Consider the following 120,978-nt stretch of genomic DNA (forward strand, 5'->3'; position numbering starts at 1 on the left):
TAACACCTGATAGCAATAGTTCAAGTATTGACTGCTTTTCTAGACTTCTGACCACTAAAATCACTTTACACTACATTTCACATTCAACCATTCACACATACTCTGATGGCAGAGGCTGCTATGGAAGGCTCATCATCATCTGGTCATTTACACACACTCTCACACACACACCAAAGACTATGCCTTCAGGAGCAATTTGTCTTTCCCAAGGACACCTCGACAGGCAGACTGGAGAAACGCTCCTGATCAGTGCACAATCCGCCCCGTGTCTGACCCACAGACACCCCTTTAAGGCCATAAGAGCAGTATAGTGCCTTATCTTACAGCAGGCTACAGCTGGGCAGGGGGCAACTGATGTCATGTTGGCCATACAATGAGGTGTGGTCAGGCTCATTGTTGGGGCGTTCCTGGTCTGAGGTCTATAGATCAGTATTTTCTTGCTACGGGCAAATTATTCAGACAACTATATTCTTGTCATAGGCGGGTTCACAACACAATCAACTCAGCTTGTTAGTAACACAAGGACTCCTACTTCTCAGTGAAATATCAGTGCTTTTAAACAGTCAGATGGAGTCATTACTGGGGCAGAGGACGGGAAGACGGTGAACTTTTATTTCCTTGTCTCCTGACGTCATTATGCTGCCTTTAGCTTTGTGCGGCTATTCTGGGGAGAGCAGAAGACCTCCTCCCTCTCCTGCTTCCCCTCAGGGAGATTACTGCTCCAGCCCTGCACGGGCCAAGAGTCCAGCCTGAGACTGACCCTAAGCTGTCGCTGCTGCACCCTCTACACACACAGGGGGCGGGCGATCCGACAGGCAGAGCGACAAGCGGTCGCGATCCCGTGATATTGTCGCAGTCGTACTCGTCACGCACGCGCCCGCCCGCTGCCAGAGTTGAAAGTTCTTGAACGTATGTGTCGTAGTTTTAACTTAAGCCAGGCTATATGATACTTTAGCTGTAAAGAAAATACAGTTGTACAAGCAGGGATACAGTAGTGCGCAGAAGCCGTTTCCATAGTTACCACACGTGCCTGTCTATTCACGAGGAGTGTAGTGAGAACCTGCGATCCGTGCGGGTAGGCAGGTGAAGTGTCACCCCTGTTTTTAAAGACCTTTACACACATTCAATTATGAGATACAGTACATGTATTAAAGGCCTAAAACAACAACAACCATACTCACAAATATTAATACTGACTCTCGAGTGCACGCGGCTTTAAAAGGGAAAGGAAGCTGACACTCTGATTGGTTACACCAAATTTTAATCTTAATACACCAAAATCAAACCTATTAAAACCCAGAGACTTAATACAACAGTTTTGCACCTTGCACTTTACTGGATCAAATGCTGTTTAACTAGCTAAAAGGAGGTTGGACATGGCCGAATCTCTGAAGTGTTTCCAGCCAAGACTTGTTTTCCGTGTGTTGTTTGTTGTTTGTCCGACCAACAACTTGAGAAGCAAGAATGAAATGTGAGTTGAGATATGATAATATCTAATAATAAGGACTTTCAGCTGCACTTGTATGCAGATGTCTTCTTATGGAGATTCATAAAAGCTAGATCATCCACTAGTCCAAACTGATTTCAATGTGTGAAGCACAGCAGGAATCTGTCATGATTCGCTCGTTCCTCACCGCTATAAGTTGGGACTTGAGACTTGAAGGTTAAGACTTGACACTTGCTTTTGATGTGCACATCTGTGAGTTAATTCCACCACTGCTGGGTGTGCTGTGTTTTATTTCAACAATGACCAGAAAAAAGAATATATTGTTTATGATGTTATCATCAGAAAACTAGCTAGATGCTAGTCAGTTAGGCACACTTCATTTACACAGCAGAGAAGTTTGTTATATAAATTGTTGATAACATGTGTAGTGATACTAATTTCATGTAGCTATTGACTGTAATGTGATACTAAGTTGAACTATTTGTGGATTTGTGCACTATTTGACAGATAAGTTTAATTATCTTGATCTTACTGAAATGATTGCATGGAAATATAAAGTAAATTCTTTGTTGGCTGCCGAGCAAAATCGCATCAAAAACTCCACAAACCTTTTGACCTCAGGCTGAGAAAGTGCTCTGATAACTCTCAGAAGAAATCCAAAATAAGGTTTGATCATTACCTAACGTGAGTCACGAATGCCTGGGAAAAGTGGGCCAAACAGACAGAAAGTAAACAGTCAGATAGCTTTTCCAGCTGCCTCTTAACGGTGCCACCTGAGTGCGGTTTGGAAGATGACTTTTCAAGGGGCTCCTCTGCTGGGAAACAGCTCGGAGCCAGTCCCACATGCTGCTGCTGATGGGTTTGTCACACAGGCCGCATTAACCCATGCCGGATCACTAAATGGGCTCCATCTGACATTAATTATGGCGAGCATCGCAAAACCACAGGATGCAAGGAAGATCAAACGCGCTGAATTGGCTTATGGGTCGGCTGACACGCTTTAAAATGTGTAGATACATGTAGTCACGTAACGGTAAGAGAGGAAGAGGAATTGAACTCGTGAGGGAGTGATTGTAAGGGGATGTATTTTACATCCATAAATCATTAGCACATTACTTCTCTGACATTAGAGTAAAGCTGGACAGTTCTGTAGTATTTCTCACATTATTACGGTTTCAGTTGTTTAGATATCAAAGTAGACGCCGTTCCGGATGATTCTCCTCCTCCAGTCACAATAAAAATGTACAGATAGAGAGTGATGCGTAATGGATATGTAACCTTCAGCTCTAAAAATGACGGCTGCATTCACCAAAGCATTAGACTTAGACTTAGACTCAACTTTATTGATCCCTTTGGGATGACTCCCTCTGGGAAATTCAGTCTCCAGCAGCTTATACAGTACAATACAATAGGAAAGAATCAGCACACAGAGGGTAAAAAATAAAGATCAAAATATATATATCTATCTATAGATATATATATAAAAAGTACAAAATTAGATAACAAAATATATAAAATATACACTCTTAGAAAATATACAAGTAAACAGTGGGTAATTGACCTGGTATTTAGTTCGATTAAACTAAATTAGGTTATTGCACTGTGGTTGAGAGATTATTGCACATTGACAGATTTTTATTGCACATATAATAAATATTACTATTGAATAAAAGAAGATAACTACTATTAACTTTGTGAGGTGAATTAGTCGCTACCGCTTGGGAGAGAGTCTGTCCCTGTTACCTCCTCCCCCTAAGTGAGGAGTTGTACAGCCTGATGGCATGAGGGACAAAGGAGTTCTTCAGTCGGTTAGTCCTGCGCTTTGGAAGGAGCAGTCTCTCACTGAACAGGCTCCTCTGGTTGCTGATGACGGTGTGCAGAGGGTGGCTGGCATTGTCCATAATGTCCAACAGTTTGTTCAGTGTCCTTGTCTCTGCCACCATCCCCAGAGGGTCCAGCTTCATGCCGATCACAGGGCCGGCTCGCCTGATCAGTTTATCCAGTCTGGATGTGTCCTTCTTGGATGTGCTGCCTCCCCAGCACACTACAGTGTAAAAGAGGACACTGGCAACCACAGACTGGTAAAACATCCGCAGCAGTTTGCTGCAGATGTTAAAAGACCGCAGTCTCCTTAGGAAGTACATCCTGCCTTGTGTCTTCCCGTACAGGTGGCTGGTGTGTGTTGACCAGTCCAGTTTGTTGTCCAGACACAGCCCAAGGTATTTGTAGGAGTCCACACTCTCCACCTCAGCTCCCTCTAGTAGGACTGGTCTCGGCTTCGGTCTGGACCTCCCAAAGTCTATGACCAGCTCCTTTGTCTTAGAGGTGTTGAGCTCTAGGTGGTTTGTGCGGCACCAAGCAGCAAAGTCCCCCACCAGACTCCGATACTCCTCCTCTCTGTCGTCCCTGATGCATCCAACGATGGCTGTGTCATCGGCGTACTTCTGTATGTGACACAGCTCTGAGTTGTGACAGAAGTCCGAGGTGTACAGGGTGAAGAGAAGAGGGGCCAGCACTGTGCCCTGGGGGGCTCCAGTGCTGCTGACCACAGTGTCAGACGTGGTGTCCTTCAGCCTGACGTACTGTGGCCTGTCGGTGAGGTAGTTGGATATCCAGGCCACCAGGTGGGGGTCCACTCCCATCCGGTTCAATTTATCTCGAAGCATAGGGGGGTGAATGGTATTAAAGGCGCTGGAGAAGTCCAAGAAGAGAATCCTCGCTGTGCCTCTCCCCTTATCCAGATGGGAGTGGACTCGGTGTAGTAGGTAGAGGATGGCATCCTCCACACCAACACCTGGCTGGTAGGCGAACTGCAGGCGGTCCTGGGCGTGCTGCACCTGGGGTCTGAGGAGGCTGAGGAAGAGCCGCTCCAACGTCTTCATCAGGTGTGAAGTGAGTGCCACCGGCCGGAAATCATTAGGTGCAAGGTGTGTAGTGTTGAGGATAGTATGGTTGAATGTGCATTGTACCATTATCAGGTTTTGTATTATCACCATAGACTGTAGAAAAAGATGGACGACATGACAGCTCCCTAAAAGTGAAGCCAAAACAGTTGGAGCGCCCCCTGCTGACTGACTGCAGTATAGGTCATAAAGCCCGCCTCCTCCATGTTATCAGATGGGACATGAGTCAAACTATAAAATCAAAATACACAACAAACATGGTTTCTGTCATTATAGTTAGTTCTTATCATGCTGATTTACGTCCAAGTTTTCATTTTTCTGACAAGTTTACTTTTAATTAGTTATTTGATGCTGTAAAATGATGATTGACAGCTCTGTTGACAAATCCGGCTCCTGCAGCCGATCTGTTCTGGATTAGCAGAGTAGAGGACGTAACTAAAACAATCACTACAGTCATTGCAGTTTCCATATCTGTGAACGTTAACCTCAGACCAACACAAGAAGCTGTTTTGCTGTTAAATATGCCGGCGTGCGGGATCTTTGCTGTGTTTTTTCGGTAGGTTAAGTGTGTGTTTGGGTTAGCAGAAGTGGCTACGGCGGCTGCACACGCCGATCTCTACTGCGTAACTCTGGCATCAATTTCGTACAATGAGAGCCGAGAGAGACGCGTTGTCCATCTACATATACAGTAATTGATTATCACAAAGGGAGAGGACCCAAAAGAAGGCTGAGATTTACTCAACACAAACACAAAGGCAGAGCAAAAAAGCTTAGTGATTCCATGCGTAGCTGGTAAGAATCACATTTCTAAAAAAAAAGGTGAGAAGGTTAAGAAAACAAGATGAAAACATCTTTACAAGAAGCCACGGTTAAAGATGTACTGGCAAAGTTAGGTTAGGACGATCCGACTAGAGGAAGAGAGACAGATGACGCAGAGTTTGATCTACAAGCAGTTTAGCAGAATTTATAACATGACCTGGCAGTGAGCAGTTTATAATCATGCAGCGCAGCGAGGACACCGATCTGTGTGTTGTGTGATCTGTGTGAGTGTTTCTCATGCTCTGCCCCTGAGTCAATAGGGTCACGATCGCTCCTGTATTCCTGTGAACAACCTTTATAAAGAATAAAATGTCTCCACAAGCTGTGAATGGTATGAGCAGGAGGTGATCCACGCGTAGTTATCAGAGTTGTCATGAGCGCGGTGAGGAGACGCACCTCAGGAGAGGAGCAGATATGACACAGATAGCTAAAGTGTGTGTTTTGATGCTCTGTACCTGAATCAATAAAGTCGCGATCTTTCTATATTTCCACGCACACATCGTCTTCACAGGCTGTCATATGTCCATATGCTGTGTAGTTCATATATTTCACTGATAAACACAGAGCTGTAGAGGGGCATCAGGCTCATGTGATGCGAACCCAGGGTAGCCAGGTCTGCGGTTTTCCAGCAGAGTTGGCCTACTTTTGATGAGACCGGAGAGAAAGACCGTTCCCGTTCTGCCGTTCCAATTAGCGCTCCGGTGCGATTGTATCCCTTTCAGAAACTCTGTAATCCAGCCTGAACTGTGGTGTCTTTTTGGAGTAGTGGGCGGCGGCCGGCAAGTGGATTTTTTTCTCCCACAAACCCCCCCAATATCTCTGGAGGCCTGGCTGCCGGTCCGAGCCTGTAAAGACTAATGATTGGCTATGTGATGCTTTTATCAGTGGGTTTTTGGTTGTTCTGATGGTACTGTGTTGTGCAAGAAGCATTACTGTTAAAGTTTTTTTTTTTTTTTTTTTTTACAGTTGTGTTTGTATAAATATATATATATATATACTGTATGTGGGTTTCACAGGGGACACAGCAGTCTTCTGGGTGAGAAGAAAAGTTACAGTTTATATTGAGGAAGTAGTTTTGATCCACACCTCACTCTCTGTCCCCATGTTTCCTGTCTATATCAACTGTTAAATGTTGAAAAAATGTCTAAAAAACTAACTAAATAACTTCTATCATAAGTCTATCAGCTTTTAATACAAAAAAACCCGATATTAACCTCGATATGAACTCACCTGGTCTGAGTGCGCCCTGGTTTTAATCAGCTCTTATCTTTCTGCTTCCTCTTCCACACAAACAGCAACGCCGAGGAGGAAGAGGGACGAAAGTGGAAATATCCTCTCTGGGACATAATTTAATAAGCTTTGTGAAGTAATGTCTTTATTCTGAGGAGCAGAGCGGTGTGTGTTGTGCATCTCTGTGTATCAACACAACTGGTAAGAATTTGGGGATCACGTATCCAACGAGTTAAATATAGGAAATGAGGACATGATACAATAAGTGAACCCAGGACCTGAATGTTAGCAACAAATTAGCTTCATCCAGCAGGAAATAACAAGCTACAGGCTGCAATATGTCACCACTCCCCACCTTTTTCCAGGCTAAGTGGTCTTTGTTGTACAAAGTGTCTCAGTCCTTCAATTATGAAACCTCACCAATAGGACCTGGAGCTCTGTCACACTCACCGTGACCCTGCAGCTTACAGGTCAAGTACAAAAGCACTGAAATAAACAGAGTCATACCTAAAGCTGTCATGAAACTTGTTCATAAACAGCCAGGAGAGGAAAGGCAGGGTTTCCCTCTCATGTCACATGTGTGTAGGTGACGACCCAGGCTGGGGAAAAGGATGCTAGGAAGTCCCACCCGGCTGGCCAGCAGGGTCACTTTCCCAGGGTGAAACAAACAGGGATGTACAATGAAACGTATCGCACATTAAAGTACCTCTTTGTATTTAATAAGTAAGTTTGCTCTGGCCCTAAAGGAATGGCAGATAATGGAAACTAGGTAGCATGTGCTAAAGTATCATGACAATACATCCAATAAATTATCATTTAACTTAAAAAAGAAAAGCACTGTTTCTGTTTCTCTCCTACTTCTTGGCAGGTAGCTGCGCACCGGCAGAAGGCAAACACAGCTGTGTCAGTGTGCATGGGTAGCTAGCTACTTCCATTAGCAAGGTAGCAGAGAGGACAGCATTTACTTTGTGGAAATATTCCCATTATTTTTACATCGTCACAACATGACAGTGAAATATAAGTTGTGCCTGGAGGATGAGAGCTTGTCAGTGAAGAAGCATCTGCATCTAAACATAGCTTCGCTACACCGGTGGGATTAAGAGCCTGTGTTGTCATTGAAATAGACGTGCCCAATACTGTATGACTCTGCCCAGTTCACTGTCAGATTGTGAGCATAATAAAGAGCTGTAAAGGTTATATTGTGTCTGTCATTCCTGTTAATAGGCTACAGAGTTACAGATTATGGGCCATAAACGAGGCTATGCAATGACAGTAGAGTCACTACAGTCAAAGGTAGACGAAACAGTACGATACATGCTGTCTGGACAATATAAACGACATGCGTAAAGAGTCCCAAAGCTGTTGTAATCTTCGGTAATGCAAAAGTACAAGTTACTCTTCTTAGTAGGTAATGCAGTAACATAATGTGTTAATTTTTAATGGCAGTAATCTCGTATGGTAATGAGTTACTTTGAAAAGTAACATTACCCATCACTGATGTCACTTGTGCAAACTACCTGGGGAGCAGCACTTACAGCCTGGGAAGTTACAGAATAGCAACGACACATACACTGTGTTTTTCTGAGCATGAAAGAGAATTTAACATTATATTACATCTAAAGCTTATTTCTTACTGTAATACACATAATCCCAACAGGGATAAAAACAGTAATATTATACACATACCCAGAAAAGTGTCCTCAGTAGAGTGTAGGGGCCTTTCCCAAACCGGACCCTCCCCACTCACACTCCGTCGCAGAGTGAACTCCGTTTGAGGTCACACTCACAGCTGAACGGAGCACCCTTCGTTTAGGTGAAGGGATTAAATGCAGCGCCGAGATTTGAGATGAACTCTCCTCACTCTGGCGGAGGACGGAAAAGTGTGTAACCATGGTTTCATGTCATACAAATAACAAAGGCAATGCAAATACCAGGGAGGCAGAGTCATTGAAATTACTCCACATCATGAGGAAAATAAGTTTCTTCCCGAGCTTCCTCGGTGGCTTTTCTTATTTGTTCCTTAAATATATTTTTCAAACTCATGTTAATGACCTGCTGAGTTTTTAAAGCTATTAATATAAAACACTTTAAACTTTTCACTTGTATCATTTCTAGGCAAGACAACGGTTTATTAGATCCTGGATAGAACGTTAACTTTAAGACCCTGGCATTAGTTTAATATTTCATGTTTATCTTAATTAAGGCAATTCTCGTTTGTACGGGTGATAATACGGAACTTTAATTTACGTCTCTCATCTCATGACAATCTTAACACAGTGTTGCACCTGGTCAGCAAGTCAGCAAGTCAGCAGTGGTGCAGACTCGCTGGTGAATGGTTTAACAACCCATTCCACACTCACAGGTTTTGGACGGCACTCAATGTGGCGGACAGTCCATGCGAGCGCGCAAACCAAGTGGAAGTGCGTATGGAGAGGTTGTAGATAGTAGTTTGGGTAAGGCCCTAGAAAAAAGGGGAAAGCACCCTTCATTTCAGCCTGCAGTTAGCTTCGTGTTTTGCCGAAAAATACAGTTTTTGATGTGATTTTGTGCAAAATGTACAATGACATTCAGAACATGAGTGCGATGAGTTTACTGATAAATAATAAGGGCATTGAATGTTTTAAATGAAGACTGCTGTAATGCTTGATTAAATGAATAGAAGATGTCTTACTTTGGTGTGCCAATTCAATTGAAAATCCCCACAATAGGATCACTAACACTTACTGGACTGGTACGTGCCTTGTCTGCAGCTGAGACAAGATTGTCTGTAGTGGAAACAATATTCCAAACTGAAGCTGCTGATGATCGCTTGCAATCCCAAACCAGCCAGTAGAAGAAGTGAGGAGTCAGCACGACTTACGACTGTATAAAACAGAGCAGTCAATTTCACAGTCATAAAAGTACAGAACAAATATTTACTGATGGCTCCAGTAGTATGGGAAATCATCTGCAGACAGACAGATACAAACATTTAATCATGCACACACTCACAACCTAACACAAGACTCTTTGAGGTTTACGCTTGGCAGAGAAAGTGAGGGTATGATATAAATGTACACAGCCTGTCACGGCTCCACTGTTTGAGTCTGTTTGTGCGAGCAGGGCGTCATTATGCATTGAATAAATTGCTTGTCAGTTCGTCTAAACAGTGTCTGAAACGTCTTCAGTTGGCAGAGTTGAGTTGATTTAAATAATCACAGCTACTTTGTGCACTATTTGGCCAAAGCGTTTGGAAGAGGTATCAAGAATTGCCTTTAGAAATGGTTGTGCGACACGCTGTACAACCGCCACACATGGAAGGTAATACTGTCTTCTTGTTCTTTATGATAGCATAATGCTAAATGGTAGATGTTTTCTGGGTCTGTAGCAGTCATTCAACATTATCATGATCACCATCTTTAAAGCTCCTGTGAGGAGTTTTTATCTGGTGATGAAACAGACTGAAATTAATTCTGATGACTCAGTGTGACCTACAAAAGCAAACCAGACCATCAGCAAAAAGATGGATTATTTCTACATAGATATTTTTCATGCCTGAAGCTGCTGGCGGGGGGGAAGGTGTCAGATGAAGTGATTAACTGCACGCTGCCTTTATTTACATTTGCCAGGACAAAAATTTAAAGTGAGTGATGCATTAGACTGTTAAAGCGGTCCAGCTTTGTGCACAGGGGGCGCCAAAATCAACACAAACTGAAATTCCTCACAGGAGCTTTAAGTAAGTTATCTAAAATATTAAAATGGCTAGCATATTAATATGTATTTACTTACCTCCTGTAAAGAGAGAAGGCTGGGACTGAAGTGCCTGACCTTCCCCAACCTGCCATCCCTCTTCAAATTTGGAACAACAACACGGCAATGTTTCATAAAGCCAAGCAACACACCAGGCTAATGTTACTGCTAGCTTGATAAATCACAGAGAGATGTGCCACCTAACAAAGGATTCTGCTCCTCCAATCTCATGTTATCATCTCTGACTGTCTGCCTGCCTGGTTGTATAGGCTATGTTACAAAAAATGCATAAATATGTGATTAAAAAAAAAAAATTTTTTTTTTTTTGATTAAAGGAGAATTTTGGGTCAATAGCAAATACTCCGCCACGCTCCACATAACATGAAATATTTCTTGTCCCCAGAAGAACACAACCTGAATGATGTTTCTGTTGCTTGGATACAAGCTCAAACTAAAATAAAGGAAGAGTTCATCTTCATGCTAAATGATTACCCAGATACATCAGCAAGCAATAGAATAACATTGAGACAACCTCTGAGCCTTAAAATAAACCTGAAGAGACGTTCTGTAGCTTTCTTGTTTAGTTTTGTCCTCAGTGGATGCTCATTTGTCACGGTGCTTTCATGATCAACATTTAAAAAGCTCTAGGGGCTGCTTCATCGCGATGAGGGAAAGCATTTTGGCAGAATTATAAATTGATATCATCAGGGGAGATGGGATCATTATTTGTGAAGTACTGGACTTAAAGGTTACATAAGTTTCATGAAGAAAAGTACACATTTCTTTAGTCTAGCCTGCTCAGGTTGTGATTTCCCTTTATAGAGACACTACTGTGATTTATTTTACAATTGGTCATAAATTTAAGAAACATGCGCAAGTAGGCCAGCAGTGTTTGGACACCCAAGTAAAGAAAGCTCACACCTAAATATTACTGGCAAATGTGATGCTTATTCAGTGCAACAGCACTACCTTTGGTGTGATATTAGGTCAAAGACCGTCTACTGTAGTGTAAATTATTATGAACACCTGGCTGAGGCGGAGTGATACACATAGTTAAAAGTCACGTAACTTTTCCTATATTTTAAAGATAATTTGTTTCATTTGCTAGCTATTCGACTGAGTTGAAACCAAAAATGTTTACATTTAAAAGTTTATTCCTCGGGCTTGAGAGTCAGCTGTCTCTTTTGAATTGGTGCGCAACGAATCTCGGTACACGTTGGGCCACGAAGGATGCACCCGATGAATACTTTGTGGCCTGGGAAAAGGAAGACGCATTTGTCAGCCAAATCTGAAGGAGCCTTCGAAATGGGACAGCCTTTGACACGCTGCTGTGAAGCAATCGGCCTTCAAATACGTCCTTCGAAGGATGCAGCCCCTGAATTGGGACACAGCTTATATCAGCACTCAAGGAATGACTCTTCAATCAGATTTCTTGGTTGGAGCTAAAACAGACCTTACTTCTCTGGTATCAGGATTTCCAGCAGATGTTGAACCTGTCTGCAGGAATTTGCTCCAATTCAACCCGAAGGTTATTAGTGATGTCCAACACTGATGTCGGGTGATTAGATCTGTCTTCCAGTTCCAGTTCATCTCAAATGTGTTGGATGGGGCTCAGAAACGGGTTCTGGGAAGGCAATACAAGTTCTTCCACAGCAAACTGCAAAACCATTTCTTTATGGAAGAGGCTCATGAAGCATGGCCAGTTCTGCAGATTTCTTCAGCTGTTAGAAAAGATGTTTGGGTTATGTCTACAAGCACAGCCTAACTCTCTCCCATAGATTATGTCTATATAACTAAATTGTTATCCAATCAGAATAAGAATCTGGCTTTATTGCCAAGTAGGTTTACACATACAAGGAATTTGTTTTGGTGATTTTGGTGCAGAACAATTAACACAGAACTACAATAAGAATAAGTAAAAGTGCAAATATTACAGTATAATTATGTTATTATGTTGTGATGGCAAACCTAATCACTGCCTGAATTATGTAGGCAATGTTATTTAGAAATTAATAAAGAGCTACATTTATGTCCTGATTGAGAGATGTAAATTGGTGATTAGGAGGGTGGAGTTTGCATTCAAAGTCCTGTCTCTGAAAACAGGAGGTTTAGGGACCATAATACTTTGGCAAAGGCTGGGGGAGCCATTTTATTTGCTTAAATATTCATAAAGATGTTATTTCCCAAGTCCCTGCAGTCCTTTTCTGCATTAAAAAAAGATGTGATCTTTCCCTTAATTTAAAAAAAAGGCATAATGGAAAAATAGTTTTGCAAGATCAGATATCTTGCTGGGAAAAGAAAACAGATTAAGTTGTTAGTGAACATTTTTGTAATAGGTATAAACCTTAATACAACTTCCTGGATACGTAAAGAATTTTCTCATCATCTTTTTAGTTTCTGTGTTTGGGTTGGATGGGCACAGAAATAGGACAGTGGGAGAGTCGACTTTGTTGTTATATTTCAAAATAAAAGTCGCAAGTCACAAACAATATTGACTTGAAGTAGTTATTTGAGCCCAAATCAAACAGCCCCCGGACCAAAGTACACAAAAGTAGGATGTCAGGGGTCTTCAAATACTTTTCTCAGTACACTATGGTGTACATTTTCCACTATACATTATGCTGTTCTGTGTAAGTGTGGTCTCTCAGGCCCTGACTGTTGTTTTTATGAGAATAGATGTGTTGTCTTTGGCTCTACCGATGCTCAGACTGAGTCAAGAAGATCACACATCATATCCAGTAAGCTATGACTTGTATGGCCAGATTCTGTCAATCCTGACTCACTGTTTAATATTTATTGGAGTACATACACACACAACACACATACACACAACTTCTCTGTCCTACAGCAGAGCCAAGAGAACCTGGATCGGCCTTTTCAGCACTATAACACAGGCTTTGTTTAGACTTTGTACCCAGGTGTTTTCTCCATCCACAGTGGATGCTGACTCAGAGTGTCCATGCCCCCTTTTTTAATCCGAGGGGCTCCGGGGCCTCCTCCCCTCCGAAGCAGCGGCGAGGCTGTGGAAGCCATCCACACAGCCCGTCTGATGGAGGAGGCTGAAGCAGGCAGCATCTGCTACACGAGGAAGTCCAGCCGTCTTACTGACCGCACTGATCACATCCCTCAGGTGAAGGTCATTAAAGCGGATCCAGCATCCCGCAAACCCCCCCCTCGGTGGGTGAACCTGCATACACACAGCGACTGCTCATTGTGACACAGCAGACATCTGGAGAGAGGGATGCTCAGATCAGGCACTGTTTTCTGATCACTGTCATCACAGGAAGATACAATTCTTACAAGTTATTGGAGTCAGCAGCATATTCATTAGTGTGGAGTCTTTGGTGAGCTATTCGAGGACAATCTGGATGATGTTCTGAATCTCAGCTGATCTGTTGCCAAAAGTCAGAAATAAAGAGGAACTGTGGCTAATTTAAGGATGCACATCTGTTACTATTGTTGCCTTTGGTGGACCAATCATTCGCTTACTTTTCATTATAATTCATTTATTTCTGCAATTACACATGACTGTAGTTTTACTCGGTGTGTAGCTCATCAAGCATTTTTTTTTGTTTGAAATGACAACATAGATGAAATATCAATTGGGTGCAGAGGGGTAGATTAAACCTTTTCATAAACCGATCAAATGAAAATTGTAGCATGTAAAAGATTTGATCCGATCACGTCCTGACTGTGTTCTTCTGCGCATGCCCTCCGTCTTGACTTAAATGTATGGTGATATATGTGTCACAGTACGGCAGCATCCACGTTACACTGGACAACCTCAGAGAGCATATTTTATTATTATTATTTTTTGGCTTTTGCCTTTATTTATAGGACAGCTGAAGATAGACAGGAAATGTTGGGAATAGAGAGTGGGGGATGACATGCACCAAATGATCGGCAGACTGGGAGTCGAACCTGCGATCAGTGCGACGAGGACTACAGCCTCTGTACATGGGGCGCCTGCTCTACCAACTGAGCTAAACAGTGCCCCGAGAGAGCATATTTTAATCCAAACATTAAGAGACCTCAGTATTATTGGATGGCTAGATACGGCCGATACGTTAGCGGCTACGTTGATGGCTGACGGCTGATACGATGGTGTCACGCTGTTGCTTGCTAAACAGCAATTCAACAACGGCAACTACTTCGCTGAACAGACGAAAGAACTCCATCTTACGCTGATATAAAAAATGCTGAACCGCATGCATATTGTGTGCATGTCACACAGTTGTTACGATTAAATGCGTGCGCGCATGTAAACACCAGATCATAATGGATCACAACCCATGTGAACAGTTGACCCGAAATCTTTAATTGGAATGATTTCAATTAGAATGAGAAAAAACTGTGCATGTAAAGTGAGCTACTGTTTGACATTTTGTCTTGCTTTGTCTTCAGCTTCATCACAGCTCTGCAGCGTTATCATACTTCTCTTGTGATTTGATATTTGTACATCTCATTATCTCATTATCTGTTTCGCTTACTCATTAACATCAGATAAATTCTCTTCTCTTCTTAGTCTGTTAAAATCATTGTATAATACAGTGATTCATAAATACAGTTGTGTTCATTATACTTCTGTGAAGCTTTCTTTTTTAAATACCCTGTAAGTGTTAAAAAGGGTTTTGGCTAAAACGACATCTCAACAGCATCACCCATCCATCCACCTTGACCTCCTCCCTGTGTGACCTTCTGGCCTCTATAATGACCCACCTGACCTCTTCCTTTACTCCTGACAGACTAGAGTCACCCAGATATTTTATATTCAGTGAGAGAAGAAACACAGGGGATATCTTGAACTTTAAGTGGGTGTATTTGTATTTATTGGCTGTGTTAGCATTAGCATCTCCTAGTGCTATATTATCTCCTCTTGTGTATTTCACACAGTAGCCTGTTCATTTTAGTCCCTGATCAGGAACACTGATGTACTCCCTCTGCTTAAAAATCAACAATTTCTGGAAAATGTGTCTGAACTAAATAGTAAAGAACAGTGGAGCAAAAAAATGATTGTAGGGGAGAACTTAATTTAGCAATGTCTTTTCAATGTTCTTACATCGCATGATTAACTCCAGGCAGTCCTGTACTGACCTCTGCTGGTGAAAGTGAAACTCAACAAGAGTATCTACACTAAGTTTTCACAATCATAGTTTCTCATACTGTTTTTTTGTGGCCCGCCTGTTAAGATAAAACAGCTTACAGGAATCTGATCATTGGGTTCTACCCTTCTATACTTCTAAATCTTACTAGTTTCCTCAGTTATTCTTATGCTGGGGATACTTCTGTTTTTACAATGCCAGGTATAAGACTGTGTCATTAGTTGTATTTGTGAATTTAACCGGAAAAGTCAAGTTAAAGGCAAATTGAAACCATGTGGAGGGTTATCACCGTGTGACTTTAAGCCAGCATGTTGCCCGCTGAAATATCTCTTGCCTTGTTTCCTTGCTTGACTTTAATTCAGTTTCATCAACCTGATGAAAATAACATGCTGTAACTTGTATTTGCTGATGTGTGCCACCTGTTTCAAGTGTTGTAGAAAATGCATTTACCTCTGGCTGAGTGGAGCGTCCTCCCCTTCTGCTGCATCGCCAGAAAGAACACAACCAAAGACAAAATAAGATCTATTTTTAAAGACTTAGAGACCATCTTAGAAGCTATTATTATCTCATACTTGATTGTTGCAACAACCTTTTTACTCTATAGACTGGTTACACACTGTACTGAACTCCAATCAGAACTAAGAGGCATGACAATGACCCTGGTTTCACCCTTCTCAAACTGGCTCATAAAAAGTTCCAAAATTTATCTTGAGATCATTTGGATACCTTTAAGGCTCAGTGTCAGTGTTTGAGATACGGGGGTATTCCGTAGTTTCATTACCACCCGACTCAAGATCACACTTTTGGATGGTGTCCAAATCATTTATTCCTCTGTTTAAATGTTGAAGGGTCATCAGGACAGAACATGTGATGCCAGCATTAAGGTTAAGTCTAGTCGAGAGATAATTTTCCTCAAATTTGTAACACTCATTTCCTCAAATTTGGAATGCTCATCCTAAACAAAATGTTACTGTATTTCTTCTCAAAATATGGAGAGGAATGTAATCAATGTCATCTGGAGAAGACACATTAGTATTCTTTTAGTTTCTTTTTTAAGTTGTTTAGGTTTGAGTTTATCATTAATTTGTATAAGTAGTGAGAAAAACTTGAGAGAGTGCCTTGACTCCTATCCCAAATCAGCTGGTGGATTGGAGCCAAGGAATTTAACATTTGCACTGTCAGTCACAATTGCACTCCTATATTGATAGATGATAAATGGTACTAATGCATCCATCCATCCATTATCAATACCGCTTATCCTGTTCAGGGTCGCGGGGAGCTGGAGCCTATCCAAGCTGTCACTGGGCGAGAGGCGGGGTACACCCTGGACTGGTCGCCACTCAATCACAGGGCTGACACATAGAGACAGACGACCTTTCACACTCACACCTACACAATTTAACGTCACCAATGAACCTAACGAGCATGTCTTCATCTGATGCGTTGACCTCAGTACTCTGACTGGAGCATGATGGTGCAACAAGTAGGGTGGTGCCAGCCCATTTAATCTTTTAAAAACAAGTAATACATACAAGTTTTTTTTTTAAATGGACCCCAAGGGAAGCATTTATCGGGAAACGAGAGCCGGGCCTAGAATGGAGCCTTGAGGGACTCCACAACCAAGTGGGAGGAAGCTGGAGTACCTGGAGTGAACCCACTAATGCACAAGGAGAACATGAAAACTCCACACAGAAACAGCCCCTATGTCCGAACTGGGATTCAAACCAGGAACCTTCTAGCGGTGTGAGGTGACAGCGCTAACCACTGCACCACCATGCACCTGTACTAATGCAATTACTGCTAATAACATTACATGTCTTTTCTATATTTCTATATAATTGTATGAAAGGATGTCAAATAGAGTCATATCAGGCCGTCTGATCTTACCCTAAAAAAGCACAAATAAGCATGGGAGGATGTAAACGTAATGCTGATAACAATTACAACATGGTAGCACTACTGCATAGTTCAAACTGGAACACCATCAAATCGAGGAAAAACCTCAACAACTTGAAAAAAGATAAACCAACCGGCTATGTTCTTCGTTCTTATATAACTTTAACTTGAGACTGATTAAAAATGTATGTAAAGTTGATGAGAATCTTTAAAAAAGGAGCCAAACCCAGAGCCCGTCCCTACACAGTTGATTATTCTGACTAAACGCTGCTGTTTTGCACTCATGTAAGACTTTAATAACAAAATACATGTAAACATGTATAAAAAGTAAAGCTAGTCCCAGATGCTCTCCAAACTGGCAGAAAAGAGGCAGAGCATATGATGCAGCTTTATGTCGATACATAAGAATTATTACAAAGGCTGCAGCACAGCAATAACATATGGTGGGCTTTAAAATACATGAGCACATCCCAGGGAAAACGCAGTAGTTGTTAATCCTTTTTTCAGCAGAGTGAGCCTTACATTACAATGCAAACCAGATTTTTTAAGGAAAAACAGATCTCTAAATATCCATGTTTTCAGGGCAAAAGCGGGAAATTCAATGCCTGGCTGGATCCCAGTAGTTCCAGTTGAAGAATCACTCTGCTGTCCTCAAATATTTCACCATATTCACACAGCAGCCATTTTCCTCTGATGTAACACTCAGGGTGGGAAACTGAAATGCTGTTAGTTATTGCTGTGTTCCAGAAGCCTGGTTAATTGTTGGCTTTTCACTACTTCTTGTTTGATAAGCAACTGAAAAGACAATAGATAGTCAAACTCTGGAGGGACATCAGGCCATTTTTCAAGTTAAAACATGTAGCCTGATAAGGCATTATACAACAGTTAGTGCTAAGCAATCTGATTGGCATTCTATGAGTGCTGATAATTACGACATCACAGGGACTGTTAACTTTGTGTATCACTCCGCCTCAGGTGTTCCAAATACAGTTAATTAAGTTTTAGCAGATTGTTTGTTTTGATTGATCAAGCTGCTAACTCTAAATGACACAGGCCACCAAACTGGTCTGCTGAAGTATGAACACATACGGAACTACTTATGTTGGTGGAGACAACTGACTGGTGAGTAAACAAAGACTATTAATATGTTTTTCCTTAGGTTTTATTTTTTATTCATCTTAATTATCTGCTGTTAGTCAAAAAGCTAACATTAGCATTTAAACATTTTCTAGCTAACATTCCTGTTTGATAAAAACGGTGGGAAAAGCACAACTACCTAGCTAATGGTAATGTTAGCTTATTAACAGTAATGATAGCTAGGAATTTGTTGAATGCTAACGTTAGCTTTTGTTACTTTGCTGTTGTCAGCTAATGAGGTATAAAAACATTTGCGAACCCTTTAGGCAGCTAAGTCACAACAGCTAATATTAGCACTCAACCAATTCCTAGCTAACATTACTGTTAGCTTTTATTACCATTAGCTAGGGAGTTGTGCTTTTCCTACTGTGCGAAATAACACTATCAAAAGGTCACGTTGGCCAATCAATGCCAGCTATCATTACAGCGATAGGCTATGTAATTTACATAATTAGTGGTTGTGGTTGATTACTAGCTGTAAAACGACATTAAATATGTTTTCTCTTGAAATATGGGCCAATGTCCTTTTGGATTATAGTAAGATTACTTACGCTTAAACGATTTACAAACCTGGAGCACAGCAGTACAACATTATAACATTTGAGCTTCCCACCTTTAACATGATGTCAGTGTCATCAGTGTGGATTTAGCAAGTGTCCCATAATGACCTAGAAAAGACCAGTTCATCCCAAAATGAAGGATGTGGTTGAGGTCAGGCCTCTGTGCATTTAAGTCAAGTTCTCCCACACCAAACTGAGAAGCCATTTCTTTATAGGGCAGGCTGCGTTCACAAGGGTCCCTCTATGTTGAAACAGGAAATGTCCAAACACATACTTGGAAACACACTGTTGTCTAAAATATCTGAATCAACATTGTTTGCCAAGTATGTTGACACATATAAGCAATACTCTGGTTCTCAGTAGCTCTCAGTCTACCCACACAGAGAGGCTTTTAGATTCAGAGAAGGATATGAAAACAGACAAAGACAACACTTTGAACAAATACAAGCAAACTTAGACAAAAGCTGCACAAATTCCACATGAATACAACTATAATGGAAATGTTCTAGGCTACACAGATGGCTTTATTTGCTAACATTAAGACAGTACATGTAGTTTTCTTAGGCTAACCTATGGCAAGATATAATGTGCACAGTGTGTGTGACACTATAATACATTTGGTGCTGTAGGGATGATTAGGTTTTATGATATTTCATTCTCCTGATAGATTTAGCTGTTCATAAGAAAAATGACATATGGAAGAAAATAGTTCTGTGCGTGGCTAACAATAGTTGTTGTTAGATGATAATAGATGTTTTTTTCACGCGGGGCCTATTTTCTTTTACATATTTTATGGTTCTTAATGATCAATAGGTACATAAAGTTTTGCAATTGCTTCATTCGATCGCCTCAATTGATCTGGCTTGAAAGGCTCGACCAGCCCTATCCTTGGGAGCAAATAAGATGTAAGAAAGTCGATCACAAAAAAAAGAGCTTGTTATTCCACTGACATGCTCAGGTTGTTATTCCAAGTGTCTGACAACATTATGGAAAGTATTAAACATACCATATGCTCAATAAGTGGATGTGGCTGGCATCCCCTCTAACTGATCTATCTGCTTTGACATATCAAAGATGGAGTCAAGTGATCTGATTGGCTGCTGAGACTCTCTCAGTCCCTGGTGATTTCTCTTCTGATGCATTAAACAGGCTGCCAGGATTATCCGTCTGATTCACTTCCACCAGTCTCTGCAGATTCATTTACTGTTTCTCTGGGCTACCTGTTAGACTTGGAAGCATGCAGAAACTGCCTGAGAGACTGGAAAATATGTAGTAAAAAATACACAATATTAGGCCCAAAGAGAGGTTAGTTTAGGTTATTATTGGGACTACAGCTGTAGTATATTTTTATGTATATTATATGTGCTTTACCTCAAACACAATGCTACCATTATATCTAAGCATATCGCGTCCCTTTCAGCCAACATTTTCCCTCTTGAAGCCATGTTAGGGGGGCGTTTCATTGAATTTTCCCTCTACTGAATTTTTCCCCTTTGCAGCATCAGTAGCACAGAGCCAGCCTCCGACCACACTACGCTGTTCCTGCTTGCTCTGTGTTTTTTTTTTTCTAAGGTTGGGAAGCAAGATTACGCACAAGGACAGCAAATAAACAGAACCAAAACAAAGCCGTGGGGGATTCCGTGTTCCGTGCAGAAGCATCTCTGGCACGCGCCGATTCGCGTGAAAGGAGCACAAAACAGGTAGAAACTTGGAGGGGTTTTCGTTTTTTATGCCTCGGCGCATATCCGGATTGACGGGGGCTACTTTCCATGTCTGTTGTGATTACACACATGCAGAGGATTGGAGGAGGGGGCGGGCGGGGGCTTGTTTAAAGAAATGGGTCGCTGTGGTTAATGTCTCTATTGTGCGGTAACACGCGAAAGTGGCTCGCGGAATGTGGACTGAATAATTTCGTTAGCTAAACCATGTCGACCTGCTTAACCTAGCTAACATTAACCCGAAGCTTCATGTCTTTCCCTGCTAAATTAGAGATTATGTGTAAATACAGTTCTCCGGGTAAGCTAGTGTTACCGCGACAGTGGTTTCGTCAATATAAATAACCGAAAAGTCAAGTTTAACGTCTGCGTAGCGACGTCGAAGATGTGTATTTGACTGTATCGGTTGGCTCGGTACAGTAACGTGAGGCTTCATGGCCCCGCTCACATTCCCGTCTTTTTCCAGTCGGCTCATGCGCCGAACACCTCACTCACATACACCATATCCCTCCACCACTAGTGAGCTCCTGCGTTAATTAGTGCATACATCCAGGTTATATGTGAGTTTGAGCGGCGCTGCTGGAACTTGTTTACATGGAAACCTCTGGGAAGATGAGGGGGGTAACCTTTTCTCCGTAACATCCTCGGTCAACATATGGTTAGAAGGAAAAGGGGGAAAAAAACGAGCGGCCTTTATGGCACCCAAGGTACAAGCAGTGGACGTGACGTATGTGTTTCTCGTAGACAAAAAAACCCCTTGCCTGTTCTGCTATTACACAGACATGTTAACATTAATCCACTTTCTCATGCAGAGTTTGTGTAGACTGTCAAGCTCCCCTGGCGGATACTTGACCAACTTAAATATGTATATAATCATAGGTTACACTGAATAATTTAAATATTATTTCTATAGGATTCAAGGTGGTAAATAAACAATGAAAACCCACAGACCATCTTATCATCCTCAGCTGTCAGTTTGCGTCAACCCCCATAAATCCCTTTTGCCATATCTATTTAAGCTTGAATGCAGTTTGATTATTATCCAGTTATTTATGGATTACCAAAGCAAAAGCACTTTCTTTGAAACCTCACACTTACTGTTCCACTGGTGTATATAACTGGTTTCTTTTGTGTACTAAGATGTCTCTTTCATAAAAGGGTAACTTGTCCTTAATTATTAAAATGTGGCTTAAGAATGTGGGAAATTAACTGTGCTCACTGTGTTTTTGATTTTTTGTCCTGGTTTGAAATTACAATTTTTAGTGGAACTAATTTTGATCAAAAAAATAATCCCTGTGAAAACTCTGTGGTTGTGTTGTGTATCAGAGAGCGGGATGTCAGCCAGAGGAGGAAAGAAGAAGGCCACCAAGCTATCCCGTTCAGCCAGGGCGGGTGTCATCTTCCCTGTGGGGAGGATGATGAGATACCTGCGCACCGGCACGCACAAATACCGCATCGGTATGGGGGCACCTGTCTACATGGCAGCCGTCATCGAGTACCTGGCAGGTAGGGTGGCATGACATGGTTCAAGCTCCGTACATACCAGTTTCAGTGTTTATAACAGCATATTTGTGTATTTAACAAGTTGTGCAAAAGAAAAGAAGAAGAAAATAAAATAGTTTAACTTATATTGCATGTAATTTAATACTTGAATTACTATGACTATGATGAATATGTTCTGATAAATTATACAATTATGTTATTTGTTTCAATAATTTTTTAGATAAATATAAAACGAATAAAAACGCAACAACAACATAGAAAATTACTTTGACTAAAATGTGCGTAAATTCCTGGACTGATTAGACCCTCAATAAAGCATTGTAATTATAAATTCTGAAAACTGTGTTCATTGTGGAACAAATAATTTTGGAATTAGGAATAAGTTCCCTGGGCCATAAAGCCTGTCGTACAAAAAGCATTGCAAAAGAGTGAAAAAAAGACTTAAATACGTGTTTATTTGCTGTGTCTAAGTCCACATCACTGCTTCAACACAGTTTCTCACAGGAGATGCAGATTTCAATGCCTTCACTGTCGTGTTCTTTCCACCTGATGGGCCGAGAGGCACACAGTGGAAAGTAAATAACACCAGAACACACACTGCATGTTTGATGGGTTTCCAAACTATATTTTCTCTCCTCTCAGCTGAGATCTTGGAGTTAGCAGGAAACGCTGCGCGGGACAACAAGAAGGGCAGAATAACACCCAGGCACATCAAGCTGGCTGTGGCCAATGACGAGGAGCTCAACCAGGTAAGAGATACAAAACACAGCTGAACTTACTCTAATGCGTTCATATTGTTTGGAAATCTGTGTCTGTTGTGTGCAGTGGGTTAACCACTAAAAACAGCTGTCTGTTTGTGAGCTGCAACAACTACAGTGAGCTCAAGTAGTTGAGGGCTTCTGCAGAGTTGGTAATAATTCTCTGCAGGTATATCAATATGAGCTACAACTTTGACAGTACACACTGTCATTTGACCCGTTGTTGATATAAACATATTGATCAAGTTTTGGTCTCTAAATAAAGAGGTCAACATTTAAAGACATCTGCCATCTGGGGCAGCCAGTGGATCAGGTTGCGTAGTGCACCTTTAACCTCCTCTGCTCTGTCAGAAGCACCAGTGGCTCCATCACTACAACCACACGTACGGCTGAGCTGTGGTCAGGCTCAGTAGGGATTTTACAGAGATATCAGATATGTCTGGATACTGTCTGACCATATGGGTAAAATGCTTAATATATAAACAACTTTGTAATGATCGCAGAAGTGTAGCTAAGTAGTTATAATTATGTAATGATTGTTCTATCATTTACAAGGTACGCTGCTGTCATGATAATGTGACTCAGGTCTTTCCCCTGTGTGCGGGGCATATGCGTGGTTGATTGTGAAGGTTTCAGCTCACAGCAGATGGTGTGTGTAGCAGCTAATATTTCAGAAGGCGTTAAGTATCACAACACTGAACAACCACATTCATCTCACATCTGTTTGCACAGAATAAGTCGGAGGATGACCTTCTTTTGGAGACATTGTGTTTGTTTTGAATATTGTCAAGGAAGTTTAACTCTCTGTTTCTGAAATGTTTCCTCCATCAGCTTCTGCGGGGGGTAACCATATCAAATGGGGGGGTCTTGCCTCGGATCCACCCAGAGCTGCTCTCCAAGAAAAGGGGGAGCCGGGTGAAAGTGGACAGCCAGGCATCCGTCCCAGAGAAGGAGGAACGCTCAAAGAGCAAGAAGCCCGTCAAAACCGTAAAAAAGGTCAAAGGCAAAAGAGGCCGCAAGCCAAAGGTCAGTGACACCAACAGAAAGGAAAGAACACAAACGTAGATAGAGGGGGAAACCATTAATAACACTCCCATATGATGCAAAGGAAATTCTTCTGAGATTGTTGTACACTGACCGAAACTTTCTTAACATTAGAGCCAATATTGCCTAAAATGCGGTATCTGGTATCTGCAAGTACGTCAGTCAGTTCTGATACCATAATGTATTTGACCCCCACCCAAAAAAATTCAACAGGTTTCAGGTAAAGCATCATTTGAGGACGAGGTTCTCAGTCATCCAGGTCATGGTAATTCTAAGCTTAATCCAAAAGGCAGCTGGACTTGGTTGAAGTTCTTGAAGACGTTTCACCTCTCAGCCCAAAGGCTTCCTCACTTCTAAACTGACTGGTGGACGGAGCTGGAAATATAAGCCTCACCTCTCATCCGTGTCTTATTTATAAGCTTCTGTAGGTCATTAGTAAGTACTAATGACCTACAGAGGCTTATATTTCTAGCTCCGTCCACCAGTCAGTTCAGAACTGAAGAAGCCTTTCTGATGAGCGGTGAAAAGTCTTCAAGAACTTCCACCAAGTCCTGCTGCCTTTTGGATTAAGCTTAGAATCATCATGTGAGGGTAACAAACAAACGAGTGTAATATTCGTCAACATACTTACATTATAGCAATTAGTTTAATAATGTGTATTTTTTTAGTCCCGCTGGCATCATGGACTGGTAATGGACTGTTTCTAGTCTCCCAACCACTCAAAGCTGCTTTTACACTACCTGTCACATTCACGCTCTCACACTCACATTCACACATTGGCAAAGTGGCAATCTCCAATCAGCTCTATGCCCAATCATACCCGATGGCTGTGCCACTGGGAGCAATTTGGGGTTGAGTGTCTTCCCCAAAGACACTTGGACATGTGACTGTAGCAGTCAGGTTTTCAGAGGTATCAGGTTTTGCCGACACTCAAGTCTCTATATTAGAATTTTTATTGGAAAGGAAAAAAACTAAACAAATCTCCAACTGATGACAAACGTTTTGAGACGTATACAGATTTAGAGGGAAAATCTACTTATTACAGATGTATCGGCCAATGAAGAGAACTTTTGAGCCAGAATGAACTTGCACTCGTTTTGTCTGTTCAGCTGTGATGCCCTACTATATGTATAGTAAACATGGCCTGTTCCACCAGACAGACTTTGTAATGAATCCATTTCTAAATCACTCCAAGTATTGTTTCCTGCAACATAAGATGTTTAAGAAATGTGACATACCAAACTACTCGATGCTTGTGTGTTAAATCAAGAAATGTGATTAGAATAAAAAAACTAATAAAGCAGGAAAAATTCAGACTCAGGAAGTAATGACATTTCTGATCAAAGACAAGCTGTCAAAGCACTGGATGCCCTCTTCATCCTTGACACTTTACACTTTGCACTCATAAAAGTACTGAGGTTTGACGCCCAGATGCTAACTCTCACATGATTTAAGTTTGGTGTAATTGTACCATTTTTTTCTCCGTCCGGCAAAGAGCACAGACAGCGAGGCTGTACCAAACTCCACAGTGGAAGACGGTCCTGGAGAAGGATTCACCATTCTGTCAGCAAAGAGCCTGTTCCTCGGACAAAAGGTAACACGCTGTTATTAGACCCAGGGTAGGCCAGTGCTGGTGTGTGGAATAAGGCTGCAGATAGTTGAGATAAATTGGTACTAAAGGATCTTTTTATTAAGGACTTCAGAGTAACAGCCAGTGTAAACATTTAATCATTAAAACCATTTAGACTGAAGCAGAAAGTGCAGCAGCTGTTTCCTCACACTGTGTTGATGGCTTTGTGGTTCCGCAGCTTTCACTAACGGAGAGCGAAATCAGCAAAATTGGAACAATCAAGGTGGAGGGGATAATTAACCCCACTAATGCAGAGATGGACCTCAAAGACGGAGTGGGTGAGGAGGAGTATTTAACTTCTTATCACAGACTTCACTCTATACGTCGAGTGTTGTGCTCACCTGCTGCTCTGCTGTTTTCAGGCAACGCCCTGGAGAAAGCCGGAGGCAGAGAGTTCCAGGATGGAGTCAAGGAGCTACGGAAAGCACAAGGGCCTTTGGAGGTGGCATCAGGTATAACGTGAATCTCCATACGTCGATAAGCTGTCAGCCGGGCTGGGTTATGATGTTTGAGGTCTTTCTTCAGCCTTGAGTAACAGATGCGTTTCACATAGATGAAGAGCAGCAGACAGAACCGCCGCTGGGCCTCGTCTCCCCAGAGGCGGCGAAAAGCTAAGATGATCATAAAGAGCTTTTAGGCGGTTATGAGACAGATTGAATTTAATACTGATACTTACAAAAACAACCATCAGGACCATCAGCGAGAACATTGACTTCTTCTACTGTATAAGGTCATATTTAATGTCTGTTCCCGCTGCCACCGGGTCGGTGTCAGATGCGGTGATTCACAGCACGCTGCTCAAACAGCCTTTGTTTACATTTTACAGCAAAGGTTCACAGTGATTGATACGTGCAACACTTAAAAGACAGCAGGAAGATTTGTTTTCATTACAGAGCAGAACTTACGCATGTACAGGACACCATCAGTTAAGAGTGAAGAGGTAACGCTTTGAAGAACTTTTGTATCGATCTTGGCGACACTCTGATCAGAGAAGCTTTAATGAAATGACTGTCTGAAGCATAAACGTGTTCTCCAACTTGGCTAGCATCGTAACTACAGACACCTAATGAGGGTAAATAAATGTGTGTGTCCCTGTCAGGATGCGAAGGATGCAACTTGTGTATCACCAAGTTCAGGTCACTTTGGGTCTCGAGGTTTTTGTTTTTTTGGGGGGATGAATTATGAGTGTCATACTCATAAAATTGAGTCAAGCCCAAGGACCTGTTTCGAGAACTTCACATTACATCACTGTTTGACATCACCGGCTAGCACAGCATGAAACACCAGGTCGTTTGTCTGTGAACACTCTCTCCCTGTGTTGTAGTACTCAGGGACACCTCTCACCCCGGCCACTGTTTACCCTCCTCCTCTCAGGGAGGTGCTAATCTCTGTTCCAGGACCAACAGGATCAGGAACAACTTCTTCCCTCAGCTGTCACCTTGCTGATCTCTGCACAACTCTGTGATAGCCCTCTCCATCCCCAAAAGCCCCCTACCTCTCTTACACCCTCCTCCAGTAACTGGACCTCCTTTTTTTGCACTTCTAGTTGCTAAACTGCATTTGGTTTTCTCACTCATGTAATCAGTGCAACGAAAATGAAGCTAAATCTAATTGAATACAAGTGAGTAACATGAATGAATTAAATTGTGGCTTGTATGGACCCCCATCTCTTTAGACCCCAGGTTTGTGTTTAAGGCTGAAGTCTCAGACTTTGCGTCTATGTGTTTGCACCCCGCAGTGGCAGTGAGCCAGGCCACCGGCATGGCGGCCCGCTTCATCATCCACTGTAACGTCCCTCAGTGGGGCTCGGAGAAGTGCGAGGACCAGCTGGAGAAGACGGTGAAGAACTGCCTTTCTGCAGCAGAAGAGAAGAAGCTCAAGTCTGTGGCTTTCCCTTCACTTCCTGCCGGACGGTGAGCTCCACTCTCAATCAGTAATCTCACTTTAAAGGGTTTCTGTGTCAATCAGGAAAAACACTAACTACAGCATGTGAACAAAGAGGAATAGATGAGTCTCCAAACGTCGATGAAAGTGCCGGAGACCACTGGAACAAGTGGGCATCATTAAAGAGTTACAATGCAAAATACATTTATAATCTATTAGAAATGCAGCCTTTGAAAGAAGTGAAACTCCTCTTTGTATCATTAAGCTTTGCTGCTGTTTCAGGCCCCGATCAGACGTTTGCAGGTTGTAAAACGCAAGGCGCACCGCACTGCCTTTTCTGTTGAAGCCTACGGTTAAAAAAAGAGCAGCTTGCTGTGCCTTTTTTTTTTTACTGTTGTTAAGGCAACAACCGAATCATTAGCTGTCATGAACATAACCGTTATTTTGTAAACTGACAGAAGGCCCGCCTCTACATTCATCCGATTGGACAATGAGAAAACACGGCAATGACGTCGGGCGCTTTTCTGCTTTGAGTTGAAGTTTTTTCAACACGAGGTGCTCAGCAACGCAAAAAGCGCCACTCTCATTGAAAACCAAAACGCGCTCTGTCTGATCGGGCCCTTAAGCAGTAACACACTCCCTTTATGGACCAGATATCAAACATGGGACCAGTATCTCTTTCCACAGTGGTCCTTTGAATGCTCGAACCACATTCATTTAATTTGTAAACATTCACTTTGTCTATGTGTCTAGATAAAAAAGCCATCCCAAGATGGTTGAAGGCACCAATTTTCCATATTCAGTGTTGTAAAAAAGCTGTTGTCCAACAGTAACACCAACCAGTCAAAGCAGCCACTTCCATGTTCTGTGAGGTAAAATGATGTTTTTGTCAATGGAGTCTGGTGGCTTTAAAGAGAGGCAGGTGCAGGCTCTTACCTTAACAAAATAGTCATTCTGCGTAGGACTCCTCTTTATAATGTTGTCAGACACTTTGAATAACACTCTCAGCCTGTCACTGGCAGAAAAACAAGCACTCTTAGTTGACATACTGAAAGTGTTGTTGACGCATCAGACGTTTCAGCCACTTCAGCCTGTCGCAGCTTCTGCAGAAGAGATCTACTGGAGCGTTTCCAGGACCCCAATTTATTGAAAAAGTAGGGCCCAGGTGTTTTTAATGGCTGCTGGGTTTCAGGCAGTGTTCAGACCGGTTTAAGCTCTGCATGCAAGTTCACGTTTCTTGAAGACATCCGGTATTTCCTGTTTGCCTCATAATAATCACGAACAAAGATAAAATAATACCAATGTAATCACCCTTCAAAATCACATCCTGCATCAACCCATGGGTTTGTTACCACAACTGGACTTGTTGGATATGTCGTGTCCCCAGCACCGCCCCGCACACTGTTCCAATGCGAGGCCGCCTGCTCACCACAGACTCCTCTAACCAGCTGAATCTCTCCCACAGGAACGGCTTCCCAAAGCAAACAGCCGCCCAGCTCATCCTCAAGGCCATCTCCAACCATTTTGTGTCGTCCACCAGCTCCTCCCTGAAGAACATTTACTTTGTGTTGTTTGACAGCGAGAGCATCGGGATTTACCTTCAGGAAATGGCCAAGCTGGACACCAAGTGAGGCTTCCTGCTGTAGGGGTTTGTTTTTCTAACTGTTGTTTGTCCCGGCTGTAGGTAGGTGATATGACAGTAGGGGTTTCATGTGAATCTGTTTTGGTTTAAAAGGAAAAAAACAATATTTGTGAGTGGAGTGCTGTTCACATTTCTGTTCCATTGTCCCTTAAAAATATCAAATTCTTTTTAGATTAGATAATTTAAATCTGTACGGTTTGCTTTTATGGTTCCTTGTTTCATTGATGTTTTTACATTCCATGTACAAATATAACAGTTTTTTTCCTGGCCTCTGTAGTTTCTGATACAGTTAGTTTACTAAAAACTGTGGTTCTCATTCTGCTTTGAAATAAAAACTCGGATGTTTTACACCAGAGATCTGCTCCGACTTTCTACACTCTTCTTTTCCTTTGCTCTCATGTTGAGAATTCGAGTCAATTATTACACTAAAAACGACAGAGATAATTGATCAGAGAACGAGCATTTGATCATCTAACATAAAATGCTGATTGATGACTGTGTGTATGTTGTATATTACAGGCAATTCAACCCTTTGCTTACAGCAGTTAACTTATTAAATATCTTAGCAGCCTGTCAGAATAAGTTTTCAACACAAAATCTGCTGGCAGGGGGGTAGGTGACAGACGAAGTGATTAACTGCACGCTGCCTTTGTTTACGTTTTCCAGAACAACAATTTAAAGTGAGTGATACATGTGACTGTTAAAGAAAGCAGGATGAGATCTCTTGTACAGGACAAAATAATAAGAGATAAGAGGTACGGCTTTGTGCACAGGGGCGCCAGAATCTACACAAACCAAAAGTTCCTCACAGCAGCTTTAAATAATCTCCAACTGCAAATATAAAGCTGATTTCACGGCTGCAGCCTGACAGCTAAACTGTTGACCATCAAAGGATATAAATTTGTTCATCTGACCAACTAACAAAACAGCCCCAACATGCATATATTATCTGATCCCAGACAGACCCATAATAAATATTTTACTATCTTAACATCTTTTTACTTTCACTCCTCTTTCTATGTATTGATTAAAGCTTCATTAGACCTCCGCACCGCAGCAGCATCCATCCATCTGTCCCGTTCTTGTGATCGCTTTCTGTCAGAAACTGAGGAAGGGAAAACTTTGGTACAAACGTCCACTTGAAGATTGAAGGACGAACTGATCAGCATTTGGGGGCAAAGGTCAGGGTCCCTTTGACCTCAGGTCTGTCCCATCCTCATGAATGCAACACATGGAGGGAATATTTTACATCTGGCTTTTTTTTTTTTTTTTTCATCCGCCCAAAAAAAATATTTCCTCTGCAAATTGGTGAGTGGACAATCTTCCCATCACGCGACACCTCACATCGCTGTTTGTTCAGCTGTTACGAGAAGGACCTACTCCTCTGTAGAGAAACACACAGAGACAAATGATAAAGGATTATTGCGCCACATCCTCTGTTAGATCCTACATTACGATTGTTTAGTAATTTCAAATAAACAAACGTATCCTCCACCGAACTGCAGTTACACTGTCATTCTTTGGGAAACACATGGGTGGATGTAAGCTGCAGTTTGACTTGTGGGCGGAGGCATTCAACCACGAGGCAGTAATTGTAGTTTCACATAAACAGACACAGATAATCCAATAAAGTCATTCATGAAATCTGACAAGTTGGTTTAAAGAGGAGACTTTTTGTTTGAATGTTTGCTGTCATTAGGAGGATTCCCAGTGGGAAGATAGGAGCCTTTTACAACAGCCCTCTCACTAAAAACACCAGAATGAGCCCTTTCTTTACAGTATATTTATTACATAGTAAAAAGTACTTTACCTTGCATTTATATATACACATTATATTCATGTAATTTCCTGTTCAAGCAAGAATCAGCTCCTGATATATATGTAAGAGTCCCGTACAACAATAAACACACAGCTCACAGACTGTCTCATGTTGGAGGCTGTATAAGGCTGTAGTGTTACCTGACTGACACACACACACAGTATCTACAGCATGTCGAGCAAACTGCAGTGGGAACGTCCGTCTCTTCCTTCTGAACTCAATAAATAACATTAAACATCACTGAGAGGATCCCAGGGCCACTCTGAATGGATGGTGTACACCACGCTCCAGGTCACATATTTGGCATTAAAACGGTTAATTAGTCGTCATGAGTTTGTCAGGTTCCATGTCATTGTACACAAGGCACAATCAGCATGCAAGAATATCAGCAGGTTTCTATGGAAGCAAACTGAAAACCTTATCGTGATATTCATTCACAGCTGAGTATTTACTGTGGAGATGTAAATACAACTAGATTTAAAGCACTAAAATGTTTTACTCTGGAAACCATCTGAACTTCAGTGCTCTAGATTCACCTCTGATGACTGACTTATTCAAAGTTGTGCCATATCAATAACTTTATTTTAGGTTCTATGTTTTGTATTCACATGCGAGTCAAATTCCAAAATTGAGATGGAGCTAATTAAAGCTAAATTTTGGGTGCTTTAATCCACAAAAGGCATCATGGTTTATTTGTAAATCAGATTGGCCGATCACATTTTGGCCGATGTGAATCAGCATTTTCACTCTCCGCTGACTGACTGTTCTCCTGCGTGCAGCAAACGTATTTGGTCAATATATAGACTGTATAAAAAGATGGACGACGTGACAGCTCCCTAAAAGTGAAGCCAAAACATCTCTATCGCCCCCTGCTGACTGGCTGCAGTATACGTCATAAAGCCCGCCTCCTCCATGTTAGCAGATGGGACATGAGTCAAACAATAAAATCAAAATACAAGCCTAATAAATGTTTCTGAAACATGGTTTCTGTCATTATAGTTAGTTCTTATCATGCTGATTTACGTCAAGTGTTCATTTTTCTGACGAGTTTATCTTTAATTAGTTATTAGATGCTGTAAAAAGATTAGCAGAGTAGAGGAGGAACGGCGAGAGGAGACGTAACTAAAACAATCACTACAGTCATTGAAGTTTCCGTACCTGTGAACGTTAACCTCAGACCAACACAAAGAAGCTGTTCTGCTGTTAAACGATCCTTGTTTTTTTGTTAAGTGTGTGTTGTTGTTAGTTGAAGTGGCTACGGCGGCTCCACTAACCGTTCTCTACTGCGCAGACTCTTGCTCCAAATGACGTCACCGCTGCAAGATGGCAGCGCCTGTCCTGGTGGCTATTCTGGCATCACTTTTGTACAATGAGAGCAGACGGAGACGCGTCCATCTATATATACAGTCGTTGGGTCAATATGACTCAGACTACAAACTGAAACCAGGAAACTTCTGATACCAACATCTTCTGCCTTGCATCGATCGATTCACCTGCTCCAGTCTGCACAGAAATGGTAAAATAGACGAACAAGGACAACGTTTCTGTTTGAACTCCCTGCACTTGTTCTGATGCACTTACTGCACATTAGGTCAACTCTTTATTTGTTTATTTATTGGTTTTTATGAATAAAGTTATTGAATTAAAAACAAGGTTTTGAAATTACACCATTTGAAAGAAAATGCTGAAATCTTCATGCTACATAAATACAGAATGATGGTTTTCAAAGTAAAACAACTTAATGTTATAAATTCATCGATAGCTCCATTGAATTATTACTGTCAACAATAAGGTGTGAACGTATTCTAACTGTTTCTTCCATAGATTCCTTCTGATATGATTAGTAGCTCTGTTTACATAGAGAGCTCCTCAGGCTCTGGGGATTAATCATGAGTGGACTGCTGTACGCACTGAGCTGCACAAACATAAAATGACACCAAATATTTGTTATCATAAAGAATAAAAGTCACTATTTGGATCTCTAACTCTCTGTACAGTGGGCCAAGCTCACGGCACACTCGACTATCTACATGTAGGAATGTTTTAGATGTGACGTCTCCGGTTCACATGCTCACAATCCCCTTTTCACGTCTACCGGGGAAAGAATTCATAAGGTGCCCGAAATCAATGTTTTGTCGTTGGGGACAAACCGCCTCTGCGTCTCTGTCTCGAGCCGTCACAGGAGAACAGAAAAGAATTATAAACAGACATTGATTTCACAGGTCTGTTTAGATGTCTGGAACTATTTAATCACTAACATGCAGTACCTAATATCCAATAACTTACATGTGTGGATCTTTGCTGTCCCTGCCTTAAATCTCTAGATTAATATAAACATCGGTGCGAGCGAAGCCATGAGGTCAGCCTGGTCTTATCAAGTTACTATCACAAGGGAGGTGCAGGGGGGGTTGGGGGGGGAGTTTCCTTCAGGTGTTTCTCCTTCGACTGTAATCTTCAGAATGAGAAGATATGGGAGTGACTGCTGAATCCAGAACAAAGCCTTCTCTTTTATACCACATTTTATTCATGTCCACCATCAGGTTAATGAGACTCAACTTTAACCTGATGTTGAACATAAGGGGAAAAAAATCCAGCCTCATATGAAAACTGTTGAACATATTTAAACCTTTAGTTTGAGCTTTTAGGACATAAAAGCTTTGCTTACTGAATTACTGATCTGAATTTGTATTGTATTGTATTGGTCTAAAATATATGTAATGTTCTGATCAGCAGGTAAAATGTTCACAATGTACAACATAATCTCTCGCGGCTACCAAAACACCTAAGTTCTTCCCATAGACTTACAGCCCTGGCTGCAATTTATAATATTTATATATTAATAGTGATTTCTGTCGTGCATTGATGTCACAGGAAACACAAAAGCGTGCACCAGCAGTAGCTGTCTCAGTAACAGTGTTTGGTGGGATTTTTCCTTTTAAATGTGGTAAAATTAAGGCGTCACATCACATTTGTCCTCTTCTACATATTACATCATTTTCACAAGCAGCTCTGTGGTTGAAGTTGACTCTGTTGGCTTCAGTTGTTCAGGGGGCGGTGGTCTGGAAAGATGACAGAGAGGTGGCGGTGGTGGTTGGGTGTCGTTTTCTCACTTGACCTCGTCAGACGGGCTCGTAGGTCTGGGACCGGGCAGCAGCGGTACGGGGGACGTGGCCTCGATGAGGGCGGGGTTCAGGATGATTGGCAGGGACATGGGCGGGACTCCAACTTGCAGCGGAGAGGCGAGGGGCTGCAGGATGAGAGGGGACTGGCTCAGAGGTGAGGAGGACTGGGCGGGGGATGTTGTTAACGGCACCGGCATGGGCGACATCGAGGGAGGGACCGGAGACGATCGGTCAGATCCTAGAAAACACACAGGTAGAAATCGTTATGTACTGTATGTGCACACAGCTGATCACTGAGTGCTAACATGTGACTGTGCTGCATCAGCGTGTTACCGTTGGCACTGGTTGGTTGGGGCTCCTGCGGTGAAGCTGGCCTGCTGGGGGTCTTTGTCTCTGCAGGGGTTACTGGGACTGGGACTGGAGAAGGTGGGTGGGCAGGTGGTGGGGACACCTGAGGGGATGGAGGCCGGCCTGCAGGGGATGTTGGCGGCACGGACTCTGCTGGAGGTACTGGATCTAAAAAGGAGAAGGAAGAGTAAGCATCTTCAGGGCAAGCAATGGCGCCAAAGCTGATAAAGTCTATATACCTGTACCCCTGCACGTCTGCTACGTACCTGGTATGACTGTCTGCTTGAAGAGCTCCTCCCTCAGGTGAGGCAGGAAGCAGACGATCCGTTCCCAGGTTATTTCCCACAGGTCTGAGTATCCCGTCCTGGAGTCGGCGCTGTGGAAGATCCCTGCGGTGTCCATCACCAGCAGCATGTTCTTCAGAGACTCGGGGATCGCCTCCAACTACACAAACAAACAAAGCAAATCAGGAGGGCAGAGGGTCAATCAGGCACATAGTCTCCTTCCTGCTCCAAGTCTTTATCAGCTAATTGGAATCTCATTAAAACACTGTGTGTTAGTGTTAACACTATCCTCACCAGTAAGTCACTGGATCCTGCGTGCATGTACTTGTCCATGAAATCCAGAATGGTGAGCCAGAGGGCAGCGAAGGTGGGCAGAGACAGCAGAGGAGAGAGGTGCTGGAGGAAAACCTGCACAAAAAGAAAACCATCACACATCAGTCACAGCTGCTGCCAGGAGAATGAGCTCTGTTAACCTGGGTCTCTTTCAATTCAGAAGATCTCTAAATGAAGTGCACCAGGGGGTTCCTGTTAACTTTTCTTTGCTGGCAGCAGGACTAGTGTTAGCCTTACAATAATGTTGGCATGATGGCTCGATAAAGCACAACAGAACACAAACGTAGTCAATTATTAGCCATTATTGTGTTTGTCAATTAATTTTGACTCTATTAATGGAAATGGTCGTCCCCTTGGTGAAGTTAATGTACTGTGAATGTGTAGCACATAAGTGATGTAGCACAAAGCTGATGGTGTTATACTGTTTCTTTGTGGTTCATAGGCCATAAAAACACAAATAAAATAGTTACTTCTGTTAGAGTATACTTTCTCAATGATTAGACAGAGAAATGCAGTCTTTGTTGCCACTCTGACTGGATTTAAACTCCTTTAATAGCCAATTCTTCCTGTCCTCTGTATGGACCGTTAACTCATGTTACATGTCACACAATATAAAGTTAAAACCAATGATCTGATTTTCAACCTCAGTCCTATCGTGCTATCATGGGGAGCTAATGCCATCATGGGAGAAAAAAAAAATGCAGTTTGGCTCTGTGCCTTTGGCTCTGTGTCTCCGATGGGCCCTGGAAAACCTCCGCCAGACGACGTAAACACGTCATCTGGCAGAGGCCAGGGAGCTTACTAAACTACACTTCCTCAATCTCGCCCACCTCTGTTGTCATGTCTCGTTCAAAATCGTCAGGTTTCAAACATAGACTGCAGACCCGAAGTTTTTTTTCGACGATCCACCGGTATATTCCCGTCGGATTTTGGATTCTGCACCGCTCTGAGCCATTGCCTGCAGCGAAATGGTAGTATTTCACTCCAGCGTCTCTCGCTGGTCCGTTCCTTTCAGAGGGAGGGGCGCAATGCATGCTGGGTGTTGTAGGAATGTAGAATGGGCGACACCACGAGCTGTTTGTACAACTTTCTCCACAGCTATGGTGCCAGTTTCAAATATTATTGCTTCTATCAGTTACAGAGAACACCAGCTTTGACTGACAGTGGCTTTTTTCCAAGGGCAAATTTCTCCTTTAACTTAAAAGCTATGATCAAAACTGTTATACTACTGCACATGTTCATATATTTCCAAAGGGCTGCTTTCTAGTTCATTGATTTTTAGTACTTTAAACAGTATCACCAGTATCAGTTGTTTAGGTACGTCTGGCCACTTTTACTCCATTTTGAAGCAATAAATAGAGAAATTGTTCTGGTGTCTAACTATATGATTTGTCAGAAGACATCAGAAACAGTTTATGGCTAACATTAGCTTAAAAAACAATCTCTTCCTGGTCCAATCTTCTTCTTTTAAATGAACTGAGAAAATGTACCCTAAAGAAGCAACACAGAAAAATTCCTAATACAGAGCTACAAGTTGTTGTTGTTGCAACAAGCCAAAGTAAAAACTGTTATGTGTCTACGGTTAAATAGCTAAATTATCAATCTGTAACTGTAGCGTGTGTTGCTCTGAACCTTTGACAAGAGCGTGCAGGCTCTCATTCTGGTCTCCTCCATGCCGCCCACATCTGCTGGGCTGATGTTGTCGAGCAGCTTCGTCAACAGGGGGAAGAGCACCTGCAAACACACATATAAACACACACACACACACACACACACACACACACACACACACACACACACACACACACACAGTTAATAAAGAAGCTCTTTAAATCAGTGAAAAAGAATATTAATGAACACCAGAGATCTGAAAGTACACATGAGAAGTGAGTGGGAAAAGGATAGCAGGAGATTAAACAATGGTTGAGTATATCCAACGCCATCAGCATATTTTATCAATCCTACATCTTTCTTACCTTATTGAAGCAAGATTCCCACTCTGTTGCATCAAGAGTCTGCAGATCGTGGACCAGCAGCGCCCTCTGGAGGTAGGTGAGGGCCTGCATGCGAACCTGTCGTCTGGCGTCACAGCACAGCCAAGCAATGCCTAGAGTGGGTAACAATATGGAGACATGAGCAGTAGTGGAGCTTTAAGTGGACTCAAATCCTATTTATAATAAAATAAACTCCAAACATAAACCGTTTGCAATAGCTGTTGTGTTTGACTACATTAGATTGCCTGTCTACCTTGCAGCAGCGGGCACCAGCAGCTGGTCCACAGAGTCTGGGAGTCGGCCTCGATCTTCCTGCCTGCTGCCTCTAGATGGCGCTGCTCCTCTGCCCAGGAGCTGTAGATGCTGGCAGCCCGGGTGTGCAGCGTGTGCATCAGGTCCAACAGCTGCAGGACACACATACACACACAAACTAAAGTGTTAACAATGACGGGATGGATCGGGTTTAAGAGGAAAAACTAGTACTGTAACTGATGATCTGTCGACAACAGAGCTATGATTTTATACTTCTTCTTCTTTTGATATGAAAAAAGTTGCCTGAGAGACATTTTAAGTAAACTCATAAAGCGTGTAACGACGTGACAATTCTGTCTAATATTATGCCTTCTTTTAAAATGTTGCTCGTGTCCTAAAAACACTTTTAATCCATGTTTCTTAACGAAAAGCTTCCACAAGATAAATGATACATTTTAAAGATAATAAGAAGTTTAAGTTTCACCAGAGGAAGACATACAGATTATTTAAAGCTCTTAGTGAACATATAGACTCTCCCTCAACCAGACGGTACACAGTGCAGTGAGAAAGAGTAAAGCTTTGTCTGTGTGATTGTGTAGAGAGGGGAAACAAAAGACTCGCAGCACTGTCGTGATTCTGTACCCCAATAACATGAATTAAAGAATTATACCAGTGTAAAATCACTTATTGCTGATGCCTCCCAATAAATGACGATGCTTGCATGTCAGCGTCCTACACTGACTCCTACTAAAAGTAATAGTTTAACGTTTTGGGAAATCACTTATTTGCTTCATTTCAGAGACGGAGGTGAGCGGATTGAAACCACTCTAATGTCTGTGCTTTAGGTACAGAGCAAGAGCTGAGACCATAGACTGTATGCTGCAGTAATGTCACCAAGTAGTTTTTGGACTTCTGTTTTAACACCTTTGTTTGTCATTTGGCCATAGACATCTTGGTAATGTTTTTGGAAAAAAAGCTGGAGATGAGCAAGAGGTAAGCTAACGCTAAGTCATCAGCTAACGCTAGCGCCAACATGGTAACCAAATATATCCGTCATTCACAGCAACTGTTATATTAATTGGGATTCCACTTTGATAACCAAGAACAGGCCGAAGTATAACCTGTACTTATTAATAACATTGGCAGTAGTGTCTTTTAGGTACAACAAAGCACTGAACAAGGCGTTTTTAAGGTTTGCAATGATCATCATGCTGTATCTAAAAAGACTTTAAACTCAGGATTAACACTATAATCTCATCAACAACTCAAGTGAGAAGTAGGGTCATTTTTTCTCACTAGAATCGGTCTTCTTTTGCAACCAGTTAAGTTGCCTCCTGCTAGTCATAAGAAGGAATGCAGGATTTAGGAGCTTGCACTTTGACTTCACTTTCACACCTTGCAGCTACACCTACTTCATATAAACAGTGTGTTGGCAGGACATGGTTGGCCTAGTGTGGCGTACGGAGATGTCATGGAAAATGCTGCCTGTGACAATAACGATCAACTGATGGGACGATGTGTTTTTGAGAACTGTTGGAAATTCTGGATAATAGCAACAGCAACAGGATGAAATACACTGGTATTATTCTTTGTCTTACATTCCCACCCGAGCTAACGCCACACAGCACGACTATCAGGAGGGGTGTAATGTTTGATTAACTATAGTCTTCATTCTAAACTGTGCTCCACATGATAGCTGTGTGTAAAGCTTTCATCATATAAAGTTACACCCGTCCTAAATGTCTCTTCGGTAGCCACCGCCAAAAACATCTTGATGCCACAATCACATCAATCTAAAGCACTCTTTAAGCCTTTAAATGAGTAATTTTAGTGCTACATGCACTAAATCCACCCCCTATATTAACTAAGAAACATTTACTGATGAAACAAGATGCTTTTGGGACGGCTCGGCTCAAATCAACAGAAGGAAGAAGGGTAAAGAGTGCCGTTGTACTTACATCCTGACTAACCTGTAATGACACCGTGTGGTAGCTGGCAGGGACGCCCTCGTCCTCCTCGTCGTCGCTGTGGGAGCGCGATGGACGCTGGCTGGATGCCCGACTGCCACCTCGCCTCGTGCCACCTCCGCCCTCCTTCTCCCTGCCCCCAGCCTTCCTCCTCATCCGGGACTTGGAGGAGTCGTACTTGTGGCTCTTTTTCTTGTCGTGGTTGCGGTAACCTGAGGAAGCAAAGTATATGAAATTAAACCCCCAAAAAACTATTTTATTTCCGACTGCTCAAGATCAGGAAGAGTTTGAGAATCCACATTTCCTATCTCCCTTAAAGTACACGACAGTGTCCATTCTGATGTCTACTTGTGTTTAACCTTTTCCTATTCTTCCAAAGACATTTAACCAAGTTGAGGTCTGTCGATTAAGGAGAGAAAGTATTGATGGCACTGTGTCTTTTGTTGGACTTGCTGGAACCTCAACTCTTTCCCACACAGCTTTAAACCCTGATATATCTGTCCCCAGCAGAGCCTGGTACATCTCCTTGGTCAGTGGGATGTTTTTTTACCACCTCAAAAGTAGGTGAACCCTCCTACTCCCCAGCACCATGTGAGTATGCAGGTTTAAGAGTATGTTTTGTACTTCAGCAATCTCCACACATATTTGATCACACAACATTTCAACTTTGATTGTTTTGTTTGTTTAGCCCCGAACCAAGTACAAGATGTGCTAAAATGTTGTTGAAGAAGTGGTGTGAAAACCAGCACAAATCGTTCTTGTCAGGTCCAAAAATAAACAACAAAATGCTGCGAAATATGAGCACTGTAGTTCATAGTATGCCGTAACGCTGTGTAAAAACTAGGGACCGATTATCGGCGCCGATATTCAGCATTTTGACGCATATCGGCATCAGCCTTTTTTTTTTTTTTTTTTTAATCCGACGGCCGTTAAGAGATCAATTTAAAACTGGGTTAATTTGGCTCTGATGCAGCCGCGCCTCTCTGTCTGCAGTCACTACTCTGTCTCCAGCATTGTCCCACCCACAGCACTGATTGGTTACACGCAGAGCACAGGTAACAGCCTATCAGCAGTGAAAGCTGTGCATGCAGAGTGCTCACACACACGGCGGAGAGGAGAAAAAGTTCATTTCTTTGCAAATTTTATTTAACTTTGTTTTATTTACTTTATAAAACTTCAGGAAGTGATTTATTTATCTAAATTTTCAGTTAACTTTATAAGAGATGCTGCTGACCCTGGGAACTCCCTGCGCTTTTTGTTTGTTTGTTTAATAAACATATGCTTAAAGGCATTTAAACAAAGTTAAGTGTTGGAGTTTTGGCGCCAATATTTTAACTTTTACTGCAAATGAATATCGGCTCCAAATATTGGTTATCGGCCTCCTTGACTACTGATAATCGGTATCGGTATCGGCCCTGAAAAAAACATATCGGTCTATCTCTAGTAAAAACACACACTGGGACAGCAATATTACGCAGCTGTGTGGTTCTGTGTAAAAGTATGACGCCGATGCTTTGTTACAGCGCTGTGGTGGAATCTCTGTGTATAAAGGGCTTATGAAGATGGGCCCCATGTGTTCTGTTCATTGTGTTACCTTTAATCTAGCACAAGTTTACTCTTGAGTCAAAACGTAGTAAAGAGTTGATGTTGAAATCCCTATAATTATAAATAATCTATAACACATCATGGGAGGCAACGATAAACGATGCTGTTGTTGGTAGTTGGGAGGACTTACTGGTGTAAATGGATGTGATTGGAGGAAAGTAAAGAACAGCATGTGTTTGTCATCCCAAAACTATTAATAGAATCCTGAGATGTGCACTTCTAAGGTCCAGACTGGTCTGTGCTTGGCTGCAGACATGCTGAGAAACTTCCAAATGTTCTTTCGTCATGCAGCACAAAACTGTTTGACTTCCTCTGGATGAAATATAATACAAGTTCAGAGCTAAAGGCTATTGCTTCGTAGCCTAAGCCAATTTATAAATCCCAAATCACTGACCCGCCAACAGTCCTGCTGTGCCATCTTCTGAAGCCTAACAGCATTTATTTGAAAAAACATGTTAAGTATAAATCAGACTAAAGAAGACTCAGGAGTGTATAATTGCAAACATCAAACAACATATATTCACTATGGCCCATAATTACTAGCATGCAGCCGTTGCTATGCCCCTGGGCTGCGTGCTAGGTGCCATTATCATGCAAAAAGCATTTTATTTATCTTGACACCAACTTAAAAAGAAGATTTGAAGTCAGACCACAAAGGCCCAACCCTGTAATAAAAGGTTTTGCATTTTCTATCAGTATCTCATACAGATTAGCGCCATCCTCACACGCCGCTTTGATCGACCCATCACTTTTGTCCACCTGTGTAAAGCTCTGTTGACAGAATGTATCCAACGGCCTGAAGCAGTAAGAGAAAATGAATAGGCCGTCATCTTTGCCAAAGCACACGCGTACCACTGCCGTTTTCAACCTTAATCCCTGTCTTACTGTAGATCGCAAACGCCACAAAGGGAGATGAATGGAAGAGGGGAGAGAGGAGGTTAGAGGGGCAGATGAGGAGGAGGATAAAGGGAGGAAGAGGGGGGAAGAATGTAGGGCAGGACACAGAGGTGAAAACATGAAGGAGGACACAAACAAAGCAGACTGAGGACAGGAAAATCATTGTTAAATTAATCAGATACCAAATCCTTGTGGTTTGAATCAAACGTTTCTTCACACTGCTACTACAACACTTCATTCATAGAGCAGAGTCCTTCTCAAGTACATATCTCATCAAACACCAGAATCCCCCAAATAAGTGGAACGATCTGAACAGGACCTTTGTAATAAAAACCACTTGGGAGAAATTATAACCAGTAACTTAATGTTTAACTTATTCATACTTCATCTTAGTCCCTTAGGTAGCTAGTAAATGTCATCTTTTTAACAGCTCCTATGAAATAGGATTATCGGCGCCGATATTCGGCATTTTGACGCATATCGGCATCGGCCTTTTTTTTTTTTTAATCTGACGGCCGATAAGAGTTCATTTCTTTGCAAATTTTATTTAACTTTGTTTTATTTACTTTATAAAACTTCAGGAAGTTATTTATTTATTTATCTAAATTTTCAGTTAACTTTATAAGAGATGCTGCTGACACTGGGAACTCCCTGCGCTTTTTGTTTGTTTGTTTAATAAACATATGCTTAAAGGCATTTAAACAAAGTTAAGTGTTGGAGTTTGTATTATTCAAAATTTTGACGCCAATATTTTAACTTTTACTGCAAATGAATATCGGCTCCAAATATCGGTCATCGGCCTCCTCGACTACTAATAATCCGTATCGGCCCTGAAATCGGTCTATCTCTACTATGAAATCAAAAATGTATTCAATGTCTCACCTCCATTCAGGCTGGCCTCCACAAACACTCGTATGGCTCTCACACACAGCTCAAAGTTGTCAGGGGTCACGTGAGCGGCATCGCGCACGATGAATGAGAGCGTTTCCACACACTTGATGAGAGACTTGGTGTCGTGCTGGCCCAGGTCCTGACCCAGCGTCAGACTGTACTGGTTGACCAGCGGGTGGTTCAGCTGAGCTTTAGAGCCCAGGGTTGGTATCTTACTGGTCTCCAGGTCGTCTTTGCCAACCTGAATAAAATAAATTCACAAGATAACAAAAACACGTCAGTGTAATCTTTTATATTATGCTCTTATAATCGAATCCATCAATTGATCTTTGTGTGTGCCCTGACCACAAGCCATCCACTGCTGGCGACATCCACATCTGTTGTGGAGCGAGGGATCCTGGCCTTGCTGTGCTCAGTGTAGACCTCAGAGTCAGAGGTGTAGCCTCGGTCTAAACTCACTTCACTGGGATGATGAGACTGCAGCTCGCTATCTGACTGAGCTCCTGGAGACACAAAGCAGACGTTAATATCTCAGTTTAACTTAGATCAAAAGGACCATTGCTTTGACACCATGTATACTGGTGGTTCGGTGGTTTTACAATCCACAGCAGTTGTTGCCATAAAGTCGAGATTCTGAGAGAAATATTGAACCTGTGTCGTTGTCAGCGGTGTTGGAGGCGAGTTGAAAAGAGGCGTGGGGTTTCACTCCGGCTCCGATGCACTCCAGCAGGGAGAAGAGCGTGTACCAGTCGTCCGTACAGTGGATGTTGGCTGCATTAGTCTTCAGCAGCTCGTGAAGGCCATAGGCCACCTCCCTGCTGACCCGGGACAGGACGTGAGATTTCATCATCAGCAGGTGACGCAGAGAGAGGAGAACCTGCGGGTGCACAGAGAGAAAGAAGAACATCAATATGTTGATCCTTTTGTAACTATAGTGGATCTTTTATTTACTGTATTTAGTTCTAACTCCACTTGGTGTGCCGTAAAATCTGGAATATTAGTCGCACACTATTTAATTTATTTTCATTTGAAACAGACACAAATTTCCATCTGTTTTCGCACATATCCGGTTTGTAATCCTGCTAGCTCCCGGCGAGGTAGTTGAGCAACGGTTATGTTGATTGTTGTGAGGATGTCAGCTGCACTGGCGATCATGACAGCGCCTGTCCGTGATGACGCTTTAGCTAGATTATAGCACATCGTCTGGGTAAAATACCGTTACACAATAAAGTACCTCTCTCTGCATTTTATACTGGTATATTGGTTGCACTGGTTTACCTCTGTAGTGAACAAGCTCATTTAAATAGCAGCTGGGCAGAAGACAAACTATTACTCGGCTCTCTTGTACAGAGGCCGGGAGTTTCAATGATCATTCCAGGAAACTATTCCATTGGCAGTTACAATACTCACTCCAAACACTGGCTTTTATTCCTCATAGGAACTACAAACTTGGAGAAAAATGTACTATGTTCTACCACTGTAACAATTTCAAAATATAACAGTAGTAGTAAATCACACCATAATGTACACGCACGTCTGGTGTGTGTTTTTGTCAAAGCATTGTTTAACTGGTGGTATTGTAATGGGTTGTTACATGCACGCCTAGTAGCCTATAGCTGAATTGATGTAGATGAAGAAAATCTTCATTTCAGTTCAAGTTAAATGTACTTTTGTCAAACGGATACCCGCTGACACACAACAACAAAAGAATCAATTTCCAGGTGTTTCCATGAATGGAAAACTACTCTCTAAATGTCCAGGTTTTCCAGGATGCGGGGCAACCCTGTCCAATAAAGCCTTCTATTGGCCGAGCGAGCGGTTTGTCTTCTGACATCACTTCTGGTCGATTTCAGTATCAGGGTTCCAAATAAAATGTTATTGTCTGTTACGTAGCTGCCTCTGCAATCAGTGTGTGAATGTGACATGTAGTGTAAAAGCAGCTTTGAGTGGTCGCAAAGACTAGAAAAGCGCTATACAAGTACAGTCCATTTACCATGTGGACACGGGGCCTTAGACAAAACTCTCCTTAAACTCTACTTAAAATCATCATCACCATGTGAAGGGCTGTGGACCAACAGAAATTGGCAATGAATGTTTGGGTTTAAGCTGACCTTTCAATACAACATATCGGACAGTCTGCCGACTTGAAATGGTCATCTGAACCTGCTGCAGCATTGTGTCCACTAATGTCTGTGTATGTGTGTTTTTATGTGTTTAATGTACCTGAGAGCTGATGTCTTCTCGTCTCAGCAGACGGATTGCGAGACGAAGGAGTCCCACCACCGCCCTCTCCACCAGGAAGCAGCTCTCGTTGGCGTGAACGCAGAGGTGGCAGAGGCGGTCACGTACTGTCTGCCACACACAGGACACACGGTCTCTGCACACACAAACAGAGGGGGAGATGTTCGTTGTAGTAAAAATGACAACACAAATGGCTGCTGGGAAGGCGTCTTTGACCTATTCTCCTAATTACCGGTTCTCCAGAACGATACGCAGCAACATCTCCAAGCAGAAGGCAGCGTCCTCCTCATCATACGTCTCTTCATCTGGAGTGACTGATATCAGAGCCTGAGGAGGAGAGGAGGTTTTATACTTTGTTTTGTGTATTTATGACTGAATGATGACCTGTGACATTTATATATTTAACATTATCTCAACTAGCCTAGAAACATTGTAAGAAAATACTTCTACACAGGCAGGGAAAATCAATAAACAACAAGATAGTTGAGCTTTGTGTACACAGATGATAAGAAATGTTGTTGAGAAGTAACAAGAACCTTCATGAGCTCCTGCAGAGACTCCAGCTGCAGGAATTTACTCTCTGTGATCAGCTTTTCTGGGTCACATTGCTAAAAAGAGAGAGACAGAAATAGAATCGTTGACACATTTTATAAATGAAAACGTCTGAATGGCTTTTTAAAAAAAACAATGGAAATGAGTCTAGTAGTTTTAGTAGTACTTTAAAGAGCTTAAAGCTACAGTAGGCAACATTACTTCATAAGAATTTGGTAAAAATTACACATTTTGATCATTGCATTTCCCTAACAATATTAAATTGAAATGATGTAGATGTCTGATCTGTGACTGTGAGCGCCCGCCCCTTGTCCGGTCTGAATCACACAACCAATCAGGTTTAGCTTTCCACGTAACTAGCCAATCACAGCGACTCTGTACAAACTAGCATCATCCGGCTTCAACATGACACAGAGGTTGTCTCAGTCAGGAGCTATGGCAACTTGCAGTAAATTTCCTGTACCTCCTTTGCAGACAATGGCTTATACTGCTAAAGGAGCAAGAAGAAGGAATACCTTGGAGGAGAAATAAAGCTACAAAGACAGCCCAAAATACTAAGAGGGAACAGATGAGTGGGAGTGTGAGGGGCTGAAGTGCAAGTGCCCTGTTCCTTCTTGACAGCTAACGGTAGCTCTTAGAGTAACAGCTAACGGTAGCCCCAAGTTCCAGCACCTAGAGGTAAAAAGGTACTCCATACCAACAATCATAATTATAATGATAACTTTAGTAGTATTTGAACATTTTGCTAGCAATAAAGGAGCACAACGGCTGTGCGGTACACACCAGTAGCAAAATGTGTGTGCATGTTTGGTGTAGTGGAATTCTGTGTATTTACACTATCTTTAGATGAGCGTATTTTGCTTTAAACATATATATGTACAGAGTAATAAATACTGACTGAGAGATAATTAGGAAAGAAAATGATGTGTTTGTGTTTGGTAAGGCAGACAGGAACTTGGATGTTGGACTACAAACTGATTTCAAAGATTTTTAAGGTGCAAGTACCCTTTAAAAACAGATTAAAGTTGTATTATCCATCATAAATCAGAACTTCACCTTTATGCAGAGGATGGCAGCCTGCTTGGCCTCCTGGTTTTCAGTAGAAGGTCCTCTGAGTCCCGACTGCTCGGCTCCACTCAACGTCAACCAGTTCACAAAACTCAGCACCGCCGACTCACCGCTGCAACGGAGGAGGTTAATTTAAGTTTACTTTGGGCCCTCTTTTCAGGAATGATGAATAAAACACATCTCATTATTACAGAAAGCTGGTCCCTTATTCTAGGATCAAAGACGACTACAGCAGGTGAGTTTGGTGCGTACCGATTTGAAGGCGTTTCCTCTCTTTGAAGTGAAATTTTCCCATTTGGCTCCACAAAATCTTCCACCTGAGGCAACAAGCACAGAGTCTGAGCACTGAACAGCAGGTGGCAGCAGATCATGTGGAATACAACAGACCACACACTGTATCTGCAGACTTCATCACAAGGCGGACATTAATCAATCACGAACACAATGGAAAAGAGTGTTCAGAGTGCAGTAAATGAGTCCTGACCTCGACCATGGCTTTGGGCAGCAGCTCGGCTCTGAACAGCTGCAACATGGAGTCCATAATGTTCTTCCAGCCCTCCCTCAGGATGTTGCCGTGCCGATGGGCAAGGTCAAACACAGTCTTGGCGGCTGTCTGTGCCTTATTGTTGCTGCCAAACACTGTAGGAAGGTTTTCTATGGACTGCATAGAGAGGGGAAACACCAACAATCAGCCATTGGACATTGGGCACAGTAACTGTACACATACGTCTCTAATGATGTGATTCTTGCTATCACAAAGCATAGAATTAGCTTTACATACTCTACATTACTCTAAACCCGTAGTTTGTGCATTGTTGTTGTTGTTTTGTTGTTAATATGTATAGTTGTGTGTTTATGTATTTTTTTGTGGTTGTTGCTGTGTTGAATATTTCTACAGTATATTGTTTTTCATTCACCTTAAAATAGGGGTTTAGGGGAGGAGGAAGAATGGTAATGTAATTGCTGTTTTATGTAATATATCATGAAGTGTCTCTGCTTTTTAACCACATTTGGTAGATGTAGCACTCATACATTCTATAATAAACCAAATCAAATCAAAGATTTAAAAGAAAAAAAGTTAATTTGTCTCTTTTTGTAGTTCAGGATACTTTTAGTAAATTTTAGTAAAATGTTGATGATGTGAAGTTTTCAACAGGACGTGGGCAGCTCACTCACCTCACTGCTGAGAGTGGTGAACTTGCAGAGGGAGATGATCAAATTGTCGAAAACATCACTGAAGCCATAGTGAGCTGCTATCATTGCACATTTCCTGCAAACACAGAAACAAATATGAATGTTTACATCTCAAGACGTCACAAAACACTAAAAAACACTAAAGGTTTGGTTTACTGTTGAATCAGTCATCAATCATTCAATGTCAGTCAGACTCCCCCAACCTGAATTTCAGAAGCTCTGTTCTCTGACCAATTAGCGTGTGCGAGTTTTAAACTATCAAAGTACTTTGCATCTTTAGAAACCTGCACTTGCAAAACAGCTATTGTTGATATAAGCTATGCATGTTAGCATGTATCAACTGAAATAATTTCTGTAGAAATATGACGTTGATTTCAGTTGAGCTAAAGCATTTTTTAGTTTTTTTCATTTAAAAAAAAAGCGAGACCAACGACAACCTGGAGAATATTGTTTCATCAGGTTCAGGAAATGCTACAAACAGCTCCAGTGGGAGGAAAGTGTTCCAATCAATAAAGGAAGGCCTAATGTCTAGGACAAGATATGAAGTGCGTTTGTTTGGCTCTATTTTTAGATTCAAACCACCACTTTAGTTGTTAGTCATCGACATTGCTTACCTAAAGCCAGTGATGGCCTTCTGGATGATGTTGTCGTCCAGACTCTTGTCAAACACGAAGGACAGGGCAGCGATGGTGGGACCCCAGGTCATGGTGAACAGGTCATGGTCGTAGCTGCCAGGTGGCAGGTGGAGGAACACCCCCTCAGATGTGGCACCGCGGTGTAGTAACACACTCCAAACGTAGTTCTCCTTCACTAACCCCGTCTGCTCGTCTGGCATCACAATCTCCTCACCCCTACAGAGGGAGAACAGAACAGCTGTAACAGCAGCTCAACCACGTCAGCTGATACATTAAAGCAACGGAAAAAGCCAGAAGTTAACTTTTGTCAAATCAGCAGGAATCCTTTCGTAAGAGTTTTGAGTTTTGGTACAAATAAAAATGACTTTTCTGATGACTCATGTTGAAGAGGCTTTTCTTTCCCCTCGATTTTTTTAAATCAACTAAGGAGCAAAAGTTTTAAATGTCAAAATACAGACAGACTCAAAAGAACTTAGATCAGTGAAATAGTTGGTACTCTGCTAAAGTTTGAATCTGATCAAAGACTATGAATCTATGCAGACATTTTATTAGAGCCTGACCAACATACATGTTGGCCCATATTATCGGGCCGGTTTGCACAAATATGAAAACTTGTTTTCCAGAATATATAATGGGGACAAAATGGTTGTAGTGATTTAGAGATGTGTCATTACATAGTTTGTCCAGCAGAGTGTGCTCAGACTGCATAGTGTACAATACTCTCAGCACTGTCTGCTGCACGTGTAGAGAGGCATCGCTGCTGAGATGGCAGTGAGCCGCAGTGGAATTGGTTGACAATATATAATTTTGTTGAATATTCTTAAATAAAATCATTTGATCGCTATTATAGTACTGTGATTTTTGTGAGGCACTTTGTGACCTCGCTGTGTGAAAGGTGCTATAACAAAGAACCTTACATACCTTTAACTTACAGTACACATAGAAAAGGTCTATTTCATTTAATCAAAAAAAAAATCACTACATCGATGTCAGTATCTTTTAAAGATTAATTTTTCTCTCTAAATTACAATTGATCCTGAAATCCTACACCGGTCAGGCTTTACATCTGATAGTAGAGTTGAAACAATAAAGATTAATGGAGTTGATAATCAATTCATCATTTAAGTCCTTAATTTAGCTAAAGTTCCCATCATTCTCCGGTTACAGCTGCTCCAAGATATTGGAGATTTTGGCCTCTTGGTTGGACAAAACAAACTGATGTAATAGGTGAGAAATTATTATATGTTCTTTTCTGTTATTTGATAGACTAAACCAGTAATGTTTTACCACCTATCAAATAAATAATAGACAGGGCAGTCGAGTATTCTTTTAGGATTCCAAATGTAATATTTCTCAGTTTAATCAAAGCTGCTGGCTGATGAAAGTGAGATGAGTGCTGCAGTGGGACGGCAGCTTACTTGATAGCAACGTAGATATCCTCCAACATGTCCTGATCAAAGTCTTTGTTTCCATTTACTCCCTTCAGATTTTTCTTGAATTGCTGTTAAAAGAAAAAAACATTTAGTTGTAAAATATTCACTTTTTTGTTCCCGTGTAGAAACTTTTTTCAACACCATCAACATACCAGTCAATAACTTGGCCGACACACCCAAGCCTTTGGTATTCAGTGCTTCGTTAACCGAGCATCCGACCAACAATTAAAAGGGTATTATGCAGAAACACACTTGTTATGTGTCACTTAATATGCTTTAGTTGCAGCGTTAGGAAAATAGGGATTAGAGCCTTGAGCCTCCTGTAAATAAACATAACCGTCCTGCGATGACTGACAGCCTCTAGGCTCGGCTTTATTCATCGGCTAGAGAGGGTTTGTCCAACTAGCAGTTAGGAAGAGGGGAAACAGGAGCTTCTCTGCAGGGACACACAGAAAAATAAACACCGGCAGAGAGGGCCAGAGAAAGCAGAGGATCAGGCCTCTGTTTGTCATGCTCATATCAGGGACACGCACCGTCTCACCCCTGCACATACAGTATATATAGCATATCGCTCAGTATCAGGGAGCAGCTCACGGAGCAGCAGCTGGTAACTAGAGCCAACACAACAGCTTCCAGATCAACAGCTTGCTCTGATTTATGGACGTAACACCGCTGACCTCACCTGCACCTCACTGAAAACACACCTCGTTGTCAGATCCTTGAGAATAGGATCTCATTTACACTCAGCGATGCTGGGCATACTTTTCTCATTTCAAAAATAACCCCCCTGCCAACACATGCTGTGGTGAATACTACACATTGCAAGCTGCTAAGTAACTGAAGTGCTAGGCGCCACTTTTATTGGGCCTCTCCACACTATTGTGTGGAAGCCTCTGCCTGTTGTCTGAGCCCGGAGGTCAATGACCTTTCTTCACCAAACCACAGCTGACCTTTTAAGAATGTATAGGGATATTTTAAACAGCATAAAACAGCAGCTGTATGATGAGGTATGCTCGATCCGTTCGACGATTTATGTATTCATAAAAGACAGTGAGACAGAAAGAAAGGGAAAGCAAGAGCTTGCTATTGTTTGTCAGTAAGAGCGGCCCACCCACAAGCTGCCCAAGAGGCTCTGTTTAGTCTTCATCAGCTGTCAATCAAAGGCAGAAAAAACAGAGACAAAGACGGCAGACACACATACACACACACCACCTCCTCCCCCGCCTCCTCGCCATCTGTTTAGGATGAGTTCACCTCTCAGACGGACCACCACTGGCTACAGCTGTTGGCTTTGGGCTTTCTGAGCCGCCAAGCTGCACCAGTGCGAATGCTAGCACTCACAGAGGAATGTCACTCAATCAGACACAAATAGTGTCCCAGAGAGAGAAAGAAATACATATATACAAACACTTCAATCTTTTCTTTGATATTCAGAACAAAATCTGTGAACTTACATTTGCTAATTTCAAATCACAAGCATTTGATTGTTTATTCAGGAGCAGCAGCAGACAGGAAAAAACAAACAGTCCGACTGAACCGAGCTGCACTCCATCTGAGTGACAGTTTACTATTCTTTTTATTTTTATTTTTTTTGGCTTTTTATGCCTTTATTTTAGAGTGGATAGCGGCAGAAATTGGGGAAGAGAGAATGGCGATGACGGCAGAGGGCCGAGGGCAGGAGTTGAACCCTGGGCCACGGCATCGGTGACTATAGCGTCTGTATACGCCGATTTAACTACTACAGATCATGATTAAGATGACAATGACGAAGATGACTCTCACAACATTAGGTGATCATGTATGTATTATGGTTACAGATCTTTTTACCAACAATAACATTGGACTTTTATTCACGATCTATGATCTGTGGGCCTCACTGACAAAAGCTCATACAGCTTGGTATAGAGCACAAAAAAGGCACAACGTGCAGAATATTTTCATTGATTAAAAATACTTCTGTTACTTACCACAAACTATGTTTAAAAGGGACAACTTATTAAAACCATTTGAACAAAATAACATCTATTGTCTTCCTGATCAAAACTGGGTGGTGTGATTTTATAAGTTCACATCGTGAGAATTAACAACTGTGGTGATTCATGTGGGAGTTGTCATGGAAGCCAAGAAGGACAGTGAGGTTCTGTGTGAGTCCTGAGTTCTGTGTGTGATTGTTTGTTTCTGTGTTCTGTAGCTTTTAGAGCAACACATTTCATGGAGAAGACGATCACTTTTGACGAGTGGGTTTAATACAGGACATTCACACAGGAGTAAACATGTTGGCGGTAACCCTTGTGACACTGGCCTTTCACTCTGACCAAATACCAATCATCTCTTTGCCTTTATTCTGTTTTCTGCAGGTAAAAAGGCACCTGTAATGTTAAAAACAGGAGGAGCACTCACCTCTATGGTCATGGGTATGTTCTGCTTGCGTACGTTGTGGTTATGCTGGTCAGTGTTCAGCATTATGACAGCGTAGGCCAAGGCAAAGCCGGCATCGTTGGTCATGAAAGGAGAGCCGTTCACTTTCTGTAAACACAAACACAGTACAAACAACACAACACACATTAAACAGTGAATAATAAGAAGTATAAAGCCCCTTGTTTCTAACCGACCACCAAACCAGAGCACTGTTGATTACATAAGAAAAGCTACTGTAGTCTGAATCTGATCTGACCTTGCACATACTGCTGATATTCCAGTGGCTCCCATAGAGTGGAAAACTCATTTACAGTGTGACTGACTAAAATTACTCATCCACTCTTTGAGGTCTCTATTTGTGTGTATGTGAGCAGTCTAAGAAAAGACATTACTAGGAATAGTTTCCACATGGCTCCTCCTGCTATTTTAAGAAGTCAAATGCTCTCCCATGTCGAGTTCGTCCTTTGTCCATCGTCGTGTATATATGTGTGTGTGTGTGTCTGCCTTAACACTGATGTCATCCTACTACAATAATCCTGAGGTTTAATCATGTGACAGATTTGTTTTGCTGGATGGAGATGATGGTATGATTAATACTGCAGGTGGGAGCAGGTCAATCACTCGTTGGCAGATGTGGAACAAAGAGGTCATAGTTTTTGTAAACCACAAGTAGCCAGTTCTAGCTATGAAGGTCAGTGAGGCCTAGAGACACTTCCGTTAAAAGCCCACAAGTCACATTTAAGCCCAGTACTAAACTTTGTGTTTGGAGTCCTTCAAATGCGATAATAGAATTAGGAACAGTGAAAGAATTAGGCTACTTTAATGCTGGTCCCCTACCAATGCCAAACAAGTAAGACACGGATTGGTCAATACATTTGGGCAACACAATTCTGGAAGCAAATATCTGATTGTATTGAGCATTCATTGATTTCAAGTTTGCAAAAGTTTATTCTTATCTTTTTATCATCTTAGACCATGTTAGCTTGAGTCATACCAGGGAAGGAAAATAAATCTAAATAAAAATAAACATCTTTAGGAACCTTCAGATATTGATTATGGTTGTTACTGTGGCTGCTCACTGGTTTGATGCAAAGTTCATCTGTTGCCATTAACAAGCAATTCACTGCTCAAATTGTCTACCAGGAGCTGAGTGCACCAGCTGGGCGTAAACAAAAATAGGTCTTTTCTCTCACGCCTGACTTTACTACAACCAGTCTTACAATGCGCATCCACGTGAACACTTGAAAAGTGGTGACTGTTGCCAAGCAACACACAACTACACTGTCTAACTTCTCCCATTATTGTCGACAGAAAATACGATAACAAAACAAAAGTTAAGAAACATTTTTTTTTCAGATAATTATTATTATTATTGTTGATAATAAGGAAACGTATACAGTTGTATGCAGAACAAAGAAAAGCTATCGACAAGGAAATTGATCACCGCTGCGATCAATAATGATAAGCATGCCTTTGTCAGATGTACATTTATCATGCCCCCCACAGTATTTTGAAAGGCCCTGTTAGCATCAAATCTGAGCTCAATCAGCACCTGCTGCAGGGGTCAACGCCACATGCTGCAGCTGAGGAGAGAGCTCTTTAATTTAATCAAACAGGACCTGTCTGTCAAAACGGGACATTTCGACCAGCTTACTTTCCAGTGGGTAGAGAGTAGATTTCCAGTGGGTTGGTCGATAAAGGATGACACACTATCTCGTTTTAATGCCCTTTCATTAATCCTCCTGTAAAAAAAGACGCACTGCCACTGTGTTTTTCTTTTAGGTTTTGTGACTGTTCCTTTAACGTTTGTTTACCTTGGATTTAAGTCTGACTTTCCAAACGTGCTGCTCCATCCTATAAAAATAAATATAAAAGACACACCCTGGTGCAACACAAACTCGGTTTAAGTCTAACTGGTGCACAGGGCGTAATTTAAAGTCTGTCGTAACTTTCAGCTCTAGGCTAGACGTAAAGTTTTACCAGGCGTGCGCCCAGTTGGTGCACTCGGCTCCAGGTGGTGTGTTTTGTTAGGTACTGTATATCACCTATTATGTTCTGATCATGCTGCTGTCAATATTCTTCCACTTTGGCTCTTGTGCAAGTATGAAAACTTTTATATCAAAGGTTTAGCGTGTCTCGCTTAATCTGAATGCCTAAATGCTGCTGATACAGGATAATAAATATTGTATTTTTCAGAGATTGGGGGATTGTGTCTTACATGCCAGTTATCAGTAAAGGTTTCCAGAAGCCTCTGGATGACAGGAGCCTCTCCAGGAAGTCTAAAGGCCTCCAGGTAGAGTCGCAGGGCCTCATCAATACGTAGCCCCACGAAGGTGAATGTGCTGAAAAAAAGATTAACATTATTCAATCTCATTTTTTAAAAGCCTTTAGGACCAGATCATAACATATCATTTCAACGGGTCAACAATCCGGCGTGGATTTCACCGTACTTCACAAAGCTGTCCAGGAGTTCCATGTTCTTGCGATCGCTGATGTACTCTCCAATCATCTTCTTGTCCAGTCGGGGGTTTTCTCTGAGCCACTGGGCCACCTGGTTGTTGTCGAGGGGGTCACTGAGGAGGCCTTTCTCCTGGAGGAACTGGATACCCTTCTTTGGCTTCTGGTTAAACTGCTCTGTGCCTGTGATCAGGAGCTGGACATGTGACAAAAAATGAGTTTGTAAAGTGTGGTTTTTAGATTTCCAGAATTGGAAGTGGATGTGTAATGTTTCTAAAAAATCTAGATCAGCGCTCACCTTTTTCTTTGTTCTAATATCCAGCAGCTCCTGGGAATCAGGCGACCATGTCGAGAAACGGTTGGGCTTTTTCGGGGCTCTTTTCTCAACTGCATGAAAACATGAAAAATTACATTTCAACTAACATCTTCCATCATAATGCTTAGGAAGACCTTAAAGTGAAAGTTAATGTCCCACCAGTGTCATTGTCTCCTTGATCCTGTCTACCCAGTCTCATCTTCTCTGCCATCAAATGTCCACTGGTTGGTGGACAGGCTGGTGCGCACTTAGCTTGTGGAAGACCATTAGTGCTGCCAAGCCTATTAAGATCTGAAGACAAGGAGATAAAATAAGTTAAAGAAAACGAAGCCATTGATTCCTGATCTTCCTTGTTTTGTTAGTCAACACCTTTAATGTGGAGCTGTATATTCAAGTAAACAATAGAGTTCCTAAAGTCAAAGTCAGATGTGTGCAGCGGTACGTGTACCAGTTGAAGTGTCCGCTCCAGTTTTGGTTGAACTCTCTCCCTCTGCCAGCATTGTTTCCGACTGGTCCTGTTGAGCTGTGTTGTTGACGACCTTGGCCTGGCAGTGGGCTTCGGTGCTGTCAATGACGGTGAGCAGAGCCTCCAGTGAAAGGAGGTGTGTGGTGTAGAGCTGCCCTGACACTGGAAAAGCATTCTGTCGAGAGAGAGAGGGGAAAGATTTTCAACAAAATATTCAATTTGGTATAATATAAAACAATCTTTAGAGGCTTATCTCAGATTATTAATCCAGACCGATATCTTAAGGTTTGGTTATTGTAAAAGGGTTTTTACTGGGTTCAGTGCTACACAGAATACAATTCAGTATCTGTATCACAATCATATGAACGGTCAAAGAACATCAAAATAAATTCATAAAATTAATTAATAAATTAATCTAATTTACTCTAAGTTTTCATGAAACTTGGAACTCGCCCATCATGAGCCAATTATCTTCCTGGCTACTGGATTTTAGATGAATCAAATCAGTGAAAAAGAACACAAAGACAACAGATGTGCACGGCCAAAATATTCAGCCAAAGACATTTTTGCATAATTTCTTATGCTTCAAAATTGTAGAGGGAAAAATAAGTTATTCGAATGTTTTTTAAAGATAATGAAAAAAATACAGAAAAAAAATTGAAACAAAAAATTTCAGTTGAAGCCGAACCTACCCGACAAGCACTTGTTTTGCAAAATAAAAAAATCATGCTATTTTTAATAAAATAATCTGAAATTCTTCATCAATATGCTTCGAGTGATCCTTGAAGGAGACGTTACCTTGGACAGCAGCTTGGTGAGGTCCTCAAACATATTGGAGCAGTAGAAGTCACAGTCATAGTTGATGTAGAGCTCAGTGACGAAGCTGGGGATCCTCCACAGCTGAACCAGAGCCTCCAGAGCCATCTCCTTCATCTCATAGGGCATCTTAATGTTCTCTGACGTGATGATGTCCATCAGTCTCTTTAGGTACATCTGCCAATTAGCATACAGGGAGATGATCGTTAGTACTCATCGTACTCAGACACTGTTTTACCATATTGTTGGATTGCATGTGTGTCACTTAGGACAACAGTCAACTGAGTACTATCTATGTTAAAGAAGAAAAAAAACAAACTAGTAACATAGTTACCTCAAGCTGAAACTTTAGATGTGCTCTCATGCTTTCAAAAAGCAAGAAGCACACTCGTATAGAGGCGGCATATAAGTTCATACGGTCCACATTCAGCAACTGTAACACACACAAAATCATCAGAGAAGTAATTATCAATAGTTTATACCAACGCAAAATTCTTTACACTATGCTATATCAGATACAGTACATCCAGCTTTTACATATTTCTTGCCAAACCAACTAATGAAGTGGCAGAGATCGTCAAATAAGATTGTTCGTCTTGTTGTACCAAATATTTTAGCTTTAAAGTTAGCAACATACAATGCATACCACCATACAGCACGGTTAAAATAGTATCGCATCACTTCAAAAAGTTTAACAAAAATGTGTAAAACAGGACTTTGCACAAGTGATGAATTTTAACTAGAACAGATTTCCCCAGAGCAGATCCCATGTGTGTTGGCTTGGAGTCAAATAATGAAAATGATGATCCCTGGTGTTGCAAGTGTCTTACTTAAAAATGCTAATAGTTTTGTAATGAGCAAAGAAATATGCTACCAGTATGAATTCAACAACAAACACACACACAACAAATTCTACTTCACCTGGAAGAGATGTCTGCTGAGCTCATCCTTCACCAGTCCCAGTAAAGACTGGTAATTAGCAATGTGTCCTGATTCAAGGGCTACGGTCAGCAGCTGCAGGCCCATGTGCATCATGGCGTCAGTGTTGTGGCGGTCGTGTGGGCTGGTCAGTGAGATCAGGAAGCGAAAAAGCTCCCTCAGACATGGCAGGCCGTAAGGGATGAGCGAAGCTCCTACAGGGAAGACAAAAGGTGAAGAAACAACTTAATTAATTTGTAGATAAGATTTTTTTATTGGACAACTAAAGAGGATGTGTGAAGAAAACACAATGTGAACTCTCAACTCAACTCAGCTGATCCTTACCATCTCTTTGTGTGGACTGTGTGAAACGGACTCCTCGGGGGTTGACGTAGTCCATGTCATGGACAGACGTGCTGTCTGACTGCTCTGTAATGGAGTCTTTGTCCTCCAGAACCTCAGGGATAGACTCCACTGAGGCAGACTGAGCTGGTCCTAACTGCCTGCCTTCAGACTAGACACAAATAGAAACACAACACAAATCAGAGTCATCGGGAAAGTTGCAGTCACTTCAAAGATATAGGATCTCTCTCGAGTTGCTTGAGTTGCACAACAATGTAAACAATGTCACAAAATGAACATGGACATAGCAACAGCTCAATAAAGTTAATGAGAAATAATACGCTTGTGGAGCAAGAACTGATGATATTCTATAAAGCTGAACATACCTGTGCATCCGAGCCAGGCTCAGCCCCTGGGAGTGTGGTAGCAGTGCTAGGGGTCGTCGCAGATAAGCTGCAGTTTTCTAAGTCAGAGAGGTCTTCCCTGGAGGTGGCTTTGGAACAGGTGTCCAGGCCGCTGTCTGTGGTTGTAGGACTGGAAATTGACGAACCAGCACTGTCTGAAGCTGGGAGGCTGGAGGTGGACAAGCCTGGCTCGATGAACGGGACGCCACCTAACGGGAACAAAGATGGTGTAACATGATCTTAAATAGCATCAATATGTAAGATTAACCATGGATTTATTTTAATTTGTTAGCCCATAAAAACATCAGTATTAGACACGTCTTCATGTTAAACAGGAAGCTTTTTACTTTTTAGCTTTAAGAAGTCCTCAAAGCTGAGGAGGGGTCATTGAGAGCTGTGAGAGTATTATTACTAAAGTTTGTGTCTCTACCTGAAATGTTGTTGTTACTGAGGGTGCTGGACTGCGTTGGGTCCAGCTGACCGGAAGAACTTCGGACCATGTGGCGAGGTGGCCTTGGCGAGCGTTTCTGCTTCTTCCATTTGGACGACTCACTCATCCCACCAGCGCGCATCTTCAGCTAGAGGAAACAGAGCAGATAGCTGAGCAACGCCTTTCCAAACGCCCTGTACTGCTGGACCACCACTACCCATTATTGATAAAGTGCATGATCAGATAGGATGCTCGAGTTCTCGAATAATCTTTCCTATTTTTACTTTTACTATTTTTTTTAACTTTCCTTTAAAATAAGAAACGTAGCTATTAGCATGGCTAGTGCCAGACCTAGAGGCTGCCATCAAATGTAATGCGATGCAGTAATAAAAGTTGTTCGTGTCTCCAAAGGGGGCTGTGTAAAGTCTGCTAGATGTCCTCAAGTGATGTCACTTGAGTCAGCATTATTGGAGGCTGAAGACTACATATTCAAGAGGTTTGTTGGGTGCAGAGTCAGAGCTTATCAGATCCCTTTAGCTTCTTGTTTTTGCTTGAGGCTAGCAGGCTAAGGCTAAATTAGCGACTACAGGCAAAAGAGAAATTTCTTGGGGCAGCTAGAAATTACACTCTTAATAATTACACTTAAGCAGCAACATTATGGTGAATTAAGTTATCTAGGTAATTTAGGCAATTGTCATCTTGTCTCTATGACAAATCCGTTTTAATAAAAGGTAGCTGATAAATCCCTTGGTTGCCAGAGTAACCATAGTTCTCTGAAAAATAAGTGATGTGTCTCACTATGGCAGAATAAGGCACAATAGAGAACATCCTCTTTGATCACAGCTTAAATTGAACGCAGCTTCAGGGGATTAACCAGCAGAGAACTGCATAGGACATAGCACTGAAAAAACAACAGCACAGTATGAACATGCACACAAACACTGTAAAAACATACACAGCCACCTATTCTGCTCGGTGTGGAGAGCTGTTATTTTAAAGCATCTGTAAGGCCATGTCTCTCAGTGCTTGTTTGTGTTTACGCTTTCAGACTCTTTTCTCAATCTGTTCTGTGACCTTAACTGACGCTTCTGTAAAAAACATTGAGGCATGCTCGAGGCTGCAGCGGCTCACGAAGCATATGGATGCATGATTAACAGCAGCGGAGGCATGTGCACGAAGCTTTAAACCCAAAGGACGGTTCAGTTAAAAAAGAATGTCAACAATAAAACAAATGTGATGTGAGCATTCACGAGCACAGACATGTTAAAGTGAACTGTGTTTAACATGATAAAGACTCTCCGGGATCATCTACCAGTCGCTTCGTTCTTCAATAACTGATGATTACTCCTCAACACAACACATTTCAAGTTTCTCCATCTAGCCAACTTCACAGACTACAGAAGTGGGGGGTTAGTGAGGTCTTAATAAAGGATAGAGGGACAAGGGTTACAGAGAGAGGGTCTCCAGCCTAAATACTAAAAGTCATCTTCCTTACCTGCACTCGTTTGTTTTTCCACAAGATATTGTAAGCCTCAGAAGAGAAGGGGAGCGGGCAGGTGCCCGTGATTAGTGATGGGTAACATGTCAGCAGTGGGACCAACACAAAACACACTTGAGCACAAATATTAATGCACGATGGAAGGGGGGAGATGGCATCCAAACAGGGGACTGGGGACAGCCACTATAGGCTCTATAGGCTCTAACCAGCAGAGAATGAGCAGCCAGCTAATGAGCAGGCAGTGTGAGTGAACAGGCAGACGGAGCATGCAAACAACAACAACTGCTGGAAAAAAACTGCTTCCAGCTCAATATTCTGTTTTTTTTAAAGGGTGAGATTCATGCTTCAGAACCAGTTTCAACCAGAGTGTTTACAAAACAAAGGCTTAAGATGAGGACTGGTATGTATGGCAACTTTACATTAACTTTCCTCCACTTAAGAAAAAAAAGACCCAACCATCACTTCACACAAAAAGTCAAAGTGATGTGTCCAGCATTGCCTTGTGTAAAAGCTGAGCACAAACATTTACAGAATCAGTTCTGTTCTTCAGATTCAGACAGAAATGTTGTCACTGTAGACTAGGGCTGGGCGATATAATTATACATATCATCAAAACCATATGAAAACGTGTAGTATGTGTTTTTGTAGATCATCTGTATCGTGATGTCGCAAAACCAGCGGCCAAACTGCTTTACGGCAAGTTTTACATCATGTTAACCACGCTTTATGTTCTAAGCATTGCAGGGCTTTCCATAAGCGCCGGCTGTCTCGGCCAAACAGCCGACTAGTCACTTAATTACAGGCTGCTACTTTATTTCTAATAAAGGAGTTTTCACTAACAAGTTGCGTCTTGCTTTTCCTGTTCATTTTACTCGCCTCTGCCTCCACTGCCCCCGGACCCCCCTAGCTGGCTAGTTGTTCCCACTGGCTGACTACTCCATATGTTGGTAGAAAGCCCTGCATGACTCAATAAAATAAGAAAATACTCTTTGTCAAGTATTTAATTTAATTCACACAGCAATATCCGAAAACATGTGGTTATTTCATATGGTGGTTGAATTACCAGAAAAAAAGCTATATCGTGATATATATTGTAATTGAGATATAAAAAATCTTACATCGTGATAATAGGATTTTGGCCATATCGCCCAGCCCTACTTTGCACTTATAAGGGCACAAGATAAAGTTGCATTGTCTGAGCAATGTGGCTCAATTGCATTCAGAAAGTCAGGATTTTGGCTGTTCAATAGAAAGATTTGACGAGAACAAATGCCTCATGTATAAAGGCCTTCAGCAGTCTACCGGTAAAACACTCATTTATCTATTTTCCATAAGCAGACAACCTCTGTGCTACATCACCATTGTTTTACCTGTATCTTGTGAGCTACAGTGTAAGGTAAGTGGCAGCTTGTCTCGAACCCCTAAAGCCCCGCCAAAAAGCATCAACACAGTAATTTTACACACGAAACTACTTCATTTTCTGATTTTCTTTACCAGCTTATATTGGGTGAAAATGTCTTTTGAGAGAGGATGTGAGCTCTGTCAGCTTGTGATGTTCACACTGTGAATTTCCCAGAGATACTTTAGAGAAGTTAAGTTGTGATTCCTCTGTGGGTTCAACATGCCTATGCTGAGGAAGGTGCTCCAAAATTGCGGGGAATGAGTAGCCTTTAAAAATGAATGTAAGTGGCAGCGTTTCATGCTTACAATATCCTGACAGCCGATGCTCAAACTACAGGTACCTCTTATGAGTGTTTGCATTAGTGAGAGAAACTTAAATTGTTGTTGGTAAGAAAACATTTTATCTCTGAAGGAATTCATCAAGAGATGATTTTTACTTGCTTAATAAGCCATGAGGGACAGAAATAAAAACCCTGACAACCACCAAAGTTCAATAGCAACCCAATGCACCCTCATGCACTCCCACCAAGAAGCCATGTTAAACCTGCCTATGTCAGTGCACTACGCTAGAATGCAAATCACACGGGCCAGTTAAGTACCCTCTCTAGGCCACTCTGAGTTGTGTTTCTATGCTGCTCTGCACATATAAGATCCTGAGTGTCCAGGATACAGGATGAGGTCTGTGGGAAGCAAAACAGGCAGACACAGAAAGATGGACAACTCAAACTGAAAGTAAAAGTTCAAACAAGGAAAAACTGAACTGAGAGGGAACAAATGGGGAACAGGTGACAGATGCAAGATAACCATGTATAGGGGGGTTAAATCCAGACTTTGAGCCTTAATTACATTGTTTACTAAAACAAGGTCATTTTGCTAAATGCTGTAAATTAAATAGAGTACTACTGATGATAATATGCAGGCTGTGAAATGTGGCTGATGATGGATTTTCTGATATGTTCACATTTCTTAGTCTTTCAAGTGATGCTGTCTGATGTCATTAACTGTATCTCACAGCCATAAAGAGCTTCAGGTTCAGACAGAAACTTAAGAACAGCACAATGACGATGAGAAAAACCAAGACGGTAAAAATGGAGACAGGCGAGCAGAACAGATTCACATTCAGCAGGTCATTTCTGTTACCTTCTTCATGTTGGCACCCACATAACTTTTGGCCTCCTCTTTGAACTGTGGTAGTCTGGAAGACAAAAAAACACCCATACATTTGAATTAAGTCTGGAAAAAACAAACACATTCTGTGATAAATTGTAACCCTTGGCTTGCTGTCTATTATCCAGATATTATCCTCATTGGTACAGGAAAATACAAATTTGTAACTAAAAAGATTACATTATTTTGTAGATGACATCAGCAGCCTCTGTTTTTTCTTCTTCAATGTGTTTTTTCTTCTTCTTCTTCTTATCTTTATTCGCTGGTTCAGATTTAGATTTTAAAAGAACCAAACATGCTCCAAACATTAAACTTTTAATGAATTATCTTCCATGTTAGAGGGGAAATATAGATTTGTGTGCAGTGCAAACTTCTGTTCAAACAAGATAGAGACAAGCCGTGGTTCAGATCCCGGATCGCTCCTAATGCATTATGGGTCAACATGGTCGCAGTCTTGGTTGACTAACTGTTGCGTTACATGACTCAGCAGTACACTACAGTTTCGACATACGACTACGCTAGCCAAATAATGCCACAGGCGATCAGAGGATTGGTATGGTTGCTATCTTTCCTCTTTTTATGTTTTATTAGGCATAATTAGATCTTGCTTTGAAGAGGACGTCCAACAATGTTTCACACTGACATAGTCAGAGTCTAGAAATCATGAGGATTACAACTCCCTGTGATAACCTGTTTTATCAAATGATCCTGAAATCTGGATATTTATCAAGTCTCAAATAATCTTGAAAGTCATCACGGTTCTCTCTTCTTCTCTCATTATGTTTGTTTTATATATGTGGCTATATTATGTTCATTATGTGCAATGATACTTTTCTGGCCACATTTATATTTGTATTCATCCTGATATTTATGGAATGCATAATCATGTGCTTATGTATTAGTAACGTGCAGTATCAGGAGCAATATAATATTTTCCTAATTATTGTGTAGAATTACATTCTATCTTTAAAGTCATACTCTTGTGCAATGGAAGCTCTAACTACATAATAACTGACAATTTAACTGCCACCATTACTGCCTGCCTACTTCTGTAAATAACTACTGTAATATTGTTTTTCTCTCTTTTGCATTAACCCATACATTTCATATTTTCATTTATATTTGAGTAGTTTTTTGCATTTCTCTAATCTGTACTGTATTTTAGGAGCTATCTGGCACTATAATTTCCTTCGGGATTCATAAAGTTCTATCTTATCTTATCTCACTGGCTTGGAGACTAAAAATCTAGACAACAAAAGTCTGTGACTAAAAGGGGCTGGTGTGTGAGATATTAATATTTACAAGGCAGTGAGAGTCTAAATAAAATGGGCTATTTTATGTAGGGATAGACCAATTATCGGCCGGGCCGATTATCAGCGCATCAGCCTTTTTTTTTTTTTTTTTAATCTGACGGCCGATAAGAGTTCATTTCTTTGCTAATTTTATTTAACTTTGTTTTATTTACTTTATAAAACTTCAGGAAGTTACTTATTTAAATTTTCAGTTAACTTTATAAGAGATGCTGCTGACCCTTACTGCAAATGAATATCGGCTCCAAATATCGGTTATCGGCCTCCTTGACTACTAATAATCAGTATCGGAATCGGCCCTGAAAAAAACATATCGGTCTATCTCTAATTTTATGATGATGTTGGATCCAGTGTTTTTAGAGCTTTACCCATAGGGACACACAGGGACAAAAAGTTAGTGGGACTGTAACTACAATTCCCTTTAGAATATTGCTGAGTACAAGGTGCAGTAAAAAGGCCTTGTTTTGTCTGACCAACAGTCCAACACCCAAGGAGATTTAATTAAATGTCAAAAAAGCCTAGGAAAATCTGAGATGCTGGAACTAATGCATTCTTACTATTTTTGCTTTAAAAAGTTCTCATATCTTTTACACATAATCATATTTGTTGCATTAGATCGACTGTTTGATTAATTTGTAGATCATTTCAGTTCCAAATGTCACTATATCTTCACCTCTACATAAAACTTTGATAACCTGATAAAAGGGTGGTTACACATGAAACGTATGTTTTGACCCAAACAGATAAATTAAGACAAAACAGAATGTAGAACGTGTCCTTAAGAGCTGCTTAGGAGGCAATATCACGGTGGGAATCTCAACATTTTAAACCTGAGCCAATAAACTTTTCCAGCATTTGATGAGCAGTGTTGGCTGCTGTTCTGCATCACACAAAGAGTATGTGAGCGTGTGTGTTTGTGTGTGTGTGCCACTAGGTTTCTGTGGACTCTAAAGCTTTGCTGGAAAATGAGATGTCACCAGCAGTCACGCACACATACACACAGACAAACAAAAAGAGGAGCCTGCAGCCCCCCTCCTGACATTAAGTCAGCGTTAATAGAGTGTTGTCTTGCGAGCCCGATTATTGGATGATCTGTGGGTCCAACAGATTAACATGCCTAATACTTTCAGCAGGCAATCTAAGACTCCTTCTGAGGAGCTGAAGAGAGCTGCTGCTCATTATTCTCTGGTGGATGGAGGAGGAGGGGGGGGGGGCAGCCCGAGCCCTCTCACATCTCTATTATCCAGGGGCTGTGGACGAGTGGGGGGTTGAACATAAGCAAAATGAGATGTGGGGCGTGCGTGGAAGAGCGTGAGCAGTATCAGAAGGATGTAGTAAAAAGCCAACACTACATTTTTATCTCATGTTCCTGTGCAGGAATGCGTCTGTTTACGACCGTGGCTGCCGTGCTCTCCTTGTTAAAGGATATGATAACAAGGTGCCACATCAGAGTCCTGCCAGTACATTAAAACAGGCCAAGAATGATCGGAGGGAGCGTCGGTGAATGGCGACAAGCTTGGCAAAAACCAACACTGGACTCTGCTGGGGGGACAATAACCAATCGCTTTGTGACAAATCCTGCATCAAATAGTCTCAGTGGAAAGACACACACCTTCAGAGAGGAGGGGGAAAACTGCACAACTGTATCTGAGCTCTGTTTGCTCTCCAGGTGTGCTCCCTCACATGCAGATGAGCAGAGAGCTTTTTTTTTGTGGCTGATTTTCCTGATTGCTTCTGTCTGGAAACGCTGGTGATGCTAATTCTGTATGTGTGTGATCGTGTGTGTGTGTGTGTAGGTATGCTTCTTAGTATTTATGGGGCTGCAGAGACCAGCTTCATCTATATGCAGATCACGCGGTGTGAAGCTCAATTGGCTCATCCGCTTGTCTGTGACCGAATGTGACTGGCACTCTGATGCATCTGGACAGGTTGGTTCGTGTGTGTATGCGTGTGTGTGTGTGTGCAGAAAGGGGCTCTTATGCTAAATGCCAAAGGAGAAATCATGTTATGGCATTAGTGAATCAGTGGCCGATTGACCCTGTGCACAGTACCAAATGAAATTCATGAGCTTTGAGGGGAATAATGAGGCCTGAGAGACGATATATGCAGATAACCGCAAATCTCTAATCCAGAGGTGATGGAGGAGTGCAGCTGCAGTCCGGCCTGCTCTTCCTCTGAGGTGAGACAACTCGAGATTTAGGGATTGAAACCACTCTTCACTTCCCTTCACTTGAAAGCTGCATCCATGCTTCTATTCTACTCCTACAAAAATTGTTTGGATTAAATAGTTTATCTTAAGAAACTGTCACTAAACATGCGTTATAATCTTTGTAAGAATAAACTGTTCTTACTCCAGCCTCTGTTGTTGTTGTGTAAGCACTTGTACATTTAGAATGTGATGATTTAGGTATTTGTCTCACCCCTCCTTCACTGAAATTTAATTTTTTTTCAACTCTTGGCGACCAGAGAAAAAACACCAAAGGTGCAACACTCTTATTTTTTGTAAAAGACACTTGTCATGCTGCTGCTGTTCGTAGTTTAGCACAATCATGGCTCTCTCACTTTGTGAAGAACAAAACATAAGACTGGGATAAGGACAACAGAACGGTAGACACAGGGCCTTAAGGTGTATCAGAACACAAATGTCTTAAAACTGCTCACATCGGCATTAATTTACCTGGAGAACAGTAGCTGCACCATGTCGACCAGTGTATGTTCAGCTGATTTCCTGAGGAGCTCTGCAAGCACAGAAGAGAAACAGACATCAGAACCAAACAGAACCAAATGGAGAAGCAAGAGTTCAGAGTTAGAGGCTGCATGATGAATAAACAACTTGTGAAGTGAGGGCCTAACCAGGCAAAGCTCCAGTTGACTACAGTGCACAATGCCTAATGTGAGAATAAGTTTACATGTAATCAAAACTGATTAAACAGATTCATTCAGATGTTTGATAAATGTACATTCCTTTCTTATTGTCAGTACAAGGCCAATCTCAGCCAAACAAAACAGGTCCTAACAAATGTTTTGTGTCCTCTGAAAACAAAGCAATACTTGTGACCCTTCATGACAGATGTGTGGTTGAATCATTTTCCTACACATGAAGGGGTAAAAAGATTTAGTATTTTACGATAAAGACAGTGAGTTGATTTGACTGTGACTATGATTCTTCCTTTAAATTAGTACAGTGTCAGGGTGCTGGTTTGGCTCAGTTGGTAGAGCGGGCGCCCCATTTACAGAGGCTACAGTCCTCATCGCACTGATCGCAGGTTCTAATCCCGGTCTGCTGATCATTTGGTGCACGTCATCCCCCACTCTCTCCTCCCAACATTTCCTGTCTATCTTCAGCTGTCCAATCAATTAAAGGCAGAAAGCCCAAAGAATAATCTTTAAAAAAAAAAATAGTACAGTGTCAGAAATAGTGTTTGATAAGTGATTGATATGACTCACCACTGAGGCGCATCTCAAAGCAGATCCTGAAGCACGACTGCATGATCTCACAAACAGACTCGTTGGTCAGATGGGCTCCAACGGGCGTCAGCAGCAGAGTCCTCAGGACCTGAACACAGCACGATATGTATGTAAATGCACATCACTCAAGTTCATCTGACATGTAAGGGAGCAGAAGAAACTGAAAAGGGTCATAGAACTGAATTATCACATGAAATCATACTATGACCACTACTTGCTACAAGTACAGCTGAGAAAAGTACCGCAGAAATTAGTGATAAACACTGGACACAAAAAAGGAGCCTGATGTGTAGTTCACTTTCCATGAAAATGGAATATAAACATGAAAAACTTGAGCTTGAATTTACATTTCTTTCTCATAATCTCAAGAAAACTTAATTTAGAAGCTTCACAAAGGCTTCTATGTTTTTACAAAGCTGCTGGATAAACTCTGACAGGAAGTAAGATAACATGAACCTAACTTCAGGACGGTGCAAGAACCCGTTGATTAGTCTACAACATTGTGTACCTGTAGAATTTTCATTAGGACGACTTCATCACTGGCCGGGTCTGTTCCCACAAATCGAGCGTGTGTGACTGCGTCTGCCATGTTCTCGATGGCCTCTGCTGCCGCTTCATGGTCAGCATCTGCAGACAGACAAACGTACAATGTTCTCAAAATGCTCATTCAAGTCGAAAACAACTTTTATTAGCTTGAAAATTAGACTTTTAAAAAGGTACGAATATTGTAGGGACGCAATTGTATTGAAAGTTTAAACTAATTATGAAAATAGCCGAGACCAATCCCGCTCTTTATGACTCTGCAGACGAGTCAGTGTAGGTTAGTGTGATATACATTCAGTGGCCACTTTTACACATCTACAATCTGAAGCAATCATCTCTGCCATAAATATACCTATATAAAGCTTGCAATGTTCAGTATTTAGTGACTCTGTCAGAGAGCATTACATTTGACATGTTCATAGCTGAGGTCATACATTTATTGTGGTGGTGTTGAAGTGGACTCTATTACATTACATACTGCTTCAAATGTTACATCCATGAGGGAAGCACAATATTAGAAACACTTATAACACAGGACATATAATGCAACTTAATATCTGAAGGTTTTGGACCTTTTCAGTGCATCACCTGGGAAATAGAAGAGTTATTGTTTGCAATCTGCTGTCAGCAGGCTTGTGAGTAACTGAATACAAGTAACGGCATTACATAATTAGGTTACCAAAAGGCAACTGTATCCCGTTACAGTTAAAGAAAATACTACTTTAATAAAAATGGGGACTAGTAGCAGGATTACAATTTTAAAATACATTTTAAAATGAAGACAATATAATACCAAAGATGCTCTTTAACATCTGGTGTCTCATTGCTAAAAGGATCGTCTGACCTGCTCTGATAATACCATGCTCCTTACGACACACAAGTCTCACAACACCACTCCTCAAAGTTGCCATCAACGGTCTATGGTTGCCATGGCCTGTGGTGAAAAAAGGCTTTCACTGGGTGGACATTTTGCCATCATTTAGTATTCAAAGGAGAAAATGGGAGCAACATCGCAGTACAGTGCAAGTTCTGCCCCCTCATCATCATTCAATGTCCGAGGACTCGACATCTAATTTCAAGAAACATTTACAGGCAGGACCAACCGCTAACGTTAGCTGCTCAGAATTCCAGTTAAAAATGTTAGCTAACCCGTCGTCGTCTACTACTACTGAAACATAGTTTGTGACTCTGGTGATGGCCGCGGCCGTGATGGTGTGGGTAAAAACACAAGTCCCAGACTGGAATAAGTTTATGGTAGTTTAGTGTGAGCATACTTAACAAAGTACATTTAAATGTGCATAATTACAACTATTAAATTAAATGGGCATTCGCACATTAGAAAAGTATTGAGATTTATTGTCTTTTGTGTTTATTTTCAGATTCAGTTTTAAAGTAATCCAAAGTTTCTGATTACATGTTTTAACAGGTAGTTTGTGACTGTATTGGAATACATTGTTAAAGTAACCCTCCCAGCCCTGGCTGTCATATATCCTACTCAGCTTACAACCCACAGCGGAAAACATAATTAGCTGTTACTGCCGCATCCTGTCTTTCCATTACACCTGTCTACTTACACTTAATTGGAAGAACTACAGTGCAGCCATTAAAGCCCATTTTTGGTGCTGACTGACTTTTATTACTCATTCGTCATTTAGACCCTGACATATGTAAATATAAGGCACAGGTTGAGAAATATGGGAATTCCCTTTTTACTTCAATCTCTACATTGAAATGTGTACCTTGGACATTTAAAAACAACGTGTGTCTAATATAATCTGAAAGCATCACCATTCAACTGGTAACGTTAAGGTAGGCTGAGTGAGACATTAAAGATTAGGGTATATGATTGTTAGTTAAAACAGCGTACAAGAACGCAGCTTCAACAGCTCCGCACATTAACAAACTAAACAAATCCAGTACGGTCTCTCCACATTGTCCTTCAGACCCGGGGATTTAATGACCAGATGTGGCCTTTTGTTGGAGGCGGGCTGGGACAAATTGGCTGTCAGAGCAACAGGAGCCAGTGTTTTTGAAACCCGAGCGGTTGGCCAGCTATCTGCCCGGAGCCAGCCTGTTTTCCTTTCCCATCGCCCTCAGGAGCAGCAATTCATTAACTAATAAGCACAGGGGGGAAGAGAGGGGAGCGGAGGGACCGAGGGAGACGGAGAAAGGGAGGTGCAGATAAGGATTTGTGAAGAGATGGGCAGCTCAGGGTTTTAAGTGACACTCGATCTTTCCCTGTGATCATGTGATTACTAGTGGACATTAAATAAATGTTATATGATGGTTATTGTTACGAAACTACCGCTTAGCAAATGTTTAGCGCATTCAAGTCATTAGAGGCTCTTGTGAGAACCTGGAGTGCAGACACCGGTTTATTGGAGATCTGGTTTGTGTGTCGTTAAGGCCGTTTCGACAGAGCAAGGCTGAATTCCCTCCAGAGGGCGAAGGCAGCAACAAGCATGGAAGTTGTGCTGAAAACATCCAACATCCAGACGCAGAAACTGGAGCCACAGGGGGATCCAGCAGAATGTCAGAAGTGATATAAAACACTAATCCTTCTCTTGGCACACAGTCTATACAAGCGGTGTCCAGAGGAGGGGTTGGGGGGGGGCATTGTTAAAATATCACTGAGGAAAAGAGAGGCTCAATATGTGTGTGCGCCTGAGGGTATGTGGGCAAAGTCAATAGGGGGTTGAACCAGCTGCCACATAAAGCAGTTAAAGTGATATCAAACTCTGGTCACAAAAATCAAAGACGAGCCGTGAGAGCGCGCGAGCAGAGAGGGCAGAGTGGCTGCTTTTTAAGAGAGCAGCACACAAAACACTCTCGAGCTGCTCGCCGCATAAGGGCCAATGCATCTTTAGAAACCAAACAAAGGGAGCGCTGCTTTTTCCATGGTCAGAGAAGAAAATGAGTTTGTTCACCTGTTCATCTTCTGAATAGCACAAGATCACCTTTCAGCCAGGCTGCTCTGCCCCGTGCTTTAGCTACACAGTGGCAGTACACACGAGTTAATGCAGAGAATATATAAAGTGTTTTGTTTGTTTTTTATGGTGGGCATTGGTGGTAATGCATTTCCTTCTCCAATAATGCAACAAATAGGCGCATGGATGTGTTGGGTTCCATAAAATAAATCCTCGTATACAAACAGAACTTGATTTTGATCTAAGAATTACACAAACATCAGAGCGAAGAACACAGAATGAATTTCAGCCTCACATTATTTTAAAGTTTGTTGGCTTTGAACAGGCAATAAGTCTTGAAGGTGGACGTGTTTCTGAATCACGTTGGTGAAGTTTGTTTCGTTTTAAAAATCGTACACATATTTTAATTTTATTATTTTTCGGAGCCTCTCCTTCATCCTGAAACGAACAAGCCGTTTTGCCATTCAAAGGCCCATCCAGTCGAGGCAGATGGCTGTTCAACAGGCTGTTTCTGCCTGTTAAAAGGAAGTTTTCTTGCCACTGTGCCAAATGTTGCTAAGTGCTACTCGTGGTGATTCATGTTGGGTCTCTCTCTAAATAACATAAAAAATAAGAGTACGGTCTAGACCTGCTCTTTTTGTAAAGTGTCTTGAGATAACTTTGCCTATGATTTGGTGCTATACAAATAAAATTTGATTGAATTTGACCCTAGCCACGATTGGTTGACAGTATTTGGAGTGACCAGGTAGCCGCTCCCCCACGTGTGCGATCCCACGTGGGGGAGCGGCTACCTGGTCACTCCAAAGTAAAAAAACATGGCTGCTCTAGGATCAGTTATTCGGCCTTATATGTACGAACCAGAATCGGCAGGAGGTATCCTAATGGTAAGTTGAAATCTTGACGACTTGACTACAAGCTAGTGCAAGAAGGCAGCCTGAGGTGAATGACGATTGCTCGATTTCAGTGAAAGCAGGGTTCTACGTAGAAACCTGCAGCTGTTCTGATCGGCCCATTTCAGATGCGACCTTTTAAAAAAAGTTATTCTGGAAAAAACTTTTGCACTTTTTTTACTTTGAACAATAAACACCCAAAAATGTGACACCCATGCAAAAGATATGAGCCCTTTAAAAAGAAATGTCCTGGAGAGAAAAACTAAATACTGCAATGTGTACACCCAAAATATTTTTTTACTATAATTTTTGAGGAATTTCCCTTTTTTTTTCTTTTTCTATATATTACCTTTGATTTTTCTTCATATTTTCATCCTTATCTTTTTGCTGTATATCATATATATTTCTTTGTCGTTTCATTCTTTTACGCATTATACATGGTCCTGTGCATCTTTACACAGGAGAAATTGTTGTTTTAATTTTATAACGCGACATAAAATGAAAGAACCCGCAGCTGTCATACACAGTCTGCTAAAGGCTTCTCACCACAAGGCTTCAGCATTGTAGAGCATGGAGTCCTGCCTTTGTCTGAGAAGTCTGAATGTTGCTGCTCATGACGCATACCTCTTTCTTTTCTTGTAACATCACTGTCATTGCATTTAAGAATAACAATTTATAGAACTCCTAAATCATAGGCAGACTACAGCTGTACACTAAGCTCATCTACTCTGGCAGTGGCTGCAGGTTAAGCCTCAACTGAGCCCCACTCTGAGCCCTCTGTGGGCTAGCGACCACGCGGCTGCTAGCAGCACAGTGAGGGGCTTTGCTGACTCCGCTGGGCAGGAGAAACCGAGGGGAAGACGGAGGAGGAACGGGGGAGGAGAAATGAGCACTGGGGGAAAAAGAGGAGAGAGCAGGGATCTGGATGTCTGTCAGCAGCAGGGCTTAGTTTACTGCTCCCTTCATGCCAGTAGACCTCAGGCCACAGATTGAGAGGAATTATCTCTCACTAAATGAAATGGCTGAGTGAAATGAGTGGGTGTGAGGGAGAGATGATTTCCTTTCCTTTTCTCTCAGGCCCTGGTCAAGTGAAATAATACTAAATAAGAGGATGATGCAGGGGGCATGTTGGCAGGAGGAGGGTGAAAATGTGACACTGAAGAGGAGGATGATTTTCAACCCAGCCAGGATTAATAGAAGCTGAAGTGGCCGCCGAAGCTGGCTCTCTCACTGCAAACTTAGAGAGGGATGATAGTGTAACGTGCGCCAACCCAAACTGATCCTAAACGTCAACACGCCACATCCTTTGTTGAAAGCTTACAACATAAAATGGGAACACTAATCGCTCAGCGAGCATCACAATGCAGTGGCAACATCATGTCCACTTACAGAAGGACTTCAAACACCCATCTGTCTCACTGCAGGTTCATAAAACTAACAGGTTTAAAATGAGGAAGTGAATCACATGAAAACATAAATCACTGCTTCAGAAAATCTGAATCCTGATAAGACGGTGTGAGAAAGTGTTCATCATCAGCAGTCAGATTTTGTGTTCCTTCACAGCCAGCAGATGGCACTACTTGACAAGAGCAACGCTGCTGTACTTTCTGTTGATTCAGTCGATTACATCCTGACTTTAGCCAACATTAAAACTTATTTGACATACAAATTCAGTACAGATTTAAGAGATCCCCTTGCTTTTATTCTTTCTAAATGAATAAAAAATGTAAGTTAATATCTAAATGTTATTGAATAAGTTGCATGATTTGCTGTAGTGCAATAATGACAACTCATGCATGTTAAAATAACAAATCTCTGTGCATGGATATGGCACGGATGATGCCTCTGCTAATAGGCACTTGTCCACATATACTGTACATACTAAATAAATATAGTTAGTTAACAGTAATATATGCTCCTTGTTTGCTGAATCTCTTGATGTCTTCAAACATCTGTTTAGACAGGCATTAGGCTAATCAACCTACATATTGTTAATGTACCGTGTATTTTATTATATGCTGTATCTGGTGTAGATGTTTAAACTTTGTACGCTTTTATTTGTGTGGCTTATAAGGCCATCGTATCTGTCATGTTTTATATCTCTGTATGTGATGTCAATGTAAAGCACGTTGTGACCTATGACTGTGAAAGCGCTATATAAATAAACTTTACTTACTTGTTCAGTTTTTTTTCTTCAATTTAGCTTAATTTCCTTCACATTGTACATGCCTTTGCTGCTCTAACATTTTAGTTTTACATTAGCATTCAGTTTTTAATAACCAATAAACAAAATGTATCCGTCCATCCATCTACCACACCTTCCCTGCCTATCAAAATCAAACTTTCAGTTAGGTCAGATAAAAATACATCAAACAAGACGTATTTATTGAAACACAAAACAAATCTTTTCTGTTTGAAAACCTGCAAGAACAAAATGTTAAAACCCTGATGTTCTTTGGAAACCAGAAACAGAAACCAAAAACAGGTATTGAAATTATAAAAAGGGAACTCTAAAAGAAGAATCACTTTTTAAAAACTCATTAGAAAGCTATAATTTATAGTTATACAGCTGACTTGACGACTTGTGAGATTATTGCTCGAGTGCAACACCCATTAAAAATCTACGATTATACAGAGTCAGTGTACACCTTCATGAAAAGAATATTTAATGTCTCTGGCAGACACAATCTCAGAGTTTCAAGTTTCAATATGCTTTGAACTTGCATTTAAAATTGTGTGCTCATAGTGCAACCCCCACCACCAGAAACAGACATGGATGCATGCTTAAGTAAAACAAGAGGAGAAGGAGAGTGTGATAACAGGCACTGTTTGAGGAACAAAGAACAAACTGAGATTCAGGAGGGTTAATAAAGTTGTCCAACTACTGTCAGACGTCCTCATCTTTACGGAAAGTGGAGGGTGAAAGCCGTTTACTTGAGAGCGACTGAGCTGCATCACCTCGACTCTGCTCTCCTTAGAACACCTCTGATGAGATGCTGCTGGTGGGGAGACGGCGTCGTGGTGGGGGTGGTGGGATTAAGGGAGCTGGTGTCGGGTCTAGAGTGACAGACAGAGGCTCTGGGACTCAGGGGGCGATTTAGGGAGGTTATCTTTGAACAGATATAGTGTGTGTGTGCGTGTGTGTGAGCTTTGGAAGACAGGACTTTTTATAATATACTCTGAGAAACTCCAGTATAAGTCTGGAAGCATTGACCACAGCTGGACCCCAGTTAGAATCCGGATTTCAGAGAGCGTTTTACTCATCCATGCATGACACATTGTTTGAAAGAACATAGTAGAGAAATTAAAAGTTAATAAGGACACAATAATGCAAGGTACATGCTCAGGCTGTTAGTGTGCAGTGTGAAACAGTGTTCCTGTGGCTGAGGCTTTAGTTTAGCGATGACTACTGCAGCTGTTTAGACAGCAATGTAACATTGACTCAACCGCTGCTATTTAGACCAACATCTGGTAACTTAACAAAACAACTGGCAGACACTGGGTCATATTTCCATGATGAGGCTGATGAGGACAGGCAGTCCTGACCGTACGCCAACACAAGTCAGCTCCTGCGTCGATGATGAGAAAGTCTCATTCCTGCCATTCCTGGACTGACACGACCATCAGCGACAGCAACGGCTAAAACGCTGGATCCCAATGGAAAAGATCATGACCAGGCTTTCTGAACTGATTTCAACCTGATGGTCTTTTATGACGGACATATTAGAAAATACTTGACCAGGGATTCCAGGGGCACACTGCTATTTAACACCAAATGGACATATATGATGGGATATGAATGCTCGTAGTCTAAACAGCTGACGAAATAAACATTTTTGTTATCTAGATCTGCCTGCACTGGGTTCTGATTTTAATACACAAAAAGGCAGGGGAGGCAATGCAGGACACACCTAAGGGACCCACTATGATTCAGTAGAGTATGAAGCTCAAAACGTCTGTAGGCTACAATTCAGAAGCCTTTGGCACTAGGCTAAAGCTATTGGTAAGGCTTGTTAGCACTAGCACACTAGCACTAGTCACTGTATGGGCTCCACATATGTCTTCTCTTTTCAGAGGAGAGGTTTGTATTGTAGACAAGCAGCTTAATAGCAGGAAGACTCAGAGTTAGGTGATCTGGGGTGACCTGGGAATTTTTGCAAAGAATATGGCGCAATAGAATGTATATTATACCTGACTGACCGAGTTTCGCATACATTACAACTAAAAACTAGATATTTCAAGAGTCTTATTTGGTGTGGTGGTGCAATGTAGTAAAATCATATAGAGTGGTTATGCCTATATAACCCCAAAACTAAGGTGGTGATAACAGAGTATCCACACAGCCAAGCTCCCAATGGTTCTGCAGGTCTATCTCGGTCTCATGGTCCCCTAACACATTCTCTATCAGAATTATACTGCAGGTTGTAAATAGTTTGCAATACTTTTTTAATAATCTGTGTTACCAAGATTGGACACCACAGATTATTTACATGTAAAGTTAAAAAAAAAAAGTTCATTTTTATGTATGCACGTTATCAAAACTAGTACTAAAGTAGTAAATTAGATTTTAATTTCATGTAATCCACATATTAGAATGTCATGGGTTCCATTTCCTTTTCAAAACATTAATTGCCTTTTGCTAAACATTCAGGGTAAAATGTCATCTTAATTTAAAAATATATATATATATGGTTTTAGGTCACGATTTCTCACCTATAAGGCCATAAGAAAGGAACTTGTTGACAGACGTAAGGGCGAGGCCTGTGATTGGTCCAGTGGTGTCCTCAGAGCGGACCACTTCAAGGAAGGGCCTCAGAAAAATGTTGGGCTCAACATCTGACAGTTCTGAAGAGAGAAAAAGACAAATACAACAATCAGTCACGTGAACACACCATGTCAGATCAATATATGATCATTAGCTAACTCATCAGACCCATCAGATTTCATGTGTACGTATATCTACCAACAGGTTAGTATCTCTAAAAAAAATACATCGGGCTCAACATCTTTTTTACTGTACAGGATGAAAGTTTGACACATTAAAGAATATACTTTTAGAGACACTTTTGACATGATGATAAATACAATTTACAATAGAAAACTAAGAAAAAGATTATTCTTCAACAGCTGATGCCAACCCTAAACGTCCAGGTGCTGTTCCAGACCAGAAGTATTAAAACCTTGTGGATGCGTTGCTACCTTTATGAAAAATACAGCTTTGGATCCGAGCCTTTCTCCACAGTGTTTAGTTTGGCGCGCTTTGTATATTTTGATTTGCACAGTAGCTGTTAGAAAAACAATTTAATATCGTTTCAATATCTATGTTATTTAGCAGCATATAACAAACATCATTTCCCATAAGCTCTTAACCACAACATAAACCATTGCCACAAAGGGTTTATGAGCCAGCAGAGGAGTTACATCTAGCTGAGACCTGTCTGTAAGAGGAGTGAACACAGTAGGCGTTTTTAGACGTTTGACGATACAGCTTGATTAGAAGAAACAAAGTTACAGTACTGTACGTCCTCAAGACTTTAATCCCTCCATATAAAAGCTCTAATGTGACCAAGATAGCAACAAAACTACTCTCTTATTTTAAAGACTGAACTCTTAAACTTGGCACTTGTAGTTTGAAACAACTCTCCTGCTCCCCTGTGTGTCCTGTATCTTTAAATCTCATGGCAAAGCCACACCATGTGGGGATCCTCTGTGAAGGCTTTGGCCTTAGACACTGCTGCACACAAACAAAGCAGAACAGAGTGGTCAACAGTGCTGTGTGGAGTTTAATGTACTTTCTTCCTGCTCCGTGTATGACGGTCTGTGTAAACAGCACTGTTGCCCTGAGGGGGCTGGATCAATGAGGAGTTAACGTCACAGGAGGCAGAGCGAGAGAGGGGAATGGAAACACTGAGGGATGGATGAGAACGCGGGAGGAGGGAGAAGACGGCTTACAGAGGCTGATATTGCATTAAAAAGGAAAAGTTTTATGTTCTGGGGAAAATGCATACTCAGTTTGTTAACTCGAGGTTGTTACGAAGAAGCATTTTTAATATAGAGATAAGTAGATGAGCATATAAAAGGCTGACAGGGGGACTGCTAACCTGGCTCTGTCTACAGTTGAAAAATACACCTAACAATAAATACTTACACCCTGCTTGTTGTATTTTAATCACCTATATGTACAGAAATGTAATAAACAACAACTACGGGAAAGGTGTGAGGAAAGTTATGTTTTAGCTATCAAACAAACAAGACTTGTCATTTCAGCTGCCAAAAAAAGAGCTGAAACCAGCTGAAAATCAGTCTCTTGTTTTTGCCTATATCTGTCTCAATTTTAAGGTCTATTGTTTTTTAAAAAATGCTACAAATATCAAGTAGCTAAATTGCCATAGCCCTCATTGTAAACTACCCAGCCGCTGACATCAGCTAGATTTCTTTATAAAGTCATCTGATCCAGGCAGAGCAGCCAATGAAATTTCAAGTGGTGCTTACGGAGGTTGAAAGGGCTGCTGGGTGCTTTTTGCTGCATCCCCTTCGGCAGGCTGTCGGTAAAGCTGGCCAATCAAAAGAAAGACGGGTATATAAAGAAACAGGAGCTAAAACGGCTGGTTTCAGACACAGTCTGAACCGGAGAGCTGCATAGAATTACAGAATACATTTGTTTTGTTTGTTTCTGTAAATCAGGCTAACATACTGTTTAGGCACCCAATAATAATAATGTCATTTTTATATTAAAAAAACCAAAATAAATATGTTTTAAATTTTGAAAAAGAATAATTCTGTTTTAAAATTAAATCGTCAAACAATAAGAGACATGAGACAACAGCAAACTATCATAAAAGGCACATAAAGCTATATTATAAAGGAGCCAAACCAACTGACTCCTACAGTTTATTAAACCCAGCTGAGTGCGAGATGCAGAAGATCCTCCTCTGTAATGGGTTCACAGAGAAAGGAGCTTCGCTGGGCATTCCACTCTAACCACCTTTGGCCAATCCACCCCGACTTCAATAGTCTCTCTTTCTCTGGAGAATTCAGAGAGAGCGGGGGTCAAGAGGGGGGAAGCAAAAATACAAAACAGGTAAAACAACAACGGAGAAAATTAGTAGAGTCACGCACGCCGTTGTGAAATGTTGTGCCAGAGGAGTGCTTGCCACAGCAATACCGTGAGGATTATGGCTTTCTTAAGAGCAGCTCCACTCCAGACGAGAAAAAACAACTTGGACATCAAAAGCGCCGAGGAGAGCGTCCAACCAATTTCCCAAGTGCACATGTTACCGCCGTGCATTAGCGTGTGATATCCAATACCCCTGCGGCTTGTTTAGAAATCAAATATGAAATAATTTGGAAATTTACACAGTCCCTTTATCGGCCGCCAGGTCACTTTTAGGCCGCTCTTTCAAAAGCAAATCTCTTTGCTTGCTTTTTTATTGAATATTTTTTCATCTGGTGTGTTATTTGAGTTATTGTTAAATCTGAAAGCTCGGAGCAGTTTTGGTTTAAAGGGTGAGGGGTGACTCCGAGAGTAAATTTAGCAACGACTGCTGAGAAAAACACATACAACAAACAGATGGCTTAAACAAAATAAGAATAAAAGTCAGCTTTAACTACAGAGTCAGATCTCTCTGCTGCTTCCATCTGTCCATCAGCTGCAAGAAAAGTTTTTAAAGAGGGTTTTTGTGTCCCATTACTTTACAGTGTGGTGAGGGTGGAAGGAGGGAGCTCAAATGAATCTGTCAATAGACCCTGATGAAGACTTCATCAGACGCGATCACCCTGTAAGTGCTATGGCTGCGTTCCCAAAGACCACAGATTGGAAAACTCAATTGTGTTGTATTGATCCGGCTGGCCATCGGTGAACACAGGGCTGACTGGAGCGGTCTGTCGGTGGCCACCACCAATCTTCTTATATAAAGTCTAAATACAGGCTCTGTACTTCAACTCAATCTCCGGGGCTTGTGGAGTGGAGTGAAATAAATAACGACGGCTGCAGCCGTGGTGAGGCAATCATTCTATAACCAGGTTAACCTCTGGCTGACATTGACCAAAATAAAATAAAAAAACGCAGGATTAAAGCGGCTCAACCAGGCGTGCATGTTGCCATCTAAGGGCTGGGTTTGCTGGGTACAAGTCCTGATTTAAGAGCGCGTACAAGTCCGACTCGAGTTCAGCTTAATTGGTAAAAAAAAGAGGTTTGTGAAATGAGCCCATTACGATTCACCATGAGCCTAATCCTATCTTTCTTTACCATGCTGGAGCTCCGTCTTTCTGCTTGGAGCTGTACTGAGAGTATCCAGCCATGTGTGGATTACCTCTCCAAATGACCCCAGCAAAGAGAGAGGGGAGGCAGGGGTGAACCTTTGCCCCCCAGGAGAGCACCCCGGGATGAGGCCGGCTCACCGCAAAACAGAAGCCATCTTTAACACATGCACATCTATTGGCAGTGGAGCAGAAAAGGCTTAGAACGCAGGGAGCAACAGCATGAGATATATCTGAGCTGCAAACGCACCTTATTGTCAGGAAAACAGGAGAAAACATCGAGAAATGAAACACAAACAACATCTACAGCCAACCGGACCATCTCGATTGAAAACAAACAAATATTTCAATTTGGAGTCTCCAAAGATCTTTACAAGGCTTTCTAAGCAGAGCCCAGAGTTACACAAACAGACCTGCATTTCAGGAATCTCAGTGTAAAAGAGGAGAGACCCAGAAGCAAAATATCAAGCGCTTTCAAGTGTTGATACATGAAAACAGAAGGATTTACATTCTTTTGGCGCTGGCATCGTAACTGAATGAGCTCCTTCTCTATACAAGCAAATTAGACAACAGTGGAGATCATCCAAATGGTACAAAATGTTGCAAAGGTAGTAGGCAATATGTAAGATCTTTAACATTTTGTAAGCACCACTAAACACAGTGCTATTTTTTTTAGAGATAAAATGTGCACCTTCGTTAGTGACAGGTTGCAGCATAGCTTATATTAATGATGCTATTGGATGAGACCTTGTAAAGTACAGGATGTTGTAGTATCACAATAACACAACTCTGCAAAGAAATGGCTAAAATGTCTTCACAGGGTGAAAAGGCTGCAACCTGTGATTTAGGTTGTCGTCGCCTGTTGTGCACTCACAACAATTGATGCACAGTAGCTTCTTTATGTTATCTCCTGATGCCCTTCCAAGGGGACTCCACTATTTGTGCTGTTAAAGCACAGCAGGCTAACCACAAGCTAATGTGATGTGATTTTTTGCATGAATTCAAAGTTATACCTCTATTAAATACAGCTGTGTTTCGAGAAGTGTGACAAAAGTAGTGCCTGAGCTTTTGTATAAGCAATCTTGAATGTAAAATAAACTGATCACAATAGTAGCATGTGTGGACTGTAAGGACTTTACAGATGGCATTTTAAAAGTAGTATACGTTGTGAAAAGTTAGAGTACAGGACACCTTTTTTTAATCGTGTGTCGACCTGTTTGTAATTATTCCTGACTTATAATCCAGCTGCTGTCTCAATTAATAACGCTCATAATAAAGTTAGTTTTTTTCTTTATGGTCCAATAAGTGCTGCATGACCTACTGATTTCCCCACACGGGTCAATGAAGCTCTGACAAGCTGAGTTACCGAGTTACCTGATTTCACACCTTCTTAACTCTGAAGCTAATTGGCAACTTGTACTAGAACATTAATTTGCTTTTAAAGCGGAACAACTGTAGATCCATTATTCTGTACAGTTCTGACAGAAAACATGAAATCAATGCATCTCAGTGCAGCAGCAGAAATCTTCAGAGATAAGACCTTGTAACAAGCTGTCACAATTCTCAGACATCACTGCAGCGTGCACCTGTGTGTACAAGCACGTACACACGAATCTTACTGACACGCAGTTCACCAGCTTTCTGTGAAAATGGACACAAACCGAATGACACCGTCTATAAGGTGCAACAGAGGCAGGGAGAGGGGGAGCACATGAGGGAGGGGGTTGTATCCCCCTTTGACCGACGCAGTGGCCCAAAACCAAACACTGATGGTTATTGATCTGGACCTCTTCAGCTGCTAAAATTAAGAGTCAGGGTCCTTGGTTGCGATGCCGAGGCTCCTCGCGCTGAGGAGAGAGGCGACGCTCTAACAAGAACAGCAAGGCTAAATGAAATCCAGCGAGAATTCTGCTGTTCATCTGCCGAACAAAGTCCTGCACGACAGTATTCTTATACATCTTTCGGGAGAAGTTTGATGAATGTCAGCCCTCCTTAAACCTCCGCCCCCCCAACCCTTGTTTCATTCATTCTTCTCTCCTGCCCTCGGTCCCTGTGTTCTCCTGAATGAAATTGACACTTGTGGAAGGGGGCAATTAGGATGGAACAGTGCTATGGAGCTCCATATGGTCATTTCATTGAGCCACAGTGGTATTTTATAGATGCCTGGAACAATGCCTCTGCGGAACCTAAACAGGCAATTTGAAAGCCCCGGAGAAATTAAAACTTTTCTAAAATGCTTGAGAGGATGGCTGTAATGGCTGCTGCAGGAGAGCCTTTCCTAAAGGGCTACACGGAATATAGTTTGCATTTGTATTTACACGAACGCTCTTACCGGATTGTTCAAGAAGCAGAGAACCAACAGACTTACAAGTATGTATAAGCTCCTGCAGCATAATCCATCACCGAGTCAATCAAAACATGTTACACAATGTACTTCTATAGAAAAGAAACGGGGAAAAGTTTGTCTCCCAAGTTAGAGTAAGTGACAGACGGACAAGCTAGTAATCCTTATTTAAATAATTACTGCCTACAATTATGTTTCTTATCAAACTAATGATTTAACTGTAAAAGCCATTCGATGATCTTGAAGTTTTTTGTTCGCATCAATATAATAAATATATAAGTGTGTATACTCAGTGCTGTTTTATTTTTCAATAAATCAAATGTAATTTAAAAATGTTCCTGCCTGACCTCGAGAAGCTTAATAATGCTTTAATTTCATTTTGGTTAAATTATTCAGTTTAAGCCAAGAAACTGCCTCACAGCTGCTGCTCACACAAACTGCAGCTGCTCTGCTTATTACAAATACTGACGACGGTCCTGTCAGCCGTGTCTTAGCCTCTCTTCACTGGTTACAGCAGCTTTAGAATGCATTTTAAGATCACATTCGTCACCTTTAAAGCACCTCATGATTAAGCACCCAGCGATACTGATGCAGCGCTGCTCCTCCTGCGAGCCACAGCGCGGCCTCAGATCCTCAGGCAGGGCTCTGCCGGCTGTTTGGAAGTATCGGCCGTAAACTACAGGTGGGTGATATGACCTCAGATTTATCATGGTGTTATTTAGGGGGCGAGTTTTGACTTTATTTTACCTCTCTTTTTCTTCAATTGATATCCTATTCAAAGATGAGACAAAGTAAAATGTCATTCAACTGTTTTTAAAAAGGTCTTCAAAAACAACCTCAAAAACAGACTAACTTAATTTGATTATTCGCTGCAGAGTCAAATGTTGAAATGTAAAATGCATAGTGATCAGGCAATGCATTATAAAAATGAACGCAGGAATAGTTCTACTGCCTCGTCCTTTTCTTTGGATCTCTAAAAAAAACAACCGTGATTTGACCAACAGGCTGTATTTAGTTCAAAGAAGAGTCCTCTCAGCAGAACTGTGTTTCACCACAAAAACACCAAAGCCTGTAAAAATAAAGAAGGTGCGTTCAAACAGCATGACTTCATTACCGAACCTTGCCTGTGCCGGAGCCTGCCAGCCACTGCACGGCTTTGCACCTGTTATCCTGTACATAAAATGTATTTTCTATGCTGCATAGTTTGCACAGAGGCCGCATTATTCCAGCGGGGAGCTGGCCCGGCCCCAACGTCCACTTAATGTGTTTCACAGCCTGCTGTCCCCTCTGTGATGGATGGACATACTTTACGCTCAGTGCACTTATAAATAACGGATGTTTTATCATGCTGAATTTACCCACAAACAACATTTCTCTTTGTATTTTATGTTGGAGGGGAAATATTTTGCAACACTGTGAGCTCAAAGAAGTTATTCATCAGGGCATCATTGGGGTAAAATCAATTACTTCCATTAAATATATTTTTTTCTTCATTGGAGCTGACAAACCATAAACTGTTTTCACATTTTTTCATATAAGCTGACTCGCCATAAACGCAGCCATCTAATCCAAATCGTTCCATTTCATTTTTCAGCACGTGTTTGCTTGTAGTGTCACAGCGAGGTGCCCTTCAGATGAGGCAGGCTCGTATTATCACCTCTATTTCCAGAAAAACAAACAGTGCAGAGCAAGACGCACAATTTCCATCCCATCCTTTAACCACGTCCCCTTGCCAATGTCAGTGTGTGTGTCTTGGTGAAGATGTTGGGCGGGGAAAAGAAGAAGGGGGATGAAGAAAGGATCAGGAGAGAGGGAGGTAGGGAGGGGGCATACAGTTGGGGTAATGAGGTTTGGAGGGCTCGAGGTTGGGTACAGCGAAGGGTTAAGCTGCAGATGGCATCCATTCGGCTGGATAAACCAGCACACATGCTCAGGCTCGGACTGGATTTTACACCCCTCTTATGAGTACCGCCATCCCCAAGTGTAGGGAATGAATGAAGGATGGAGGGCCAGAGAAGTGTGACGAGGTAGTGGAGCAACTACACATTAGAACAAACTAGAGAACGCAGTGACAGCAATTTACACAAATGGAGAGAATGTGGTCGTTTTGGCTGATACGACCAGAAGTTGTATAAGAGATCAGAAGAATTAAACTTGACAAATCAACCCGAACCTCAAACAAAACACTCAGACCCAGAAAGTTCAGCAGTGCACCACTTGGTGTCAATCAGACACAGATATATAATAATTAATGTATACCATACTCAAAGACGGTGCTTATTCAGTCCAACAAGAATTGCTCTCCTGACACGTACGCCAAAAAGTTTCTACCTTCAAGGTTTACTTCAAAGGTATGCGCACCAATATTGGCAGTAGAGTTTCTCCAGTGCTGCAATAGAGTGAGTGACGATAACATACCCATGCTATCTGCTTTAGCATGGCAGTCAGCCTCACTGGGTTAGTCAAGCTTAATAGGCAGCGACTGTCAAACTGTGTGCCGTTACTAGCTGCAGGTACGTATGCGAACATACTTAGCCTTGGAAAATACAGGATCAATGGTGCTTAAGCAAAACTATTTTCAGTTAAATCGGGCCCCAAAAATATTTATCAAATATTTTTCTAAAATGTGGATGTTTTTTTCTGAAGAAAAAAAAAAAAGAAAAAACATTTTTTTCTAACATTATGAACCCTTTTCAAGGCACCTAAGCCAATGAACAGAGAAAAGGTGGCCATTTATATTGATGGCTGCCCATGTGTTTTTAATATCTGCCCTGGTCAAAAGGATTTATCAACAGGTCAAAGCCTTGTGATGCAGCATACATGACATTTGTGTTATTTATTTTTCCTTGACAGTAAAAATTGAGCTACAGTTAAATGTTTACAGTTCTCAAAATAAATGTAACCAAAACGTATCATACGTTACCGTTAGACTCTTGATGTGTCAGCTAATCGCACCAAGAGATTGAAGTACAGAAGAGCCATTACACTATCTGTACACCAAGTTGATTTATTAATAGTAAAGTGTCTCGCCCAGTGTGTATCTTTGCCACAGGGTGAAAACACTATTAACCCTACTATATGTTTATGTTAGAAAAACATTGTTGGACAATATTGGATTTTAACTTTCAAAAACTGATTTTAGTATCTGATTTAAAATCCATGATGGTTCAGGCTACACCTTCGTGTGTGGCAGAAGATTACAATACTATTGCTTTGTCCGTCTGTAAAAGAGGGAGAAAATAGTAAGTGAGTGGCATTTAGGAAAATCAGAATTTGGAAAGACAGAAGGTGATGAGAGAAAACAGGAAAGAATATGTTAGATCTGGGGAGAGAAAAAAAAGACGAAGACAAAGCTGCCAACAAAGAGACAAAGCTGTGGTGTGTGTGTGTGTGTGTGTGTGTGTGTGTGTGTGTGTGCGTGTGTGTGCGCATGGAGGAGTGGGGAGTTATCGTCCTTATTTGTTTCACCTGCTGCACTCCTTCAGCTCCCCACTAATGGCTTTCCCATGGGGTACGAGAGATTCCAGAAACCACGCACTGTACAGGCCGCCTCTGCTGTGTTCACATGAGACACATTACACCGCTGCCACAGAGGCTCGCACTGCAACTGCACCCCGTCGGAAATTACACACAGCCGCTGTGAACAAATTGATGTAGTGTTTGAAAAGGTGCTGTTGAATGGATACGGACTTTTAACAGACATCCTCCACTATCCAAAGCTTTACATTTACAGGGTTTTTAGACTCAAGTCAAAGAGCTGCTTTTACATCTTTATTAAAGTCTGCCTGACGACATATATGCAGATTTCTGTGCATTCTATCCGATTAGGGTTGGACTAATTGATGATTTTAATTCCTCATACTGGTGATTTTCTTGTTTTCTTACCTAAAAATCACTACCTATCAAACATTTAATTTTCATACGAGATTTAAACAAACACACTGCTAACTTTATTTGGTATTCTTAAATGTTTAGATCCAGGGTCATGAGTTTCAGAGGTGTATTGTTGATATCTTATTCATCTATTAAATGATTAGACAAATGATTAGAAAAAGGGCTCTAGATATGTTGTTAAAATGAAATGCAATGAATTTTAAACACATCTATAACAGGCTAATAAGCGAGGTGCTTGTCGAAAATGCATAGGAATTTTGACTACATGTAGGAAAGCAGGATCTAGTGGAGAGCCCAGTCATCCCGTTTTATCCCTGTCTCAGTGTACCAAACCCCTCATTTGAATGTAGCCATTCAGCGCACATCTCATCAGTATTAATAGGCTGATACCACTGTATTTAGACGTGATGCTCGCTTTATACCCACCCAGCATTGACAGCAAATCCTCTGTGTGTGTTTAATAAATCGCAGCAGTTAGGTGGGATGGCTTAGTCTCAAGTCACCTAATGACTATATTATGAGCCACAGCATTAAGAGGGATTAATACTAATCTTGGCTGTTTCAGTTTACCCAGGGCTGAAGGGGTGGGTGGTTTGGGAGGACAACAGAGCAGTGTGTGTTCCTCTGGCCAGCAGCTAGTCAGAGAGTTCCCAAACACAGCAAAAGTACATTACTGAGTTGGTTTAGCATGCCGATCACTGCCAACGCCTGGCTGCTGATCCATCTCCAGGGCTACATGCTGTTTAGCCATTTCAGAGCTTGCACGTTAATAAAAAGGTTCCCCTACACATCGCACCTCACCCTGCGCTCTCTGCAGCTGGGATAAACACCCAAACAAACACAATCTTAAACTGCATACAGAGCTGAATGCCTCGAGGTCCAGCTGGTGACCCGTCCTGAGCCACAACAAGTGCTCGGTCCTCTGGCTGAAGTATGGCTGAACCTACTGACAGAACTTTACGAGAAGAATCAAAGCTGAATTGATGACAAAAAAAACTTTGTATATTTCTATGTTACATGCAGATCACACAGCAGAAATAGCGACAACAGCCAGTCTGCTTGCAAGTGAAATGTATGCCTGAGTACACGCCCACTCCCAACTGCAAAGCGCTGTCTGTGCTACCAGCGGTGAAAGTGCACGTGAGTGGATCAGAGGGGAAGATAAGCAACGATGAATTTGAACTCATGTTATCGAAAGAGTTGTTGACAAAAAAAACAGAACTTAATTTAAATGTGTGTTCAGGTCAGCATGCCTAGTACAGAGAAGGTATGGAGAGGTGTTTTTGTTCCAATGTTAAGCTCGCAGCAAAGGTAGAAACAGAGCTAATCGATGTCTGTAAGTGGACGAGCCAGCAGGTCCAAAGTGGTCGTCCATTCATTCATTCAATCCCGCTTTTCGGCCCCAACAAGAGGCTGGTTCTGCTCGAGGTTTCTGCCTGTTAAAAGGAAGTTTTTCTTGCCACTGTTGCCAAATGTTGCCAACTACTGCTTATGGTGGATTCATAGGTCTCTCTATAAATAATATTTTTTAAAAAGAGTACCGTCTAGAGCTATATAAATAAAATGTCATTGATCGATTGATTGCACAATGTGTCATTAGCCACATCTCAAGAGGTCTTTGAGACTGTCAGCCAGGGCTGGTGTTCGATGCCCTGGTGATGCATCGACACTGGCATGCTGCTCCTCCATCTGCAGGGGTGACAGGGTCGCTTTCTCTCCAACTCTCATTAGTAATAAGTCAAATATTATCCAATCATTAATACTCCAAAGTCAAATGGTGCTGATGAGGGGGAGGTCTCTGTAAAGTTTTTTGCCCCGGACCCCACACAAGTCCACTAATTAATCTGTAGTAAAGTGATGGCTAGCTGTGGCTTCATCTAACTGGTCATATTGTGTGAATGCATTGTCCATGACTTCATGTGTTTATCGCTTATTTCATAGTGTAATAAAAATACACTTTAAAATGAAAACCTGGTACAGAAGGTCCTGATTCAGAACTATTTAGCTGATGAGCTCAAATTATTATGATATTGACTACTTTCACAACTTTGATGCAGCCCCAAAAACCCACCCACTTTCATCATGAAAAATGTTCCAGTTGTTCGACACGATATGACCAGCACTTCATCGAAGAGACAGCACAATTTATCGTTCATAAATGACATGTGATTTAACGTTTCTTTCATTTCACAACACCTCTTTTCTCAACAGGCACACATGCACAAGTCTAACTGTCATGTAAGCTCTCCATATGCAACAGGTTGCCCTCTCCATGGCGACACATGGTGACATTCAAACAACAGAGGCATACAGGGGACATTTCTAACCGCTGATGCCACACAGGCTCCGTGGTGGGGAAACATTAAAGCCTATCGGGTTTATCCCCCCTGGGGCACTGAATTGCCCCTCACAGAGTGGTTGGAGATGTCCCGAGCTGGCTTAGCAGACCAAGGCGACAACTGTCATAAATTACTCCCCTGTGGGCCTGCATGACTGCCATACTTTAGGGAAACTCAGGGGCAACAGGGCGGAATATAAGAGAGCACCGCCCCAACTGTCAAACTGTTGCAATAACTTTTTGTTTGGTATTTTTAGTAGGAGGGTGGCTTCATTTTCCCAAGAACAAATCAATAAGATTCATAATGACTGATACATCAATTTAAATCAAGCTTTCTAACAGGGCGGCCCTCTGCTTCCATAATATCCAAGTTTCCTTGTTTTTCTTAGCGTGTCAACTGAAGGAGGGGGCTGAGTGGCTGAAGAGGAGAGAAAAACGAGCCACTTCAATGCTGTTCTCATGGCAGCTTACTTCCACTGATGTATAAAGTGCACTTCCCCAGGGCTTGCTGTTTGTCATAAAACATCTCTCAGCACATAATTTAACCAAACTTGAGAGGCTAAAAAGGGGAAAAAATGGAAAACAAACAATTTACTGAAGGGGTGTTGGAGTGTAATAGTGAGGCTGGTTGCCAGGAGTGTAGTAATTCTAAACCACGCTGCAGTGAGTGCCTCCTCAAAAGATACTGTGCGGTAATGTCAGACAGCTGAGCAAATGGGATGAGATCCAGGGAGTGCATTATCTTTATGAATTCTTGACTAAATTTTGTACTGAAAGTGATGGGGGGCCTAGGTGTTTGTAAACACACTGTCTTGGAGTCTCACAAATTAATGTTTTACAGCTCAAATGTACACCGTGTGGCAGCAGCCTTTAAGGTGCCTGTGTTCGTCTCATTTAACCTCTGCAACATGACAAGAGGGGAAAAAGCAATGAAGCGTCATTGCTGGTGTCGGGCACGCGGCACCCTTTCAAAATATCTACAACATCTGGAAATGCAAAATCATAGCTATTAAATAAAAAAACTTTAAAGTGAAAAGATAGCTAAAATAATCAATGTAAAAACGTAGTAAAGGGTTTCCAGTTACTTTGGCCTGCGCTAGAGGCTTTACAAGGATTAGCTCCAAACCACCAAATGGTGGGCCTCACACTCTTCAATGTCCTACACTACAAAAAAGTGAAAAGGTTCCAGTGTCAACATAATAAATGTCTGAACTATACACTAAATACCGGCACTATCTTGCAAAACATGACTGACAGATGTGCACAGCTCAAATATTGTCTTTCTGTTTGTTTGCAGTTAGCTCTTTCAAACATGTAGACAAATTCTTTCCCATAAAGTCGGTTTCTGCAGTGCAATGTGTCTCCCTCACATCGAGCTGGTTCTGCACACGCAAGGCTGCGCCTATCCAATCCGACTGGCATCACGGCCATGGAATGCTGAAGTCCACATTTTTCCCATTCAGCAAGGAAAAACGGCCTTTCAAAGCCAATCAGCTAGAAATGTTGCTTTGTTTTTATTTTCGACTGAACTTCCTGGAACCTATTATGGAGCTGTCAGGGATGTATATTTAGCTATGGCAACACAGGGCCTCCTCGCCCCCTTGCGCCACTGGTCATGTCACCTCTGATAAACAGAAAAACAATTGGTTATCCCTTTTGTCACCTTTAAAGAAAATGGCATGGGTAGTGTGTCTGTGGGTGCAAGTGACAAATGCCGTCTGTCTAACCCTAACCCTAAAAACAACCTCTATGTAAACAAAGGCAGAGAGGTGGAGGATAAAAGTGAACCAAATTATATTTTCACCTTTAATTAATCCTCTGAATCGTTCAGGAAGGACCCACAAGAGACAACATTTTCACTTCTACTGTGACAAAAAATTAGATTCACAACAATGTGTCCTACAATGGTAACATAAACCCTTTTCAGGTACAGCTGGATGTAACATGTATTAAGCAGCGGGGAACAGTCCCAACACTTTGTAGAAAGTTGAACATTAAAAGGATTTTTAAGGATTACCAAATCCGGATTACCAGCGCTCTAAATGGGACTTCATAATACCTACTTTGTCCACAGGGGGCGCCAAAATCCACACAAAACAAAAGAGTTGCTTTCATTTGAATAGATTATATTTGATATTAACAGCTTTCTTGGGACTGGTAAAGTATTTTAGGTGGAAGAAAATCCTTTATTTTTTCCGCAACTCTAAATCTACCTAATCGATTCGTACCTGTAATCAATCAATTCAAGGGCAAAATATATATTTTTTTAAATCGTCTAAAGTATAAACATCATTGTAAAAATGTTGTTTTGTTTGACCCATTAAAAAGTTTAATTACATTAAGTTTCTGTAATCGAACCTGAATCAGATACAATGTGGACATATTGTTACTCAATATGGAAAGATCTAGCAGCTAATCACACAGCAGGATTAAAATCAGCAGTCGGTCAATCAGCAGTTTTTAACTTGAACGACCGACATAAAAACATTTCCAGCCGACTACTTTGTCATTTTGCAAGATTTTACATCCTGGTCGTTTTTTTAACCAAAAACTATCCAACTGTCTTTTAACTTGGAAAGTGTTTTAGTTATCGGACATCTGGAGTTAAAGAGAAGCACAAGCTGAGTTTATGTTAATGGCAGCTCAACTTGAAGACCCTGAAGCCACGTTTAAAAAACAGTTTTTGTTTGTAGCGGCTTCATTCAATGTTTTAAGTAGTTTAATTACAGAGTTTGTTGGTTTTAGAGAGAAAGAAACCTCTGCATATAATCCACTCCTAAACCTAATGACAATTTAACAATGAAGGAATAACTTTCGGAGATAACTTTAATTCATGTAAATGTATTGTGTATTGTGGTATTGGTGGTATTGTGGTACAGGATTGTGATAAATACCAATAATGACGAATGTAGAAAAGCTAACATTTGCCATATTCCTCAACCAGACTGTGAAGCTGCAATACTCTACGTACAGAAAAATGTACTGTAAGATGGGCGACAGCTAAGGTCCAAATATGGGTTAAGACTTGAAACGTCCCTGTAAGAAAAGAGACTTGTGTACCACATTTTGTCAGAGCACACAGAGTGCAAAGCCCAGACCAATACATCTGTGGTGTGTTGAGTTAAGTGGAATCTGTGCTGTGAGCTCCGGATTAGTTCGACCTACACTTGACTTCAACAGTAACACTCATGCTCACTAGTTCACAAGTTCGTTTCTCCCTTGACCTCTGTGTCTGACCCCCCTACCGCCCCACAACACCAACCCCACCTCAAGTCTCCTCTGTCATACAACCACCACAGAAGACACCCGCGACCGCACACCACAAGCCTTTCAAGTCATAAATTTAGTCACATTTCACCACTCACACCCCCCTCAGCTCCTGCCAGTTTAGCAGGGATTTTTACAGTTTAAAACCAACATAGACATATCTGCATTGCCAGGATGGCTGCTGGCTGCCCTGTGCATACAGGCGCTGGTCAGACTGGGAGGAGGCAGAGCAAAAACACGTGTTTCTTCACACGTATGCTTGCTGCATCGCTCCTGTTTCTCTTTGAAACATTATGATCTCATTTTTATTTTCAAGTACACGTCTTTCCTTCTGTTTTAAAATGCTGTTGTGTTTTCAGTTTCTGTTTTGTAGTGTAAATTTTCTTTACAGATTGCAAACTTATTCTACTAAAATATTCTGACTTGTTTTGTAGGGAGTATTTTGTTTTAAAATGCAACAATGAATACGTACAATGTGATGACACTTCCTCATAAGTCATAGATGGTGTTGTGAGATTTTGCATCCAAAAGTGGGAGTAAAGTATTTTGCACAATTTGCTGCAATCATAAAACAGTGTAAGCTAAGGATTAGAGATAAGAGAGGTCAAATGTTGCTGTCAGCAGTTTTCTCTGAACCTAAACCTATTGTTGTCAAAGATAAACACCATGTAAGGAGTTCCTCCCTCTGATCAAAGCCTCCTACTGGTGCTCAACATCAGTAGTGTCAGTCTGAGCAATGATTACAGATGGGATGGTCTTGACGTTAATTTAAACTGAAAACACACTGTGTCTAAATAACATCTTGTGGAATGCAGGCATTAAGTCCCTGCACATGGTAAGAACAATCTGGATGCGTTGATAATCTTCTCTAGTATTTATACATATATACATTTCAACTACAAATCCTCCTTGTTTAAGCCACATCTCTGAGCAGTCTGACGCTGTGAAAAAACACAAACGGCCAGACAGCAGGGAGTGAACGTGGTTGTACATATCGGCAGGTCTATTTTGCTTTCAGAGCAATCAACACCTCCTTGTTGTCCCAGGTTGTTAGCATGTCTCGTCGTCAGCTGCACTGGTCCACACCGGCCTGCTCGGCTCCCTCCCCTGTCAGCAGGCGGCTTTTGTTAAAATTTGTTATCAGCGGCGCTGATCCCACTCTATTTAAGAAGGGGTGCGTCAACAGGTTTGAAGCACTCCTGCTGCATGTGTCACCTCTTTTTGATTCAATATTTGTGCTACGAAATGTGGCCAGTTGTTTAATCCCCCCCGCCCCCTTTGTACATGCCCACCAGCACGCCTGTTCTCCTCCTCCCACCATCACTTGACAAGAAACTTTTGACCCATGTCACCTTTACAGCACACACTCCTTTCAAACCCCCAGCTGCAGCCCAGAAATAGGACGGCTTTTTTTAATTCTGAGTGTCCACTCAGAGGCGAGTGCCTTGTGCCAGGGTCCTGTTCCAAGCAGAGGGGGATGACAACCGTATAGATGTTGTGCAGAGTTCGTAGAGTGATTTCACTGAAGTGAAATCGAGGATCAGTCTTTCTATATTCAGGGGACAAGCCTGCAGACTCTCACTCGTCATTTCATCTGATATATTTTGATGAGAAGTATTCGACAAACTTTTTCCATAATGGAAACTACATCAAAAGTTACTCTGACCATGAAAACTACAATTTCATTTCACAACAGTTGTCTGTGAAGTACCGCATTGTATGCTCCGGTAAGGTAAAACAATATACTTCTACACATATCTGTGTAGGACATAAGGATATAGGATAAGGATCTATCCTTTCTTCAGAGCCTTATGGACTCAGTAGGTTTTAAACCTCACCAACAATTTTACAAACCTCAACAATAAATACAATCAAAACCATTGATGTCAGCCAGCTGCTGTGAGATAGGCAACAAAGTAATCATAAGGGAACCTTGTCTAATCAAAGTGCCGTAAAAATTTGGTGTATAAGATGCACTTTTAATAAAAAATGTTTTCATCTAAAAAGTGTGCTGCGTCCTATATACCGGTGTGACCAATATACCAGTATAAAATGCAGAGAGGGGTATGTTTCCGTGTCCAAGCAGCTCAAACATCTCTGATTTACAATACACCTCAGTGCTGTTTTAAGGGAGGAAAACTAACTTGAGTGTTGCTAAAGCTTCGTCACAGACGCGCACCGTCACCATCACCATTGAAGCCGCCACCCTAACAACAATCAACGTTACCGTAGGCTGCCAGCTACCGCTAGCTACAGCACCGGGAGCAAGCAGGATTGCAAAATCAACATGGTGAAAACACATGGTAGGCTGTAATAAAATAAATTGAAATAGTGGTGAAATAACTTGTATACACGTTTTTACTATTAAATAGCGATAGAAAACCTTTTCTCACTGCAATACCCGCAAAAACAGACTGCGTCTTATATTCCGCTGCGACTTATGTTCCAGATTTTACGGTACGGCTGACAACTTCAAGGAAAGGATCGCTACAGCGACCTTTTTGTCAAGGTACGTTTTTTAAGTTATAGCACTCTCTTGTTTCTCTGTTTGACAGGGTTAGCTCAGACCAGACAAACACAAGAACACAAACAAAGTAACTGCTTGAGGCAGTCGCAGACCAGAACCTCTTGTGTTCTACAAGGTAAAATTACTGTTTGCTGTCGATGGTGTCTGCTGGGTGTTGGGTGGTTGGGTGTTGCAGCCATTATATCCTCTTTTTCAGCAACTGGTCAAAGCGATCCACCAAAGCAATTCCACAACTTGTTTTCAATGTATTAGTCATTTAGACCCCAAATATGTCAAAAAGAAAAAAGAATAACAAAGCACAGGTTGAAAAAGACTGCAATTCCACTTTACCAATGTGCCTCTCTTACTTTAATTGTGTTATTAAAGAGAATAATGTGTAAATACTTTGTACTGTCCCTCGTGGATTTATATTTCACTGTTTATTTGTATTTACTTTCTACTCTTAACACATAAAAATAAAAAAGAACAGGCTTATGGAGCCTTTGACATCAAAAGTGATGTTGATTTGCTCTCTCAGTTATGGGCTGAAAAGTGTTTATCAGGGCCATGCTGTGTTTTCTCACACCATAAACAAACCTGCTACAGTTGCCTATAATGAAAACTGAATTGAACAGTGTAAACAATATAAAGAGAAGACAGAAAAATGGAAAGTCAATCTGCTAAGATAAATTATTCAACTTAATATTCTATGTGAGGGAGGTCCTGCTTGATACAAAAAAGCACTTGTTTGTGCTGAGAAACTAACAAGAAAACAGATTCCATGTCCAGCACAAGTGAGCATGTATGTATCTGTGAGAATCCCAGCTTGAGACCAATGTGCGATTCAATGCTTAGCTAATTGGATATGTGTATTACAATGTCCGTGGTCACAGCACCCTTATGGGGCATGAAATAACAAGCAGCTGTGTGTGTTAAGAGACTTCACGTGTGTGTGTGTGTGTGTGTGTGTGTGTGTGTGTGTGCTCAGTTTGTCTGCCTGTGTGTGTGTGGGAGGGATGGTTGCTGAGAGGTTTATTAACCCAGTCCATCAAGGCAGTGTGGGATTCACACTGAGACACCAAAGGCTTAAGGATGTGAGCGCCACACAAGCAAGACAGCAAGACAGCGCCTCACCAAAATACTAATATAGGCCCTTATTTTCTACCACAACAACCCCCAACCCCCCCCCCTCCACCCGCCTCCACCCGCCTCCACAGCCAACACCTCTATACCAGCGCTGCTTCCACAGCGATGGACTGTGTGCTTTGATTTGACCAGCTTTGCTGTCCTTCTGAGGAGATTATCCACAACAGCCTCAATTCTTTACCACTGACTTTCCGTTGTGATTCACCCGGCAAGATTGTATGTTCATGATAATAAACAGGACAGTGTGAAGCCCACTTTACCGGACTTCACCCTATATAACTATCAATATGGAGTTATAGGCCTCTGTCAAAGGTGCAGAGGATTTGAAGAGCCTATTTTAGTCTGTGTTCTCACAAACACATTTTACAACCGCCAGCATGGCAACATAGCAGACGTCAAAGAGGTGGCGACGCCATTAACTAGCCATGACTTATGCATGCTCCACATAATACAAGTCCCTGACAAGTCAAACTACAGTCTGTGACATTAGCATACTTAGCCTTATTTATGTTGGGTTGTTTTCCATGAATAAGCTGTGAGCCGGCATCTCTGCACTGTGTCACTGGGTGTCAGGACAAAGCAGTTCAAGACTGATGATAAAAAGCTAAACATATACATGGAAGACAAAAGTACCAGTGGTCCAGGACACATTTTTTGGAAAACACATTAGTATTTTTGTTGATGAGCATGCATGACCTACAAAAAAATCTGCTTCAAGTAGAAGCAAATAATAAAAGCCACTCTAGTTTTTAGGAACATTAGATGTAAAGCACAATGACCCTCACGTCAGACTCTAGCAGCTCAAACAAGCTTTAGTTTGTGTCATAACACTGATATTTCTGTGAAAACAAAGCTCAATTTGACCTGTGTTGAAGGAAATGTTCACAACATTTCCAACTGTTTCTCATAAAGAATGTATACAAAGTAATAATTTAGTAGCTTGGAGCTCCAACAACTCCCAGAACATTATACAATAGTTTGACAATGGCACTGGTCTTTCAATGAAAGTGTCACTTGGGGAAAAAAGTTATGACGCAGCCGGACAAATCAATCACTGGTTAATTGTAATTTTGTTAAAGCTCTTAAAAAGTATCCTGCATTTGTCAGACGCTCACATGTTAAGTGACAAATACAACAAGAGTAGATACAAGTGGAGGGTCAAATGTCAGATAATCACCATGTACACTTAACCGTACCATACACTGGAAGACTTCACCCACATTTCGGTTGAGATTATACTGATTCCTGCTCCTGGTGGCAGTTTACATAAAGTCAATTAAACAAAGGAGCAAACACAGCTGACATATAATGTAGAAGTTATTGTTTTCAGATGACACAAATGCAAAAAAATCTACAGTACACAAAGCATGGTTTTGGGTGCAACAGATGTTAGCAGGTGCAAAATCAGTTTGCAGATCCAGATGACGAGCTGTTGACGATAACGCACCAAAAATACACAAAGTCATACAGCACAGGTCATATCAACAACGACGCGCACTAACTCTGCATGGGGGCTAAACTTGGAGACATACTTATTTACACATTGAAAACCAACACTTGACACCTTCCGAAATCGTCAATACCAGCTTGTGTAGTCGAGCATAAAAAATGCTGTTCAGCCAATCAACATGTCAGCACGTGCGGACCGAGAGTCTTTTTTTAGAGCAGACCTCCGGTGGAGAGTCAGCGCTACATTCAGAGGTGTTGAAACATCCCAAACCCACCTTAATACCCTCGGTTTTATTGATGCTCCGGCTCAGTGTGGAGTAATTAAAGCAGCACTGAACTCAAAGCCCATTAGCTCGGGGGTAAACCAAAACAAGGTGGGTGTGGGTTGGAGTATCTGTCTTGTACTGAAGCCCAATTACCACCTCATAAGATTCTGTTTAACAGAACATTTAAACACAATCCAGGTTGCAGAGAGGAAAACACTAAATCCTCACCATCCAGTCCAGCTGACAGCACGGAGAGGGTCCAGACCTTCACTGATCCAGTCTAGACTCTGAGGGCCAGACCTGGAAAACAAAGCGGTCAGCCCTGTGTAGGCCGCTCTGCTGGACAGATCGGTCTGACCTACATTATTTTTAACTACAGTTTTTATTTTCTTTCTTAATTTTGGTTATAAAGTTTTTTTGTTTTCTTTACTTTATTTTTTTTTATTTCATTTACTTTTATTTGTATTTTATGTTTATTTTATTTTATTTTATTTTCATTATATGTGTATTTTTAAATGTTTTTTATTTTGATTATTTTTATTGGATTTCTTTTTTATAATTAGTAATTTCATTTCGTAATACGCAAGTAATTTTATAATACTAATGTCACAGTGGACATCTTAAGAAATCGCATCATTGACAAATACAAGTCCAAGGGGCAACAAACACGAGTGCTCCTTAACGTCCCGAAAAACTGTCAATGCAAATGTGTACATGACTAATAGGGTAATTCAAAGGTGAAGCAGGAAGTGCATCTGTAAACTGTGACGGATGTTATTTCAGGTAATAATTCAATTTTATGGTAATAATTTAATAAATAATATTATTGTTGTCTCTTCCAAACAAGTTTGACCAACAATGTTTTCTGGCTATATTCTCTATTAAAGGGATAGTTCGGGTTTTTTGAAGTGGGGTTGTATGTGGTACTTCTCAATAGTAAGTGTACTACGTACAGTAGATAACAGCACGGCCCCTGTTAAGAGAAGCTGGCTCGAGTTCCTACATGGAAGCACAGGGGCTGTGCTGTGTTATCTACTGTACATGGTATTTACTATTACTATTGAAACATACCTCATACAACCCTCCTTCAAAAAATCTGAACTATCCCTTTAATCTATATCATTGCCAGTTAATAATTCAGACTGATAGAAGCCAGTCTGTCAATGTCTCAGGTAACAGTGACGAGTTTCATCAGTGACTTAGTTTAAAATATGATCAGGAACACAGGTGATTGTTGTGCAAATAAGTGGAAATGTACTTTTAACAAGTTCCTAATTGTGTGGACACGCTTCTATGCGAGCTGGAGGCTTCAGTGTGAATGCAGAGCACATTTCTTGTATCCTGCCGGCCCTCTACCTCTTCCTCCTGTACTTTGGGGCTCATGGGGGCTAGTTTATTTTGCCCCAATCTTGCCCACTGTTCCTGTCAGCACTTCCAGATCCTCCACGGCACCCTCAACTCCGTTCATGCCTGAGCCCGACCCCCCCTTCCCACCCAACAGACACCCCGGCCAGCATGATTAATAGCCCTCTGCTGGGACTCTCCATCCACTCAGCACATTGTTGAGAAGCTCTGAAACAGGACAACAGTTGCATCCCCTCTTCACACTGGGCCTAAGCCCTGCCTGTCAGTCCCCGGTTAGGGCACTGTTAACTGGCCAGATTTACAGCTACTAACTAGCACTAGGTGGCAGCCTGTCTGGGGAGAGGGAGCCCACCGATTAATCATCGCTCTTTTGATGGGGACTTTTACAACCTGTCGGCTAAAGGCTTGTCAATGTATAACACCTGTATAATCCGTGGTGCCGCCTCCCATAAAGCCTGAATCACAATGCGACACAGATGCAGCTTGTATTTATATTCTCTATGGTACCATGGTGTTTAGTTTGGTTCATTTAACAGTAATGGAGACCTGAGGATGTCAAAGTAACTAAAAATACAGGTTTTCGTCTTTTATAAAAAAGGACGTTAAAGTGTTTTATTTTCATCTAATGGAGTGACATGAAACTAGTGCACTGTGACACCTCAAAATATGTGTCCCCATCTCTTCTTCTTCTTCTTGTGGACTGTTATCAACACTATTACCTGTGTGATCACACCATCTCAGCTCGGTACAGGGACTAGAATCACCTACAACCTTGACACAAGTCCTTACACCACTAAAATCAGTAATGTTAGGGAACAACATGTGTACAAATATAGCTTCCATACACTTAATATTTGAAGCCATTAGTCTCCTCTGGTTGCAGCCCCTTTTTATGTTCCTATGCATGCACAAATGCACAAAGGTATTTATTTATCAGCCAGTCAGTAAATCTTACACAATGCACTGTAAGCAAAAACTCACGTTATTGTCTTTTGACCATATCATAAAAATAAGACTGACAGCAGCAATGGGAATCTAACCTGTGATCTCACGCTTAAAGCTACGGGACACCGGGGGCCACGTGGCAGACATGTAAAGAATTGCCATGAGGCAGATTCTCTGTGCTCAGAATGCCTTCATGAGTAAACATATTTGCATAAGTGGCTGAGCGACATGAATTATGGTCCCTCTTCCTCGGGCATTTGCCAGCTGCCTTCTGCCGATTCAATTGGGAGTGATATATGTGAGAAGATCAGGTGGCGGGGAAGAGGAAGGGAGGGAGGGGGGGGGAGAGGGGTGGAATAGGGTTAAAAGGCCGGCAACCAGTTCCCAAGTGTTTGGGCTGTGACCCCCGGGAGGCCCCACAGTGCCAGCCTGACCACAGCTGGGGACCAAGACGACACACACTCTGGGCTTGACCTTGAAATGAGACTGAGAGGGACGGCATGTGTGTGCATTCTCTCCTGATGACTGACATGATGTTAGAATGTGATGAATTAGTGAGGTTGTCAGTAACGCATTGGATTAGGCTGTGTGAAAACAAGAGGGAAAAGATCTGAGCATATGTTTCATTATACTGAAGTCATTTCCTTTTATTGCGGCAGATCAAATAAATAAGTGTGCATACAATGTTACATGTTTGGGCACCAAGCTAAATGATTAAAAATATATCACTTTTGCCATTACTCTGCTATTCCATATCAAATGAGCTCTGCTTTGTGCTCTGCTTTGGGGAAAGCAGGATAATTATTGTAAAGGTCAGCTGGAGAGTAATCAAATCATCCTCCACAATGTTCATTCTGCAAATCCACTGCCATGCCCCCTGATATCTACCTCTGGTGCTGTGCTGGTGATTCGAGTCAATTAGAGGTGTGCTTGTGAATTTCGTTAGTGTTTGAAAGAAGAGGAGAAAGCTGTCAGTCAAAAGGCCACTCTGGCTTTGTATCTGGGGGGCTGCAAGGGGCTCTAAACCTGTATTTGTATGAATAAAAATGAAGGGATTTAGGAGCAGACTGTTTCTTCTGCAGACTTGTCAAAAATCTGACCTTCGCTGCAGCCGAGGGGGTTGACGGGAGAGGAAGGGTGGATAGAAAAGAATTGAAGATTTGAGGCTCAGTGACTTTTGCATAAAAAGGTGCAACTGGAAAAAAAAATAGGTGAAGAAGAGGAGAGGAAATAAAATGGATATCAGAATAAAAGGCTGCTCTCCAGGCTCTTGTACTCTCTGAGGTATAGTAGGAATAAAATAAATCCACAGAATTATTCAACAAGAGATTGAGACAGATTTGTCCGTGTGATGGCGATCCCATATAGAAGAGACCTCCTGTCAATGTCAGGGAAGAGACAAAGACTCAATCTGAGGCTCAAAACAACGCTTCAGATGTTAGAACACCAAATACAAAAAGACCTTCAGTGTATCTGTATATTCTGTGGTTGATATTGGGAGTTCATGCGTATAAACAGCCAATTTGTCACCATCAGTTGGTTGTTGTTAATTCCAGTGTAGAGCCTGGATCAGACATAACACAGCCCACATGGCTATTAATGTCATTGCAACAACCACTGCTCTGTTTAGCCAACTGTTCACCAACTAGCACTACCACTGATGAAGTCATATCATACCACAGGGCATGTTAACAAAGGCTCAATATTGATCATCTTAGTAACATGTTATTTTTAGGGATGCACCGATTGAGAAAATCAGGGCATCAGATGTTTTTTTTAATAACTGTAATTTTTGTAAGTCATAATGCCCTCATCTGGATAAGGGGCCAAAATTAACTTTCATAATAAAAAATAAATTTGTTCAAACATTTATTCAAAAAATGAATAAAATAAAGAGCTAGTAAAAATAAGCTCCTTCAGCCTGTTTTAGAATCACCTGGTCATAGCACAAACATTTTGAGTGCTTCCGTAGCCTAACAAAAATCTTTCTGAAATCATAAATACTTCTTCTTATCTTATAGCAGTTACATAATAAAAACATCAGCTACTGCCATCGGCGCATGCCACCTTATTTGCCGATGGGCCGATGTCTGTCAACACAGCAACGATCGTCCGATTCTGATGTTGACATCCCTGGTTACTTTGAACAACATATAACGACTGCATATGGATTTAAATGAAAAGGTATCAATGAACAATCAAAAGATTTAATCTCATGGAGTTGGAGTTTAACATCTATGACTGGAAGCAATCGGCTTTTATTGGACGAGTTCCGATAACAACCCAGAGTTGCATTTCAGCCAATGTGATCTACGCTCACCAAACGGACTGCCTTCCTGCAGATGACCAAAGCACATTTAAACATATTAAGTCAATATTACTGGGACTACACCCAAACTAAAAATAGAAACCAGCAAACTTCAAATACCAAAATGTTGTCCCTCGCCAAAAGATTCTGCATTCATGTGAAGTTGAGTTTTTACAGACACTAATAGGTCAGTAATGTGCCATCATTAAATCAAAGGACCTGCATACTCCTAAGCTCAAAGAACATACCAATCCAAACGTCCCTTCTGACACATCTTACTGCTCATTAATCCATCAATGATCCATCTGAGATATGCAAAACCATAATTGGAAGCCTCTCTTTCCTGTTTCTTTAAAACAAAACACCACTGTGTTCTAGTAGTTTAACCTTTGTAGGACAGGAAACACCACACTTCTTTTGCAATCCAGCACACATTCAGAGACAGATGCTGGCCACAAAGCTGTGGAAAGCCCTCAATTATATGGGTCTAATGAGGTTAGGGATGGAGCATTATATATCAGGCTCAATCCAAACCATCCCACTTAAATCAGAGGAAAGGCTCCTGCTTCCTGTGACAGATTTGCCTGGCTGACTGAGCAAGGTGGAGCTGCGGCATCACAACATATGGTCCAGCGTTGGCCCAGCCACTCCAACTGTGCTCTCATTGTTCAGGACACGAGAGAAGACCACATTTTCCACGAGTTGAAGACATTTTTTTTTCTTCCTGCTTTCAGAGAAAAGAGACAACACTTCCTTTCCCAGAGCAATCTTTCTCTCTGCTTGACAAGACTCCCTGCTATATTTACCCAACTAAAATTGCAGATGATATACTTCCAGCTGCATTACTCTCCGGCTCTTTGGCACATGGTCCTGTCAATCATTAGCAGAACAGAACCGCCGGAGCCGTGTTACCCTCAGCAAGGCAGAGAGAGCAACTGAGAAAGCTGGAAAGAAAGAAAATGAGGGAAAAGACCCAGAGAGGGGCTGTGAAACCTAATTCATATCTCCTCTGCTGGTTGGCTTTTGTTGTTAGAGAGAGCGGAGATACACACCAGAGTCAATGGAATTACTGGGCTTTCATTAAGCAGACAGCTGGGCCGCCGCAAAGCCTCAAAGCAGCAGCGAACCAGCCCACCCGCAAGACTTCCTACCAAAATATTGCTGCGTTTCTGTATGAGACACACAGCTAGAGATCTATTAGGTTGTTCTGCTGCTTCAAAAACAAAACAGATTGATCAGTCTGTCAAGCACAGAATTCAGCTCTACTATTTGATCTCCATTTTGTCTCTCATCAGGGCGTGGATGTAACGTTTGAGAGACTGGGTGCACAGGGGATTTGGGCTTAAGGATGCAACAAGCTTCTCAAACAACCCTGACATGGATTTATTACTTCATGCAAATGTCCTCAAACATATTTCAATTGTTCTTATTCCATTCTGGTCAAAGACTGTGAACTGGTTTAAGTGAGGGTAACAGAGGATCACAGGCTTTGGCTGATATGAGAGCTGAAGGGAAAGGGTTATAGGGAAAGGAAAGAGGGGGGTTAACCAGTGTGGTGGATTCCTCCACAGCCAGCAGCGCCTGTCCATCTCGCAGTGGCAGAGGCATTCCCTGGAGGAAGGCAGCAGCAGTGGGGGCTCAGACTGTGGAGCTCCATGTGTTGCATCTTTCCCATTGCTGATGACTTCTACGACTGGAGCTGTAGGGCTGTGGGAGCTGCCAGGACTCTCATTGCAAAGGCATGACAACATGCAGGATTGTCCTCAGAGCCAGCTTGGGCTTCTCTCAGGAGAGGGAGGGGGGCTGACAGGAACCACTGCATTTACACACAGTTAGACTCCGACTCACAAATGATCAATCACCACACTTAGTGGCCGTTTGATTATGCTTAACCTTTGGCCCTTAGTTGAGGAGGCCCTGATTTAGAGCTAAATTTGCAAAGTGAAGCAAAAATTACAGAGTAATATATGCTTAAAAATGGAAGCAATTTTTAAGTTTCACAAATGAAGTCTTGTCTAAACCTTGCAAACCTATCTCTAACTGAAACAGAGAGGATGATTGAACACGAGGGCAGAGGAGCACTATGGATCCGTTTTATCTCCCTTGTGTCTGTTCCCCCACTCATGCTCTTAGTCCTGAACCAGATCAGACCCTGGTACAACCTACTTGATTGCCATTCAGCGTGATTGACACATCAGCTAACAGCTCGACAGAGATTAGGACAAGAACTACAACAAGCCATTACGTCCATTATAATCTCTATTTGCAGATTTGACATAGAAATGGCATAGGCAAGTGTTCTGGTTTCCGTATCAGCAGGCTGCGGCGTATGCAGGAAAAACAGTAAAGCACCATAAAGACATCCTGGCTCCCATCAGCATCATCTGACGATGAATTGGCTTCTTATTAAAGTCTATCGGATGAATTCCCTTGACGCTGTGTCACGAAAGCCTCTTAGCGTTCAGATTTCCCGTCTTCCTCGAATACATCAGAAAAGATCTGACCTTGGTTCAACAAATGAGCAGTTTAGAAGTTTTCTTCTCTTTTTGAGCACAAACCTAACAAAGTTTTATTTTTACTTTTTCCAAATCTGCATCATGATGTTGAAATATCAGCAAAGGTAAGACCTGTTAGTTACAAGTAAATAACAAGAAAAAAGGAAGTCTTGACTGGAAGTCATTTATTGCTAACAGCTGGCTACACTTCCGGCGTGTTCACTGTTAGACTATAGCCGATGGGATCTGAGATTACGTCCGTCATAAATTAATCTGCTTGCTTGCTGTTTTATTTTCCTCAGTTCATTTAATAAAGGTAGTGAATCATCAGACTTTCATATTTTTCCATTTTGATGCAATTAAATGTCTTGTTTAGTCCAATCAGACTGAACCCAAAGATGTTCAAACTCCCCTATCTACTGCATAGGACAAAGAAACACACAAGGAACACTTAATCCTCATAAGACGGTAACCAGAACCATGAAAGCTTTAGCGTATTCTAAAGATGAACGGACTAAGCAATAAATTGACTCTCCTTTCAGTTTGCAATAGGACCAGGGTTGGGCCTGTGTTAAAATGTAAAACTGTCTGATATTCAACCAAATGCAAACCAATCACTGAGCAGGTTTGACATGGAGTGGACCTTTTTTACAGTCTACTCCTGCAGTGCACGTATTAGTAGGGTTGTGTGAGTCACAGAAAAAAGGCGGCAAGCTTTCTGTTTTTTTAATCTGTTCTAGATAATCCAGTTTAAATTTGAAACATAAAAGTCCAACTCAAAGCTTTGAACAATGAAAAGTGTCATGACGCAACCTAAGTCTGTGATGCTTGCATGATAAAACAATATGAGGCATATGAAATTAATCAACAGAAAAACTGGGACACCCTGGGACTGCTTAAAATCATCCAATGCAATTTTCTTTCACTTTTGACATGTTGCGTGACGATATTGACAAGTGTAAAAGGCCAAGGCAGTTCTCAGAGAGAATCTACTGAACACACTTGATACAAATATTCTCCTCATTACAGACAAGAAAGGGGTAAAGGTACTTTGTGAAAGCAATCTGAAAATGCTTTAAACTCACTGTCCTAACTCGCTGAGGTTTGTTAAAGTGAAAGACAAAAAAACGAGTTCATTTCATTTGTTTCGTCTCGTTCGTCTAGGCTGATCCCAGCCACACATACCTTTTATGGTGTTGAGTATTTCCTTGAGGTGGCCAAAGCTGTTGAGTAGTGGGTCCTGTTCTTCGTCCTGGACAGAGAGAAACACGATAAGAGAACAATATTTGATGCTTTAATGCTCAGTCTCAAGATGTTTGAGGTTCAATGTGTGCTATGAAATCAAACAAAGGAAACTGCTACAGGTTTTGAAAGTCCTTTAACATTGGTCAACAGGTGAACTGAGTTCTAGATGCGTGTCAGCGAAGTTCAATGAAAACATTTAAATACAATTAAATAAAGTGTTAAAGTATTATGATTTCCGAAATCTCTACATTTATGGTAATATGTTTTCTCACTATGGGACACTGTGTTAGGGGTGTGACTCACAATTCGATTCGATTTTGATTCTTAAGGTCACGATTTGATCTAAAATCGATTCTCGATTGACAATCAATGCCCTGTTTGTTACAAAGGGGTGCTAATTTCAGGATTTACTCCAGTCTGCTGTGTGCTTAGAAAACCGCAGTGGCTAGTTGTTATATGACATTAAATCACATTAAACGACGTTAAAGATTATGCAGCTTTTATATTTGATACAATAAGGTAAACACACAGAGGCAAACATAAGAAAAAAGACAATCTATTTTTTATTAACTTCAGTGTTTCCGCTACATACATTTATGGCCCGCCGCTGCTTCAGATTTCAATAACGTGTCCCGAAGTTGAAATTAAACATGGAGATTTCGGCTCCAAATAAACGGTTGTTCACCCTCTCTCCTCATTGAGGAAGAGCACTGAAACAGTGACAGGAGTCACAGGACATCAGTCACAAGTGAAGTCGTGGTAACCAAATAAACAACAGCAGGACCAGATTACTCCTCACACAGTGTTCTAACGGCAAAAGAGGGTGCGACATCGGATGCTCTCTGTCCACACACAATCATATGCAGTTCTGTTACGCAATGTAAACAATCATATTGTGTATCTCCATATGTCCCTATTGTAAATGCATTGATTGTCGCCGTTTATAAAGCTTATAAAAGGTGCAGATGTCATTTGGTAACGATCGATCGATCGTTTTGATCGCTACGTCATTAATAACGTCCCTCATGCACACGCGGCTTGTGTGTTGTGAGAGCTGAATTGCGAGAGAAAATATTTAACTTTAGTGACATAATTAAGCAGACTGCTGATGAAGACAGTTAACACAGCAGACAGAGAGACAGACAGAAAGAGGGAGCTGTGCAGAGAGCAGAGGTGCAGGCGTGTTGGGGGAGACTGAAGCAAAGAGATCAGATTACAGTAGATTGTGAATTAAAACTTAATAAGGTGGAGAAGAGAGTACAGTCAAAGTGAGGAAGTCTACATGTGTTGTGCTTCTCACAGAAATTATTGATCATGATCATCGATTTTCAGCTTGCGTGTGGGCAACTGCAGATTCACGTTTACAGCTGTGTGGCTTTCGTGCATCACTTCTGTTTGTATACGAGACTCAAGCTGCCAGGCATCCGTGATGTAGTGAGCAGTGAATATCACAAATGACTGGGTGGCTTGAGAGGTGCACGTATCGCAGGTAAGAGCTATTCTGTGGGCGTAGGTAAGTTACATTACATACGCTGAGAGCTAGCTAACGTCTGCCGCGTGACTCATTAGCCAGGACCGACACACTCCTTGCTGGAACTGTGTACGACGGATGCCGGAAATGCATGCAGCGGGTTTGTTGTGCGCAAACTGGCTGATGTTGAACATTTACTTAGTTACAGGTCTGAAGTATATAGGTTGATGTTTTACAATACAAATAGTTCCAATGCCATCTTATAGTGCAAATGGTGGTAAGCATATGATTGGTGTAACGATTATGAGGGGGTCCTTGGAAAATGTTCTCCCCTGTAAGGGGTCCTTGGTCCTTCATAAGTGATGCTTGAGAGGGATCTCTTTTTAAATCATTATATACATTTTTTTTGATAATCATAATCATATGCCTTTTATTACTATTAACATTATTAAAGATGTGTTGGTGAGTGATGGATTTTTTGCTGTACCAGCACTGTGTGCAGGCTGGTTATAAAGAAAGGAAAACAATCCTATTTGATGTGCCGGGGACTTTTATTTTTGCCGTGGCATGGAAACGTTTTTTTATAATAGTGTTGTGTAAAAGTTTAAAATTCTGGTATCATGACATCCCATAACAATCTTCAAGATTATAATACGATTTAAATAAGTCACTACTATATGCTGTCACTCCTACACCAGCATCCTATATGAAAGTGCATGACAGGATTTAATGATGATCAGCAATTATTGTATTTTTATAACAGCAACATCACCCCTGTGATTCCCATATGAAAAATATATATATATTCACTCCATCAGAGTCATTTTGTAGTAAAATACCCACGATTGAGGTTTTATAACTTTAGTAAATCTAACCCAAACTCTGCTAAAATTGTAACAAATAATTGTAGTGTATAATTTACCAGTGGAGTGTGAGTGTTCCATCTGGAGTTCCTCTTGATAGCTCCAACAACAGTCCCAATTTCACCCTGGACGATGTAGATGTTCTTGTCCACCATGCTGCTGCTGTGAGAGAAAAACAGAAAAAGGGATGTTTGCATTGGGAAGATATTCAAGCCGGGGCTCAGCACTAAATCTCTGTTGTTTATAGTCCCTTCATATAACTGTATTGTTACAGAGTCCTCATATCAAGATATCTTGACTCACAGGTTATCAGGTCTGAATGATTTGTCAGGTTATATTTTATTACAGCGGTCATAAGATAAGACCAAAGGATACCTGAATGCTCCCTTTTTTATGTTTTTAATGTCCGTACTCTTTCCTGTTACGAACAGTTACACTTCCATCTGTAGAAACTGAAGCATTAAAAATCCCCTGCTCTCTGCTAACTGTGTCTAAAAGTGAATTCTGATATCAATCAGCCTGGTGAAGACATTTCGTCCTTCTGCTGTCTTTTCAGCTCCTCAGCAGCAGAGGTGCTGACAGGACAGCTGCTTCTGGTGACAGTGACACTGCAGCAGAGGTCACAGTCGGTTTGGATGAAATGGCTTGATGCTTCAAAAGAATTTACACGCCACTGATATCTCATGGTGTGAATTTTAGGTAAAAACACTTCACAGTCAAAGGGAAGAAAATGACCTTAGAAGACACTGTTTACATATCTGTATTAGTAATGCTTTGATTATTAGGACAAATCAGCCTGCATCACAGATTACAGTAACCCAATCAGGCAAACATCACAACTGGGTTGATATTGTTAATATAATGAGTGCACAAGTTGGGGTGTGTTCAAATATCCAGCCAATCAATTAACGAAGCAACAAAAATATAATATTAAGATGAGTAATGTATTAAAGGCCAGGAGCAATTCTGTAATATATAGATAATTCTCTAACAACGCTTCTCATAAACATTCTGTCTAAAAATCATCATGTTGGAACACTGGAAACTTTTAGATATGGAATGGACAAACAGATCATTTAGACTTAATACATCCAATATACACTCACCGACCACTTTATTAGGTACACCTGAAAAATCGAATGCAGTTCAATACAACAGCACTGCCATGATTCTGCTTTTATGAAGTTTAGTTTTTGTTGACTTTTGTTTTGTTGAGAGTCGTTTTGTTGTCCTCCCTATTTACATACATGAGGAGGCCAGAGTATTAGGAACACCTCTGAATATAATGCAGCTCAGTACAGCCCCACCACCAATTATGACCTTGATGATGAAATATCATTGAATCAACACAAAGCCTGGACATTACAGGCAACATAAAAGCCGACCTGGTTTATTGGATGACATTAGATTTTTCAGGTGTACCTAATGAAGTGGCCGGAGAGTGTGTATCTCCTTGTATGAAAATCTCAAATGCAACAAAAAGTAGATACAATTAAGCCAGAGGGCTTAAAGTCAAACTGCGGACTCTCACCCTCAAGTGAATATAGTATCTAAGAACCTCCCAGCAAATTTCCGTGAGTATCTTGACAATGCCGAAAAACCAATATGGATAACCAAACAGAATCAAATTGACATGCTGTTCATATTTGAGAAGCAGTATACCTCAAAATGGTTGGATTAACCTTTTTCCTTGTGTCATGAAAGCCATGCCAGATAAAACTCTTACTTAAAAGGAAGATATATGGGTGTGGAAACTGTATGGCTGAGGCCATGTTCTTGAAATTCATGATAAGCAGACTATTCCAAATAAGAGGATGAAGATTCGAAAGGTAGAGGCTAGGATGGACAGAGTTATAGGCTTAGCTGATATAAGTCTTTACAAGGGATGCAAGGATTACATTTTTCAAACTACTTATCTGAATCAATGATTTTGAGTCCTAATCCGATATATTTTTTACAATATACAGCTGCACAGTGCGTACAGCAAGTACAGCAAAGTCAGTTTCGTTTCACTGTTTGACATGAATAGCTCTGCATTAAGTAAAAACATCCTGCATCACAGTGTTATAATCTCTGCCCAATTGCGTTGAGCATGTTTCATTTGAACTATTGATAAATACTGTTGGAAATACAATGCTCATTGTGTATGATACTGAAATGTAAGACACATGGCTTCTATTACATAATAATAATCACTGTCATGTAATTTGGACCTATAATAACTGTAGGGCTCAAAATGGGGACATGATAATCTTATGATAGATCCAACAGTCTATCATGCAGTCGAAATAAACTCCACAACAGCCGTTCAGTCTGCAGCTTTTAGCTACAGTAGTATGTTGAACCACTTGCCTATTTCCCACTGCAGAGCATTGTTTAAGGTAAAGGAAGTGGATGTCCTTTGAAAAAGTTAAAAAAAAATGTTAACACAATGTAACTGATGTGGTTTGGATTGAGGTCTGCGTTTCAGCTCAAGAGTGTCGGATGTACACTGACTTCAAATATGAAACCGTTGTGTTTTTACAGGTTTTAATTAACAGGCCTTTTTCCCTGCAATGCCAGCACACTGTTAAGACTCACATATTAGGACAGCAATATGCCGCTGTTTTGTGGTTCTGTGATAAATCTCAAAAGGGCTTTTGGGACACACAGGCCAGTCTCCATTAAAAACAGGAGCCACTTATCACCACAGATACTGATAGACATCTTGCTCTCTCGGGTGTTGATTTATGCTATGTGCTGTAGAGTTTCCCTGTAAATGCATAATGTCCACATGTCCCTCTTCATGCAAAGGAAAAAGGGTGTAAGGGTTGTAATGAGTTAAAGCTCAGGTTTAGGAGCAAACTAAAGCTTCATCCGAAATATTAACCTGATATTCATTTTTTTAGCCACAGCTGTTAACATGATGTGGGATTATATAATTAGCATGAAGTAAAATTAAGTGATTAATTAATTAATTAAAATAATGGTTAGATTAGCAGAGCTTCAGGGTCATTTCCTTGATTTTTTGAAATCAGTAATCTGAAATTTGCCTCAGATGATTTTACAATCAGACTCAACACTTTCCACTTGTTTATACTACAGCAAAACTCGTGTAATATTCTCTACATTTACATGCCCCCACTCCACATTACTACTTTATGCTACATTTCAATGACTGCTGAGGTGCAAAAGGGGCTTCCTGACATTTGAAATAGTAATTATCCATTTAAAAGTGTTTATGGAACCATTCATTTTGAACAATGATATATTTTCACGTCCATCTTTGAAGGATAAGTGCTTCTTAGTGATGCTTATGGTCAGGCAATCAATGAAACACCTGATTCACTGCATATAGATATGAGTGACAGCTGGTAGTAAATGTACTTTTCTGCTAACAACCAGGTAAATGTCACAATACCAAAACATGTCTGTAACAGAAATAGATAAATCAGACAACTATAGGCAAGGCTCAAGCTAATTATAATTTGACTCTGGAAGAGTCGTATTGAAGCCCTCAATATATGTTACACCTTTAGGAGTTGACATAAGCCAAATAGATGGTTGTCAGGTAAGAGCTAACAGTGCTACCTGGCTAATTAGATTAACTTGGTCAGTTGCATCAACTCAAAAGGAAAGCTAACAGGCTAACTCTCCACCTACCAAAGGTGTAGAAAGAGGGTTGACAGGACCATGGTTCACACAAAAGCACAGCGAGATGACACATAGCCAATACATTTGTTATTATCTATCAACGCTCTGAAGTGTTGACAAATTCGTTGCATAAACAAGATCAATACCTTTCTCAGAAACCTGACAGCTAACTACCTAGCTTAACTAGCTAGCGTGTCAACTGGCTATTGGTCCATGATTCGTCAGCGTCTGATCTTACACAAACCAGAAATTCATTTCCTCGATTGAATGAAGAGAAATGCTTGACAAGTATATACCCCGTTTTGTCTCTCTGGAGATACAATATATTACCTGTGTGTGGCTGCTACTTCAAAGATGGAGTCCTTCTGTTGCTAAAGCTAGCCTAGCTCGGCAAGCTAGCAAGCTAGCCGGCCAACAGTGAATGAAGAAGACCAAAGTTCAGTTCACTACGACGAAATGGCAAACTAAAAATCTCGGACATTCCACTGCGTGATAACGTAATATTCCCAAACACCGCTTAGTCATTCACACTTCAAAAAAAATGCTCCATACGTGGATAAATTGAACACCTTCCTGCAGCTGTCAATCTGGTCTTGGTAAACACACTGACGTGGAAAAGCCCTGCAGTCTCAACCTACCCTGGTGATTGATTGATAGGCCGGTAAACGGTTCACTTTAATCGTCATAGAGGACAATATATATAAGACAATTGGAGTTTCGGCTGTATTGGCACATGCGCTATATTTCGTATATTATATAATGGCAGGGTTTCTTTAAAAAGAGAATATTATATGTGAAACAGAGAAATGAGGGCGGGACAAAGGTGGAACGAGTGCAATAAGGGTTGGTTGCTCCGGGTTGATGACGACAGCAGCACGGCCAGCATCACCAATGAAAAGAGCAATCTGTCACTGAACTGAATATCAGTGGCTGTCAGCAAAGCAGTTTTACAATTAGAGTGACTCACTGTGGAATAATATGACAAATGTGTCATTCTCTACAGTTAGCTCAAGACAATTTGTGGTAGTCTTACAACAAGCTGGCATAAAAATGTATTTCTATTTAATTATTTCTTCAAATAACATATTATGACTAGTGCAGCTTATTTTCTAATTTCATGTTCATCCTTTATAATTCCCATGTCCAAGACATCAAAAGAAAAGATGGGACTCGGTCTGTTTCCAAACGAACCATGGTTCGGTTCGATTTAGGTGAGAACATAAACAGACTTAAAGTAGGACCTAATATAGGACACTACACTTGCAGAGATAGCCACGCAGTCAGGCAGCAAGATGAGTAGAGGAGAGACGTGGGGGAGTGAATTGGGGTCTCTTATAGAAATATGGGCTGACCAAACTATTTCACAAATGCTTGTAGAAATGCACAAGAATATGGAGGTATTCAAACTGCTCAGTGAACAGCAATATATTAATGTCCGCATGGTAATACGGACCAATCAGAAAGCAGTTTCCTTGTGCATTAAAACTTTTGGTCCACTGGTAAAAGCTGCTGTGTGAACACAAATCAAACTTGAGGCAAAATGTAACATTGTAACAATTTGCAAACACACAGACTTTAGGCGTGAAAGCACCCTAAGACTAAAGACCGAATACTAAAGACCTAAGACTGAACACCAAAGACTAAAGATCTAAGACTAAACAACACAGACCAAATGCTAAAGAACTAAGACCTAAGACCAAATACTAAAGACCAAAGGCAAAAGGCCAAACACCAAAGACACAGGACATAAGACTAAAGAAAAAACACCAAATACCAAAGACTTAAGACCAAAGACCAGACTTAACACCAAAGATAGACCCAAGACTTAAAACCAAAGACTAATGACCTAAGACCAAAGACTAAAGATCTAAGACTAAAGACCACTGAACTAAGACTAAACACCAAAGACTACTGACCAAAGACCAGAGACTAAACACCAAAGACCTAAGACTAACAAAGATCCAAGACCCAAGACAACACACCTAAGACTAAAGACCACAGACCTAAGACTAAAGACAAAAGACTAAAGACTAAAGACCTAACAGTTGTGTATGCGAAGGCATTGTTAAAAGCAAGTATATATCCGGCCTAAAGACTAAAGGCCAAGGACCTAAGACTAAACACCAAACACGAAAGACCAAAGAACTAAAACGAAAGATCAGATACACCAAGGGAGAGAGACTTAAGACCGAATCTTTCTTTCCAAATCTATGTCAATCTTTTTTGATGAATCAATAAGTGCTAAATGTCAACTATTTTTATACTGGTTAATGTTCCTTCATGGTAATAAATACAGATTTATTATTATAGTATTATATCCTTGCATAAACTGGGTATGAATAGTGTATAGTGTGGAAAAATACATGGCTTGTTTACCAACTAAATCATGTAACCCTTTTAAATGTATGTATGGCTAACAAAAGCAAAAATTCCAAGTGGAGACCAATGATTTTAAACTAATATCCATTCAGATGAGAAACAAGAACACGCTCCACCGAGTACGTGGGATCTTTATCTGTGGAGGAAGTAGTGTTGTCATGGCGATAGCTTGCATCATGTTTTCATCTCGTCTTTCCTGTGTCTCATCCACTGACTCCTGGTTGATGACCTTTGACCTCTCCACAGAAGATGCTGTTAGCAGTTTTGGTCAGGTGTTTCTGAGTTTATTCAATCCAGTGTCCAACACTCTTGCTGTTCCCCAAAGCTGACACACACACAATTAAGATGTACTGAAAGCTAAGGACAAAGTTAGTAAATAGACCTTTAGTTGAGATCATTTTGTAAAATTACTATACCCAAGGTCAAGAATGAATTTTCACCCATTAGCATGAATGAATAATAAAATGATCAAAATGAAATACAAGGAGAAACTGTATTTCCACCTTAATGACTTGGCACGAAGTTTAAAACAAAAATATTGCCATTGTTTTGGTGTAATGCCAAGAGAAATACCTTATCAAATAAATTACATAACTCACAATATCCCCTTCCCCACATTTTGTGTGTCTGTTTCTGGGGTGGGGGGCTGCTACAATCCTACAATCTCTTATCTCTGTGCACTCAGTAGAAGCTATTTGCTCAACACCTACACTCAGAGTTTTCTCTGTTTAAAACATGTACAATCAAACTTGTGTCAGACCTCTGTTTGCTCTTTGCAAAGTGTTTGATCACCTGTCGGATGTGTAATTGCAACATTTCATCTGCAAATATATGTCATTTCCCACAGTAGCAGATACTGTAAGTCTGCACCACTGCGGCAATCACAACACTGTTATTTATATGTTTCATTATTATCATGTACTGTGTATTTGCAAGGTGCCCACAAATAGTAAAATAATAAAAAAAATCTATTCACATTAGGGAAACAAACAGTCACAGATTGATTAAATTACCTTTTCCTTTAGAAGCGGCTTCATTCAAAATAAATATGAGCTTGTGTCTTGGACACTTGGAAAATGAAGAAATTATAAATTAACTTGTTTATTCCAAATTTATCCAACATCTTTCGAGACATGTTCGAGCAGTGCTTGAGGCCTGAGAGCATATTCACTGCTATAAAAATGTATGCATGATAGGAGATAACTGTTTTATCCATTACCAATCAATGGGGCTGCTAGAGATGGGGTTTTTTAACCAACTGTCATGTCATGGTTCTCATTCATACAGGCAATCAGGCCTGTAGAAGAGCTCCAATTGGGTCATCTTAAAGCAACATACTGCAAGATTTTGTATTTTTTGCAATATGTTGTCTGACAGTTTCAGATAGCAATTCATAGAGACTTAACGTGTCCTCATCTAAGCTCTTCAAATAGTGACGCTTTCTCACAGACCTGAACATCTCATATTCATGCACATGGTAGATTATGTTTTCTTTCTGGCATGCTTTAAACATGTTACAATGTTACAATGTTACAATTTCATTTAGCTGACGCTTTAGTCCAAAGTGACATACATCTGAGAGTTAATACAACATAAGCAACGATCAAGACAGGACGGAGCAAAGTCAGTAAGTGCCGACAAACTTTAACTTTAAGTGCGATTGGACACTGGTGCCGACATCAAAATCATCATTATCATCAGCAGCATTGACAAGGTCAGTATAGTCATCATCATCATCATCATCATCATCATCATCATCACGAAAAATGAATGAATGAAGCATAAACTACATGCTCAATGTCATCATCATCAATAGCAGAGGTGTTCATAAAAGAGCTGGGTCTTTAGCTTCTTCTTAAAGGTGAAAGGGACTCTGCAGAGTGAATGGAGTTTGGTAACTCATTCCATCACCTGGGGACTACTGAGGAGAAGAGTCTAATTAGCGGCTTAGGGAAATGTTGTGGTGGGAGTACCAGGCGCCTTTCATTGGCAGAGCGTAGTGGGCGGGAGGGAGTGTAGACCTGGATGAGGGAGTTCAGGTAGGCAGGAGCCGTTGTAGTTGCTGTTTTGTAAGTGGGCAACAGGGTTTTTAATTTGATGCGAGTGGCGACTGAGAGCCAGTGGAGGGATATGAGCAGTGGAGTGACGTGTCGTTTTGGGTTGATTGAAGACCAGTCGCGCTGCTGCGTTCTGGATCATCTACGGAGGTTTAAATGTGCATGCAGGAAGGCCTGCCAGTAGGGAGTTGCAGTAGTCAATGCATGATATCACGAGAGCCTGTACCAGCAGTTGTGTTGCATGCTCTGAAAGGTAGGGTCTGATCTTTCTGATGTTGTACAGAGCAAATCGACGTGACCGAGCAATCGAGGCCACGTGAACCTTAAAGGTTAGCTGGTTGTCAATTATGACGCCCAGGTTCCGGGCAGACTTAGTGGGTATGAGTTCAGTTTGTCCAAGGTGGATATTGATCTGTTGTTGCATAGTTGTGGACAACTTGGGGTGAAAACAGGCTGAGGATTTACTTTTGTCCGGCCTCCTCTATTCTGTCAACGTTTTATTCTCTCTCTTCACCTTTGCCATACTACTGGAGTCTCTCAGGAGATCTTACCTGCTCAACACAGGTTATACAGGCTAAGGCTAGGCTAATTTCTTAAGGATCCAGCCTCTGCACTTAATTTACAAGCTTTAGGATGGTATTGATCTGGACTCCTGTAAACATAGAACGTAAAATAGCAAATGGTAGATGGACTGCACTTATACTGTATATCCCTTTCACACACCAGGTCAGACACTGATGGCAAATGCTGCTGTGCAAAGTGGCAAGCTAATGACATTAATGCACATTCACACTGATTGTATGCCTTTGGGAGCGATTTGGTGTTCAGCGTCTTGCCCAAGGATACTTTGACATGTAGACTGCAGGAGCCGGGGATCAAACCACCATCCTTGCGATTAGAAGACGACCCACTCTTTCACTGAGCCACAATTGCCTCACCTTGTTTTGCTACACCTGCTTAATACACACATGGCAGAGGCGGTTATGGCCCTGATTGCTCCCCAGTGACTCCTGACAAACCTCAATAACATCTGTAATATACTGGGAATACTGGGGAAATAAGCATCTTGTAACTGTATAATGCTCACATTATATTGCATACATTCAAATCTAATGGATCGTCCCCCACTCCTTCACTGTCCCCATCATTCAGTATCACCTGACCTGCAGAAAGCCGAAAAGCAGTTTATCAGCGCTGGCATGCAGCGTGGGCTCCCATTCACACACCAGGTGTTACAGAAAAGCAAATACACCTGCATTTGAGATTTGGTCATTTTCATACTTAACCTGCTCCTGCTGTTGATTTTGTAAGGCTCAGAGTTCCAACATCAGTTGTAAAGGTCACTGAAAGATGACAAATGTTAGCATACACCAACATCATAACTCAAGGCCCACAGCTGTGCTAAGAATGTGTTCACACTTTTCAAACATTCGTAGCTGTCAGTGTAACTGCAAGACGATAACTGTCCCCCTACATCTCAAAATGCTACCGCCCTTACAATAACGGCCTTTTCCTTTTTACGAACGTTATTATAGTCACAGGCACAGTTGTTATTGTTTTGCATTTTAAGTATTAACTAAGGCGAGAGTAAAACATTTGAATATTTACTTGACTGAAAATCTGATATTCTCATTTGAGGTATCAATTTTTTGAAGCCATGTAGCCTACACCTCACCTGAAGTGTCACCAAAAAAGCACAGTTGACTTGGTTTAGCTTAAACTCCAGGAATTAAAGATAAGATCATATTTTTCACATTTTTACATTGACTGTTTTCTTGATTACAATTATGCTGTCAACTGAATTGCTGTCTGGTGTCACAGTTTTGCTCACCTGCTCTCTCCCAGCCATTTCCCACTTGTTCCACAGCTGTGTCCCAATCCACGGGCTGCAGCCTTCGAAGGAGGCGGTCCACGGATGATGCTCCTTTCATAGCCTGCGAAGACCGCTAAAGTCGAACTGAAATGAGACGGTCTGGTCTAACCTTGCGTCACCAAACGCAGCTCCTGGCACCTAGCAACAGGTAGCTAGCGGTTGAGTTGAAACCAGAAACGTTTACATTTTAAAGTATTCCTCTGCTGCGTAAAAGTCCGCCATTTTGTTTCAATTGGCGTGCAATGCATCTCGGGATACGTTGGGCCGCAAAGGATGCACCCGATGGATCCTCCGCGGCCCGGGAAACGGAGGACGCATTTGTCAGCCGCATCTGAAGGAGCCCTCGAATTGGGACAGTGCTACGGCCTTTGACGGCTGCAGCCCTGGGATTGGGACACAGCTCACCTCTGCTCCACACTTCCTCCCGGTCACTGCCACCTCATCAGCTGACTCCGCTCATCCGTGTGCTCAGCTGCTTTCCATCTGCAATCAAGCCATTTAAGACTCTCCTGCTTGCTCACTCATTGCCAGATTGTTCTTCACCTTCTTGCAGAACCTTCCAGCACTCTTACTTGGACTGATTCCCTGTTGCTGACCCTGCCTGCCTCTGACCTGCCTGCCTTGTTGTAATGGCCTGTAGTTTAAACAGAACTGTGTGTTTTGTTACCTGTTTGCTCCTGTGCCTGTCAAAGCTGACAATAAAGGCATTTACCTGCTTTCAGTGCGCTGCATTTTGGTTCCTACATTACTCGTTACAATATACATTATGCTAAGAGACAACATCTCTATGACTGAAAACTAAATGATTCAGGTTTGAGCTGCAGGGAGGTGGTCAGGTTGGATCGACGGCGTACAAAGTGCAGAACTGTGACTCCAGAGTGTGTGTGTTGTCTGTAGTTGGGTTTACCACCAAAGACCCTTTTGTTAAGCTTGTGCAAAGAACATGATTATGTTAATAAAAAAACATGTCTGGGGATGCCGGTTTAGCTCAGCGGTTAAATCGTATGTCCCACGTACAGAGGCTTAGTCCATGATGCGACGGCCCCGGGTTTCAAAAGTTATTTCTGGCAGAATGTTAAAGCATGTGTTATTTTCTACCTCCTTCCTCACGCTTCCTGTCTTCATCAATGTCCTGGTGATGTGACTGTATGTGATAGAATAAATGGGTTACACTTTCTGCAGCCTGTGATGTTTCAAATTAAAGGCACAGTCCAAGTCTGTGTGCAGAGGCCAGTCCAGGAATCATGCCACATCCCTTAGTATTATTCTTTAGGTAACATTCCTCCTCCTTTCATCTGTCTCTCATCACGTCACATTTCAGTTGCTTTCCTGTCTTGCGGTGTTTGCCCACTGCATGCGAACTGATCGGCAAGAAAACTCCCTCTCATGGCACAAAGCATGCTGGGATGACAGAAAAACAACATTTCAGCTACCTTCTTCTATTTTCTCTCAGAGTGACATTTCAACTGCTTTCACTGCTTTACTCTTGTGTCTGGTGTGTTTTTTTACTCTTAAACTGATATTTATATTACCTTTATCTCTTATTTTTCATGTGACATTTCAACTGCTTTCATGTCTTACTCCTCAACTGACATACATAACTCTTAGTGACATTTTAAGCCTGTCATCTCTCACTCATCAAACACTACTTTCACTGTTTTCATGTGTTACTCTTCAACTGCTTTAATGTTTTATGCTTTCACTGACATTTTAACTGCTTTCAACCTTGCATTTAAAATTATACAATCTTTACTCATAAAGCAACATTTCAATTTCCTAAATTGTTCATGTTAAACTGACATTTCAGCTGCTGTCATCACTTATTTTTCAACTAACATTTTAATTACCTAATTTTGGACTCTTACAGCGACACTTTAGATGCTGTCGTCTCTTACTCCTTTAAGTGCTTTTATTTGTTACACTATAAAAAACAACCTATAGAATCTACTCAGTAAAATTGAGGTCACAATTTGCACTTCATTTGACTGAGTAAATTTTACCCTATGTTTTAAATGAAGAGTACCAACAACTATGATACACTAAAATAAATTAGGTCATTTCTCATTACATTACACAAATAATTACTTAATAAAAATGGGTAATAATAACTCTTGACACAGAGAACTTTTCACACTCATGTCTACGGGCAATTTAGAGTCACCAATGAACATAGCAAGCATGTCTTTAGACTGTGGGAGGAAGCCGGAGTACCCGGAGGGAACCCACGCATGCACGAGGGAGAAGATGCAAACTCGACCCCACTTCGTCGGTACCGGGATTCAAACCAGGAACCTTCTAGTTGTGAGGCGACAGCGCTAACCACTGCACCACCGTGCAGCCTTTTGGGAATTCAAGATGCTCAAATAAAAATAAATTATAATAAACAACATTAGCCTGCTCGTGTTAATTCACTTACTAATACTGAGGAAAGTCAGCCAGTGTAACCGTGAAGAGAGGAATGCAGATTTACATTTCTTGTCACATACAGACATGCCAACTACAAATCGTCTGGTATATCTAATAAATATATAAACACTTTCATTCATTCTATGATACACAGCAAGACAGGAATCTTAGCTTTAACCCTGATGACACACCGACACTGGCCAACACCAATTAATCCAACCCTGGCCTGCAGCCAAGAACAAACATTGATCCATTTACACTTTGCAGTTCAGGCCCAGGATCTTTGGGTAGATTTTATTACGTTATTTTGGGTTGCGACTGTTACTGTTGAAGTTTAGGTAATGCAGGTCAACTTTACTCATTTCAATTTATTTCACTTGCTGACTGATATACTTTTAGTATAATTTACACAATGTGCATGGATTTGATTTACTACCCTCAAAAATCCTTTTTTACATCAGCCGCTTCCATGTGTAACTCCTTCAAAGATATTTCAACTCTCTTCACTTTTTGAATATTAATCTGAAATTTCACTTGTTTTCATCTCTTACTCTTCACATTTTAACTTCTTTCATTTTTTTTCTCCTAAAGCAACATTTCAACGGCTTCATCATTTTACTCTTAATCCGACCTTTTACTTCTTTCATCTCACTTATTTTTATAATTACATTTCAACTGCTTCTTTTCTTTACTTTTATAATAACATTTTATCTGCTGCGATCTCATACTCACCAAAAGACATTTTAACTGCCTCCCCTCTTTAACTTTTAATGTGACGGTTCAAATGCTTTCACGTCTTACTTCTCACGTGACATTTCAACTGTTGTCATTTGCTGCTCCTCAGCCGACATTTTCATTGCTTCAGTTTTCAACTCTTAAACTAAAATGTATTTTTTTAAGATGACACATCAGTTGCCTTCACGTTTCACCTGTAATTTCAACCGCTGACATTTAAACTGCTTTCATGACTTATTGTTCAACTTACATTTTGACTGTTGGACTTTTTACCCTCAGAGAAAACTGTAAATGCAGACGTCTCTTACTCTCTTTAGCTGATCTTTCAG

The 120,978-nt window shown here is 41.3% G+C and overlaps 2 protein-coding genes across 4 annotated transcripts; one reads left to right on the plus strand and one right to left on the minus strand.

Annotated features, from left to right (window-relative positions):
* Nucleotides 1-20,350: 20,350 nt before the first annotated feature.
* macroh2a2 (macroH2A.2 histone) lies at nt 20,351-29,352 on the plus strand. The gene is made up of 9 exons (XM_069658512.1): nt 20,351-20,523; nt 21,865-22,044; nt 22,684-22,790; nt 23,631-23,825; nt 25,339-25,437; nt 25,652-25,751; nt 25,836-25,925; nt 27,212-27,386; nt 28,823-29,352. The coding sequence occupies exons 2-9, from the start codon at nt 21,873-21,875 to the stop codon at nt 28,986-28,988; spliced, it is 1,104 nt and encodes a 367-aa protein (XP_069514613.1). The 5' UTR covers nt 20,351-20,523; nt 21,865-21,872; the 3' UTR covers nt 28,989-29,352.
* A 1,415-nt stretch (nt 29,353-30,767) lies between these two features.
* On the minus strand, nt 30,768-111,795 carry gbf1 (golgi brefeldin A resistant guanine nucleotide exchange factor 1). 3 transcript variants are annotated; one of them, XM_069658146.1, is made up of 40 exons: nt 111,530-111,795; nt 107,626-107,728; nt 105,173-105,239; nt 76,119-76,250; nt 67,554-67,672; nt 67,025-67,133; nt 66,255-66,315; nt 62,241-62,295; nt 58,202-58,349; nt 57,754-57,980; nt 57,371-57,539; nt 57,029-57,240; nt 56,442-56,540; nt 56,090-56,284; nt 55,274-55,466; nt 54,985-55,116; nt 54,808-54,896; nt 54,503-54,705; nt 54,271-54,394; nt 52,035-52,160; nt 49,620-49,702; nt 48,181-48,417; nt 47,549-47,642; nt 46,857-47,033; nt 46,625-46,689; nt 46,361-46,484; nt 45,289-45,360; nt 44,985-45,079; nt 44,735-44,888; nt 43,163-43,388; nt 42,857-43,014; nt 42,503-42,752; nt 39,110-39,330; nt 37,153-37,303; nt 36,882-37,012; nt 36,538-36,639; nt 34,867-34,980; nt 34,555-34,732; nt 34,274-34,456; nt 30,768-34,178 (listed from the first exon to the last, which is right to left on the minus strand). In XM_069658146.1, the coding sequence occupies exons 2-40, from the start codon at nt 107,719-107,721 to the stop codon at nt 33,925-33,927; spliced, it is 5,625 nt and encodes a 1,874-aa protein (XP_069514247.1). In that variant the 5' UTR covers nt 107,722-107,728; nt 111,530-111,795; the 3' UTR covers nt 30,768-33,924. The 3 variants fall into 3 exon arrangements, with proteins under 3 accessions (XP_069514247.1, XP_069514248.1, XP_069514246.1); XM_069658147.1 differs by having other exon boundaries at nt 39,122-39,330; nt 55,268-55,466; XM_069658145.1 differs by having other exon boundaries at nt 55,268-55,466.
* Nucleotides 111,796-120,978: the final 9,183 nt, after the last annotated feature.

The sequence above is a fragment of the Semicossyphus pulcher genome, unplaced genomic scaffold (assembly GCF_022749685.1).
Source record: "Semicossyphus pulcher isolate SPU_LCO1_2020_fin unplaced genomic scaffold, fSemPul1.0.p SCAF_12, whole genome shotgun sequence".
NCBI lineage: Eukaryota > Metazoa > Chordata > Actinopteri > Labriformes > Labridae > Semicossyphus > Semicossyphus pulcher.

What these genes read in the sequence shown, in the direction of transcription:
- macroh2a2 (XM_069658512.1), top strand. Translation starts at nt 21,873, where the DNA reads ATGTCAGCCAGAGGAGGAAAGAAGAAGGCCACCAAGCTATCCCGTTCA. An exon ending in GCCTGTTCCTCGGACAAAAG is followed by an intron (nt 25,438 to 25,651) that starts GTAACACGCTGT and finishes GTGGTTCCGCAG; the next exon opens with CTTTCACTAACGGAGAGCGA. An exon ending in GGACCTCAAAGACGGAGTGG is followed by an intron (nt 25,752 to 25,835) that starts GTGAGGAGGAGT and finishes TGCTGTTTTCAG; the next exon opens with GCAACGCCCTGGAGAAAGCC.
- gbf1 (XM_069658145.1), bottom strand. Translation starts at nt 107,721, where the DNA reads ATGGTGGACAAGAACATCTACATCGTCCAGGGTGAAATTGGGACTGTT. An exon ending in AAGGCCATCACTGGCTTTAG is followed by an intron (nt 47,643 to 48,180) that starts GTAAGCAATGTC and finishes CTGTGTTTGCAG; the next exon opens with GAAATGTGCAATGATAGCAG. An exon ending in CCAGCAGTGGATGGCTTGTG is followed by an intron (nt 42,753 to 42,856) that starts GTCAGGGCACAC and finishes TATTTTATTCAG; the next exon opens with GTTGGCAAAGACGACCTGGA.